The sequence below is a fragment of the Delphinus delphis genome, chromosome 10 (genome assembly GCF_949987515.2).
Source record: "Delphinus delphis chromosome 10, mDelDel1.2, whole genome shotgun sequence".
NCBI lineage: Eukaryota > Metazoa > Chordata > Mammalia > Artiodactyla > Delphinidae > Delphinus > Delphinus delphis.
Window position 1 is genome coordinate 15050010 of NC_082692.2, and position 144179 is coordinate 15194188.

The following is a 144179-nucleotide window of genomic DNA, read 5'->3' on the forward strand; positions in this document are numbered from 1 at the left end:
CTCAACATAATGATCATTTTATGTTGTTGAGTTTATCATAATTTGTTCCTTTTTATTGGCATACTATATGAATAATCCACAAATTATTTACCCATGTTTCTGTTGATAAATATGTATTTTTTTATTTTCTGGCTATTCACAATGAAGCTCATATCAACACCTTATAAAAGATGTTGTATGGACATATGTTTTTAGTTTTCTTCTATAAATATCTAGGATTGAAATTACAGGATTAAGGGTAAATATATGTCTAACTTTGTAAGAAGTTGCCAAACTGTTTCCAGTATGATTGGATCACTCCTATCAGCAGAGTATTAGAGTTCCAAATGTTCCACATTCTTGCAAATATTTGGAATTGCTAGTCTTTTTATTTGGTCAACATAATTGATGTAAAATAGTATCTCATTATGGATTTAATTTGTTTTTCCCTTACAACTAATGATGTTGAGTATATATTAATGTTTATTGACCTTTTTTGAGAAGTATATTTTTAAGCCTTTTAATGATTTTATATTGGGTTTTTTTTGCCTTTTATTGTTGTTTTGTAGAAGTTCTTTATATATTTTAGATACAATTCTTTTGTGAAATATATACATTACAAGTATGTTTTTCTAGTCTTAGGCTTGCATTTCCATGTTTAATTGAGTGTACAGTAAGAAGAATATTTTAATTTGGATGAATTCCAATTTATCAATTTGTATTTTCTTTGTATTTTTTCTAAGAAATCTTTGCCTATCTTAAAATCACAAAAATACTCTCCTATGTTTTCTGTGAAAAAGCTAAATGATCAAAAATTAGTTATCTGTATGTGGGTGACCCTATTCCTGGACTCTCTACTGTGTTACATTGATCCATTTTTCTATCTGAATACAAATACCACACTGCCTTGATTACTGCAGCTTAATGTAAGTTTTGAAATTATATAATGTTAATCCTCCAACTTTGTTCTTTTTCAAAAGTGTTTTGGCTACTCAAGTTACTTTGAATTTCATATGAAATTTAGAATCAACTTATCAATGTTAATCTCTAACAAAAAAACCCATAACTTCTGGAATACTGATAGGGTTGCACTTATACTATAGATGAACTTAGGGAGAACTGACAGTTTAAAAATATTGAGATTTTTGACCTGTGTACAAGGTATATCGTTCCATCTATTTAGACCCTCTTTAATTTTTCTCAGGAATGTTTTGTAGTTTTTAGTGTACAAACCTTGAAAATCTTAGGTCAAATCTCTCCTTTCACATTTTTGATGCTATTGTAAATGGTATTGTTTTTCTCATTTTCTATTTCCATTTGCTTATTGATAGTCTATAAAAGTATAATTGATTTTTATACATCAATCTTGTAGCATGCAAGGTTGCGAAACTCCCTTGTTCTAGTGGCTTTATATAAATTCCACTGGATTTTCTACATAGACAATTATGTCATCTGTGAGCAAAGACAGTTTTACTTCTTTCTTTGTCTTTTATTTCCTTTTCTTGCCTAAATGCACTGGCTAGACCCTTATGGACAATGTTGAGTGAAAATGATGAGAGCAAGCATTTTTATTTGTTGTCTGTTCCTCATTTTAGGAAGGAAGCATTCAGTGTTTCACTATTAAGTATCATGTTAGTTGTATGCTTTTCCTAGATGCTCTTTATTGGGTTGAGGATGTTCCATTCTATTCCTAGTTGGCTGAGGTTTTATAGAAATAGAGAAATGAGTGTTGGATTTTGTCAAACGCTTTTTCTGTGCTTACTGAAATGACCATATGAATTTGTTAATATGTTCAAGTACATTTAGTAATTGATTTTCAAGTATGAAAGCAACCTTGCATTCCTGGGATAAACTCCACTTGGTCCTGATGTGTTATTATCTTTTTAACATATTGTTGAATTCATTTGGTAAAAATTTGTTTAGAAATGTCACATCTATGTTCATGAGAAATATTGGTCTGTAGTTTTCTTTTCTTGTGTTTGTCTGCCTTTGGTAACAGAGTACGTCTGGCTCATAGAATGAGTTGGGAAGTATTCCCTCCTTTTCAATTGTCTGAAAAAGTTTGTGTAGTATTGCTATTAATTCCTTTCTTCTTTCTTTAGGTTTAATTTGTTGCTCTTTTCTTAGTTTCTTAAGGTAAAGGCTAAAGTCATTGATTTGTGAATTTTCTTCATTTAATAACAGGCATTTAATGTTGTAAACATTCCTCTTAATGAATGCTGCATTAGCTAGATCTCACAAATTTTAATATGTTAAATAATTTACTTTTAATAATTGCAATATTTTATCATACTTATGCAGTCTTGATTTAATGATGTCAGTTTTCTGTGCTCTTAGTGGTTTTTGAATAAATTTCTATGTAGATTATAATTGATTTGCTTCTAATTTTTTGTAGAGATTTGTTATTGCTTTTATAATTTTTAGCAGTTCTAAGACCATTTAAAAATCATTCTATTTCCAAATAAAGTAAAAGAATGAAACCTATTACTTAACCATTTTAAAATCATTCTATCTCTAAATATTAAAGGCAAGAATGAAACCTTTAACACGCTTTTAGTTCCCATGCTTCCATTTAATAGTCCTTGGATGCATTATCTACAACTTTAAATACTATTTTTATGTATAGCATGAATACCTACTCTTTCAACAGTTGTTTTTTGACATTTAGATTTGTAATATTTATAAAACATTTACAAAAATTATTTTCACTTACCTTCACACTTAGCTGGCTTAATTAATCAATTCTTTACTATGATGATTTGCTCATTTTATGTTTTCTCTTTTGAATCATTTCTCAGGTAACTAGAGTAAGTCTTAAATAATTTTATTTCTAAAAAGTTCACTAAGGTAGTACATTTTAAGGCCTGTTTCTATAGCAAAAAATTTTTAAAAATCAATATATTTCTATTGCCTTCACAAGAGAAAAACTTTGCTTTTAAATTATTTAACCAAAACTTTTCCCCTCAAAACTCTGTGGATGGTCTAGAGAAATCCTTCACTGCTTTCCAATTACTCTTACACTAAAAGTTTTAGAAGAGATATCTAAAGTCAACCATGTTTAAAGAATTTTTTTAGATAACCAATTTATCTTTCTATCAGAATACATGTAAAATTTTTGCTCTTAATTTTCACATTTCAAAATTTTGCCAAGATGGGTTTTAGCTTGGCTCCTTTTAATTTTGCTTGGAATGTAAGGAGCCACTTTGATTTGAAGACACTGGTCATTTTTTCCCAGAGTATCTTCTTGGATAAATAATTGATTATTGCATCTATTCCTTTTTTCTTCTCTTTTTCAGGAATACCAATATTCTATGGGTATGACATAAGTCCTTTTTCCTCAATGTCTATCATCTTTCTAACCGTCTGTCCTATTATCTGTATTCTTAGAGGGTTTCTCTGGTTTGTTTGAAGATCAAAACATTCAGTCTCCTGACTATTCATTTGGTTCCTTGCTCTCTTTGATGAAGATTTTTATTTCTGCTCTTGTGCTGACTGTGTCCTTGCGATTCTTTTTTCAAATCTCACAGCTTTTTCTCCATCACAATACATTTTGCTCAGTTCTTTGGTCTTTTTCTCACATGTTTCCTTCTGCATTCCACTGAGGCCATGCAGGGTTTTCTAAAACCATATTCTGGCTTCTCTAGAAAATAACATTAAAAGATGTGCTGGTGTTTTGAATGTTTGTAACGATGCTTGCTTTTTCTTTATTTGCCGTGCGTTTTTTGCATACCAGCCATCGTGTAATGAGATTTCTAGCCAGAAATAATATTTTTTAATAAAAATGGTTTGTAGACTTCTCTTGGTCCCACTCAGTGTCTTCTTGAGTATTGGTAAAATCCTTTTTGGAATTTGAGTCTGGAAAATATTCATGGTCACTCTTCCTAGTAAAAGTTCCAGAACCTAGTCCGCATTGAACTCATGTTATTCTGCTAAATTACTTGGAGTTAATTCTATCTGTGCTATTTCTTTCACACCCTGAACCTACTGAATACATGCAAAAAAAAACCCAAAAGTGCCACATTTCCACTCTCAATGCTCTTTTTGTCTATATGCTAATCAGTGTGGTATACTTCTTGGAATCATACCTCTCGGGACACAATATACTATGATATACTGTTTCCCATCCACCTCGATTGCTGCCTCCTTACATGTTGTTCTCTGGGAATTGTTTCAAAGTGTACACACAAGACAAGATGCCAGTGGGCAAGGGGACACGTAGAAGTACTCTGCCTCAGATGCAGTGCTCACAAAGCAAACTACTTGCTTTCATTTGGTACAAACCCAGAGCCTCTGAATCAATGTCCTACTTTTACAGGCTGGCAGTCTTGGTTTCTAAAGAAGAGTTCACGGCATTCCCTGTTAAACTCCACAGTTATTTTAGTAAGTGGAATTTGCTCTCAGATTTGGCAAAAGTGGCCTTACAGTTTTTGTTTTTATTTTTAGGTTTTTGTTTGTTTTTTCCTATATCTTTCGGGAATTTTAGGGAAAATTCAGAAATGCTGTGTCACTGTTGGTGGGAATGTAAATTGATACAGTCACTATGGAGAACAGGATGGAGGTTCCTTAAAAAACTAAAAATAGAACTACCATACGATCCAGCAATCCCACTACTGGGCATATACCTTGAGAAAACCATAATTCAAAAAGTGTCATGTACCACAATGTTCATTGCAGCTCTATTTACAATAGCCAGGACATGGAAGCAACCTAAGTTTCCATCAACAAATGAATGGATAAAGAAGATGTGGCACATATAAACAATGGAATATTACTCAGCCATAAAAAGAAATGAAATTGAGTTATTTGTAGTGAGGTGGATGGACCTAGAGACTGTCATACAGAATGAAGTAAGTCAGAAAAAGAAAAACAAATACTGTACATTTACACATATATATGGAATCTAAAAAAAAAAAAGGTTCTGAAGAACGTAGGGGCAGGACAGGAATAAAGACGCAGATGTAGAGAATGGACTTAAGGACAAGGGGAGGGGGAAGGGTAAGTTGGGACGAAGTGAGAGAGTGGCATGGACATATATACACTACCAAATGTAAAATAGATAGCTAGTGGGAAGCAGCCACATAGCACAGGGATATCAGCTAGGTGCTTTGTGTCCACCTAGAGGGGTGGGATAGGGAGGGTGGGAGGGAGACGCAAGAGGGAGGAGATATGGGGATATATGTATATATATATATAACTGATTCACTTTGTTATATAGCAGAAACTAACACACTATTGTAAAGCAATTATACTCCAATAAAGATGTTAAAAAAAAAAAAAGAAATGCTGTGTGAAGGACAGCTTATCAGAAAGCATTTTAAACTGGAAGACCTTTAAAGTCCTTCTTTGTGGCCATTTAAAGCCATCATTCATTCATTTCACATTAATCTGTCAGCAGCCACCTACATAACATGACTCTGTGACCCTGCCTTATTCCCATCTTCAGTGCTAAGTCTAATTAATCACTGTTTCTGAATAAGCTAGTTTCTGAAACTTTACTCAACTTACCACTGCAGAAGTCTTATAGGAAGAATACGACCTCTAAAACCATTTCACTAAAGTCAGAGAAAGAGAAAACTCATTCTGCAATTTTTGAGTGGGCTAAAATTGTAAATTTTCTCTTTATTATCTTTTCACTGTTTTTAGCATTGCCAGTAGAGACCTCTTGCCACCTTAATGAGGGATGAAAGGAACTAGCATGGAAGACTCAAAATGACATTGACTTAGGATTCTTGAAATTTAGGTTCTAATCCTGATTCTGTAACTAACAAGCTTTGTGACCTCGGTCAAGTCACTTAATCCCACTGGATCTTCGTTTCTTCATCTGTACAATCAATGTCTTTTTCAACTCTTTCATTCTACAATGAGAGAAAAACTTTACACAAACTTCCATGAAGTGAAAGCCATTGACAAGATACCTCAGAGTACCCAATTGTCTCACATGGCTCCACATTTCATAGTTTATATAACTTCCACCTTCAAGATCAACCTTTTCCTTCATCTGGTAGAATTCCTCTGAAGTCAGAGGCTACACACTGAATCAGACTAATCTCCCTTTTTCATGATGACACTATAGTGCACTTCTGGTTACCAGATTCTTTTCTTGACGTTTTCAGCCAATCACTGCCTGAATCATTTTTCTGTTCCCACAACCAGAGTCAGCTTCACGGACACTCAACCTGTGTGGTTGCCTGGTGTCCCACATTTGGCACACCAGTGCTCTGAGGCTGGAGTCCTTGTGGTCAGTCCTGCTACCTGCTGGTTGATGTCCCTTAAAACTGGACCTCTGACTCTTCTCAGGTCATTCCAATGTGACCTTCACCTTCCCAGTCACCTTCAGCTTCTGGGATGGTTATGTACCATTTTCCTACGTACAGAGTCTGCTTAGTCATCAGTTCCTGGCCTTTGTAGCAATCAGCCCTCAATGAATTGGGCTCCAGTGTTTTATGTGGTCAGGGACACACAGTAGAAAAGACCCATTTGTTCTTTGAAACTGATTTTTGCTCATTTTATATTTTTTGAAGACAGAATAACTCAGAGCAAATTCAGATGTTACTGGTTTCAAGTACAACCCCGATTCCACCTTTTCAATAGACAGGCTATAACATCTCATCGAGTTAGCCCTGAAACAAAGGTCAAGCACATTAACATGTAATTCCTTTAGGTACTGATGAGCAAATGGACCCCCGGGGAGGATACGGGACCTGCCTATTATCACACAGCTAGGTAGTAACGGAACTGGAACTAGGATCTTCTGACTCCTAATATTTCTTCCACTACAGGTGATGTTTCTGATTGGGATTATAATATAGAAAGGGTTCAACCTCAGGTATCTAGGAGGAGTGGGGCAGAAAGGTATCAGTGTCATTTCAGAGCCCGTGCTTCTCAGACAACCACAACCATCACTACCAGACCTGGTGTTATTTCCTTTACCAACCCCTCAGCGCCCACAGCCAAATAATAGTCCAGGTCCCGGCCAGCATCTGCATCACCAGGTGCTGTTAGAAAAGAAGACCCTTAGGCCCCACCTCCAACAGGCAGAATCAGAATCTGCATTTTAACAGGATCCCAAGGTGATTTGAAAAAACTTTAAAGTTTGAGAAGCATCCACCTCAATTAAAAATGCTATTTAAATGGAGGGAGAAAGAGAGAAAGAGAAAGACAGAGAGACAGAGACAGAGGAAGGAAAGAAGGAAGGAAGGAAGGAAGGAAGGGAAGGGAAGGGAGGGAGGAAGGGAAAGAAAAGAAAAGAAAAGAAAAGAAAGAAAGAAAAACAAAGAAAGAAAGAAAGAAAGAAAGAAAGAAAGAAAGAAAGAAAGAAAGAAAGAAAGAAAAAGAAAGAAAGGAAAGAAGGAAGGAAGGAAGGAAGAAAGAAAGAAAAGAGAAGGAAAGAAAAGTGCCACTAAAATGTTCTCATTCCGTTCACGTTTAGTATGAAGCCAGGGACTTTGCTCCATTGTTTCCTTTCCTCTTCTTCTTTTTCCTCTTTTTTTCCCCAAGGCTCTCTGTTGCTGTTGCTGTTATTATACTGAAGAGCTACATGAGACACAAAGTTTGGCAGCCTTCCCAAAATCCTCAGCATGTGGGAATAGCAAGTAACAAAGTGTTAGCCCCTGCCAACTGGTGGTTCCGTGTAAATGTCTCTGTTAACAACCAACACTGCTGCTAGCAGCCATCAGAGCAAAGCGGCAAATCTGTTCCTCTCTACGATGTGGAAAACACCACCGGAAGAGTCACCTAATTACTTGATTAAGATGTATCAATCCTGGAAATTGTTGATCTAGAACACTGAGTGTCTGACATTTAGCTCATTCTCGATTAAACAGAATAGTTTCATCTTGACTCGTATGTATCGTCTCCCAGTACTATCTGTCATGCGGAGAATGATTACAGTGGGAACCTTTTTATGGGGGAGAAGAAAAACAGTTTGGGGCCAAATCCTGTCTGCTGTCTCAAGTCAACCCTTCAATAAGTCCCTGTGGCAAAAATGAGAAAAGATGGATGGTCCTGGAAAGATCAGGATTCCAGAAATCACTGATAATTCTAATTCTATCTGGTCCAAATTCTATTTTGAAAAACACTGAGAATTTGCACCCATACCTAAGATACAAAGACCCCACCTCACCTCTAGCCTGTTTAAACGCATTGTTAAGGACAACTCTACCTGTACAGCCTCACACCCAAATCCCTCTCAAGTTCTCTCCTCCCACCCCCCCACCCCCCAAGATGCAGTTTATCTGGTTCAATCATTACCTACTTGGGGCAGGAGTAGATGGAATTTAGTGACAAGATGCTTCTTTCGGTCATGCTGTCACATCATCACTTTAAGAGCAGCAGGTGGTCCACCTTAGGGGATCACCGGCACCAGGAGCTGAACAATAACGAAAATAATTCTTCCAAAAGATTGAATTTTCTTTGAAAGCTAAGGTGAGAGGAAAGAAGAACAAGATAACACCCCCAGGAAGTCATATCATGGCCAGTTATTTTAAAGAAATACTTTCTACTTTTAGCTGAAATAAATGGGTCCCACTTCCCTCCGAGAAACACCTTCCTTGATTTAAAAAGGATGGAAATTTGCTTTTATTATCAGCTTCCTGTTGACATTCCAGTAGAGTCATTTGCCGTAATTTCATGGTATCTTTTTCATATTACTACCTGGCCGTCGTCACATGTATAGAAACACAGGAATGACTACCTAGAATGATGGCAGTCTTCCTTCTGCTTCACAAACATGAAGAAATGAAACAGGTGGCAAGACAATATTCTTTGTGGCTACATGTACTTCCAGAAAAGTAACCCTGCCATCCAATGCTAACGCACTGCAACCAAGCCATTCATATGACCTCAGGTGTTAAAGAGAACGGAGTTGGCCTATTTGGTGTCATCAGAGTCTAAGAACTAGGATCCAGCATGAGGAAGAGGCTTCAGTGGCTCACTTTTAGCACCATAAGTACACAAATTTGTCTCTGCCGCCACACAGATGGATGTGCAAGCTGGAATAATTCCCATTTTGCCAAAACAATAGGTAGAATTTCCGGAGTCAGGCTCCCCTGTCCCACATGGAAATGACATGACAACAAGGTTTACTGTATCTTGACCAACACTGAGCAAAATCGAAGACACTCTCCACTTTAAATATTGTATCCTATTATCATCGTCTGTGCTCTTAACTATTGCAATATCACCTCCCTGTCTCCATAAATATTGAAAAGGTCTTAAGTGTCTAAAATACATTTCCTAGTCTGCCTCTCACAGTGAAAAATGACTCAACGTCCTCTTACAATGTGTTCTTATTTTGGCTTCAGAAAGGTCATCATGGTATATAGGTCACTGGAAAAATAGCTGCTTGTCCTTTGCGGCAGTTCCACCGTATTTAAACAACAACAACAAACACAATCCATCCATTCCTAGGGATGGCAGCTGATAACTGCTGGTAAGAGGAAACATAAAGTACATCCATCTGAATGGACATTGGATGGGAAATTACTGATGATTCTGAAACAAGGCAATTAGCTTCCAGATTTCCAAAGCTATTCCTGGCTATCTCTTCAGATCAAAAGCTCTATCCAGTCCAGGTAGGTCCTCATGGCTAGATCTGTGTCACTTGGCTGACCTCTGTCTATGAAGTAAGAACTAACCACCTACTGGGGGCAAGTTGTCTGGGAAATTCCTAGAAGAGTATTTTTTCCCCCAAGTTGTGTGTATTCCTTTCCTAGTAGAGGATTATTTACAGTAAAAGAAGATGCACAAAATAGAATCCAGGGGAGGAAACATATCTCCGAGCTTTAGTGTGATTTATAGCCCAGGAGATCATTCTTACACAGAAGCAAGGACAATGGAAGCTTTAAGTAAACCTCACACACCTGACTGCTCTCTATCGTTCTGACCTTTTTGTTTCCTTTCTTCTCCAGGGCTCTTCTCTTAATTCTCTTACCACATTTTTAACTCTCATATGTTAGACTCCTTTTCTCTACCCAGATACAGTACTGTTCTCTAGCATTTCATCTTTTAATCTCTTCTCTTCTATTTGCTCTCCTTGGACAATTTAATTTACTCTCGTTCAAATATACAGCATCAATTCCATTCTAGATCAGACCTCTCATTCATCTACACACGTACGAAAACCAAACGCAAAATCTCATTGTCCTTAAGCTTTCATCTCTCCGTCCCTATGTTTCTAAGCACAATCAACAGCATCTATATCCGAACTAGAAACCTGGGATCATTCAGGCTTCTCTACTAGACTCTAAGAGGCGTAGCTGACAGGACTTTGTTAGTAACCCTTGTACACCCAGTGCATAGCAAAGTACCCAGCACATTGCAGGTGCTTAGTAAATATCTAATCAATAGATTAATAAATTCTTGATTCATTCTTTTCCCCTGCTCTTATTATCCATTTGGTTACCAAATTGTGTAGTTCTATGCCAGAAGCATTGCTGGAGCTCATCCTCTTTTCTATATTTCTAGTGTCTCTGCCTTGGACCTTTCTTTTCTCGGTTTCTTACGTCCTCTCATGGTAGACCATCCTCCACATTGCCATAAGGGTTATCTTTCCAAAACAAATTCTGACCATGTCACTCACCCATGGGAAAGCTCCTGTTGGCCTTCCACACTCTTCAGCCCAAGAGCTTCTGACCATCTGCAATTTCTTCATGATAAACCTTCTGCCCTAGCCAATTGGACTTGCTTCCATTCTTAACCACAATGCTCATTTCCCCCTTTCCCATAGATTCACTCAGGCCTTCTTGTTTGCTTGGAATACTCTTCCACTCCTCTCGTCTCATGGCAGGGCAACTCAACACCATCTCTTCTGTGACGTTTTCTATGATCCCCATGGATGGCTCTGTGTGTGCACATTGCAATTTGTCCAGCATTCTCTCAAATAATTTTTATATTTTATAATGTCCATTTTGCCTGCTGCATGGTGAGTTCCTTAAAGGAATAATCCTGCTAAATTCGTTTTTCCTGTCCCCACTTTCAAACAGGAGTGTAGCATACAGTGGTCATTCAGCACATGTTTCAAAGTGAGCCCTTGTCTGGAACATTGAGAACAGACACTCTAAGTCTGAATTGACTAAGGAGTAGAAGGATGTTTTCACCAAATTCTGGAAGACTTTAATATACTATAAAAAACTAGTGATCAAAGCATTGTTACTATTAAAACCCAGGTCCACAATGGAACAGGGCAAAAGGCTGAGAGAAGAGACAGAGAGAGAGAAGTTAAGAGTTTGTTTTTATATCTGTGAGAATTACTTGGACAATTTTACTTTTCTGACCTTGAACCATAAGCTTCCAAGAAGTCCACCTACACATGCTTCCCTGATGAGGTCAGCATGAGGCACACTCAGAGTGTTTGCCACAGTTGTTTATCTAAGCAGGAACAAGTAACAACTGGTACAGTTTCAACACTACAGTTAAATGAAAAATGATTTGGCACAGACTTCAAACTATGTTACCATAATTGAGCACTTGGGTAGGGGTAGGGACAAACTTTATTCTACTTTTCTTCCTGGAAATTATTTACTTTTTCTCTATTGACGGTGTATCACAATCCTCTGAACAGGTAGTAATACATAGGTGTATATATTCAGAATGTGTCATTATGTACATCTATCTGTATTTCCTTCATTCCATCAGCAAAATAATTAAAAAGTTTCATTTCCAGGGGACTTCTCTGGCGGTTCAGTGGTTAAGACTCCGCGCTTCCACTGCAGGGGGGCAGGGGTTCGAGGCCTGGTCGGGGAACTAAGATCCTACATGCCATGCGGCACAGACAAAAATAAAATAAAATTAAAAAAAAAAGTTTCATTTCCAATTGAATGAAAGTCAAATTGTTCTCAAAAACTGAAAATAGTGTAGTCTGCTTGAAATAATCCTATGTCTTCTGAAGATCTTTGAATTGAGCCTTTGTATACAGACAACAAAGGGTCATAGTTGTGTTTTTACAATTTTAACTCACTTCTGTTATCCTTTACATTGAGCCCCTCATGGTATACTATATCTAACATAACGAATACCTTGCTTGTATACATACATCAACTTGTATGCTTCCTTCAGAAGGAACTAATAAAGAACTCTATTATTTGATCTGAAAATGACCTGTGAAAAGAGCACTGCATTCACTAGATACATAGTACATTTCTTCTATTTGAATGAATGAATGACATAAAGAGACCTAGCATCTTTCATTGGGGATCTGGGGCTCGACAGTCACATGGGAGCCTTGAGGCACTGCTAAGCCACAGTACTTCTGCCATATTAGGATTGGGGAGGAGTCTCTCAGGTTCCATCAAGACCAGTCCTCTCAGCATTCATAGATATGGATCTCTGCCAGAGGTAATCTCTCCCCACTAATGGCCCTGATAGGACTTAAATTTGAGTCCTTCAGTTTGAGACAGATATCATCCTCTCACAACTGGAGAAAGATGTAAAACGCAACTGAGAAAAGAGCACATTGATTTAACATTATGATAAGTAGGAATTAGTAAACAGGGATCAGAGCTTTCCATAAAGACCTTTTTTTTTGGATGAGTAATATCAGGGAAAGTGAGAGTAAGAAGGAATAAAGAGAAAAACAAATAACCATATGCTAACACATATGTATGGAATCTAAAAAAAAAAGAAAAAAATGGTTCTGAAGAACCTAGGGGCAGGACAGGAATAAAGACACAGACGTAGAGAATGGACTTAAGGACATGGGGAGGGGGAAGGGTAAGCTGGGACGGAGTGAGAGAGTGGCATGGACATATATACACTACCAAATGTAAGGTAGATAGCTAGTGGGAAGCAGCCACATAGCACAGGGAGACCAGCTCGGTGCTTTGTGATCACCTAGAGGGATGGGATAGGGAGGGTGGGAGGGAGATGCAGAGGGAGGGGATATGGGATATGTGTATACGTACAGCTGATTCACTTTGTTATAGAGCAGAAACTAACACACCACTGTAAAGCAATTATACGCCAATAAAGATGTTAAAAAAAAAAAAGAAGGAATAAACCTAGAAAGGATAGAGAAATTCCAACCTGAAGAGGGACAGTGCAATGAAAGAAGACTTAAACAAATGAAAATAAACTTTCATCTATTTAAACCCTTTTCTCGTGTCTGATATAAATGATAAACATAATAATAGTGATAGCAATAATAATTGAGTGTTATTATATGTCATACACTGTGCTAACCGTTTTTCATAGGGTTATCTGATTTACTCCTCTTAAAAGCATCCTGGGGGGCAGGTAATACTATAGTCATTTCACAAATAAATAAAGGTTATAGATGTTAATTAACTTGCCCAAGGTCATGTAGTTAAGAAGTGGTGCAACTGGGACTGAAACTCAGGTCTGTCAGCTTCCAAATCCCATGCTCTTTACACAATGCTATGTTTATGTAGTGTTCTCCACATAGAAAGTTCTTCAATGTAGCCTCTCCTACTCCAATTACCACTATAAAGCATAATAAAATTTAATGACGATTGTGGCAAGGCTGGACACAAGCCAGAAACGAGTTTGGTCTTAAAGATTTTATAGAAAATAACACTTTGCTTATCTGATACCTAAGAGCACACTACCAGCTTGTGGTCATAATGAGGCACTTTATATGAACTCAGTGGACGGGGCAAATTGGAAATTTGGTTTGTGACTGGCTGCAGCTCCATTGGCCAGTTGACTTCAGCAAAGGAAATCAGTGACCCTAACTGTGAATTGGATGTGGCTTAGAGGTGCTTACCAAGCACCTTCCCTCAGCTAGCAAATTTTTCTAATTAGATTTGCATTTAATATTATCAACTACAACCACTTTGTCTGTAATAAGGATATAACAGGTAGGAGACTACCTCTTCAAACATCCCATGGAATAGAGCTGCCCATCAAATAATCTAGAAATCCTAAAGTTGCTTCTTTTATTCTTCCAAGATCATTGATTATTAATTGCACATTCATGAGTTTTGAAGAAAGAAACGCTATTAATTTGGCTTTGTGGGGGAACTTATAAAATTGTGGAAGAGTCAGAGAGACTGATGAGAGGAAAAGATTAATATCCATGTAGTGCCAAGAGGGTGACTAATGGGATTACTTTCTTATGAATCTGTAGCTCTCAAACTGTTGATTCTAATTTTAACAAAACAAAGCAGATTTGAAGCCCATGCATTGACTTTCTGCCCAAGAATATTTGAATATTGTTTTTACTGGAATTAGAAACTTTGTTCCAGTAATGAGGAGAGCTTTCCCTACACAGAATTAGATAATTATCATACTTGTGAGCAAATTGGCCTCTAGCCACAATGAATAATACATATGGGCACAGAGACTAAAATGTTACTACACAGTACTTTTTATTGAGTATTGAAATACTAATCAACCAGAAGTATAAAAGATAAGGAATTCGTTTGTTATTGCAATTTCTCCATATTTATAATATTATAGTAATGAGTGTGTTTTGTGGTACTTATTTTGCTTCCTTTATTTGGATTCAGTGTGTCTGCATTGCTTTCATTTTTATTTTTTTGTCTTTTGTTTCTGTCTTCCTGACCTAAACACAAATATATATCTATTTATACCTATCTAATAATGAGAATACATTATTCAATTAATTTATCCCCAGTAACCCTCATTAGGGTTTCCTTTTAAATATAGCAGGAATTACATCTCCACTTCACTAAAATAAGCCTTTCATTTTGAATCGAAGATATATCTAACAATGTCTTTCAGCTCCTCCTAAGGGAACCCACCTGTCAATCTTCAATACAGTTAGAAGGATTCCAAGAGAAAAATGGAGAAGTATGAAAACAGAGTTACCCTTATACGACTGACAGGATAGACAAAGACTCATTTGAATGTATAATAAAATAGGCATTTAAAAAAAAAACCCTGATATCATTAGCTGTGTAACAACCATTCTAACACTTAAAGGTATTATTAACTCTCACATTTCTGTGAGTTGACTGGGCACAACTGAATGGTTCTTGCGTGGGGTCTCTTACGCTGTTGCTGTCAGACTCATTTGGGCTGAATGACCAAGATGGCTCACTCCCATGGCTGGGAATTGATGCTGGCTGTTGGCTGGGAGCATATGTAGGGCTTTTCCATGTATCTTAGTCTTCTCACATCATGGCAGCTGGGTTTTAAAAGCAAGTGTTCCAAAAGACCCAAAGTAAAAATATATTAGTTATCTATTGCTGCATAACAAATTACCACAAACTTGGTATATAAAAAGCACCCATTTATCATCTCACAGTTTCTGTAGGTCAGAAGTCTGGACACATCTTACTTAGCTGGGTCCTCTGCTCAGGCTCTCAGAAGGTTGCAATCAAGGTGTCAGCCAGGACTACAGTCTCATCTGAGGCCCAGGGTCCTTTTCTAAGCTTGATGGTTGTTGGTAAAATTCATTTCCTGTAGAACTAATGGCAGCTTACTTCTTCAAGTCCAACAGGGATTGTATTTGAGTTCAGGGAAGGTCTCAACTAATATTTTTTTCAAAGAACAGCTTTATTGAAATATAATTCACATCCCATGCATTTCACTCATTTAAGGTGCGTAATTCAATGGTTTTTAATATATTCACAGAGCTGTTCAACTATCACTACAATCTAATTTTAGAACATCTTTGTCATCCCCAAAGAAACTGCTCCCAATAGCAGTGACTCTCCATTCCAGCCTTATCTCCAGCCCTACACATCTGCTAATCTGTTTTGGTCTATAGATCTTCCTGTTCTGGCCATATTAATGGAATCATCCATTATGTGGTTTTTATGACTGGTTTCTTTAACTTAGCAAAATGTTTTCAAGGTTTGTCCATGTTGTATCCTGTATTAGTACTTCATTCCTTTTTAATGCTGAATAATATTCTTTTTTATGGATATACCCCATTTTATTCATCTGTTCATCAATTGATGTACATTTGGTTTGCTTTAGTTTTTGGCCGTACCATGCAGCTTGTGGGATCTTTGTTCCCCAACCAGGGATTGAACCTGGGCCACAGCAGTGAAAGCGCTGGATCCTAACCACTAGACCACCAGGGAACTCCTGGATTGCTTCTACTTTTGAGCTATGGTAAATAATTCTTCTGTGAACACTCATGTAGAAGATTTTCTGTGCATATACGTTTCCCTTTCTCAGGGTTTTATAACTAGGGGCGGAATTGCTGGGTTCTATGGGAACTCTAAGTTGAACAGTGTCAGGAACTGGTAAACATTTTCCAAAGTCTCTGTATCATTTTACATTCCCACTAGCAATGTACGAGCATTCCTATTTCTCCTCATCCTCGTCAACACTTGTTGTTGTCTGTCTTTTTTATTATACCCATCCTAGTGGGTGGGTAGTATCTCACTGTAGTTTTGTGTCTCATTTCCCTATGACTATCGATGCTGAGCATCTTTTCATGTATATCTTCACTGGGAAAAATGTCTATTCAAACTCTTTGCCCTTTTTTTAGTTGGGTGATTTATATTTTTATTATTGATTTGTAAATTTTTTTATATATATTATGGACACAAGTCCTCTATCAGATATACAATCTGTGAATATGCTTCCCATTCTGTGAGTTGATTTTTCACTTTCTTGATTATGACCTTTGAATCACAAGGTTTTGATTTAGATGAAGTACTGTTTGTCTGTTATGTCTTTTGCCACTTGTACTTTCAAAGTTGTACCTAAGAAATTAATGCCTAATCCAAATTCATGAAGATTTACTCCTACGTTTTCTATGGGTTTTATACTTTTAACACTTACAATGATGTCTGTTATCCATTTTGAGTTAATTTTTGCGTATGGTGTGAAGAGGAATCCACCTTCACTCATTTGTATGGATATACAGTTGTTTCAGCACCATTTATTGCAAAGGCGGAGCCTCTTTTAAAAAGCCTACCTGATTAAGGCTGACCTAACCAGGATAACTTCCCTTTAACTCAACGCCAACTCATTAGGAACTTTAATTACATCTGCAAGTCAGTTTACCTTTTCCACATATGGTGAGATCTTGCATAGTCACAGATCCCACCCACAATCAAGAGGAGGGTGTAGCATAGGGCATGTACTCTAAGGGGTGAGAATTTTGGAGGACGTCTAAGAATTCCATCTGCCACAGGAAACTAGCATTGTCTTAAGGCTTGGACTTGGAAACTGACAGAGCATCATTTCCATTATATTCTATTGGTCAAGCAGTCACAGAGCCCACCCAAAGGCAAAGGAGAAATCATATACTCCACCTCTTAATGAGAGGAGAGTCTAAAAACCTGTGCCTGTCTTTAATTTACTACCACCTGCTGCCATAATAACCAGCACTAGACAAGGTTATTTATTAAAAGATTTTACTTTTAGTTTTCCTTCTTCCGTCTCAAGATTCTAAAGAACTCTGAAAAGCAAGAAGATAGCATCTGATAAAGAAAAATTTGGAACAGAATACAATAACTACCTAAGTTCACTTACCTAGGAGGAAATAAAAACCCAGTTCTAATGGGAATTGAGCATGATTCTCTATCAGTGTGTACTTAGTCTGTGCCTAGATGAATCACCTTGGCTGTCCCATGTAGTACATGTTCTCCTTTGTGAGAAGCAGGTGGCCCATGACTGACCTTGGAAAGATGATTCAAATCAGTTTTCTCAGAATTAAGAATTCCAAAAAGACTTGATTAGAGCTGAAGGAGGTCTCATTCTGATTCTTGAGGAAACATTTATTAATCCACGTTTACTTCTGTGGCTCCAAGATCTCAGCTGGTGCTACCAACAACACTGTCCCTGCCAACGTTACAGTTTCTTCCCTCTCTCAGGTTATCTCTAATGATGTAATCTTTGCCAATTTTTGTTAAAGTATCCAGGAAAAATGAGACCTATAACAATATGTGAATTTCACAGTTATAAGCAGTCTTAATGGCCAAGGTATTGGACAAAGTTTGTCCTTGTGTAAGAGGATAATCAAAGTTTTCCTTTGCTTCAAGTAAAATCTCTGTATTACTCCATTTCTGTAGCATGTGACTAGGCCTATCTTGGATATATAAGAAATATACTATGGAAATATATGAAAAGCAACTTCCTCTCTCTCTCTCTCTCTCTCTCTCTCTCTCTCTGATTCAAAAGAAAAACTAAAGTGGAAATCTGGACATCTGAGGCAGGTTGGTAGAATGAGGAATAATTAGGGTATTAAAGTAGTTGTAGATTTTGCTTTTTTGTTTGGCAAGAACATACCATTGCATTTTTAACCTAGGCGGGAATGACGGTAAACTACCATCACAAGGTAAAAAGAAGTAAACCTAAGACTCAGAAAAGACCTAGCTGAATTCCAGAGCAGTTTCGGAAATTTATCCTGAATAGTAACCTGAGAAAGTTACTCCACATTTCTGAGCTTACATCCTTGTTTTTTAAAAATAATCATATCAGTCCTACCTACCTCACAGAGCTATATTGTAAGAATCCAGCAAAATATGCCTGTATATCATTAAGATGCTTTTGAGCAGCTTTGAGAAACCCAAACTTAAACTGGCTTGAAGAGTCAGATAACTTCTTGTCATGTGACTTCCAGAGGTAAGGCTAACTTCTGGGTTGACTGCTTCAGTAACCCCCTGACAGGAACACGTGTTCTTTTCAATGATCTTTTATGTTGTCAACAGATTTCGCTTAATCCATGGGCTTATTCTTCTACTTATTGTTATAAGAAAATCCTTACCTCTTTTGTTTATATCCAGAGAGAAAATAAAAGTCTTTCACTCTAAGCTGATACTCATTTGTGGACCAATAACAATGATCAGCAAACAGTGCTATGACTGACTTATACCTGAATTCCTGAAAGGTTCTGGCTTTGATCCATTAGGACCCATTCCTAAAGCTAAAAAAGGAGATTCTGATGAGTTGCAAGGGCTTTGTGTGGGACTTGAAGACACATGAACAGAACTGGGGGTTTTTTGAAGAGGAAACACAAGGAGGGAATGGAGGATGAGTAGACAATCAACAGTGTTCAATATAAACTGAGAAATCACTTTTTAAAAGCATGCTTTTACAAATATACACGTTAGTCATCAAATCACAAGATTAGAGAACAAAAGAGGAAAGGAAGAAAAAAATACATACAAAAACAAATCCGAAACAATTAACAAAATGGCAATAAGAACATACATAACGATAATTACGTTAAACATAAATGGATTAAATGCTCCAACCAAAAGACAGACTGGCTGAATGGATACAAAAATAAGACCTGTACATATGCTGTCTACAAGAGACCCACTTCAGATCTAGGGACACATACAGACTGAAAGTGAGGGGATGGAAAAAGGTATTCCATGCAAATGGAAATCAAAAGAAAGCTGGAGTAGCAATACTCATATCACACAAAACAGACTTTAAAATGAAGACTATTAGAAGAGATGAAGAAGGACACTACATAATGATCAAGCGATCAGTACAAATATACAAGAAAATGTTTCAAAATTCTATTTTCTTCAAACACATCTTCATCTTCCCCTAGTACTACACTGAAGTTCTCCTGAACACCTTGATGATGGTTGCACAACAATCTGAATGTAGACAATACAACTAAACTGTACACTTAAAAATGGTTAGGAGGATACATTTTGTTATGTATACTTTACCACAGTTTTTTAAAAAACATGTACAGAAATGCTTAGTTTTAATATTTTAATCCTCAATTTTCTAAAATGTATTACATCTGTAACAAGAAAAACACTAATTTAATACAAATATCTAGCTCATGTGTTATCTGGTACCTCTTAAGATCTTCAGAAGGATGCTTGAATTCCTATTCCACATCTGGTGGAATTCAAAAGTTCTTGCTGAGATTTCTACCAATTTTTAGGAGTGGAGTTTGTTTCTAGTTTTCAGTTCCATATTGTGTTGAATTATTCCATGTTAAGAATTTTTTTACACACTCTCAAGAAAGCTATGTCCCTCGACATTGTATCTACCTAGACTCTGCTCAATTTCACAAAAGCAAGATAAAGCATTAAAATGCCTCATAGACATGTGTATTTAGAGACTTAACTGAAGTTGTGGCGAGATAGAAAGTGGGGCTTGTTTATATTCACCACTCAAACAAGTTCAAGTTGAATATTAGGCACCCAGCTCTTCATTAACTCATTTCAGTCTCTCCATCCTGGTTGCTTCACACCTGTAACAACCCCACCTCACACCACATCCAGCTCATACTAGATCTTCTCGATTTTTCCACACACTCTCTCCCACATTGTCTCTCCCTCAAGATTCCAAATTATTCTTTATCCTATAAGCAGTTTAGACCTCTTCTAGCCCCCACCCCTAAATCTAGCTATAAAACCCCCATGGCATCAGCAGAACTAAAGGACCCTTCATACACATCTTCCCCTTTTTAACAGGCAGCTGTGATCATGACAGGCATTTCTCCCTCCTTTCCAAACAAAAGGATCTGTCCTTTCTATACCATCCCATCTTTTTTCTCACCTAATTCACTATGGTTGGATTCACCTCCTTGAAAACAGTGGGCCATTCTTCTCTGTGGCTCCCTGCAGAGAATAACATTCATCTGACACTAGTCAGCTTAAGGTCTGCTTGTAGAACTCTGGAAACCCCCAATTTTGAGGGCAACTTGTGGAATCCATTTACTAGGTCCTGCTCATATGTGCTGGGACTAATTGTTGGCATAAACCCACTGCAATGGAGTCTACTGGGAATTGCAAGATATTCTCCTTCCTCTTGCATCCCACAAAGGAATTCTATGGTGCTTGCTCAAGCCTTGAAAATGCAGAGGAAATAAGAGAAGAAAGATCTCACATTTAGCTGAACAAATTACTGTATAAAGCAAGATTCATTCATCTCAGGTGTGTAGGTTCTGTGAGGGCTTAGCAGTTAGTATTTATTGTGTATTTTAAAAGGAAAAATAACTCCACGTGTAGGAAATAATGTTTTAAAAATGAAGGCACAGAACATTTTGAGTTTCTATACAATACTGGGCTGGCTTGGCTTTTACTAATCAGTTACTCTGAAGAAACTTCAAAAATGTTTTAAGTGATATTTTTTAAGTTGGTGTAAATAGATGATTGCTGATCTCTTAATACAATATTTTAAGTTCCTTAGCCATCTAGCAACAAGAACAACAAAAAACACCCACTGTGTTACTCTGATAATGTAAGAGAATTACTTGTAAAAGAGTTTGAATCGCTGAGAGGGGGAAGATGACGGAAGAGTAAGAGGCGGAGATCACCTTCCTCCCCACAGATACACCAGAAATACATCTACATGTGGAACAACTCCTACAGAACACCTACTGAACGCTGGCAGAAGACCTCAGACCTCCCAAAAGGCAAGAAGCTCCCCACATACCTGGGTAGCGCAAAAAAAAAAAAGAATAAACAGAGACAAAAGAATTAGGGACGAGACCTGCACCAGTGGGAAGGAGCCGTGAAGAGGAAAGGTCTCCACACACTAGAAAGCCCCTTCGCGGGCGGAGACTGCGGGTGGCGGAGGGGGGAAGCTTCGGAGCCGCGGAGAAGACCGCAGCAACAGGGGTGCAGAGGGCAAAGCGGGGAGATTCCCGCACAGAGGATCAGTGCTGACCGGCACTCACCTGACCGAAAGGCTTGTCTGCTCACTCGCCGGGGCGGGCGGGGCTGGGAGCTGAGGCTTGGGCTTCGGTCAGAGCGCAGGGAGAGGACTGGGGTTGGCGGCGTGAACACAGCCTGCAGGGGGTTAGTGCACCAGGGCTACCCGGGAGGGAATCCAGAAAAAGGTCTGGACCTGCCGAAGAGGCAAGAGACTTTTTCTTCCCTCTTTGTTTCCTGCTGCGCGAGGAGAGGGGATTCAGAGCGCTGCTTAAAGGAGCTCCAGAGACGGGCGCGAGCCACGGCTAACAGCGCGGACCCCAGAGACGGGCACGAGACGCTGAGGCTGCTGCTGCCGCCACCAAGAAGCCCCTGTGCGAGCACAGGTCACTATCCACACCTCCCTTCCGGGGAGCCTGTGCAACCCGCCACTGCCAGGGTCCCGGGATCCAGGGACAACTTCCCGGGAAGAACGCACGGCCCGCCCCAGGCTGGTGCAATGTCACGCCGGGCTCTGCTGCCGCAGGCCCACCCCTCACTCCGTGCCCCTCCCCACGGCCTGAGTGAGCCAGAGCCCCCGAAGCAGCTGCTCCTTTAACCCCGTCCTCTCTGAGCGAAGAACAGACGCCCTCAGGCGACCTACACGCAGAGGCGGGGCCAAATCCAAAGCTGAAACCGGGGAGCTGTGCGAACAGAGAAGAGAAAGGGAAATCTCTCCCAGCAGCCTCAGGAGCAGCGGATTAAAGCTCCACAATCAACTTGATGTACCTGCATCTGTGGAATACCTGAATAGACAACGAATCATCCCAAATTGAGGAGGTGGACTTTGGTGGATTTTTTCCCCTTTTGCTCTTTTTGTGAGTGTGTATGTGTATACTTCTGTCTGAGATTTTGTCTGTATAGCTTTGCTTTCACCATTTGTCCTAGGGTTCTATCCGTCCGTTTTTTTGGTTTGTTTTTTCACTTTTTGAAAAAATTTTTTTTCTTAATAATTATTTTTTATTTTAATAACTTTATTTTTTCTTACTTTATTTTACTTTATCCTCTTCCTTCCTTTCTTTCTTTCTTCCTTTCTTTCTACTTTTTCTCCCTTTTATTCTGAGCCACGTGGATGAAAGGCTCTCGGTGCTGCAGCCAGGACTCAGTGCTGTGCCTCTGAGGTGGGAGAGCCAACTTCAGGACACTGGTCCAGAGGAGACCTCCCAGCTCCACATAATATCAAACAGTGAAAATCGCCCAGAGATCTCCATCTCAACACCAACACCCAGCTTCACTCAACGACCAGCAAGCTACAGTGCTGGACACCCTATGCCAAACAACTAGCAAGACAGGAACACAACCCAACCCATTAGCAGAGAGGCTGCCTAAAGTCATAATAAGTCCACAGACACCCCAAAACACACCACCAGACGTGATCCTGCCCACCAGAAAGACAAGATCCATCCTCATCCACCAGAACACAGGTACTAGTCCCCTCCACCAGGAAGTCTACACAACACACTGAACCAACTTTAGCCACTGGGGACAGACACCAAAAACAAGAGGAACTATGAACCTGCAGCCTGCAAAAACGAGACCCCAAACACAATAACATAAGCAAAATGAGAAGACAGAAGAACACACAGCAGATGAAGGAGCAAGATAAAAACCCACCAGACCTAAAAAATGAAAAGGAAATAGGCAGTCCACCTAAAAAAGAATTCAAAATAATGATAGTAAAGATGGTCCAAAATCTTGGAAATAGAATGAGAAAATGCAAGAAACATTTAACAAGGACCTAGAAGAACTAAAGATGAAACAAGCAATGATGAACAACAAAATAAATGAAATTAAAAATACTCTAGAAGGAATCAATAGCAGAATAACTGAGGCAGAAGAACGGATAAGTGACCTGGAAGATAAAATAGTGGAAATAACTACTGCAAAGCAGAATAAAGAAAAAAGAATCAAAAAAACTGAGGACAGTCTCAGAGACCTCTGGGACAACATTAAACGCACACCAACATTCGAATTATAGGGGTTCCAGAAGAAGAAGAGAAAAAGAAAGGGACTGAGAAAATATTTGAAGAGATTACAGTTGAAAACTTCCCTAATATGGGAAAGGAAATAGTTAATCAAGTCCAGGAAGCACAGAGAGTCCCATACAGGATAAATCCAAGGAGAAACACGCCAAGAAACAAACTAATCAAACTGTCAAAAATTAAATACAAAGAAAACAAAAGAAGCAAAGGAAAAACAACAAATAACACACAAGGGAATCCCCATAAGGTTAACAGCTGATCTTTCAGGAGAAACTCTGCAAGCCAGAAGGGACTGGCAGGACATATTTAAAGTGATGAAGGAGGAAAACCTACAACCAAGATTACCCAGCAAGGATCTCATTGAGATTTGATGGAGAAATTAAAACCTTTACAGACAAGCAAAAGGTAAGAGAATTCAGCACCACCAAACCAGCTTTACAACAAATGCTAAAGGAACTTCTCTAGGCAAGAAACACAAGAGAAGGAAAAGACCTACAATAATGAACCCAAAACAATTAAGAAAATGGGAACAGGAACATACATATCGATAATTACCTTCAATGTAAATGAACTAAATGCTCCCACCAAAAGACACAGATTGGCTGAATGGATACAAAAACAAGACCCATATATATGCTGTCTACAAGAGACCCACTTCAGACCTATAGACACATACAGACTGAAAGTGAGGGGATAGAAAAAGATATTCCATGCAAATGGAAATCAAAAGAAAGCTGGAGTAGCAATTCTCATATCAGACAAAATAGACTTTAAAATAAAGACTATTAGAAGAGACAAAGAAGGACACTACATAATGATCAAGGGATCGATTCAAGAAGAAGATGTAACAATTGTAAATATTTATGCACCCAACATAGGAGCAGCTCAATAAATAAGACAAATACTAACAGCCATAAAAGGGGAAATCGACAGTACCCCAGTCATAGTAGGGGACTTTAACACCACACTTTCACCAATGGACAGATCATCCAAAATAGAAATAAATAAGGAGGCACAAGCTTTAAATGATACATTAAACAAGATGGACTTAATTGATATTTATAGGACATTCCATCCAAAAACAACAGAATACTCATTTTTCTCAAGTGCTCATGGAACATTCTCCAGGATAGATCATATCTTGGGTCACAAATCAAGCCTTGGTAAATTTAAGAAAATTGAAATTGTATCAAGTATCTTTTCTGACCACAACGCTATGAGACTAGATATCAATTACAGGAATAGAACTGTAAAAAATACAAACACATGGAGGCTGAACAATACACTACTTATTAACGAAGCGATCACTGAAGAAATCAAAGAGGAAATCAAAAAATACCTAGAAAAAAAGGACAATGGAGATAAGAGGACCCAAATACTATGGGATGCAGCAAAAGCAGTTCTAAGAGGGAAGTTTATAGCAATACAACCCTACCTTAAGAAACAGGAAACATCTTGAATAAACAACCTAACCTTGCACATAAAGCAATTAGAGAAAGAAGAACAAAAATACCCCAAAGTTAGCAGAAGGAAAGAAATCATAAAGATCAGATCAGAAATAAATGAAAAATAAATGAAGGAAACGATAGCAAAGATCAATAAAACTAAAAGCTGGTTCTTTGAGAAGATAAACAAAATTGATAAATCATTAGCCAGACTCATCAAGAAAAAAAGGGAGAAGACTCAAATCAATAGAATTAGAAATGAAAAATGAGAAGTAACAACTGACACTGCAGAAATACAAGATATCATGAGAGATTACTACAAGCAACTCTATGTCAATAAAATGGACAACCTGGAAGAAATGGACAAATTCTTAGAAATGCACAACCTGCCAAGACTGAATCAGGAAGAAATAAATATATGAACAGACCAATCACAAGCACTGAAATTGAAACTGTGATTAAAAATCTTCCAACAAACAAAAGCCCAGGACCACATGGCTTCACAGGTGAATTCTATCAAACATTTAGAGAAGAGCTAACAGCTATCCTTCTCAAACTCTTCCAAAATACAGCAGAGGGAGGAACACTCCAAAACTTATTCTAAGAGGCCACCATCACCCTGATACCAAAACCAGACAAGGATGTCACAAAGAAAGAAAACTACAGGCCAATATCACTGATGAACACAGATGCAAAAATCTTCAACAAAATTCTAGCAAACGGAATGTAACAGCACATTAAAAGGATCATACACCATGATCAAGTGGGGTTTATTCCAGGAAGGCAAGGATTCTTCAATATACGCAAATCAATCAATGTGATACACCATATTAACAAATTGAAGGAGAAAAACCATATGATCATCTCAATAGATGCAGAAAAAGCTTTTGACAAAATTCAACACCCATTTATGATAAAAACCCTGCAGAAAGTAGGCATAGAGGGAACTTTCCTCAACATAATAAAGGCCATATATGACAAACTCACAGCCAACATCATCCTCAATGGTGAAAAACTGAAAGCATTTCCACTAAGATCAGGAACAAGACAAGGTTTCCCACTCTCACCACTCTTATTCCACAAAGTTTTGGAAGTTTTAGCCACAGCAATCAGAGAAGAAAAGGAAATAAAAGGAATCCAAATCGGAAAAGAAGAAGTAAAGCTGTCACTGTTTGCAGATGACAGGATACTATACATAGAGAATCCTAAAGATGCTACCAGAAAACTGCTAGAGCTAATCAATGAATTTGGTAAAGTAGCAGGATACAAAATTAATGCACAGAAATCTCTGGCATTCCTATACACTAATGATGAAATATCTGAAAGTGAAATTAAGAAAACACTCCCATTTACCACTGCAACAAAAAGAATAAAGTATGTAGGAATAAACCTACCTAAGGAGACAAAAACCTGAATGCAGAAAAGTATAAGACACTGATGAAAGAAATTAAAGGTGATACAGATAGATGGAGAGATATACCATGTTCTTGGATTGGAAGAATCAACATTGTGAAAATGACTCTACTACCCAAAGCAATCTACAGATTCAATGCAATTCCTATCAAACTACCACTGGCATTTTTCACAGAACTACAGCAAAAAATTTCACAATTTGTATGGAAACACAAAAGACCCCAAATAGCCAAAGCAATCTTGAGAACGAAAAACGGAGCTGGAGGAATCAGGCTCCCTGACTCCAGACTATACTACAAATCTACAGTAATCAAGACAGTATGGTACTGGCACAGAAACAGAAATATAGATCAATGGCCAGGATAGAAAGCCCAGAGATAAACCCACGCACATATAGTCACCTTATTTTGCTAAAGGAGGTAGGAATGTACAGTGGAGAAAGGACAGCCTCTTCAATAATTGGTGCTGGAAAAACTGGACAGGTACATGTAAAAGTCTGAGATTAGAACTCTCCCTAACACCATACACAAGAATAAGCTCAAAATGGATTATATACCTAAATGTAAGGCCAGAAACTATCAAACTCTTAGAGGAAAACATAGCTAGAACACTCTATGACATAAATCACAGCCAGATCCTTTTTGACCCACTTCCTAGAGTAATGGAAATAAAAACAAAAATAAACAAATGGGACCTAATGAAACGTCAAAGCTTTTGCACAGCAAAGGAAACCATAAACAAGACTAAAAGACAACCCTCAGAATGGGAGAAAATATTTGCAAATGAAGCAAGTGAGAAAGGATTAATCTCTAAAATTTACAAGCAGCTCATGCAGCTCAATAAGAAAAAAACAAACAACCCAATCCAAAAATGGGCAGAAGACCTAAATAGACATTTCTCCAAAGAAGATATACAGACTGCCAACAAACACATGAAAGAATGCTCAACATCATTAATCATTAGAGAAATGCAAATCAAAACTACAGTGAGATATCATCTCACACTAGTCAGAATGGTCATCATCAAAATATCTAGAAACAATAAATGCTGGACAGGGTGTGGAGAAAAGGGAACACTCTTGCACTGCTGGTGGGAATATGAATTGGTACAGCCACTATGGAGAACAGTATGGAGGTTCCTTAAAAAACTACAAATAGAACTACCATATGACCCAGCAATCCCACTACTGGGCATATACCCTGAGAAAACCAAAATTCAAAAAGAGTCATGTACCAAAATGTTCATTGCAGCTCTATTTACAATAGCCAGGAGATGGAAACAACCTATTTGTCCATCATCGGATGAATGGATAAAGAAGATGTGGCACATATATACAATGGAATATTACTCAGCCATAAAAAGAAACGAAATTGAGTCATTTGTAGTGAGGTGGATGGACCTAGAGTCTGTCATACAGAGTGAAGTAAGTCAGAAAGAGAAAGACAAATACCATATGCTAACACATATATATGGAATCTAAGAAAAAAAAATGTTATGAAGAACCCAGGGGTAAGACAAGAATAAAGACACAGACCTACTAGAGAATGGACTTGAGGATATGGGGAGGGGGAAGGGTAAGCTGTGACAAAGTGAGAGAGTGGCATGGACATATATACACTACCAAACGTAAAATAGATAGCTACTGGGAAGCAGCCACATAGCACGGGGAGATCAGCTCGGTGCTTTGTGACCACCTAGAGGGGTGGGATAGGGAGGATGGGAGGGAGGAAGACGTGAGGGGGAAAGGATATGGGAACATATGTGTGTGTGTGACTGATTCACTTTGTTATGAAGCAGAAACTAGCACACCATTGTAAAGCAATTATACTCCAATAAAGATGTAAAAAAAAAAAAGAGTTTGAATCAATCATTTATTATTTTCTGAAATCTTTTCTGTTTATTCCTCTGTCCATAAATTGAGTGATTCATCTGTTTCCTTTTGCTCACTGTCATAACAATCCAAAGCTATACACATAATGTTGTAGTGTACGCAAGACAGGGCAAGAGGAATGTAAAGGTAAATGGTAGAAATCACCAGAATGGTGAATGGAAGAGATTCTAAGATTCATCAGCATAAGAAATCAGAAAAAGAACACACCATCCAAAAATAGCCAAATGGATCATTCTGAATGAGATGTTGATATGAAGCTGTTAAGCTTTCAAACCAGAAAAGAGACAAGAATTTAAGAACGGAGGAGAAATTATCTAAGTGTATGTAACTTTTGTGTTTTGGCAGCCAGAAGAATAGCAATATTTTTCCTAATGTCAGCAGTTAGCAGTATAAAGTCTCTCTACCTGGGATTTCCCTGGTGGTCTAGTTGTTAAGAATCCACCTGCCAATGCAGGGGACACAGGTTCAATCCCTGGTTCAGGAAGATCCCATATGCTGCAGGGCAACTAAGCCCATGCGCCACAACTACTGAGCCCTTGTGCCACAACTACTGAAACCCCCATGCTCTAGACCCTGTGCTTCACAAGAGAAGCCACCTCAATGAGAAACCTGTGCACCACAACAAAGAGTAACCCCTGCTTGCTGCAACTAGAGAAAGCCCATGTGCAGCAATGAAGACCCAGTGCAGCCAAAATAAAAAAAGACTCTCTACTTGCATTCAGCAAAATGGACTCTACTTTATGGAAGTGCTCAAAACAGTATGATCAGCTCTGAAAATGACTGAGCTAGGTGCCAGGAAACTAGATTCTAAGATGAAGGTTGTCATGAACTTATCAAGAGACTTCAGGTCAGAGTCACTCACAGCCATCCATTCTTTCTTGTGTTCATTCAACAAGTATTTCTTGAAATGTTTATTAGTATGTGCTAACAAAAATGATAAGTTATAGATTGTAAGAATTAATTAGAAATGGCCAGTAGCCTCAAATATTTCCCAGTCTAGAAGGAAAGACAAATAACAGAAGTGTTTGTTGAACATCTTTCGTTTCAGGGTAGCACTACCTACCAGTATTGCTGAAGCAAGGAGGGAATCTTGCCTCACATTCCTCACTGTCCAAGGAAGTATCACTGGAACTATTCCACTCAAGCATTTCAGTCACGATGCAAATACACCACTGAAGATGAAGTTTGGGGTAAGACACCAGACTACCCAGCCTGCTGGAGTAGAAGAAGAGTCTCCAGATTCATTCTCAGGCTGCCATGTCTGGTAGCTACCACAGCTACAACATGCAACCATGAACTTTTCAAGAGCCTACAAAACAGTTTGCACCCTGAAAAAGACAAAAAGCAAAAGACTATGTGGTGTACAATTTTTTTAAATTATAAAATCAAAAATTATAATTAAGTTCTAAAGCCAGAAAGTTATTTCAACTTATCAGTTGCAACATAATATATAAATAAAGTTTGAAGTGAGCTGTGTATTTTAACATATTTGAAATAATGTGGGCTGGGGTAAGAGTACCCAGGACTCACAAAGGTCTTTTGGATAGTCACTGTAGAACTGGGCATGGATTCAAATCCTGGCTCAGTCACTGGCTGGTTGGGGACTTGAAAAACTGCCTTCAATGTCTTAAGCTTTAGTTTACTTTCTATAACAGGGGATAATGATATCAAACTTAAAGCATTATAATGAGTAACAAATGATTTACTACGTAGAAATTGCCTAGCATAATGCTGACACATACTGGTTTTTCAATAACCATTGTTTCTGTTTTCTTCTATTTCGGGGAGGCGCTGCTGTTTATACAGTTCTGAACATGTATTTGTGGGTAAGGATGTTTGGAATCAGTCACCAAATAATACTTTAACACATGGTTGATCCATTCATACTAATGTTTGCTTCACTCTGTATATGTGATGGTTGCTATCCTCTCAAACATTGGGCCCTAAGGAGCTTGTTAGGAAAATAACGATCTATCTATAGATGTCTTGACTTCCCAAGGTGGTGCTAATGTAGTAATAAAAAAAAAGAGCTTTTGCCCGGCTGGGTGCTGTTTACTCAAGGGATACTCTGTCGTCTCTTCAGAGAATTTCTCAACGAGCTTCTCCCATTCTTTCCTTTTCTTTCTTTTGCTGAAACTCCGTGGGAAAATAATAGAATTTGCTTTTGAAAAAGTCATCCATCTTCACGAGAGATACGCTTGACCGTATGATTTCTTTTGAAAATGATGAAGCCTTGAGTCATTTTCAGGGTTCACTTTTATTTTTATATTTGGTAGCTACAGTCCTGAAAAAAATCCCATCTCTGGAGAGATACGTGATGAGGAATTGAGTGAAATTTTCATAATTCAGCCTGCATTTTTCTTTCTTCCTCAAAGTTCCATAGTTAGAGAATAAGATATTGAAGATTCATGCAATTTCATAATCTGTTTATTAAAATGACTGGTGATATATGTGTGATCATGGAGGTCACAGGGCAGCCAATGAGTATAGGTGTATATTGGGGGAAGGGAGGACAGATAACTAAACTCCAAATTGAAGACCTTTACTTGAATAACACCTTTATTTGAACAACAAGGTGAGCTTGTTGCAGTTGTGTCCCTAAGTTTCCATAAGTGGAAAAACTCATACCACCTCTCTCCACACACCCAACTACATTGGAATATAGCATGAGGAAGAAAAACCCTTGTTTGGTTAAGTCACCAAGATTTCAGAGTTTGTTATCCTGGTATAACTTAGCCTATCCTCGTTGATACTGTAATCCTGAGGCACTTGTGGCTTTTTGTTTTTGTGCGTTTTCTGCAATAAGAAGAAAACCAGAATTGGCAATCTACCTGCTTCACAAGTTGTCATGAGGAATTAGTCCTGGGATAATTATTTTGTAAATCCCTTATATGTAGATTGGAAAATGCACTGCAGGACTATATATGTGAACATTAGAGTTTCTATAGATAGAATCACTCAGAAAAATGTTAGATATTTTTAATGTAAGAGTAGAGATGGTCTGTTATTGTCTCAGTATTGCGCTAGCTCTTACTAATCAGAATAATAAACTCCAACAAGCTCACCTGATTTCTCTTTTTAGCATCATATGAATGTCCTTTTACTTGCCAATGAAATAAATATTTGTTGTCTTAAAATCCCCTCCCTGCATACAAGAAAAAAAAAAAAAGCTTTTAGTTTCAGAATTCCTTCTGGAAACTTATAAATATATTCCAGATTTCTCAGATAATAATTATGGCTCATCTCAAAATAGGCAAAAATAAATAACTAAATAAAATTAATTTCAAATCTACACAATGACTATCTTAGTGTCCTAAACCAATATCTGATGTCTAAACAAAAACCCTTTATGTGGAAATATAGCCCACTAAATACATTTTAGTTTTAGTCATAAATAATAAAATGATTGTTGGTTTAAAACCCCTCTTTGGAACTTGACGTTATTTCTCCAATGATTTATATGCATCTTTGCAATTTTCACACTGAATATCTAGTTCTTTTATGTAGTTCCTTTAAATATGTAATGCATATATCCAAATTATAACCTGGCTGTATCCTCAAAGTTTGTCTAGGTAGGCAGCTTGACACCCAGAATATATTTTTGTCATAGAAACAATGCTGTAAGTTTTTGAGAGGTTCCCAGGGTAATATACAAATAAATACCTATTTGCCTTGTGGACGGAGCTCACAGCACTTGCAAAACTAGAAGGCTGTTTGGGACCCTGAGACTTGAGATGCGGGAGTGATGAAAACCCCAATAAAGGGCTTTAAATTAAAGAGAAAGAAGGGAAATCTAAATGGTGTGAAGAAAATGGACACGAGCTGGAGACAGAAAGGTGAAGAAAACACGGGGAATGGTGAGGAAGGGAAAGAGAATAAGACAGCAAAAAGGAGAGTCTGGATGCTGTTTCCAATTTCACTTTCACTTTAACCCTCTAGAGGTTAGTGAAGAATGAAATAAAGGTCAGGATGAGAAGCTGGAGGTGAAGGAGAGCTTTCTCTTTTCCCCTCCCATCCTCCCCTCCCAGAATCAGCCTGTTCAACCACCCTCCGCCGCCCGCCCGCCCCCAATTCTCTCAATCTGGCCACAATATGGTGAGACAAAAAACTGTACACAAATTAAAAAAGACTTCAAAAATAAAGGCTGCCCAGTGAATTTTTATGTAGATAATTATAATATTGGCCGCTGTCTTTCAGAACAATTCCATGCTGTGGTTACACAGCTATAATGAAGAGATCACACTGTGAAGTGAAAAGTCTCCTTATCCTCTGGGATTAGATTCAGATTTGCCTTCTTCCAGAAGGGTTTCCGAACGCGAGGAGAAGAGAAACAGCATAAAGAAGCAACAGAAAGAATTGTCTTGATCTCTGTTTTGCGAGCCTGGAGAAAAGGTGCCTTTGCAGGAAACTGGGTTTGCAAACAAGGAACATCTTTTGTGTTGCTTTTTGGCAAAGTAATTGATTCTAGTCAGAGATTGGCTGGGTGCCACCATGCAAGTAGTCTGTCTTTCTTATTCTGAAGACTACAGTAGGAAGAGCTGCAACTGAGGCTTTTTTATTCTTTTCTTATTATAGCCGACGTTACATACTTTCTTCCTGCTACCCCCTCTACTGTAACCAATGGTATGCAATTCATAGGTCACATTTTATAATATTTTTAAAAATTATAGAGAACAAAATAAAGCTTTTAAGACATTAAAAAAAAATAAGCTGGAAGAAGACAATTTCTTATAACCAGTATCCTCTCCCTTCCCCCACTCCGATTGGGATTTATGTTTACCTTTTCCATCCTAAGAAAGAAACCAAACCAAAACATTGTACTATGAGCAGAAAGGTAACAGGAATTTATTCAAACTTTATAAAGCTGATGCAGATAATACAAAGATGGATTTCACTGTGAGAACCGTACCAGGGGAGTATTCAGGGATGCAACCATTACATTTCTATTAGATTTGCTTTAATAAAAGTAAAAATTACTTAATATTAAGTTTTAATTAAATTTTGTTCTATTAAGAAAGAGATGGACATCTACCACTGATATTTTGTTTATTAGCTTCTTCTGTTTAAGGGAACTTGGACATTTTATTATGACCATGAAAGGTATTATACAAATGATTTAATATTAAACAGTATCTAATAATAGGCTTTGGTGTAATTGACACTTTGAAAGCAACAGGAGTTGAGACCTTGCAGATGACCACAGAGAGGCTGAAGCCCAGAAGCGTGGCTTCCCTCCTCTCACAAAAGGGGCCACCACAAAGTTGGGGAGGGGCTGGGTAAATCCACTTCCCAGACACTCCTGCTTTCTTTCTTGAGCTGGGATCTGGGACCAGCTTTAAGCAATGTCCATTTTGAGGACCCACTTGGCTTGGGCTTGGAAGACGAATCCCATGTCTAGAAAAGAGGGAGCAGAAGTAAGCCACCTCCCCTAGATCTGGGAGGAGGCAGTTTGTCTGATTTCACACAGCGAAGGAAACATAAATGCTTCTCCTTTGTGACAGTAAAATGGGTTCTGCGAAATAAACATCCCAGCTTATTTTTCAAAATGCAATCCAGCAACAGATGCTACAAATCCAAACAAGAGGCCAAGCAGAAAAGGCTCTGATCATTGTTAGACTGATTAATTGTTGTCAAAGCCAAGGGTGAAAGAAGAGCCCTTCATTTTAGCAAATATCCTGATGGCAACAGAGGAATCTGTTAAAGGATTATTATTTGTATTTTATTAAAATTTCCTGGGACTTCCTTGGTGGCGCAGTGGTTAAGAATCCACCTGCCAATGCAGGGGACACAGGTTAGAGGAAGATCCCACATGATGCGGAGCAACTAAGCCCATGCACCACAACTACTGAGTCTGCACTCTGGAGCCCACAAGCCACAACTACTGAGCCCGCAAGCCACAACTACTGAGCCCACAAGCCACAACTACTGAGCTCACACGCCTAAGCCTGTGCTCCACACCAAGAGAAGCCACCACAATGAGAAGACCGCGCTCTGCAACGAAGAGTAGCCCCCACTCGGCAAAACTAGAGAAAGCCCGCATGCAGCAACGAAGACCCAATTCAGCCAAAAAAAATTTTAATTAATTAATTAATATTTTAAATTTCATAAAATGTTTTGAAAATCTGGTATTAATCGAAATAGTTTTTAACCACAGGGTTATCAGATCATTGTTACACCTTAAAGAATTAAAGAATTGAAAACAAAGTGATCCCACTACATTCTACTGAAAATTTTAATTTAACTATCCAGGAATACACATTTGTAAAACATTCTTGACAGAAATAAGAAAGCAGTTTAGGGCAAAGAGATGAAATCACTCTGTGACTCAAATTTTACTCCTCAATAGGAAAACAGGAAGCTGAAGGAATTAATATTTTTTTTAATTTAAATAACACAGAGTCGTAACAACTTAATTAGGACTACTCAGAAGTAACTGATAGCTAAGCTTATTGACTTACTCTTCCTTTTATATGTGTGTATATATGGTAATGCATTTAACCTCTTTTTTAAAGGTTGATTTGTTTTCATTGTAAAAGAATACATGCTCATTAAAAAAAGGAAGTAAAGTAGAATAAGAAAAAAATGACCCATAGGTTTGGCACTTGAAGATGCTAAACATTTTAGCCAATTTCCTTTTATTTTTATTTCTTTACGTACATATATTTGTTCATATTTATGATATATTCATCTACAGGCACACACAATTTTGTTTCTCTGCTTTTTGATCCTTTCATACCTTTTCTCTTTAAACATTAAAGTGCATTTAATAAGACATTTTCTTTTTTTGATGATAATGGTAACCTTCATTATTTCCTAAAAACTATGGAAAGGATATATTAAAAAGATTAAAATCACCATCAATTCTATGACAGTGGACATAACCACATTCTGGTGTTTGTCCTTTTCACCCATAGTCCATGTACATCCATTCATTCATTTATTCAGATACACTTTTGGAGGAGCTATTATATTCCAGGCTCTGTTCTTTGTGCTAGGAACACAGCAGCGTATGAAACAAAAATCCCTACCTACATGGAGCTTATACTCTAGGCAAAGGAAACGGCAAATAAATAAATAAAATGCGCATTTGTCAGATGGTGAGAGGGTAAACTAGGAAAAAGACATGGGATGAATAGGATGATTCGCAATTTTAAATAAGGTGGTCAGGAAAGGACTCGCCAAGACTAGGACATTTGAGCCAAGACAGGAAAGCAGTGAAGAAGGAGAAAGATTGAATATCTGACAGAAGAGCAAGCGCAAAGGTCCTGAGGTAGGAGATTGGCCAGTGAATTCTAGGAATAGCAAGCAGCTGGAGCCCAGAGAACTGACAGTATAATGGTGAGATCCAAAGGCAAGGGGAGAGAGATTCCCTTTCTTTATCTGAGTGATATGGGAAGCCATTGGAGAATGTTGAGCAAAGACTTGACCTGACCTAGTGTATGTTTTAAACAGTTCATTCTACAATGGGCACAGAGATCAGTAAGAAGTTGTTGCAATAAACCGTGTGAGAGATGTTGGTGGCTTGGACTAGAGTTAGTGCTGAAGGTGATATAAAGTGTTTACATGACTTTTGAAGGTTCGGACAACAGGATCTGCCGATGGGGGATCTGAGAGAAATAGGAAGTTAAAGGTGAATCCTTCCGTCTTAATCCTTTAATCCTTTAGTCCTTAACTTTAGTCTGAGCATCTGGTAGAATGTTGTTGCATTTACTGAGATGAGGACTAAGGGAGGGACAGGTTTGTGGGGCAAACAAGGAATTTGGTCTCAGACACGTTAATTGAAAGGGATATGTGAGTCTACAACTGAGGGAAGTGGTCCAGTCAGTCTGGAGATAAAATTTTGGTAAATGTCAGAATATTTATAGTATTTAAAGACGTGATAGGATGACATCTCAGGAGGGCTTGGTGGAGGAGTTTCTCTTGGGCAGAGAAACGAACAAGAGAGGTTAACAACATAAGATCGGAGTGATGAGAAGGATTTTATTCCATCATGGGTTGGCCTAAAGGAGTGAAAAACCTTGTGACTTTGGATTTTTTCAGAAAATAACCCTAACCTGTCTAGATAATATAGTAGTGGTCTCCAATATAGTACACAGACCTCTGGAAGTGCCTCAAATAATCCACTGAGGAATGGGAAGAAAGCATTAGACATCACTCTTACAAGAAGTTAAAATTTAATATATTGTTATATTATGGGCTTTATAGGAATACACATGTATATGTACGGATGTCTATATTTTAGAGATGAGAGATCAAAAATGCTCAGAAAAGACTGTACTCTAGTGCTAGAATCAGCAGAAAGATGCAAAGGGCTTTTGGCCCTTTTTGTTATGGATCATATGGGAACATAGCGCCATCCCCCGTGCTTGGATGTGTGGTTAAAAAGGCCACTAAGGGTTCAACTGCATGGCCCTGGCAAGGGTAGGCTCTGTCCTGTCAGCATCGATGTTGTTATCTCGCGGGGTCCTCTCCCCCCTCGGAGGCCCCGAAGATTCGGATGCAGACTCGGATTCCACGCCAGTTCACACACTTCTTGACAGGATCCCGCAGTGCCGTGTTGGGCCTCAGCCGCCTCGGAGAGGAATATCGGTGGCAGAGTGAAATCGGAGGGCTTGAGAATATCGCCCTGCTTCCCTTTGTTGTGTTTTTCTGCAATTATTTCATCTGAGAGAGAGCCTCTAGGGTTCCTGCATTTGTCCTCTGAGGAGGGGGCCCAGCCCAGCAAAGTCTGGAGGCTGCTTAAAAACCCCGCATGCGGCACTGTGATCATTTCTCGCCGTTTATTCTTGCGGAAGCTGTGTACCTTTGATTAAACCTGGCACAGCACTTTAGAAGCCACTGATAGACATCAAAGAAGTTAGCTCTCTGATATCAAAATAGACTGAAGGTTTGGACCTAGACCAGCACTGTGTGAACACTGAGAACAGTCCACAGCGGGAGGCAATGGCTTTTGGACAAGAATCAGAAAAGAACCAAATGGATTTCCTCTATTTCTCCCTTCATTAGCTGCACGGCAAATGCCTTCATCCCATCAGAAGAGAAATCTTTGTTGGATTTTTATCCAAAATCCTGCGTGGGGGGGGGGGTGGGGGAGTAAAATTTGAGGTGAAAAATTTAAACAACCTCCTCAATTATTAAAGTTTGTTAAAAAGGTAGATATAATTTATGTCTGAGGAGTAGAAAAATTACCTTGATTGTTCCCTTTATTTTATATGCAATTGTAGGTGGAGCACAAATGTGTTTGAAGAATGTGGATTTACTTTGTCTTCACTTAATGATCTGGGAACAATTAAAAGGAGCACATAGATGCATCATAAGTAGACCAAGTGTAAAAAATTATACATGTAGATGTGCTTTTGAGAACTTTTTCCCAAAGGTATTTTGTGAGAATGAAGGAGCTGCATTTTTATACACTCTACCTTCAGGGATGGGTACCTGGTTTATTGGAGACATCTAATAAGTATGTGTATAAATGCTTTTAAATGTCTATTTCTAAATCATAACTAATATATATCAATTTATTAAATAGATCATATATCATCTACTTAAAAATAAACTCAAATTGGTAGAAGGACAATTACAGCTATCGGAACAAAATAACTAATAATCAGTAATTCTTTTTTTAACAACTAATAACTAATAATTCTGTTTGGTTTTTTTTTTAATAATGAGATTTCCAAATGCTGAGAGATTAACGACCTCATTTGTTCTTCACAATAGCTCTATGATGTGGACACTATTATTGATCCCTGTCTACAGATGAAGCCACTGAGACTCTGAGAGTAGATTAATGCGCCTGGGATCAATCAACGGTTTGAATCAGGGAACAGCACGTTTCTTCTGTAAAGGGCCAAACAGTAAATATTTTAGGCTCTGTGGGCCGTCTGGCTGCTGTTGCAACTGCTCAACTCTGCCACGGCAGCAGGGAAGCAGCCATAGAGCATGCGTGAATGAATAAGTGTGACTGTATTTCAGGGCATTTTACTTATGGACACTGAAATTTGAACTGTATATAATTTTCATGTCATGAAATGTTGTTCTTCTTTTGATTTTCTTCCCCAAATGTTTAAAAATGTAAAAATTTTAAACCACAAGCAATTAGGACCAAAAAAGGTGGTGGGCTGGATTTGGTCCTCCAGCAGTAGTTTGCTGATCCCTGGTAGAAAGTGAGGGGGTCAGGGTGTCAACCTAGATCTTCTACCACAGCCCATATTCTTTCCACTACACCATGTGGGTTTGTTTCATCATTGAGGAGAGACCCTACTCAGAGACTTGAAATCTGGAGAGTTTTACTGCTGTTCGTACTTTTGAAATTAAGTACAAGACTCAAACATATTAAGCTTCTGCATCCAAAGAGAGAGAGAGAGTAATCACCGGCAGCAGAGCAATTAGCAAAGAGCGAGCCAATAGCAAGCCCAGCGAACACTTCATTGTCAGCTAGAGGGTTTGGCTAAAAGTAAATTTAATACTCATTAAAAAATGAATGCTGCTTTAATGCCACTTCAGAGGCTGGTAAATTGTAGCTAACTCTAAGCAATTCAGGAAGCAGTCCCATTGCTTCAAGGCTGACAAACAAATCCTTCATAAGACAGGAAGATTCGGAGAAGCCCCATCTTGGAAAGGTTAGGCGTCCCCTGAAACAGCAGACTTCGAATTCTGCTCCCTACGAAGTGCAGTGGGCATGGTCCCAAGCAGAAGAGAGAGTAGGCATTGATCCTGCTGGTATGCCGGCATGCAAACTTCATAAAGTACAACCCTACCGAGAAAAAGTTTTGAGAATTGCACCTGCCTAGGAAAATAGTGATTAAAAGCACACTCTTATCAAGGTTCATTTCATCATTTTTACATGTGTTCTCCTCCTCCCGTACCATGATTTACAGCAACCCCTCTGAAGCATGAGGCTGAAATCTGTCTCCTTAAACCTCTTCTTCCCTGAGTGCTTTTGCTGGGATAGAGTTGTTCCTGAGGGCTGGGCAATTGCTGCTGTGCTATGGAATAAAACTGTCAGTGTGATTTAAAAATACATATTGCAGAAAATAAGAAAATGCATTTGAAAAATCTTGTCATTTTGTCTTCTATGGAAACAAAGGCAGTGACACAGAGAGTTCAAAATAATGAAAAGTCTTTGTTAACTGGGAGGCATTTACAACCTCAAAATCACATCAGTGCCAGCAGAGCTAGCAGGTATTCAGGTGTCTCAGATCTAAAATAACAGGAGCTAATTGCCCCTGTGATAGACGACTTCAGAGAAATGTACCTGAATAAGTAAATTAGTGAAGGAAGAAAGGAAATGAGTGACTAACTACACCTATGTACATACATAGACTTTTTGGATATTTTTGGATTTTGGATGGAGTCGATTGATCATCTTTTACGCTGCCCATTTTCCTTTTGCTCTGGTTGCGTTTAGGACATCACAGAATTAACCAAGAAACTCAGAAATTAACCTACAATGCTCGGCTTGGCTTTAAATTCCTGTTAGTTTTATATTCACCTACAGTCTATACTTGGAGAACTTCCTCAGCTCTGGAGGTTTGTATATGCACACATATGGGCTTGTGGGACATTCTTTCATCAGAATGGCATTAATATATCTTGTGTCTCATAATGAATGTTCTACTCTGTACTACGCTTTGAAGGAGAAATGCATATTCATGTGCTTGCGAGTGGGTAAGAGAGGAGAGGAAAAAGGAAGTATGCAGAAGGGAGATGATTTTACCCCCACCGTCTAGATAGACGGAGAGAAGATAGCTAGGTATTTAAGTACATCCTTTAAGCATAGACACAGATATTTGGAATTTTATAAGTGAGTTTTTCCCAGCCTCTTTTTTCCCATGAAGCACATAGAAAATGATAGTATTTTTAAAATATACTGTGGCAAATGGGAAGGAATTTGAGAATATCTATTTGGGGTTTGGTTAAAAATATTCTTTTATTTTAGTTATAAAATTGAGGTAAGAGAAAAAATGGAAAGTATTAGGAAAGATTAATTATTTTTTATAAAACCTAATAATATATCATAATATTTAAAGAGAAATTTGAGCCTGCTTCTGTGAATATATCCTTTTTATATCAGGTTTTAAGCTTGAAGTGGCTTTACATAAATTCTAGCTAAGGCTTTGCAATGATGGTTTCTCCAAATTCTTGCTATTTATGATCTATGAAATACTTCCATATGACTAAATAATGTATTTTTTAAAAATGTCTTTAAAACCTTTCAGCCATTTACAACAGTTGACTTTCTTAAAGGATCTAATCGTTCTTTTTCTTAAATTATCAACTATACTGAAATTTCTTGAGGTTGGATTTCAAACCCAAGTGGGCTTTTTAAATATCAGTTATGTCAGAAATAATGAAGCTCCGATTTGCACAACACGCATGCATCTGTGAGGGCAGTCACCCACAGCCAGCTTGTGCGCCAATAGAAGGCGCGTCCGGCAAATGGACGTTAAGTACACAATATATGTACATACACATAAGGATTCAGGGTCTTTTCAGAAATATACCCACCAGTAGCTCCCCCTCCTCTCATCCCCCGATTCCCTATTTCCCACCTACAGGACTCATTTGGGGATGAGTGCCACATACTCTGGCACTTGATACACTGGTTCTAAAAGACCGTGGTTCCTTGGTGACTAATGGGCAACCACAGATTCTGCAGCTGGTACAAATGCACATGTCTAGTGCTTCAGCATCTCCTTGGCTATGCTCAGCTGTTGCACTGGGCAAGGGTGCCATCTTGCTCATGGTCTTCTTTATTAGGGCCTCTGCAAGTGGACCTTGAAACAGCTCCACTGGAGGGTCCACGGAGGCGAGAAAGTGGTTGCCTGTGCTTTCCCACACCCAGCCAGGGCTCCATCTATGTCCCTCAACTTTCCAATCTCCCAACCAAAAGAGCCAATGGTCCGTCTTAGAGTACCCCTTCCCAACCTCAGATAAACCGGAACTCTGAGAATCTAGAGGCCACCTGAAAGTTTCTGTTAAAGAGATATTCTACCAAACTCTCTGAGTAACCGACATTAATAGCGGAGGTGTTTTCTGTGCAGCCCTGGGACCAGCACCTCTTTCGGTGCAGGAGGAAGTCAACTCCTTACCAGCCATTACAACTCAAGTTTTCCCCAGGAGACCACACTCTCAATCAAGGAAGCTATGGTTGCCTATTTCTGGGCTATTTTCCCTGCTTCCCCTGAACATGGGGCAATTGTGAAAACAGAGCCTGATCAACATCAGATACACAGTTGAAAGGTTCCAAAATTAGTTTTTGTTTTACATGTTGCTAATGGTTAAAAAAAGGCTTTTCTGTATATCAAAGAATATTTTTTGATTTGCTGATATTATAAAAATTGCAATCTTGGTGAATTCACTGAATTACAAATAACTCAAAAAATATATCTCTTAAATAATTACATCTCTTGCCGGAATTTTACCTTACCCAGAGATTGTTCATAGAAATTTTACTTTGATCTTGGTCAACGTGTTAAGTGTAGCGTTAACATTAAAAAGGTATGTTTTGCATGAGGTAAAAATTAGATCACTAGTAATTCCAGTTTCAGAATTTTTTTTAGTATTTTTGTAATAATCATAAATACATGTGAAGTACTTGTTAAAAATAGTCTCCATTCTGGGGCTTCCCTGGTGGCACAGTGGTTGAGAATCTTCCTGCTAATGCAGGGAACACGGGTTCGAGCCCTGGAAGATCCCACTTGCCGCAGAGCAACTGGGCCCGTGAGCCACAACTACTGAGCCTGCGCGTCTGGAGCCTGTGCTCCGCAACAAGAGAGGGCGCGATAGTGAGAGGCCCACGCAGCGCGATGAAGAGTGGCCCCCGCTTGCCACAATTAGAGAAAGCCCTCCCACAGAAACGAAGACCCAATACAGTCAAAATAAATAAATAAATAAATAAATTTTTTAAAAAAGTCTCCATTCTTTATGTGCTCAAAAAATCTAAATATTCTTTTTTTATTGAAGTATAGTTGATTTACAATGTTTCAGGTCTACAGCAAAGTGATTACATTATATATATATATATATATACACACACACACACACACACACAGAATGTATATATATTCTTTTTCAGATTTTTTCCATTATAGGTTATTACAAGATGTTGAATAAGTTCCCTGTCCTCTACAGTAGGTCCTTGATGTTTATTTTATATATAGTAGTGTGTATCCATCTCAAAAATCTAAATACTCTGATGGAAGGAAATTTAGGGTCAGTTTGACAGTATGAGATTTTAAGTCTGATTCTATGAGCCCAGGACAATTTGAGGGCATCAAATCAAGTGTTACAAAGCTGCTATCAGTGGACAGCTACTTGTCACGTCTGGGTAGTCATCCCAGGTACCACCAAAAATAGCTGAAGGAGCCAAGACTGCAAGGCTACACTCTAGTTATCTGGATTCCTACAGGCAGCCACAGTCCAGTAATTTAAGCAGCAGTATTTAATAAAAGAGAAAGCAAATTAAAAATGAGTTGTATTGATAAATGTGATTAACCCAATTTAAATTGCAAGGCTTTAATATTTTAATAGGTTTAGTCTTTTGTTCTTTGTCACATGCATAATTACTTTTCCTCATTCTCTTGATTTAATAACAGAAAAATCTGAATAATCTTTGTAGAAAAATGTTCTGTGGGAAAAACTGATCTGAGTGAGTACAAATGTTATCAGAGTCCTGTAGTGACATTGTATATCACCGAGGGGGGGAAAAAAAACCTTTATAATCACATTGATCATGGTTAGAAATATATAAATATGCTGTTTTCTCCAAGTGTAATTACGATGGAGCAAGAGGTTTTATTGAAATGATTTACTGCTGTCAAAGTTTCTCAATAAAAGCAAATCAAAATCGCCAGAAGAGTCACTTCAAAATACATATTTTAGTGCAGATAAATTAGGCAAATAAATAAATAACAAACTCCCCCTTCCTCAGTCCACTCTAGTTTGGTGACCTCTTAAAGAGACCAGTAAAGAAATACTATTTATCCAGGGGTATTTTGAAGTTGTGTGTGTGTGTACATACATGTATATATAAACATATAAAATCAGCTTCTCACCCTAGACCTCAGAGCCAGAACTGCCTGATTTGACTTTGGAAGCACTCGATTTCTGCAGACATCACCACTCCCTGCCTTTATTCTGGAAGGCACGGTTACGATGGGAATTTGCCAAGCATCCGTGCTTCAGTTTCCCACTTGAGGTATTATCGCTCTGACCACGCTTTCCTCCCTGCCATGGAGCTTATCAGGGCCCTGACTGGCAAAGCCAGGACCAGCATTTGCCCACAATAATTTAAGGGATTCTGTGACCTCCTTCAAAAACCTCAAGACATTCATGGAGTGGATGACAGGGAGGGGCCGAGATTTCTAGGAGCTGCTTTTCCTAGAAGCATAGGTGTCTAAACATTAGAAATAGCCACTCGGTCTTAATAATGTCTCCTATTTGTGGACAAATTCTGCAGATTTTTGTCAAGAAGAATACAGTCTGTGAATACTTAATTATTATGTAATTATTCTTTTCTGTTCTTCCCGCCCCCCCTCTTTCTTTTAATCTAACACTTTCCTCTAGGGAAATCAATTATACCAAACAAGCATTTACTAATGTGGTCTTCAAGCACTTTGAGATCACCCAGAGAGCTTTTCAAAATATAGGGGCCTGGGTCCCACTCCCAGAGGTTTTACTGTGATCGTCTGGGGTGCACCTGGGCACCAGGATTTTTTTTTTTTTTTTTTTTTGGTATGCGGGCCTCTCACTGTTGTGGCCTCTCCGGTTGCGGAGCACAGGCTCCGGACGCGCAGGCTCAGTGGCCATGGCTCACGGGCCCAGCCGCTCTGCGGCATGTGGGATCTTCCCGGACCGGGGCACGAACCCGCGTCCCCTGCATCGGCAGGCGGACTCAACCACTGTGCCACCAGGGAAGCCCTGGGCACCAGTATTTTTACAAACTCCCCCAAGTGATTCTTAATATGCAGCCAAGATTGAGAATCACTGCTCTTCGGAGGAGAAAACCCTAGGCTGGGAGGGAGAGGACTTAAAAAATTGGAGGAAATCAATATGATCCAATGCTCCCAAAGAGAAAGACACCATTGCTGTAGGGGTAAATGATAGGCCAGCCACCTAATCCAGAATTTGCAGCTTTGTTCACTATTTTACAGTCTCTGTGTTATTAATTTTCTGTTTCATAAAACTGACAAACATAATTGTTAATTACATACCATACACTCCACCCTCCCAGTAATGGTTTCTCTCCACACCCTCACCTGATATAAAGCTATAGCACAATGCCCCACTATATTAAATTTCAATTTAATTATCTTTATTATAGCATCACCTCCTTGGAGGAAATGATTAACTCTGAGATGGACTTGAAGAGAAGAGAAAGATATTGCGGTGAGCTTTGCCCTAAAGCCCTGTGCTGCTATATAGGCTTCATTCGCAGGCACGAGAGCAACAATAAAATGGCTGAAAAATTAGCTTCTCTTCCATTTCCTCGGATCCCTGTGATGTGATCCCTCAAAGGTCCCTAGTGGCACACACAAAAGTGAATGGTATAAGAGAGGGGACTTTAATGCATAACTTCCTGTGTGTGTGTGTGTGTGTGTGTGTGTGTGTGTGTGTGTGTGTGTCTGTGTGTCTATGTGTGTGTGTGTGTGTGCCTATAGGTGCACTTCGGTTAAAAGCAAAGAATGATTCTCAAATAATTAGCACAGGACAGAATAGTTAGTAGCCCACGGACAGTACATGTTCACTACTTAATAACTGACCTTCTGGAAGTTAAACTTTATTTAGTACCATGTAATTTTTTAAAAATCTCAGGGTGTTTTACTTTTAAACATTACTTGAGGTGACTCTTTCAAAGAATCTCTTTAACCTTGGTTTGCAAATTAAAAGAGCTAGAAGCTCGTGAGTTTATCAGAAGTAATTGTTTCCCTAAATTAACACTAAGGGGCTTGTATCCCATGCCACTACGATATTAGGTGACTGAGAAGAAACCAACTGGAAAATGGGACCACAGGGCTTTGAGACTCCATGGTATTGCAGCAAAACAGTGAAAGGACTTTCATTATCACTAATTAAGCATTTATACAGCAAGTATTTACAGAAAGCACTTTGAGATCACCTGCTGTCAGGAGTGGACGAGCACCGTTCCACATACATGCATCCTCGCTCCCATTTTTGTGCTCTTTAAACATGTTTAGGAAATTCAGGTACAGGCTAATTGTCTTGTCCAAATCTCAAACAATGGGGTCTAACCTATGTGCAGATAATACCACAGAAACTTGAACTCTTCAGTAAATTGGGGTATTAGCATGTACTAGGGCTCCAGGTTGAACTCACTAGAGGATATTGACACATTTGGTGTGATGGGGGATGCAGGAAGGAGAGGTAGACAGCCAGGAAGCTTCTTTGGTAAGAACAAATGTTGAGGGAGAACATGCTGAGACATGGAAGGGAATAGCATAGCCATTCCCAGGAGAGAGAGCGTTTTGAGTACACCCTCCACCCCAGGAAGGAGTTGCAATAAAGAATAAAACTTGAAATATATATGTTACTAAAATTGCTGCAGTGGATTGGGGTGAGAGATCTACTGGGGGTTCTAACAAAGTGAAAGATGTGTTTCCAGAATTCGCAGATATTGGTCGCTAGAGGAGGAAGGAAGAGGCTTCGTAACATTGTGGCGGGCCTGCTTTTCACACGTGTTAATGTAGCTGATGGAATAAGACAGTGGGAAGTGCTGAGTATCAGGCAGTCACTCCGGGTGCTGTACAAATGGAGAAGAAAGGTGAAGGCCTAGAAGTGCTTATTTTTACCATTAAACTGGTGTGACCTGAGTAAAGATAAATAAGTAGTATCCAAATAAAATTGTTTTTGCATTATACATTGGCAGACTATATAGTCAAAATGCACTCTCTTTATATTCTTTGTCCTCCACGAACTTTGTACAGTGTGTTACCTTTGGAAGTTTCATAATATTTGCTTATTAACTGAGACCTTCATGAACAATCAAGGTCCCAGGATACAAGATGCATCGGTCAAGGCTCAGACAGGAACACAGAAACAACTTTAAGCATTTAAATTTAAATGGAGGAAACAATACAGGAAATCGGTTACTAAACATTGGAAGGGCTAAAGGAATTTAAAAAAAAAAAAAAAGGAGGGTGTAATTGGTAATTGCAAGACGATAATTCCACCCCATTAGCAGGAAAGATAAAAGGGAAAATACTATCTATGAGCCCATGACCTCTGTTATTAAACCTGTTGCATAATCTCTTGCTGCTGGTGGAGCTACCACCACTGGCACGACTTTGCAAGACCATAGGCGTACTCTAATTCTTTTGCTCCTGCTGCCAGAAGTGCTGCCTGAAACCAAAAAGAAAGAAAATGTTCTATCTCTTATTCCTACCTTATTATCTCTTAATCTCCTGGAGGGTTTCCTGCTAGAAGAATATAAGGAAGCTCCTTGGCAAGGGTGACTGTTAAATTAAGTTTGCAGACTTCCAACCTGTTTAAAAGAGAAGAACACAGATGCATGGAAATGGACCTGAGAGCCAACAGACAAGTCATTAGTACCGGCTAATCTAACTCAAATGCAAGAAGGAAGCTGACAAGACTGTGGTAACCTGATAGATTAAATTCCATCACCAAAGGGAATTTTTGATAGAAATTATACAGTGATTGTCTGCCACAGAGTATAACAGGAAAACCATCCATTTCTTCCTTTTGTTTTGTGATGGATAGATTTAGCTTAAAAACACTTACTTCTCTTTACTAAAATATAGGCTGGAAACCATTTATAAAAACAATAATATGCACCCTATATTACAATACGTAATATATAACCAACATAAACAACGGACATTTATTAGACCCTTAATTGGCACACGGTTACCTGTAAACACTTAGAAAGACAATGCAACAAAGGAAATTTAATGCCTGACACAGGGCCAAATACAGCATCTGAGGATGAGATTTGATGGAAATAGCTTATGAAAATTCACTCCCATTAGAGAATGGCTTTTTTATGTCGGCTCAATAACTTCCAGGAAATAAATGAAGCCATTTAAAAAATCAAAGTGATAGAATCATGTAAGTGGAGCCTTATAAAAATTGATAATGGCACAGCATACCAGCTCCAAAGTATGACAACATTTACCACATCAGGAGAAAGTAATGAATTGTAATAAGTCTGGAAACAAGCTAAGAAGTAATTAATATCTCTGAATCAGTTTCGTGAAGCTATTATCTTAATTTTGTGGTATTTTGAATAGAATGAAAAATATTGAGTAACAAAAGCAAGACATTAACTAAACGATGGTGATTTCTGAGGCTTTTGTTGATACACTTACTATGTCTTTCCTTGTCATTGGAGACTGAAGTGTTACATTTCATCTATATAAGGAAAGTAAATGTTTAAAGCAAGTCAGCAAATAGAACTTCAATGACAAATACCAGATTTCCTAAAAGGTTGTACCTACAGATAACATGTGTCCTACCAAGGAAGCGTCAAGTGCAAATTACTGTAATGTTGTTATTTCACAGTGATAGCCTTTGCCATTCACTAGCAGACACTTCAAAACAAACGCCGCATCACTGGTCTTGAAGTTCTCGTCCTCCTTTATTTCTAACAACTGTCTCCTGTTCTTAGACCAAGGATCCCAGCTATTCCCTGTGAAGAAGCTAATGTCAATCTCCCAAGCCCCAGAGATGGTTTGGTAGAGAAGTCAATCACTGAGCAGGCAAGACAGGTAGCTCCCAGATGCACTCCTCTCCCCAAGGCCGGGGAACAGCCACCAGGAGTGCCGCCCTAACGTCAATCTCGTGAAATTTAAGAACTTTGGCCAATCACTGTCATTTAGATGCCTATAAAAAAAAAGCAGCAGAAACTGAAGAGAAGGAGGAACTGTAATGGGAATAGGATATTGGATATGTGTGCCGAGCGTAGGCACAAGTAATATGTTTGTAATTCTAGGACAGCCTCTGGCCAAAGAATGTCTTAAAGCTTGGTGCCTGCCCATCTTCCATTTCCCTTCAGGTGGCCCATCTCAGCAGCGATCCTGATTTCCCCTTAAGAGAATATATGTGCCTATTCTTCACAATATTTGTTTAGTTTATGAAAGACACGGGTGCAAGTTATATATTTCATGAATGAGAGGTATGTTTGTACTAATGGGGTAGTCTTACACTAATAATCTCTCTGAAATCAGGATGTGTCTTACTGTCAAAATGAATTCATAATTTAAAGTGGTAATGTTTCTTTTTGTCTTGTTGGTACCTAAAGAAATGGTACAGTTTATAATCTTCGGTGTTAGAGATTACGTAAAATATAGCACTTAGTGAATGAAGAATATTGGATGCATTTCAGATTCCTAGTCTGTAAAATGTGAAGGCCACCACTTAACTAGAATGATCTCTTAATGTTTCTTCCCCCTTGCTGACTGGATTCTCAGCAAGGATGATTTGGTAAAGGAAATAAGTTGTTATTGACGAATGGTCTTGGAAGGAAACTGAGCTGTTGCCCAAAGTTAATAAGTAGGGAACAGTTTAGTTGAGGACGAGACCACACCCCCTAAAAGGGAGAAGACCAAGAAGCCCAGAATAGGACTGCACATACAGTATTTAACGTTTTCCTATTTCTTAAACACTCTCTTGCCTGCTCTACTGGAGCACAGAGTAGCAACCACAAACCCTCTCCGTAGCTAATATTTTAAAGGGTCAGGAAGCTGTCTTCACAATTTATAAGTTAGAAAATTTCTGATGGGAAGAAAAGAGAATGAATTATTCCACACCAAAGGGGGAGAAAAAAAAAAAAAGGCTGACAGTTTCTAATATGGAAGTGGCCCCAGAGAAACCTCCTAAGCCACTTATCTGCTGAAGGTATAATTATTTTTGATTCTATAAACTGTATTGAAATTTGAGTGTATTATATGGATGGTGACGACATGCCCTGTCCCCTTAGCCTTTTGAAGGTGAGTACATACATGCAGAAGGCCCCCTGGATGCATTACAGGGACACGTCAGGCGTCCTGCCACCAGAAGATTTCCACTTTGATCTCCCAACAAGCAGCTTATGACAGTGTCCCCACAGAGCGGAAGTCACCGCACAGGAGGGTCTTTTAACTAACGTGCACAGAAGGAAAAATTTATGAGGTTCTTATGAAGTGGTTTGTTTTAGCTCTGAATAGAGGAAAAGACGGAGAGAGAAATAGGGGCAGAGTTTTGTGACATAAAGGTCCACTCGAGCCTGGTGTGATTTTTATCATCTTAAAACACGTCTGAGAAGACTAACCTCAAAGCATAAGACTGTTCTCAATACGGCACGTAAGCAATGGAAGGCAGAAAGTAGCTGGTCTGTAGACAACCCACAAAGCAAATTACCGGTTGATATTTCCTGCACTAAAATTCTTTGAGTTACAGTGGGAACCGCTTCTCAGTATACAAAGAGCATAAGTCCTCTCTTTGGTTCCAACGGGGCTTTGTCATGACTTGTAATAAGCTGAACATTGTAATGCATGTTCTAAAAAAAAAAAGTTGTCTATTACTGTGTGTGCAAAAAAACACAATGCCCATGCACCAGGATGTTAACAAAACAGCACCTGCACAAACTAAGATTGCAACTCTATTCTCAGCTTATCTTTGCTTTTCACTCACAGGGATCATTTCTGTTTCAATGGGAAAGGAAAGCCGCACATGCAAGCATAATTCATACGTTAAACTGGAGCGACCACTTTTGTATGAATCAGCGCTCTGTAAACAAAACAAAAATCTGAAAAATGTTTAAATCCAAATATTCTTTGTCAGATAAATATAACAAGCTTCCATGATGACAATGGTAACCGCGGTAGACTACAGGTAACGCGGGCTTTTAAAATTGGGATTGGAATTTAGGGAGCTACTTCGTAATTTTGGACTATTTAAAGAATTTTAAATTAACTATACTCTTAAAAAAGGAATAATTCAAACTTTATGTAAAGCCGTTCTTTAAAATAACTTGATTCACAGAATTATAGAATTAAGGTACAGATAGGTGAAAGGACATAAATAGCAATAATGATTATATGTATGCATCCTTTTAAAAATGCCAAGAATTAACAAAGCTCTCAAAATCAAATCCATCATCCATCTGTGGCGGGCAAGTGACAGATTCGCTGACTAATTGAAAACAGACAACCCGGGTGAATAGTAAAAACTACCACAACCAACAGGTATTGAATATTTATCATTATATTCCCTAAAGTGTCATGCCTTACACTAAATACTTAATTTTCTTATTTAGTCCTTCCAGCAGCCCTATTAGGTAGGTACTCGTTATGCTTTGAATCTAGCAGGTGAGCAACCTGAGGTTTGGGATTCATGAACCTTGCTCGTGTCAAACTGCCAGCCAATGGCAGAGCTCGGCACCTGAGCTCTAGATTTGAGCCTCAGCCCCTCACTCCTCCCTCTGGGTCTAGTTATCACAGATTTCTGTTACTGTTGCTATCAAAGGGTCAGATGGCATCAAGATTGCTGTGACCTGGGAAAATGCACATTTTCAAATTGCAGAAGGGAGAGAGCTGACTACAAGAAGAAAAGCTGGAGGTGAAGAGTGAGCTTCCATAATATGAATCATTACCATCTTACAAAAGCCAGACTTAATACAACCACAGCACCTTAAACTGGGAGGTGATTTGAGAGAGTATTGTATTCCATCCAACACAGGGATTCTATCCACTGCATTCTTAGCAGATGGTCATCTAGTCTCTGCTTGAACACTTCCAGTGATGGGGTGCTCACCACCTATCAGGCAGTCTATTCCAATTTTGAATGATTTTTAGAAGGGGCATCCTTATATGGAGCCAAAAATCAGAGGTGCTAGCACTTCAAGGAATTCCTTTCACAACAAATCATACTCAAGTCTGTATCATGTGACGGTTAAAAGGGATACTGTTTCATTGTAAAATATGGAATGTGAAGTGGAGCTCAAAGGGCAGCATAATTTCATAAATGGTGTGTCAAGGTTTGAATCCATTTCTTTCGATTGAGTCAAGGCCAGTAAAATCCAGTGGCAAGCCCAGATTACAGTGCATAACACTATATAGAATTTACCAATAAGCCGAGGGCATTACATGTCACGAAACCATTGTGCTTTGTTGTACCAGCTTTGTACCGGGATTGTGTTGGTAAATATACACCTAATACCTGGTTGAACCAAGATTCAGAACTGAGCAAAGCAGCAGGTATACACGGTGGGTCTGTGAATAGGTAATTCCCACTAAAAATCCACTGAGAGAGGATTGTAGGAGGACTTGAGTATTCATGCTGATGGAGGGGATGATGGAGGACACAAGGACAGGCTGAAGGGTGGCCGTGGCTCTCCCACGACCAGGCTTCCTAGCGGGCAGGGCTTCTGATGGAAAGAACCAGGCACGGTGACCCGCTTCCCATGCCCACCTTGCACATCCAGCCAAACAGACTTAATTTAACTTCAGGGAAAATATTTGTTCTCAGAGCAAGCAGAATAAGAATACACTTTAATCTGTTCTATAGATACACAGCACTGCCTCTTAGCCAAATACCTTACTCCTGAGCTGTTCACTGCCCTCTGTAAACCAAATGTCAGACAGGACAGGAAAGTGTAACTCCTTCATTTCTAGAGGGAAGCATAAGATTGGCTATCACCTAATATTTTATATCCATTTTTGTCTAAAATGAAAACTTAGCAGCGACCCAGTCTAGATTTATTCTAAGTATTGAATAGGTGCTACATCAGAAGAATTGAGGAGTTTGGCACTACTGCCTTCCCCTGCCCCAATCTCCAAGAAAAGCTCCAACTGACCTCCAGAATTAGCCAAATTCTGTGGTCTCCGTCTGAAATGAAAAACGTGTTGCCGGTTGTACAGAATTTTCAGTTGTGCGATCTGTGTGTGAACGCGTTGACTGATTTTTAGGAGTAGGCATGGTAGTCTTTTTTAACCTTTTTTTTTAAGCTTTATTAACTTCAGATGCAAAAGTCCTACAAACTTACAAAGAACACTCTTTGTAATATTTATGGTTACCTTTCTTTTCACTTATGCAGTTTTGCAAATTTTTATAATTTTTTTCATTTTAATCTTTTTCCAGTTCCTCGTACTGAAGATGGTACACACCGGTTAAAAACGTAACACGAAAAGATTATTCAAGATTCACGAAATTGCATACATATAAAGGAACAGAAGTAATTAATATTTCAAAAGATTATCATAAGGTAGCACATTTCTACTTCTGAAGTAATTAAGTATAAATGAACTGAGGTTTTTGAGACACACTGTAGGATGGCTACTGAGTTATGCTACATCTTGTGAGAAGACAGCAAGTAAAATGCCATCTTTGTATGTGTGCTTCTTTGCTCACTGCCTGACAATGAGCAGATATAATATAGAAAGAGGATTCTTGCCTTTAAGATGTCACTTTCCCTTTGTGAATGTGTACATGCCTACCTCGGAGATATTGTAATTTTTTGGTTTCTCAGTGCGTATAACGGTTATGTTTACACTATACTATAGTCTATTATGTGTGCCGTAGCCTTATGTTTTTAAAAAAAATACATACTTTAATTAAAAAATACTTTATTTCTAAAAAATTCTAACCACCATCTGAGCCTTCAGCGAGTTGTAATCTTTTTGCTAGTGGAAGGTTTCAAATATTGCAAGAATTATCAAAATGTGACACAGACACACAAAGTGAGCAAATGCTATTGGAAAAATGGCGCCTATAGTGCTCGATGCAACCTTCAATTTGTAAAAAATGCAGTATGTGTATAGCACCATGAAGCAAAGCACAATAAAACGAGGTACGCCTGAAAATGAATGGGGGGGCGTTTAGAAAGAGCGTCTTCTCCGAGGAAGACTCCCGACCTCTGCCCCCATGGCACGTGACTGAAATTTGGAGAACATTTCACCCATCATGCAACTATAGAATCTAATCATAGTGAAAATGAGGAGGTTAAGAAGAGATTTTCTTTCTTTCTTTTTTTTTTTTTTTGCGGTACGCGGGCCTCTCACTGTTGTGGCCTCTCCCACTGCGGAGCACAGTCTCTGGACGCACAGGCTCAGCGGCCATGGCTCACGGGCCCAGCCGCTCCGCGGCATGTGGGATCCTCGCGGACCGGGGCACGAACCCGTGTTCCCTGCATCGGCAGGCGGACTCTCAACCACTGCGCCACCAGGGAAGCCCAAGAAGGGATTTTCTTGATTGAACTTTCAAAATTGAAGCTGGCAACGAGCCTGTTTTGAGAAATTGTGCATATGTGCAGACTTGATTTGCTCTTTCCACTCCCTAGACTGGAAAAATACAGGAAAGTTGAACACTGTGCTCCAATTTTCATTCCTGTTCTTTAGATCATTCCGCTTGCCCCTCCACTTCCCAATTTCCCTACGGGACATTGAATGTCACCACCACAGAAAAATCTAACTAGATTGTGAGGAAACCAAATTAGGCTTTATCACTCAACCAAAATGGGATAATGATCTTCTAGCCTAATCACAATGACTTATTTTGTGAACAAGGAAAACAGAGAGAACAGAGTTTTATCACACTGTGTTGAACTTATCTTGGCTAAAACTCCTCCCAGTAGATACTTTGTCTAACACACTGTTTAGATGGCATACGTTTAATTTCATTTCTCCCCCATACACTGAAAGCTACTTGAAGGTAGAGACCATATCTATTCATTGTTCTGTCAATGGCACAGAGCTGGCACATGGATGTAACCCACAGATGCTTAACTAAACGGAACTATGGAGATAGTACAAATTCTTACACAACAGCAAGATATTAAAGCATGCTCATCTTTGGCTTCCTGTCGATACTGGGTTGGATTAACAAACAAGGGTTCCTTTATAATAAAAGGATGATACTGTGTTCTAATGCTTGACAGACATGAGAACAAAGTCTAGGAAAGGAATGAGATTACCCCGTTCAAATTTTTAAAGGGAAAGATGGCAGACAAAGGACAAAGTGTGTTGAAACAAGTCTGGAAAATAGTCCAGAACAATGGGCAACTCAGAAGAGAACATGAAGAGATTACAGTGGGACTGGGACTTGGAACCACTTATCAATGTTGCTTTAAGTATATTAATTTTTGTGCAAAGAGCGTCTGATATCCTCATCCACCATCTCCATAAAAGACTGCAGTATCAGACACGGCTACCCCATGTAGATTTTGTTTCCCAGTCAGCTTTCTCACAAATGTCTCTGTATTTTCTGACAAAAGAATGTAACATGTTCATTTGAACGAGAAGGGCTGATTGTCTCTATCTGTCTCTGGCTTGTTTGCTTCCTTTGCGGGGTGGGGGGGCTTCATGAAAAAGCAACATTTGGGCAGGAGGGAAAGGGCCTTGGAGTTGTCAAGAACCTGTAGTTAAAAAGCTTCAAACTGTTCTGCTGCTGTGTAACTGCTGTGGAAGAAAATGCTTGAAAACAAGACATACATTTTTAGTAAACAGAGACCTAAAAAATTATTTTTATTTTATCTGAGCCTGACATCGTTCTGTGCTTCTAAATCCCTTTTGGAAACACTAAAACTTTCAGTTCCCATGTTGTCTTCAAAGTGCTTCGAGGAATGTGACTATGGTGTAATTATCTTTTGAAAGAATGGAAAGTAAATGTTATTTTTTTAAAAAGAATAACCGCTCCTCAATCTTAAATATGCAAGAAACGCCTCATTTGTCACTTCTTTACCTGACACACTGAAACAGCACCAAGAATTTTCTAGGCTTCTTGCAGACATTCTCTGCCCCTCACACTATATTCAGAAGTTTCAGAAGTGTTCCTTCCTTGAAGTTTAAATCGCTCTGAGTTAACTAGGTAAATTGGAGACTTCTTTGTTTGCAATTCTCTCTCAGTCTTCCGCCCCTAAATCATGGAACTGAATGTATTTAGAGACGCCCATCATTTTATAGATGCTACAGCTGAGATATAGAATGCCTGATATTTAAATGTCTAAGACCATCCAACTGGTTCCAAAGACCCCAAACACTGATTCTTCAGATTATCCACTCTTTCTTCTGGGCTATAATAAAATATACACTATAAAAAGGGGCTGCTGTTTCGGAGGCACTTTGCTAGATGCCTTAAATGTATTAAGTTCGTTTTCCTTGTAGGAAGATAATCCTACAAGGGTGTTACTGTTCTCTCCATTTAAATGAGAAAGCCGAGACCCAGAAAGGTTACATAACTCATAACGTTTAAAAGCTGGCAAACATAACGTTTAAAAGCTGGCAAAACCTGGCCAAGAATATTGCTCAGACTGACTCCAAAGCCATAAAGGCTAAGCTAACTTATCCCTAAACCTCAAAGTCAAGTTAAAATCTGAATATGGAAATGGATACGGAGGAAGGGGTTTTCCTGAGTACCGTGACAAGAAAAAATTGTGAAAATCAAGCTGTTTCTTGACGTAATGGGAGGAAATCTAACCTAGATGTGGAAGACCCAGTCCCCGCTCCATCAGTCACTAAGTGATGGAACACTGGCAAAACCCAGCCCAACGGAGCCTTGATGTCCTGCTCGCTGAGACCTGGACTAACGTCCTCTCCACCTCCTTCACGAGGCTGCGGAGAGGATCAAGTGAGAATAATAAATAGGAAAAAAATCTGAATATTTATCAGCGAATTATCATCTTAAATTCTAAGCCCTGTGGAAAGTGTTTCAAATCTCTGCATTTGTCTTCATTATGTGGAGAAAAAATAAGTAGATAGATGATGAATCAAAAATTAAAAATGAACACTTCTCCACCACATTGTTCAGGGGGAAAAAATCACTGAAAAGATCTGCACCTGCCATTCAAGAAACTGCAGCTGTTTACATCGTTCTAAGAAACACGGAAAGCGAGTGACGGTGTAGTGGGTTGCATGTTACCTCCCCACATCCCACCAATCTTGTCCACTTGGAACCTCAGAATGGGAACTTACCGAGCTATAGGACTTTGGCGTAACTAGTTAAAGATTTTGAGATGTAGTCATTGTGGATTTAGGGTGAGCCCTAACACCAATGACTGATGTCCCTACAAGAAGAGGAGAGGACACTGCACACACAGGGAAGAAGGTCACATGACAGTGAAGACAGAGATTGGAGTGATGCTGCTATAAGCCAGGGAATGCCAGGCGCCACCAGAAGCTGGAAGAGGCAAGGAAAGATTCTTTCCTAGAGGCTTCAGAGGAGCCTGAACCTGTTGACACATTTATTTGGGGCCTTTAACCTCCAGAACTGTGAGAGAATAAATTTCTGTTGTTGTAAGCCACCTAGTTGTGGTTACTTGTTAGGGCGGCCCTAGGAAGCCCACAGAGAGGGCAATGTGCCTCCCTCAATTGTGCTCTATGCCATCAGCAAGACCCCCTCTCCTCCATCCCCACCCCCAGATGCTTCCTTGCGTGGGTGAGTTTCAGCAGGTGGCATACGTCAGGCTGTACCAGTTGTTTGTCGCCAACCTCCACTGCCATTGATCAGGGCTCGGCTGCCAAACAGGATACATACCTTCAGTATTATCCCTGCTCACAGGTATTATAGGGCAACGATATTCAGTTGCAAATATAAGATTCAGTCAAGCTGCTTATCTATTATTATGTTTGATATAATTTTGTGTTTAGAGCTTTTCATGAATAGACTGATGCTGGATGGAACCAGCATCCCATCTGGGTCGAGAATAAAAATGTGAGTGATAAGAATTACACATTAAAGATTTGGATATAGCTTACGGTCTCAGCAGAAAAGGTCCCGGTGGGTGATAATTACTTTTACTTCTCACCTTTGCTACAAAAAGAATGTGAAAGACAGGAAATAGGAAAGGGCTGTTTTGGTTTATAAAAGGATGTGAGTTTTTTTTTTTTTTTTTTTTTACCTCTGTTTATATAATAAAGGGATTGAGATCAGGGCCATGGTTCAAAGAGTCTGCAGAGGACATTATGCATGGGAGGCCCTCAATTAATATTTGATGGAAGAACAATAATAAATGATTTTTTACACACCTCTTATTAAAATTATTATGTGTTATACTGGAGTATGTTAAATTATAAAACATTTATTAGTATATAGGGGAGTTGGAGGTGGAAATTTCTTAGGGAGGGTCAGCTCCAGGGATCTTCTGCCCCTTTCTTCCTAATTCCTCCCATGTCACCAGTATTAACAACACCTAACAAGAGGCATAAAAGGTCTAAAGAACCATGTGGGGCTGTTGAGAAGACCAATAGCGCTCAGCTGTAATAAAATCCTAATGTTCAAGGCTCTTCACCTCGCTGATCTTGCAAATATAACCTAAGGCCCCACCCCACATATGTCATACCCAGCGATAATGCAGGCAGAAGAAATGGAAACAGGTGTTCCCCATAAAGGCCTGGCCCCTTCAGGCACCACCTGTGTCCACATAAATCCAAGGCAAACAGTATCCAGCTAAGTTGTGAGCAAGGTTATAGGATTCATCACATTCCCCTGCCAAGGCAGGAGGACACGGACAGGTAATTCGGCCCTTGGATGCCTCAAAGACACACTGCCAAACACAGAGAAGGGGACAAAATTCTCTTCTCTCCTGACGTTCTTCAGGAAAGAAGTGGGACTCTTGGCCAACACAAAATGAAACCTTGGAAGATGCACTGAAAATATCAAAAGGTTCTCAGAGTTCAAGTGACTCTACTTCACCACTCATCTCATTCACAAGAATACGCCAAATTATACACATCAGGAACTGAGGACACTACCAGCTCCAGAAACGGGCAAAGCAGGCTGCTGGTTGGGAGTCAGAGTTCATCAGAGTTCATGATCATATCTCACTTTCTTTGGCAAAAGACCTGCTGGAGAGGTGACAGGTCAAGTGTAACTTGTATTTCTAGCTCCAGGGACCCAGCATGGAGACGTGGCAAAGTCTGCTCTTTTTCTGATCTTAACTTGCAGCCTGAAGCAGCCCCAGACATGAATATCTAAGAGCAGGGGAGACATCTAGGGAAGACTGGCCAATGGGGCCACGGGGTGAACTGTGCCTGATCTGCCCCAACAAACTTCTCAGCATCATCAGGAACCACTTCCTCTCCCAGAGCAGACACACACTATTAAAATGCGATATTCCTCCCAGTATTCTGGAAAATCACGTTTACGTGCCCAACTTCCTGAGAGATTTTGCCTTCGCAGGACAAAAGCGAGACCTACTGTATTCCAGCTTGCCTGCTGAGTGGGTTGCTGCAAAGCTGAGAGCCTAGAAGAGGGATTATTACTTTAATGTGGAGAGAGTGCAGGACAAATCTAGACACGCCAGAAGAGGCAGTTAGAAATGGCACACACAGAGCCAGAGCCTCGCTGAGAACGCTCAGTCTTGGCTTTGCTGGATTCTGGCTACTACAGGTTACAGTGATAATTTCCCAGGGGCAATGTTTCTTATGAAATCTGTTAGTTCCTGGGTATTTTTGCATGGTGGATTTTATTGATGTAATGCTGGACCCAACACCTGGGCCTCATCAACTGCATTGCTAGTAATAATTGTGAATGCTTTGTGGTCTTTGGGCACATAAAGGAGCACTTCTGGGCAGGCTTTCCCTGTACCATCACATCCTCAGTGCAAGATCATCAGTATGTGGGGAATTCCTGGAGCCTCTCCCCCAGGTGCTTCATAACTTAATAAGACTTGTTGTTGTGAAATAAGAAAAGAATGCCCAAACTAGAGATACCATTTTAAAACTTTATTAAAGCTCAAATCTGTATTTATACATAAAATATTTCATGCACTCTGTTCATTAAATTTGGTTTAATGAATATTTCATTCGGGAATATTTCATTCTTTTAGGCAAAGATCAATATTTTGGGTTTACAAAATCCCCTTGAAACATGAATAGTCACAGTTTGATTCTTTTTTTAAATGAATTTGTTTATTTATGGCTGTGTTGGGTCTTCGTTGCTACGCGCGGGCTTTCTCTCTAGTTGTGGTGAACGGGGGCTACTCTTCATTGTGGTGCGCAGGCCTCTCATTGCGGTGGCTTCTCTTGTTGCAGAGCACGGGCTCTAGGCGCACGGGCTTCAGTAGTTGCAGCACATGGGCTCAGTAGTTGTGGCTCACGGGGCTCTAGAGTGCAGGTTCAGTAGTTGTGGCGCATGGGCTTAGTTGCTCCACGGCATGTGGGATCTTCCCGGACCAGGGCTCGGACCCGTGTCTCCTGCATTTGCCAGCGGATTCTTAACGACTGTGCAACCAGGGAAGTCTCCACACAGTTTGATTCTTACAGAATGAACAGCACAGTTAAAATATCTATTGTCATTTTCCCTGGATTTTCAGACATTTCTTTCCCATAACCAGGATGTCATCACATAAAACGAGCAGGTCAATGGTTTTCAAAGGTTCTCTCTTCAAGACTATAAATGATTTCCAGTAGCACTTTCAAAGCAAAAAGGATACTTGGATGATGATTTCCACAGCACATAAAATTTACTTTGTAAAATGTGTGCAGATTAAGAAACTAAAAGGAAAACGTGCTGGCCGAAAGCATCACTGAATACTGCAGAAATTCCATGTGCAAGAAATTCAAGGCACTTCATATAATCACGTGGCAAGTGCGGTTTGTCTGCCCCACTCCCACAGACGAAATGGCTAAAGTTCCTGTTTTGCAAATCTGATTTCTTGCCCAGAATGCTGCTAATAATTGGTTCCTAGGCTGGCATGCCCATTGAGATGTATGAAGTGGCTCTTGTTGATATTTTGATGTCAAAAAGGGTCTGTCAGATTTTTCTTTCCTGTAACCACTCACTTTGTCTTTGCCTCTTGTCACTTCCCCCCCACCCCCTGCTCATTTTACCCACATTAAAGCTGTAAGTAAATAAATGACAGGCTGTGGCCTATCAGCAGGTGACAGATCATCCTTCACTGGCTGTGAAGAACAGAGATGTTGTCATCTGTCTGGTCCCCCTCACATTCCCTGTCAGCCTCACCGCATCCGGGTGGCATGTCACAGTCATCGGAGCAAGATGAATGCAGCAGTGTAAACATCAGCTTGAGAGCGGAGTCAATCAAAACTGTGACTCTGCACAGAAGCCCTTCTGCTGCCGGAAAAGAAAAACTTGCTGAGAGAAAGAAATGCCTTTTAGTGGCCTGCTTCTGCTGCTGGTAGTTATTACTTAATTGAATTTAACAGGATTTGTTTTGTTTTGTTTTGTTTTCAAATTGAGGGGGGAAAGTCATATTTTTCCCCCATTGAGAGTGGGAGGCACAATACAAAATCTCTCCGTTCTAGAGCTGATCAATAGTTATTGGATTTCCCTAGTCATCCAATGAGACCTCTTCAGGACCGTGATGTTAAGGTCTCACAGAGCTTCACACCCTTACCCGTGATACAAGTGACAACAGAGGAGATGATGAAACATCTCACTGGTGAAGCTGAAGTGGCATTTGGAAGAATTTTTTGGAGGGCTGTTCCAAAACAAATAATGAGCCATGTATTAAAATAAACAAAGTCATAAAAATGTCAGGAGGAATGCCAGAATAATAATGACTTCCCACTGTGAGAAGAAATTCAAAGAAGGATAATGAAACTCCTTCCCAAATGAGAACAGCTGGCTCCGACCATCCTCGTGGATTTTCCATCTCCCTCCTGTTACTGTTTAAGAAGCTTTTTGGTGCTGCCACTTTAGAAGACCTTGTTCATGGCACATGAGGGAAAAAAAATTAATGTTCCATTAAAAAAAATCACTGTCAGCTACCATGTGGCTCTCTCGTAGTAGCTGGGGGTGAATGCGGGACAATTAATACCACAGCCAGCTTCTGCCATGATTTCTTGGACGTCAAACACTCCAACCCTCATGTTGAGAGCAGCCATTGACAGAACTTCCACCATTTGAGGCCATTTAGTCAAGCACTGATGATTTCTGAAAACTAGGTAGTTTTGTTGTTTATCAAAAGCCCTTATGTAGCTCTTCAGCAGTATAAAGCACTAAGCAATATTGCCAACAACTCTGCAATTTTCCCAAACCCTTAGTGATCTGAAGAAAGGAAACTTGCAGATTCTATCCATAGCATCAAATTAAAAGCCACTGAACATTGACTATTGATATCTCTACATTCTTTGATCTACTATTAAAGGCTCTGCAAATTCTGGTCCTATCCTAACTTTTCAGCTATATTTCTTTAACTTTTATTACTTTCCTGCTATGGTCTGAATGTTCGTGTTCCCTAAAAATTCATATGTTGAAACCCTAACCCCCAATGTGATGGTATTTGGAGGTGGGTCCTTTAGGAGGTGATTAGGTCATGAGGGCTCTGCCCTCATGAATGGGATTAGTGCTCTTATTAAAGAGATCCCATAGAACCCCCTAGCTCCTTCCACCATGTGAGGAGACAGCAAAAAGGCCCCAACTATGACCCAAGAAGAGGGCTTTCACCAGACACTGAATCTTCCAGCTCCTGATCTTAGACTTTCCAGGCTCTAGTACCATGAGAAATAAATTTCTGTTGTTTATAAGCCACCTAGTTTGTGCTATTTTTGTTACAGCAGCCCAGCAGGGCTTATACATTCCCCTATACCCTATTCTCCAAGCAAACCATATTACCCATTTCAGCCCATCCCCAGTGGCCTGTACTCTCCCATGTCTAAACTATTGTTTACATTATCTCCACCCCTGGAATATATCTTGTGCTTCTATGTATCCATTAAAAATATACAGATGGGGCTTCCCTGGTGGTGCAGTGGTTGAGAGTCCGCCTGCCGATGCAGGGGACACGGGTTCGTGCCCCAGTCCGGGAAGATCCCACATGCCGCGGAGCGGCTAGGCCCATGAGCCATGGCCGCTGAGCCCGCGCGTCTGGAGCCTGTGCTCCGCAATGGGAGAGGCCACAACAGTGAGAGGCCCGTGTACCGCAAAAAAAAAAAAAAAATACAGATGCATTGACCTGGAATTTCTACTTCAAGACATTCATCACTAAGAGAATGAATTCACTTCAAGGATTTCTTTCAGCATGTTTGTAATAGAATTAAAAAAACCCTCCAAATTCCAATATTATGGGATTAATTAAATAAATCATAATACATCTATATACAACATAGTATTCAGGCAATAAAAAGTGATGCTGTAGATGAATACTGATTTCCATGAATGATATCCATGGTATGTTGTTTGGTGGAAAAAAACATCATATACAAAATGTTTATGTTTTTATAAAAATAAACATATCTGGGCTTCCCTGGTGGCGCAGTGGTTGAGAGTCCGCTTGCCGATGCAGGGGACACAGGTTCGTGCCCCGGTCCGGGAAGACCCCACATGCCGCGGAGCGGCTGGGCCCGTGAGCCATGGCCGCTGAGCCTGCACGTCCGGAGCCTGTGCTCCTCAACGGGAGAGGCCACAACAGTGAGAGGCCCGCGTACCGCAAAATAAATAAATAAATAAATAAATAAACATATCTAATTATGTATATATTCATGTATAATTGTATCCCTGTTTTATATATCCATATTCATATTTATATCAAGAGAGAATCTGGAAATACACACCTATGTATACATGTGGATTATTTATGGATCAGGGAATCATTTTGTGTGTATCTGTGTGTGTGTATGTGTTAAGATTATCTGTACTTTATAATCTTTCGAAAGTAAACATGGATTGCCTTGGTATTGTTGACTGAAAAAAATGCACAACCTAAAAGTTGAGAATTACGTTCTTTTTGGTGGCCTTTCTGAGGACTTCAAGCCCGTGAGGCAGCATCTCAGACAGCTCTAAGGGACAGCTCTGCAGAGGTAAGAGAAGAGCCAGGATATATAGGAGTTTTGCAACCAAAACCAGGTAGTCAGAACATCAAAAGATTACTGTTAATTAGAGAACCAGACATCTCCAGTTAATGAATTTAGCACTTTCCTATGGATGGGAAGATGCAAGAGTCCGGACACACTGAAATCATTCCTTTGATATGCACCTTAGCTCTCTAGGGCCAGTATCCTGTGCTTTACCATCCTGAACGCCCTCAGGGTGCACCGTTGGAGGCCGCGGTAGTGGCTGATGCCTTGGTGGCTGCAGCGTCCTTTGTTTGCTGATATGGCAGGCAACATTTTTCATCCACGTATCAGAAATAATTTCAGTGTGAACCGTCTTCAAACTCCAGCTCGAATGCTTTTTCCACACAAAGTTTTTCTTGAAATTTCATCAGCAAGTTCTTTGTCTCAGTTGTATCTGTATCTATTTCATGTTGTTTAAATTTCATTGGGTTAAAAACATTTGTCTATTATTAGAATATAAACTACACGAGAATAGCGGTCCTTCTAATTTATCCTTGAATGCAAGCTTGTAGCAAGTGTTTAACAAATATCTTTGTATGAATCAATGTTATTGGCCTGATCAGTAATTAAAAATTCGAAAGCACACCAGAATCATTTGGAATGTACTTTTTTAAAAAATCTATTTATTTATTTTTATTTTTGGCTTCGTTGGGCCTTCATTGCTGCGTGCGGGCTTTCTCTAGTTGCGGTGAGCGGGGGCTACTCTTCGTTGCGGTGCGGGGGCTTCTCGATGCAGTGGCTTCTCTTGTTGCGAAGCATGGGTTCTAGGTGCGTGAGCTTCAGTAGTTGTGGCGCACGGGCTCAGCTGCTCCACGGCATGTGGGATCTTCCCGGACCAGGGCTCGAACCTGTGTCCCCTGCATTGGCAGGCGGATTCTTAACCACTGCGCCACCAGGGAAGTCCCGGAATGTACTTTTTAAAGGTACAGATTCCTGGGTCCATCCATTCTGTGAGCAATGCAGCCAGCCTCGCTTTTAGGTCAGAAGTGGAGAACTGCAGTCCTAAGGCTACTCCTAGACGATTCCTAGTTTAATCTAAGCAGTTCTCCTTCAGCCAGGTGTGCTCATTCTATCCACAGATTTGGGTTTGGGGCTGTTAATGCCCTGAATTAATCCCTGCCCTTGCAAAAAGTGTAGAAACAATCGTTAACTGATCAGACTTCACAATCAAGGTGCCAGAAACATTGTAAATGTTTAATACATGTTTGCTGCAGAATGGTCATATTCTCCCGTCATGTCCCTAACCTTCAGAGCCTGTAGATCCCCTGACGCCTGACTCCTGCAGGAAGTTCTCTAACTGCCCTGACTTGCCCTTTTTCTGTTTCTCCAGTACTCATCTAATTGTCTTGAGAGCTGATTCCCCTCTTAGCCCGATCATAAAATTTTTGCAAAGACAGATGTTTCAGCTGGCCTGGCACAGGAAAAGTAGACAAATGTGCACAACGGGGAAGCTTCAAGATCAGGATGAGAGGTTTTTGGGTGGGGAATGGGATCCACAGTTGTGGTATTTGGTAGTGGGTTTAACCCATGATCTCAGAGGTGAGCCCGGGCAGACAGGAGCAGGTAATGAGAATCATTATCAGGCAGCAGGGAGATGGGAGGGAAGGAAATCCAAACAAGGATATTCCTAAAGCATTAATTCAGGAAGAAGGCTACACAGTAGGCAGGTGGGAATTCCATTAAGAAGATTAAAGCAGGGAGATAGTTCAAAGAGTTCTGCCAGATACCTTCTGTACCCAGTACAAGGCAGCTAAGTGTTGGTCACTGTCACCTGTTGTCACTGCTGCGTATCAGCTTTGTTCTTTACTCACTGTTTCTCCTAACCTCTCAGTTGCCAGGTCCTAAATCCCAGCCACACATCAGTCTCCATAATTACGAGTCAGGGTCCACTCTGGGAGTGACTGTGTGTCTGACCAAAGAGATGAATATTGAGGAAGAGGGTAGGGACAGAAAGAGAAACAAATGTAGAATGGAACATGACTTGGCCATTTAGACTACTGCATGGCTGGAAACCACCCTTTATCTGTGTCATCATTATATTTAAACAATATAGCATATTGAATAACATAGACTGCAATGTTATCAGACTGCAAATCCTTCTTCACAGAGGTCAAATTTACCTTTTCTGCCTTCTCAGGAATTATAGGTTTTAAAAGCCCATTAGCACATATTGAGAGCTACTGTTTCAATCTTTCTATTTGAAACCAGTATCTATGGTTAAAATAAAAAAGTTACAGTCTTTATTCAGTGGCAATGAACAGGATAATTTGGTAATTAGAATGTGTGTGAATGTGTGCTAATACCGCTAGCACATTTTTTACTTTCTAAAAATCCCCTGTTTTTAATCGAAATGAAACAACTATCACACACTTTGGAAATCACTTTATAATACTTTTAAAGACATTTGTTCATAGAAGAAAACTGAGGCTTATTATCATACGATTTAAATATTTAAAATTAATTCTAGTAATTTTCAGATAAATGAAGTAATTTGACATTTGGAGAGCCTCTCTCTCCATAAGCAGGTTATCTAAGGAATAATGTGTATAGAATACCATTTCTGATACTTTTTACTTTTTTTTGTAATTAATAGAAAGATGTGAGTTTTTCTTTCTTTTTTTTTTTTTTTTTTTTTTTGCGGTACGCGGGCCTCTCACTGTTGTGGCCTCTCCCATTGCGGAGCACAGGCCCTGGACGCGCAGGCTCAGCGGCCATGGCTCACGGGCCCAGCCGCTCCGCCGCATGTGGGATCCTCACGGACCGGGGCACGAACCTGCGTCCCCTGCATCGGCAGGCGGACTCTCAACCACTGCGCCACCAGGGAAGCCCCTGCTTGCGTGGTTTGAGCCAACAGCTGAGCAGCTATGGTACACAACTGAGGTCATATGGGAGAAGAGTGTGTGTGGGTGTGTGACGGAGAAACAGAGAGAGACACACGTGACATAGGGAGGGAGAGAAAGACAAGGAGAGAGAAACAGAGAGAGAGAGAAAAACAGAGAATGACAAAAATGGAGAAAGAGGATGTAGCTACCTATGAACATTAAATCCAGAGGTCACCCTGAGAAATACGCGATTAACAGCAGTCCATTCTGAGGCCTGGAGTCCAAAAAAGGAAGCCCATGAGACTGATGGTCAGTGAAATGATGTTTGTACAACTATAGAGAGACTGGCTGTAACCTTTCAACAAATGTTTTCCTTTCTCCTGCATACCCCTCCCTGGCCTCCATCCATCCACACACACACATACATACACACACACACACACACACACACACACACACACACACACACACACACACACTCACACATAGACTTAACACTCCAGAATAACAGAATGCACCCCTGCATTCAGCCTTTTAGCAAGATCTGTTGCAGAATTCCTCTAAGTAGCAAATACCATTGACACTTAAAACAACATTTCACTTAAAAACCAATTTTATCAAAACAATCCCAGCTTCACAAATCCAGGCACAGTTTTCCAGCTTTTTGGAGCACCTTCGTTTTCAAACCATACTTTTTTCTAATTTTATACAAAACTATGAAAAAATGAACTCCAGTGAGAATTATACCTATTCTTGTAAAGATTTGCAAAAGTCTGCTCCAGGTAAGTACTTTGGCTCTAATCTGCCATACTGTCTTCTACTTCCATCCTATGTAAAGATACAAAAGGTTACTCTGAGAATTAACATACTTAAGAGGAAAGAGGAATTTTAAGGAATTCTCCTCAGGAGTAGCAGACACATCTCTTCCGATAAACCCCTTAATGAATGTTCCACATTGTGCTAAAATTAACTAACATGAACTTTCAAAATGAAGCCTGTGCAGCGTGGATGCTGCTTCTCCGTGTTGACATGCAAAATGGAGCCTGCATCTGCCTCCATTCAAAAATTCCATCAATGGGCATGTGAATTTGGCTTGTCCCATAAGCAATTCAGAAGGTGGAACAGCGAAAAGATGAGGGTTCATTAAGTGATTAGAGTCACTGGAATCAAGAATTTTTTTATCGTGGAAGATTTCATGGAGAAAGTGAGATTTTAGAGACATTTGGATATATAGTCTTTAACTTTGCAGGGAAGGGAGAGGGTGCTGTTAAATTAAGGGAGATTCTCAAATATCAGTGTGGTCAGCCAAGATTCTTTTTTACGTGAAGATTTCCAAAACCTCCTGGGTTTCCTATGAAACCCTCCAAAGGGACGAAGGTGGCTTTGGGGCGAATCATTTGATCCAAGAGGACCAGAATGAACTAGAATAAAAAAGGGAGATGAAGGCTTCCCCAGCCTCTGTTTGGATGCAGAACTTGTATCACGTTACCAAGGAATCATGCATGGCCCGGAAGGACAGTGCTTTTGAACTTGACAAAACGTATTTTCATGCAGTGTGTCTTCTCCCTCTGGCAACCTATCTGTACTTCCAAACACTTATCATCACCAACAGGAGAGAAGCCTCCTCCATCAGGGCAGCAAAGGATAGAAACAGGACGTTGAGAGGGGAGACGTCGTCAGTGACTCCTGCACAGAACATAAAGGGCTGGACATGGAACCAAGTATCTCAATGTTTACCGACCCACAAGTACATTTATACCCAAATCTCAGTGCCTCTGAGCTTTCCTTTCCTTAAGGAAGTCTATTACTTTAACAGATATTCCTAATATGTTTCTAGGAACATCCCCCCACAGGGCTCCACGAGTCATGCATCAGATCCATCTTTTGCGTACAGGTCTGATTGGCCAAGTCAGGGCTCTACTGCCTCAAGATGCAAGAGTTTTCCAAGGAGGCTGGGCTGTGCTGGGATTTCTCCCTCACTGCCTGAGGTGTTGTCATCACCTCTGAGTAGATGAGGAGAAGCTAGACCCTTACCATCACTCCAGCTGATGAACCTGACTTCAAATGCCCCAAGCCCACGATGAGTCAGAACATCGCTACAGCTTGGTGCTAGTGAGCCAAATGATAGAAATCTGTATCTTTGCTTTTGTAAAATAAAGAGTGCATTTCCTCTGTTACAATCAGTAGGGGACCCAGAAAAACTGCTCAAGCCCTTAAACATTACAGAAATCTTAGTTACACAATAATTTTGTCCCTGGGGTGCAAACTGCTCTTAGAAAGGCAGAGCCAGAAAAATTTTATTTTTTAATCACCATACCTAGTACCACCACACCACTACCCTCCAACAGAGGGTAGGCGGGGGGGGGGGGGAGAAATATATATATATGGCAATAAACTCAGTAGACTGGAGTTCAGAAATAGTGCTCAACATTTACACTGATAAATTTTTTTTAAATAGGATATCAACCACACAGATAAATTATCTGGAAAGAGTCTAGGCAGAGAAACGAGGCAAAAGAGACCATGTGACTTGGACTTTGTTCTGAGTCCAGCCCTGCAGTTCCCAAATTACGTGCTGAGGTACCCTTCGTGCTGCAGAACATGCACGTAGACCGTTCAGCATATCTTCCATTTTAGAGGGAAGCATACCGTCATTGACCAAATACCACGTGAGCTATGACTTTTAAGCTGCTTGGACCTGAATGAACTTAATTTAAAAATTGGTTTGTACATAAACTAAATTAAATGGAACTGCTCTTTCTTTTGACCTAAGAACACTTTGAAAATTTACTGAGACACTAAGGGTGCTGTGAATAGTGTAAGTTTGGGAACCTCTGGTCTAGCCAGTTGATGATGGCTGGCATTCCTGTGCAAGAAAGCCAAATACAGCAAAGTTCTAGTCTTTGCGATGGTTTGGAAATAAGGTAATGCTTTTGCAAAACCTGACGCTGCTTAATATGAGAAATTTTGATTTGCCTGCATACTTACATTGAAAAATATTTATTTTCTAGTTTCACATAGACGGGAAATACACTCAACCAGTGCATCTTCCTTTTTTCTTACTCAGTGTGTTAGAACTCAGAAAAATTCAGAGTTCGCATATTGCCTAAATATCTTCTTTTACCCATCTCTCCAAAACTGGTGGTTTTATAAGATGGTGGTATGAAAAAGACATGTACACTCACGGGAAATCATGTTGCTTTATATGACAGGCCATGACAGGAAGAGATGTCCTGGAGCATATAATACAGACTACTCAGGGTCACCTACGTGAAAATTTGACTTTAAATATTTACTGCACTAAAGTCTTCGATACTTTGAGAGCCATCTGTCAATGATGAACTGTATAAAGATTGAAAGCTGTAGGGTTTTAGTCAAGGCATTCCTTAAAGACTGTTGAACATATTCTAAAATCTTACTATTATTTCTTTCTAAGATACATCTTTATAAGACATTCTTTTTTATTCTAGGGGGTGATAAGACAGAGTAGAGATATTATTTTCCTATAGAATGTCTCTGTTCTCTCTGTTAAATACCATGGGAGTTTGTAATGGGTCAACTTGGATAAGCTGGAACTTCATTTCCTAGACGGCTCTTCCCTGCATGGCTCTGAGTTAAAGCTGGCCCAAGGAGGAACTCACATGAGATTTGGAAGCAGAAGTGAAAGAGCAGCCACTACTCCCTGAATGAAGGTCATCATGATTAGAAGTGGTGACAGAAGATGCAGAGATGCTGGCAGGTGCCAGCACATCCTCACTCGCCTCCACTCTGCGTCTCGTGAGTCTGTTTGAGCTGACCCTATTCACCACTGGAAGCCCGGGGTCCACCACCTGACACCTGGCAGCAAACTCACAGAGGCAGCTACTACACAGAGGCACAGCTCCCCAAAGCCCTCCATGACCTTTCCCTTCCCCATCCACCTGGGTGACCGGCCGCGCTTGGCTTCTGACTCACGGCTTCTCCAATTCCCGCCTGGACCTCCACATCCCCCCACATCATGGAAGCTCCAATTCCTGTAATAAATCCCTTATCCCCTAACTCACAGTGGTTGGGCTTCCCTGACTGATGCAAGTATATACTATAGACATACCAAGTGACAAAGAAAACATGAGAAATGATTCTCCAGTAAGTATAATTTTTTTCTGGTAAATGATTTCCTTATGGAGACGTTGGACTGGAATACAAAGTATCTGTCATTCATCAGTTCTGTTTTTAGAACATCCTAGACTGTTGCTCTTGAAATCCTTAATACTTAAAGAAGGCTTGGGAATGAACCATACATGGACGGCTAGATTGTCTAAAAGGCATTAAAGTTACTCAAGTTTCTCATGGACCATTCCCTCTGAGGAAGAAGAAAATGTTTCCACAGTCAGGGAAACAGGTTGATTTGGTGTAACTTTCTCTTTCAGTCAGCCAGTTTCTCTCCAGATTTAATAAACAGCTTTCAAAAGGGGTATAAAAGTATCTGCTCAAAAGCCTGCAGTCTGTTATTTGTGGAAGTGTCTGTGGATTCGCAGACCTGTTTCCAAAGGAGTGGATTATCATCTTGTGATCACTCACAGCACAGCACTGAGTAATACAGTTCTGTGGGCAAACAAAACAGCCATTCTCTTTTGGTGACAAAGGATGAAGCTAGTTATTAGCAATTCGATACAAAAGAAGTAAAAAGGACTGAAAATGAGGAGTCAAGCCAAGTTTGGCATCTGTTATTCACACAATACCTTCTAGTAATGACAACTACCCAAATCGCAGAAAAATCCCATTCAGAGGATCCATTCTCTTGCTTCGCTGTCAAAAGTGTAGATGATAGATAACTTCCAATGACTGTCAAAATTAAAATCAAATCAATTTTAATGAAAGAAAATAGACTATTTCTGTTTGTTGGTTCCAGAGAAAATGTGTGATGATGAATTTCTGAAGTCTTTAATTTATCATTCCACCCTGAAAAGAATCTATTTTTTCAAACAATACTTCTCTATATGGTTGACATCCTTTTTTTTTTTATAAAAAGTGTATTGGCTTAAATGTTGAGCACTATATATGAACTCCAGTCTACTGAGTTTTTCCCAGAGATATTTTTTTCTATATTATCTCATAGTTGCAGGCTTCATCAAAGGTCATCAAATCCACTGATTTTTGTCAAACATCCCCATGTTATTTCATCTGATAAATTATAATTTGTGATTGGCCTTTGGAAATTTCAAAGGATAGCACACAATAGATTTTTTTTTTCAAAATAAAGAACAACTGCAAATAAAAAGTAAACTCAAAAAACAAATAAAAATCAAAAGGAAAATATTAGCAAATTCACAATTCAGAAGGCTTAATCACATGTAATAATTTTTCTGAGTTTCTTTTTATTTATTTTTCAAATGCACGTGAAACCCAATTCTCATTTCCATAAATGCTAACACAATGGGAACAAAAGAGCACAGTGTGACAATTTCCAACTGAAGTTAATATTTGAAACGTGAATTTACCTCATAACACAGGAATCACACACTGTTCACAAACCTGGAAAACCAAAGCCAACCACGACTCTTAGCTAGACGTTATTTTAGTATTCTTTTAAAACAGTACTTATGCTTAATTATATAACACTACTATGGTCCTTAAGAACTCTTAAGGGCATGAAAATATAATGCATTTTTCTGTTCTTTAAAATACGTTGAAAACGAAACAATAGGATCAGTTGGAATTGGATGGCTGAAACATCTCTTTGTGAGATGTGTCTTACACGCTAATCTGAAGCCTAAGAAGCATTTTATTTATTAGGTATCAATATATTACTTAGGGTAGTTCAACTCCGAGGCCAATAATCTAATGCCTTCATACTTCCACAATATATAAGTAACCAGCATGGTTTTTACCACATGATAGTTAGTCAATGTACATATGGGCTAAAAGAATGAATCAGAGAGATGAAGCAACCGAAATAAACTAATTTGACTAACACCCTGCATTGCACTGAACCATCTCAACGTCAGGTTTTTTCAAGGGTTTGTACCATGTTTATGGATAACTACATTCTATGCCTAAATTTCCTCTTTCCCTGAAGCTTCCGACAACAGACTGTGAGCACATGGCTTACATTAAAGATGTAGCAAAATGCTTGACTAAAAGTTTGTCTGAATCAGCTATTTTAGAAACAATTTATGAGTAAATATCTACTCTAATGTACATGGAATAAAAATATTTTTTTACTTGTTAGGAGTCTACCAAGGGCGTCAATGTTAGTGATGTAAAGACTTGAGCTTCAGAAAGCTCCTATAAATCTGTAAGAATGACACCAGCACTTCAGTAGGAAAAAGGGCAAAGGGTATTCATTAATGGATCAGTTGCTCAGCGGTAAAAATTACAATAGAGTTTCCCTATTATTTTTCTGTGTAGAAGGTACATATAAAATGAAACATAGTCATTTTTCCCAGTAATCAAAATAATAACCAAAATCATGATATAATTATTGAATAAGAAAATAGGAAAGTTCTTCATTTTTCCTTTCTCCTCCCTTCCTTTAATTTTTTTTTCATTCTTTTTTATTGGTAGAGGGAAATTAATATGATCTAAATTTTCTGAACAATCACTTAGCAGCATAAACCCAAAGCTTTTAAATGTCCATATTTGATGTGAAACTGGACATTCTAATACACCATTAGTGGGGAGTATAACTTGTAAAACTTTCCAAAGGACAATTTGAAAATAAATTTTAGCATTTATAATGTTTATGCCTCTTGCCTGAGCATTTCCACTTATAGAAGTTTACCTAAAAAAATAATCTCACAAATGTGTCTATACACATATGGAGAAAACATCATAACAATCTCAACTTCTATCAGTAAAGGAAGTATTAAACTATAGTTCATCTATAGAATGGAATAGTAGGCAGGCATTACAAAAATGAGATAACTGAGTACCTTGGTGGGAAAGTTGTCCAATACATGATGGCAAGTAGAAAAATAAAAAGTAAATTACATAACAGTATGCTAAGTATTGTCTATTTAAAAATTTTAATATTATTGATAATATATAGTAGCATATCTTTTCTGTAACATTTAAAATTTTAGCAAACTTATATTTTATTTATGATCTGGAGAAAAATATATGTGTATATGTGTAGACTTTGGCTCAGAAATTCCATTTCTAGAAATGTTTCCCAATACTGGATAAAATGCTACTAATTCAAAGAATGATTTAAGTAGGGAATGGGTTGAATATTGTACGCATATACACAACTAAATGTATTCAGTAAACTGAAAAGATATTTAAAGGTATATATTTTAATTAAAAATGTTTATATTTTCAAGTTTAGATGGATTATAACCATCATGTACGGTACAACCTCACTTTGGCAAACAACTTTTAAAAATGTTCCTTATGGGGCTTCCCTGGTGGTGCAGTGGTTGGAAGTCCGCCTGCCAATGCAGGGGACATGGGTTCGTGCCCCGGTCCGGGAGGATCCCACATGCCGCGGAGCGGCTGGGCCCGTGAGCCATGGCCGCTGAGCCTGCGCGTCCGGAGCCTGTGCTCCGCAGCGGGAGAGGCCACAACAGTGAGAGGACCGCGTACAGGAAAAAAAAGAGAAATGTTCCTTATGTTTGTAAGCAAAATATACGAATGAACACAAATGTATACACATATGCAAAGCAAAATGTCCGGCAGTATGTTAACAGTGGTTAGTGTTGTATTGTTTATGAGTGTTTATTTCTCTTTTTGTTTAATCATAATTCTAGTTTTTTCCTCAGAAGGCATATACAGCTTGAAAAGATAAAAGATATCTTTTAAAAAACCATATATATAAAAACTGACAATCACAGTAGCAAAATATATATGTCCAATAAACGAAAAGGTTTAGACTTACTAGGATAATCAAGGAAATATAAATTTAAGACAATAATGAACGCAAATTTTCACTGGCAAAGATTTTTAAGAGAACATTCACCGGAGGCAAGAGGTGAGAGATTACTCCTTCATTGTTCATGAAGGTATGTTTGTGTGACCTTTCTGGAAAACAATTCAGCTATAGTTAAGAACCTTAAAAATGCTCATAAGTTGGACCAGTAACTTAGCTTCTAAGAATATACCTTAAGAACGTAATCAGAATTGTGGGTGAAGATGTGTGTCATTTGGCCATTTACATGAAAAGGCAGGAAAAAAAGCCAAGTACTCAATCATGGGGAAAATAATTAAACCATATTAATAATCGTGTCTGAAGTATTGTGAAGCCATTGAATATTACAATTTCAAATAAATTAGAGAGCAATCATGCTACAGTGTGAAGTGGAAAGAAAAGAGAATCAGGATGCCACATGATATAAATAGCATAATTCCAAAGAGGAAAAGACTACGAGAAAATACATAAACATAGTATTTTCTCACTCTTTGAGGGAGAATTGCAAGTAATTTGCATGCTCATCTTTATATGTCTTTCTGTTTTTAAAAATTATATCTTCAAAAATTACTGGAACATCCATTGAATGAGAGGCACGAACAAATACACCAACTGGCGTGTGAGTCAGGATCCAAGAAACAGACAGGTGGGGGAATTCCATGACTACACTGGCCCCCGTGCAGAGCACCCCACATATTTAGAGGAGTTGTGAAGGGCAGGATCACCCAATCAAGTAGGACGAACCTGAAGTTGACTGTTTACAGCCTGCTCAGTGGTTCTCAAAGTGTGGTCCCTGGACCAGGAATATCAGCATCATGGAAGGACTTAGAAATACAAATGTTCAGGTCCCAGCCCTGACTTAATTGAATCAGGTGTTCTGAGGGTGAGGGCCAGCAACCTGTGCTTTAACGAGCTTCGTGGAGAGTCTGAGGCATACTGAAGTTTGGGAACCACAGGTCTTTTAGATGCAAGAAATCTCCAGGCTTCAGATGCCAATCACTGGAAATTATGCATATCCTAACGGGTTTGGCTGCACGCGTTGAAGCCAGAGGACCCGAAAGGAAGTCTGGGATCATCGACTGTGGCTGGTCTTTGCCAAAAATACCATAGCCTCCAATGGTTTTGAAACCACAGGCAGAGAGCTGCTGATTGTGTTTACAGAGCTCCGGTTCTGAAACGGAATTTGGAAGTGGTCGGATCTCCACATTTTTGAAGATGAGAAGAAGACACTCAGTAAAATGAAGTGATTTGATGGGGCCCCACTATCAGTCAGAATCCGACTGACATCAGCCACCAGTCCACCAGGTTTACAACACGCGCTATTGTCTACCAAGCAAAAAGTCATAATGAGAGTCTCAAATTTATTCTGGAAAAAAGTCAATATTCTTTTATATCTCCAACGAACAAATAGGAACATTTATTCCATTTAATAACATCCCCAGTGTATCCTCCAGGCCTGCCATCAAACATCTGTGTATTTTGAATAGCCTTGGGAAATTATCGACTAGAAACAGAGCTAAACAGATTTTGTGAGTTGGGAGGAAACTGGGAGGCCAAATAATTCATCGTTTAGGAGGCTAAAATACATAGAGATTATTAAATGATATTAATATTTTAAAATTGTGAGCCCTCGAGGCTCTTGTTAACCTTCATGTGGTCAGCGGTACAGGCAGCATCTGTGTCACCTGGGAGCTTTTTGAAAACATAATCTCAGGCCCCACCCAAACCTACTGCATCAGAATCTGCATTTTAACAAGATCTCTATATGATTCTTATGCACATTGATGTTTAAGAAATATTGCTCTAGGAGTTTCCCATTTGTCTTTAATGATGCGAAATTATCGTTTCTTTGGGGAAAATACAGTGCTTTCAATAGAACTGGCAAAGTTTTTACAAGGGCATTAATATCCAAGAAGAAAAAGTATCAGGGAGTCTGATGTGCATGTATTATATGCAGATTTGGGAGATACTACAGAAGGAGAGTAGAACTTATTCACTGGGATACATAACAGGGTTTTCTGGTCTGCAAGCAACGGAGTAACAAATCAATCTGTCCTACACAATAATAAAATTTCTTGCCTCATAGAGGTAGAAGAAGTCCAGGGTAGGATAGGATCCAGACATTATGCAATCAACAACTCAACCATGTCTTCAAGAATTGAAGTTCTTTTAGTCTCTCCACTTCCCAGACCTCAGGATCAGGGTCATCCTAAGACGGGTGTCCCTCATATTTTCAAGATGACTATAAACAGGGCTAAATGAATTTTTGTTTATATTCAGCGGGAGAGAGAAAGAAAGAAAATGTCTCCCCCAAGTATGGTTTATAATAAGAAAGAACATACAGAGGCACACCTCAAGAGATATTACAAGTTCGGTTCCAGACCACCACAATAAAGCAAATATTGCAATAAAGCAAGTCACATGATTTTTTGGTTCCCAGTGCATGTAAAAGTTATATTTTCATTATACTATAATCTACTAAGTGTGCAATAGCATTGTCTTAAAAAACAATGTACATACTTTAACTAAAAAATACTTTATTGATAAAAAATGCTAACCATAATCTGAGCCTTCAGCGAGTTATAGTCGTAACATCAAAGATCACTGATCACAGATACCGTGACAAAAAGCATAATAATGAAAAAGGTTGAAATATTGTGAGAATTACCAAAATGTGACACAGAGACATGAAATGAGCAAATGCTGTTGGAAAAATGGTGCCGAATAGACTCACTTGACGCAGAGTTGCTACAAATGTTCAATCTGTAGAAACACAATATCTGTGAACGCACTAAAGCAAAGTGCAATAAAACGAGGTATGCCTCTAATTTATTTTACAAACCACAATGCTTTTAAGAATGAAAGGGGGCAGTATTTATAGTCACATCAAGAAAAAAGGCAAACACCTGGGCTGCTTCAGACAAGCCAAGACATATGGTCACATGTCACCCTATGCATTAGATCTTTAAGTCTTTCCATTATCTGTAAGTCTTTTCATTCGATCAAATTAGGTCACATGCCTATCTTTTGGGCATGTAAATAGCAACTAGGGGAATATCATAATATAATTGAATTAGACTAAATCTGAATCCCATTCTATAACTGGCAGCAGAGTGGATACATAACTTTTAAAAATGGGAGAGAACTCCTATTAGGAAAGAAAAAAAGGAGGGAATTAGGTACTGGGCATACAACTGACAATGTCAATTATAGGAGGCCACTATGACTACAAGTGCAGGTGGAACCTTGCTGTTCAGTATCCACAGCACCATAAGCCAGGTGCCCTCAGGCATGCGATGATGCTCTGTGTTCATCACTAACACCCTGGTTGCCTCTGATGCATCATTAGGTATAATTTTTGGCGTTGAAATGGCCTTTTGTTTTGGAAAAGACTGTAATAGTAGACGGTGGATGCATTACCTTTCTTACTTGCAAATGTGAAAGCTAGCCCCCCTATGTCAGCTGTTCACATTTTTGTTTATAGTTTCATTGACTTGACATTTCAGTCTGGGTACAATGTTATAGGGCTTGATGATAACTTGGTCTTGTCTCAAATAAAGTATTTACTATTAACATGATTATTGTGAAACTTTTTCCAACTACTGATAGCACTATTAAAGAGGTTTCAAAAGTGAAAAATAAATCATGTCAACTTCCTGCCACTATCATAATAAATAATTTCACCTTGGGGATATTCCCTTCCAGGCTTTGCTCACACGCATACATATTTTAACACAGACGTAATCATGGCATAACTGTAATTTTGAATTCTGTTTTATCACTTTAGCACCATATTGTATACTTTGCAATTTGCATGCCGTTCCTACAAGAAGTGCTCAGGTGAAAGATGTTAAAGAAATGAAACCCTTGAAAGGAACCGACAGCTACATGAAAATTTTCTGTTCAAACCTGTATATTCCAAATCATTATGGAATTGGAGAAACGGTTCCTTTTGCTTTAACTCTAGTTTTTATTGACAATCCAAAATCAGTAATCATAGACTGAAGCCCCTAAAAAATATGGCGCTGATTATCAAAGAGAAGATGCGAGAAGCAAGAGGCAACTGGGCCTTTTGGCTAAAGACAAAATTCTCCTCATTTTTTGCTCTTATTAGGGATTTTGTGATTACAACTCCCTCTGCTATTTGGTGATGTTTCACGGATCTGTAGAAACATTTGACATCTTACGATAAGTTCAGGCATGTGTTCATACGTACCAGTTTTAAACGGAAAAAAGTTGCCAAGTGACAATGTCCTGTCGCTCCAATAAGATGGCCTTGGGGGAGAGATAAGCAGTAAATAAGAGACTTGATGTTCCTCTTTCTGTGCTCACAAGAGGACAGAGCACATCTCCACCAGGATATACGTGGAGGAAAGAGCCTAATGTACCTGGTGAGGATTCTGCTGCCAGGTTCCTGAGTCTACTCTTCACATGTCCATTCCCCCATTAGACTGTGAGCTCCTAAATCAGATGTGAAGGTTTTATTCTTTCCTACACTCCAAACTCCAGGTATAGTTCCAGGCACAATAAATATTGACTGAATGTCTAAACTAATCATGAAATAAATTCCGTGGTACTTTTTAAAGACAACAGTGTTCATGGCATTGTTTCTTTTTAAAGCTGTGCTCTCTATCTACTCAACCTCTCCAAGATGCTTCCTTTATATTTAGGGCATATTTATAAATTTCCTCTCTGATTCAGTGGGGCAATTTGTTAAAGCAGAAGAACACATTGCGACCCCTGGGGCATCATTTTATAAACTGCCCCTCTGCTTCTGCTATGGAAGCTTCAATGCACCTACTTACAGGCATCACAAAGCACCAAGTGTGTGACTGCATCAGGGAACTGTACCATTGTTTCAAACTAACTAGTCTGGATTAAGTGTTGTGTGATAGGGATGGAGGAAACATTTTCTGGGAAGCAGACACTTTCCTATACTGATGATGAGAATGTCTATAGGTACAACCTTTCTGAGGAAGCCGGCAATTTGCACAAAAAGATTTTGGCATAAAATTCCACTTCCAGGAATTTATTCTCAAGGATAATTGTGGAGGGACATAAGATCTTTTAAATAATATTTTTGGTACTGTAATGTGCATGTCTTCACTTATGAAATATGGAGACCATTTTTTTTAATATATGCCAGATACTGAGCTTCCCATAATCACAGAACTTTGATGGGATGAAGCCTGTGCCTTTTCTAACCTAAAGGGGATGCAACTGTATATTGGCCCACACCTGTAAGTATGGTTTACGAAGCCTAAAATATTTACTATCTGGTCTCTTTCAGAAAAAGTTCGTCAGTCCCTGCCTAGAGGAGCACATCTTGTATATAAAACAGCAGATTATTTTAGCCCAGTAGAAAAGAAGGAAGAAAATCCTACAGTCCTGTTCTGAACTCTGATCATCCCACAGGGTGCAGACAGTTGTTGACTCAAGAGGTGTAGCTCTCCTGGTCCATAAGCCTGTTTCACTCTGCTCTACCATCTTTGGAAAACCATCAGGCAATTATAGATGAGTCAAGCCATGCCACTTATACCAGATATGGAACTGCAGTCAAGAAAATCCTTGATTACTTCCCAGTTTCATGAAAAAAGCCCTTCAAAGAAATCAAGGTGGTTAAAACATTGCCATACGAAAAATTCACTTGAGACCTAAAGGGATTTCACCAACTTCAGAATGGTTTGTGGGTCACATTGTCTACTTTTCTATATTAGATATTTCCCTCTTATTATTCTCACTTTTCGCATTCTCTCCATCGTCTCTTCTTCTCAATGTGCTATTTTTCCCTTAATTATCCTCACCACTGCCTCTCCCCAAAGTCAATTCCTACACTTCAGTTTTCCCACATGTCACATTCATGTTATCTTCCCCACTCACCTCCCCATCTCCAGACACAATTATAAAAATTAGTGAATTAGAAAATGCAACAGCCAAGCTCTATTCCGGGCTTTGCCACTATCTAGCTTGGTATCTTAGGGGTGTCTTTTTATTCTACAAGTGTTAATATTAACCTGTAACTGAGTAGATTGACCCAGGACCTCTAAGACAGAAATTTGTGGGTAAGATAAAATTAAAGCTTATTTGTTTCTCAGCAATAAAAGTAACAATTACTCCAATAAAGATGTTAAAATAAATAAATAAATAATTTTTAAAAAAGTAACAGTAACAGGTGTTTTAGAAGCTATAAGTGCAACATTTCACAGCAATACACCAGATGTATATGGCCAGATTATCTGCAGAGCTGCCAAGAAGATGCACAAAGACATCTCCGTCAAGGACTACAAACCATGCACTAACCTCTTCTAGCCCTACTGCCAGACATGCTTGTAGGACCAAGAAAATTGGGTCTGATTTAACATAGCCGTCATCCTTATTTTCTAAGAAAATATATTCTGTAGACTGGATATAAATAATTTTATATTATTATTATTGAATATAATACACAATTATACAATATACCACACCAATTCTATACTGTTTTGTTTTCAGTTCGCCCCATATCTGGCACCTGAGTCGTCCCCATCCACTTCCACACTAGACCCAGCTTCCTGAAGTCCAGCCGGGCCACAAATCAAGGCTCGCCCATTAGCTGGAGAGAAGTTCAGATAAATTCTGCAATAGCCCATGAAAAACATTTGTCAGATTTAATTCTATCAAAAGTAATAGAATGCTTGTGTAATACTAAAATTCTGTAGTGAAACAACCCTATGCTCACTGACTTTCAAGGATCCCTCGTTCCATTCATTCACGACTGAGAGAATAGAAAAATTTTATTTCGTGTCTCCATAGGTAACTGGAGAAGTTGAAGGTAATACAGGACTGGACTACAGTGCTGGCAATGGAAACGTAAAGGAAAACATAGAAACGAGAAAAGCTGGGGATGAAAATGTGATAAGGAACTACCTGTCATCTAAATCTCAAGGGCAAGGAAGATAAATATTTTGGTGATGATGCAATATTTCCAGCTTGAATGACTGAATTCCACTGGCAAATAGACAAGTGAAGAGGACATAAAGCATAGAAAGAATTAATAGAGCCTATTATTTTAAAAGTAAAATAAATAACCAAATATATACTAAATTGTGTGTTTTTTAACCTATAAAGAATCTGAAAAATAATAGATATATATGTATGCATAACTGAATCACTTTGCTGTACCCCTGAAACTGACACAACATTGTAAATCAACTACACTTCCATTTAAAATAAATAAACAATTAATTTAAAAATTAATGTGGGTCTTAAAAAAAATTAATGTGGGAGTAGTCAGAGATGAATGGACATATTTTACAATTTTCCTAATTTATTGAAAATTTCCCCCTCTAACTCCTACCATAAAACTTCCCTGACACTCCCAGACTGCAGCTCATATTTTAACCTATAATCCTTGGGCGTGGTTACCAGGAGAGAAAAAAAAAAAACAAGAAATGAAACGGAAAAGAAATGTTCAATGACTTAAAATAACCAAGCAAGTTCCATGTCATGGAAGCCAAAATATGAAAAAAAACCTCAAGGAGAGAGTGGAAAATAGTTCGATATGCTAAAGATTTTAAGAAGCAGAACAGAGAAAAGGTGATTGTTTTGTAATTAGGAGAATATTGGATAGCCAATAATTAAATACAGCAGGAGAAGGGAAAATGTGCTATTTTTATAACACAAGAACTGACTGCATCTGCTTTTTCATTCCATGGTGATGGGACAATTCAGATTTGGGAGAAGGTTCTATGTTTATAGGAAAGAAGAAAGAAAGAACCCTAGGGCCACGGTAGGGGTTCTAAGAAGAGAGGAAGACAACATTCTATTCTCAGAAATGACTGAGGAATTTGTGAGGCTGTAATATTGTAACAGGGAAGCGCCAAATCTCACTACATGTTGGATCTGTTTATTTTACTTTAACCTTTGCTTTCTGCTGCTTTTGTTCACTAAAAGGATACTGTCTATACATAATGGCCTGCCTCAGGGAACCCTGCCCAAAGTGCCTTTGCTCAGTGAAGCATCCTGCCCCTATCCACCTGGGGATGGCTGTAAGAAAGAAGAAACTATCACATCCCCTCCCTGAGGCTGGCCATTCAAGGGGATATTTGCAAAACTTATGGCCTTTTTACTTTACTTCCTCATCTCCTCCCCATCTCCGTTCTAGAAAAGAAACTGGCATCCAAACCCCGATAAGATGGTTTTTTGGAGACGCTGGTCTGCCATCTTCTCGGTCTGCCGGCTTTCCAAATAAAGTCATGTTCCTTGCCTCCACACCTCATCTCCGGATTTACTGTCCTGCCATGCGGCAAGCAGAGCAAGCTTGGACTCAGTAACAAATTTTAGTATTAAATTTAAGTTGATATCTACATGGTACTATATTTATAATCGCCCACCATTATTTCAAACCTTTGGAAATAGTCTGCTGTACACAAGACCATTACTGTAGTTATTCATGAGGGAATGAAGAAATCAGGATGGTGTCCATCATGGAGGAGAGTGGGCCAGGAAGAGAAAAAGAAAACCTAGGAAGAGCAAGTGATGTTTAAAAAGTGAATTACTTTGTGGGCCAATCAAGAGATTTCTATCCCCCTGAAATCCACAGAAATTATAAGGATATTTTCATCCTGACATGAGACGGAGTCTCAAGTTGCCATATTTAAATATTAAAACGAAGGGTGGGGATACCCCTGGTGAATATGATTGAATTTAAGCCATAGGAAAAGAAGGTGATACTAACAGTGTGAGTCATCAGGCACTTGGCATTGTGATGCCTCAATCCTAGAATCTGACTATATACTTTCCTGGATTTTGAAGCTAGTCTCTGTTTAGTTCATAGACAACCCATCCAAATATAGTCAACTCTTCAGTAATGACATTCAGAGGATGGGCTTTGAGACTCAACCAAGAAGGAGAGGGTCACATTGTCTTCATAGTTTCATTTCTCACCTGTTTATTTGCTCTGAATAAAGTCTGTAGGGTTAGAAGAGAAATCACTTACTCTCTCCCAAAGAAGTTTTTTCAGCTACAGCAATACGTCTGAGCTCTCATCTTGAATTTTAATGATTATTAACTTCTCTATGATCTTCTATGTTGGTCTGAATCCTCTCCACGGAGAAAAGTAAGTTAAAATTTTTTAAGCAATGACAAAACTACTGCTTACAATACGTGTGAGCAAAGTATAACCCGCGGTCCAAATCTGCCCTCTTGCCTCTTTTTATAAGGTTTTATTAGACCGCAGAAATGCTTATTGTTTACATACCGATTGTGGCTGTTTCCACACTACAACAGCGGTACTGAGCAGTTGTAACAGAGATCATATGGCCTTTGAAGCCAAAAATAGTTACTCTCTAGCCCTTTATAGAAAAAGTTTGCAGACTCCTGACTCTGCAGCATTACATCTTCCAGTACAGGTCTCCTTAAATTGGTATAGTTCTTTTCCATCAATCGTGCTTAACTGGTTTCCTGCTAAAAGGACATCAGTAACACGGGGGCTAGCTGAAGCATAGAGTAAAAATAAATATTTGGGGACTTCCCTGGTGGCACAGGGGTTAAGAATCCGCCTGCCAATGCAGGGGACACGAGTTCGAGCCCTGGTCCGGGAAGATCCCACATGCCGCAGAGCAACTAAGCCCGTGTGCCACAACTACTGAGCCTGCGCTCTAGAGCCCACGAGCCTGAGCCCGCATGCCACAACTACTGAGCTCACATGCCACAACTACTAAAGCCCGGGTGCCTAGAGCCCGTGCTCCGCAACAAGAGAAGCCACCGCAGTAAGAAGCCCACGCACCACAACGAAGAGTAGCCCCAGCTCACTGCAACTAGAGAAAGACAGCATGCAGCAACGAAGACCCAACGCAACCAAAAATAAATAAATTTATAAAAAAAAGAAAACTAACTAAATAACTAAATATTTGAAGGATCCTCAAAGCTGCATGTACCACAGTCAGCTTGGCGATTCTTTTACGTCCTTTGACCATTCTGAACAGAGCACAGGGCTTCCAGAAATCTACAGATCTTCAGTGGAGTGTGTTCCAAACATTACACAAGCTCTTCAAAGGGTTTCAACTATTCCTGAGCCAGCTTGAAGCAACACATCGTTATGAGGAAGAATTTTGACTCATGAAGTAGTGCAGCAGAGCAAAAGGTATTAGTCACATCCGCACCGCAAGAGGTATTTATAACATCACCCCTATTGGCCCCCAAATGTCAAAACCTTTCAAACCACTTTAGCCTAGAGAGCATTTCAAATGCACTTTTAACTAAAGACCAACATTCAAAAGAACTTTAAAAAAACACATAAATTAGAGGACAATCCCAACCCTCTGGATTAGTATAAATATGGCATCTTTATACCTCCAATTATGCTTGATAGTCTCAGACGTTCTCATTCATTTAATATTTCCTAGGAGCAGCTCCCTTGATCACAATCTGAAATCTTCCCACAAAGTAAAAAAGAGTAATATTCTTAAAAATAACATCCCTCTTTAAGAACAGAAACAAGGTTGGAGTATTTTGAGTATGAGATAAATAAAATTTGGAAAATGTTCTCATATTCCAATTGACAGAATTCTCTAAGGTTTTTAGTCCCCTTCATCTGAAATTTTAATACCAAGACTTCACTCAAGACAGGCACTTCTGTGTCTGACTTTTTCTTAAGTTCTCATGTCTGTTTTTGACTTGTTTCTAAAGGCTATTTCAGACCAATATTAATGTGTGAGACAGCCCAGAGTTTGTAATTTTTGTACTCATTATATGTTGTATCAAATATTTTGTGAGGCTTAAACATCCAGAATTGCTTAAAAGTCTAAGAAACTCATTTTAAAATAATTTACAAGCACTAAGTTTAGAGAACCTTTAATTAGATGTGTCTAGCCTATCTAAATGTAGCAAACTATAAAAGCGCAGTTCCCACTGGTTCCAAAGATGAGCTAGTCCAGAGTTGGCTGTCTTTCCAAGGTGATATGCCAAATCCTAATGTTTTCACTCCCTGCCTTAGGGGAGTTTGTTATTAGAGTTTGAGGAGGATTTTTGTGTTTAAGAACCTCCTTTCGACTGGTGCAAAGCACTAATTTTGGATGTGGCAGAAACGGTTTAGTGTTGATCTACGAAGTTCTTCTGCATATATTATCTCATTCATTATAGAGAAGAGGGTATTGTTATGACCCCTGTTTTCACAGATGTGGAATGTGAGTTCCAAGAGGCTAAGTTACGGGTTCTGCAGCTGGAAGGATACAAAGTTAGAATTCGAACCTATGTCTTCGAACTCCAAGATCAGATCTTACAAACAGAAAAAAAAAGTCGTTAGAGTTTAGACAGATATCAGAAGTCAAAGCCAAAGAAGCAAGCTGTGCTCACCTTGACTAAATTTGGGGTATAACTGCTGCAAAGGCAGGTTACACTGTAGATTTAAAACTAGGAAGAAAGACACACATCATTACAATATAAATACTAGGAAAGAGGACTTCCCTGGTGGCGCAGTGGATAAGACTCCTCACTCCCAATGCAGGGGGCCCAGGTTCAATCCCTGGTCAGGGAACTAGATCCCACAGGCATGCCGCAACTATGAGTTCACGTGTCACAACTAATGAGCCCTGGAGCCTCAACTAAGAAGCCCGCCTGTCACAACTAAGACTCGGTGCAACCAAATAAATGAATATTTTTAAATAAATAAATACTAGGAGATACAGTAAAACAGAAGACTCAATATATAGTGGGGAAATCAGGGAACCCTCAGAAGTTAGAAGTAAAAACAAAGTTGATGACCGGAAGTCCTAGAAGAGATGCAGCAATCAGAAAGTTACAGGAACTGGGAGAGCAAGGGAAAGCCACAGAAAATCTTCGACTCCTAAGCTTTCGTGGACTATTTTATTGCAGGCGCGTTGCTTGGTACTGAGAATACATTAACAAAACACTGTCCTGGCCCTTCACCATTTCATAGTATCGTAGGAAAGATAGAAATATAGACAAGTAATTACCATATGATGTTATAAACCTTAGAGGAGAAGCCATATACAAAGTACTGTGGAAGCACAGGGAAGAAATTATATAATGACACAACGATAAGAGATAATCTTAATGACTGCCTCATGTTAGAGGCTTTCGTCTCATCCTCACCTGTGTAGAATGAGGAAACAGTGGCTTCACTGAGGTTTGTGGAGCAAAATGGTTGAGAACTCTCAGCTGGTCTGAGGATGAAGAAGGCCAACAGGAATCTAGCTGCACCAACATTTAACAGCAACAAGTTAATAACCAGCTGAGACAGAATAAGTGAGGAAAACACAGAAGTTAAAAGACCCAGGGGTCAGAAAATTATGCTCCCAGGAACATCCCTCCTGGAGATGGTCTGAAAGATGATGCAAGAAAGGCCCGAAGACAAGCTCTCCCACTTTACAATTTTGCCTCAGATCAATTTTGGTGTTAATGAATTGGGAGGGCTATATAATATGTTGACTAAGCCTGGAGTAGAGAAGAAAATGAAGATCTACTGATAATTATCCAGGGAAACTGGGATAAATGGTCATCTTAGATTAGATCTGACTCCGCCAGGCCGGTGGGAATGTGGGCAAGCTATCTTTCTGAGCTTTCATTTAAGTGGGAGTGATAATATCTAACTTTAGAGTTGTAAGCTCTTGGAAGGAGGGGAGGGAGGGAGGGAGGGAGGAAGGAGAAAAGGGAGGAAACCATGTAAAGTGCCTGGTTTATTATAGGCAACTCAACAAAGCTAGGATCTGTCCCAATTCCAACTTTGGCCTTACATCAGTACACATTAACTGAAAGTAGAGACGACGAGAGTAATCATGACTTTTAGAAGCTTGAGAAATGAGTTGAGGAACACGCTAGTGTGAGAACATCCTTCATACATTTCTGCCTGCCGGGGGTGCTGAAACATACCTAGGCTTCTGCGGCAGCCAACACAACACTGTAGGGCTTTGTATTAAAAACAGAGGTCATCCTAGTGGAGTTATCTCAGACACAAAGCCAGACCAAGCAGACATGTCATGAAATAGCTTTATGTTCAGGTGAAACACCAAGCAATCTGTAAGTCCTTAGGTCTGAGCATCACAAGTGATCCCTTTTTCCGTGTAATCTTTCCTGTCATCTGTGCTTAGTATTTATAATGGCTGTCTGGACACAGAGAGCACCTGTTCCAAAGGAGCAGATCTAATGTTTGCTTCTCTCTTGTTTTATCAGAGCTGCCAAGTAAAAGCTGCAAAACTATACCAAGAAGCAGGCAGACAGTTCAGCAAAAATAGGGAAGAATATTATTTTCACTATTGTAGGTGATGATCAGGTACTTGGGAGGCATTCTAGGGACAAGTGGAAAATGTGTGCCCACCTCCTTTTTGATTTGTAGGGTTTGCACAGCTCAGTTTACAATAATGGGTCTAGGGCAGAAGGCACAGGTGCGGGAGAAGACAACAGTTAGTAATTGTCTCAGTCTGGGGTGGTCCTAAAAGCCCACACATGCAGCCCCAATTGACGACGATTTTCATGCAGGCTTCTCTCATTTTATGTATATATTGTTATTATAGGTTCTGCTACTGGGTGTCTCTTGAACTTGACCTTGACCTTGAATTTCTTGACCTCACAGTGTCTTTATGTGCTCCTGCCTAACAGCAACCGTATTTTTCCTGCTCTCTAGAACCAGTGTTATAAACAGTGTTTATAAACAGCTTAAAAAAAAAAAGAAAAAAAAAACCTTACAAGAATAAAAAATGGTAATAAAGGAGACCAGAAACAGGTTTCAAGTCTTATTTCTCCCATTAAATAGCTACATGGCCTTGGACAAGCCACATTGTATTTCTCATCTGTGAAATGAAGAGATTGGGCCAAATGGGTCCTAAAATCCCTTCTAGTTCTAATGTTCTAGGATTCCATCATTCTGAAGCCAAGCCCCTCATACAATCAGAGTGCGGGGTAGAGGTATGCATTGCTTATACCCTGCAGAAATTTTTAAGAAGAAAAGAAAAATAAATATAGTACTTTATTCCTAAAATTACTAGTGGGCCTTTGGGAAACCAGAACTGGGAAGATTTCCTCCCTTTTGTAACAAAAATTTTTCCCTTTTTTTGAGGTTCAGAAAGATGTCATGTTCCTTTCTTGGATAAGTACTTCATTTCCAGAATTAGAATTGATCTCAATAAAATGAAACATTCATCACAAGTGATAAAACTCCAATGTATTTGTCACAGCTTTAATAACATATGGCTACATTTAAAGCACCTCTATTAACCTGGCAGTGACTTGGTGCCACTCTGCACAACCACAGAAAGTTTCCAAAGCAATAAGAAAACACTTTTGCTTTATACTCCAGAGGCAAATTTAATCCAAAAAATAATAATAATAAAAAGGAGGGGATCAAAGGTAACTATACATCACTAGGTAAATTAAAAAAAAAAAACCTCAAGAGAAAAATATGTAAAAAACTTTATGTCGTACACATTTTGAAGAATTTCCATTTTGATACAGTAAATATGATTTCAAATTTTGTAAAAGTATACTTCTTAGTTTCAATTATCCAGAGTTGGAAGAAGCCTCCAGAATCTTTAACTTGATTTCTTACTTCTGAGAACCACCCCAGAGTTTGCTGAACAGAAATGACCTTAGTGCTGGTGGTTAGAAATTGGGGTTCTTGTCTGGGTAGCAGCCAACTGACTTGAGGGAAAATCAGACTTATTTTCTGATCTGTAAAGCAACAAGTTCGAATGCCCCAAATCCTGTATTCTTTAAGTCATTCCAAATGGGTAGATATCTTTCCTTTGCTGAAACAACTATAGCCTCGAAAGGGCTGGGAACGAGAGCAAGAGGCATCTAAAAAAGCATATTCTATAAAACACGGCATCCGTAACAGACTGACTCAGGGAGAAAGGACTTTCTTAAACCTGATTCTAATCCACCCCTTTAGTTAAAGTCCATTTCTGTCCTCAAAGAAGACATATTTGCTAGTTCTCCTTATCTTATGCCAGGGTTTTCCATATACACAAAGACAGTTATTCATCTTAGCTGCCCTTCATCTGCTTCTACTGTCAAGTAGAAAGAATATAGAAAAAAAGTCACACTTCCCTGCATAGGGATGGAAGGCAGGGGAATTATAGTTTCTAGAAACACTTTTTTTTTTTGGCCATGCCACACGGCTTGTGGGATTTTAGTTCCCTGACCAGGGATTGAACCCGGTCCCTCAGCAGTGAAAGCGCCAAGTCCTAAGCACTGGACCACCAGTGAATTCCCTAGAAATACTTTCTGTATTTCCAACAGAACATTCTTAGAAATTCTAAACTGAGTCTAGATAAGAAAGCAAATGAATATCCTAATAAACCAGAAACAGGTAACCGAACGGATGAGATCATTTTCAGATATAAAAATCTGGTTTTGGTTCATCTGTTTCCCAGGGTTTTCTGGACAGTTCATGCTGGATCCCTTGTGCAGTGCTATCCTACAGTTTCTGGGATCATCTGTCTATAGATCCCTTTCCTTTCCTACTACTGCTATTTGGCCAGCAGTTAAAAGGCAAGCAAGCACTTTTCCTCTGGAAGAAATAAATAAAATTTAAAAAAAGAAGAAGCTAACAGCTAACATGATCCTGCTCTGTTATATCCAAAACTTCCACTGTGGCTCTGCCCTAAGACACTGAGTAGATGACATCAGTTCCACAAAAGGAGGAGTGAATTGGTGACATAACTAGGTAGAAAACAACTCCAACATTCCTGTCTCACCCAATCCACACACAAATCCATCTGACGCACAGATGACACAGGACAAATATTTTTAAAAATGAAAGAAGTTTTCCCAAACTTTGCTGCCAAGAAGGGATCCACACCCTTTAGTTAAAATCAAGCAAGTGATCAAACAAAACTCGCTCTCCCTACAAAGCGGCGAAGTGAAGAAATCTAATGGTTACATCAAGCAGGAAGGTGATGTCTTCCTAAACACAAAGTTGTGGATATTTCTGGATGCTGGAAACATGTGATTACCTGGAAACACAATAACGCCATATGTGGGTCCTAGGATCACTGAACGAGAAGGCTGTGTAAGGCCTACAACTGTGAGATTTTAAGTTATTTGAACAGAATCTACATAATTATGTCATCATAAGCCTGCATGAACAGACATTACAGCCAACATCTTTACATCATGCACACATGTCTAACATCTCACTAACGCTTGTGAGCAGGAGAATAAAGCCTTTGTGTAACAACAAAAGGATCATACTGTTTCATTCATACAACACCCACATTGGAGTAACCAAACCGTCCAACACTGAAGCTTGTAATAAGATACTGCCCACAAATTAAAAGGGATTCTGCAATTCCATCACTAGACAAGAATGTGATTTCAGCATCACAAGGGTAAATAAAATAGTAATCCTACTTTATAAATTATGCATCTTTCATCTCAAAGGACAATAAATAAAGCATCTTTCATCCCTATGAATCCCAAAGCAGTTAACAATTTATAAACCAGCACATGGGAATCACTTGATTCATCTCTGAAAGGCATCCTGCCCTGGGATGCTGTGGTATTTTTTTTAATAGCACACACACAACTGTATTGAAAGATGAGAAGCAAGGAAATACTATGCCAGTGGCCTAGATTTGAGTTGAGGAGATAGGAATCTGATTGAAATCCATTTAGAACAGAAGTTCTTCTCTCCCATTTAACTCAAGGAGATGTTAGTTTTGAGACTTCCCAGACATACAGGTATAACTCTCCAAAGTCCTTGCTGACGTGCCCATTTCTTCTCACCAGGGTTATTACAATAGGCTTGTTTGAAGCAAATATTCGGCACATCCTTCACTTGTTGACAAAGCTTGTCACTTGCCTTGCCTAGCATGATGTGCCCAAACTTCTTAGAATAGCATGAAGGATCCTCCGACATCTAGTCATCCCACCTCACTTGGAGAGAAACACTCACATCAAAATAATTTGATTAAGGTGACTAACACTGGATGTGAGTGTTAGTACAAGGAGGAAGTAGATAATGTCTGTCCTTACATCACCATTACTTCAATGACCATACTAAACCATGCGGAAGTTAGATTGACTTATCCAAATTCAGACAGCCATATACAGACAAAGTCGGCATGATCCTGGAGGAGTTATTCCCAACTGGTGGGAGATTAGGATCCAGGTTAAAGAGACAGTGACCATCTTTCATCATTCAAACTAGGACACACATGAGAATAAAAGAGGCATACACTAATATTTTCACCAAGACAACAAGAATAAACTGGAACTGTCCAAGGCAAACCAGACTATGGCTCCCCAAGTTAAGGAAACCATATTAGTATTTCCAGAAGGTTGGTGCAGGGAGTCATAAGCAGTTTGATGAAGCATAATTCATACACTTAGTGCCTTTGTAATGGAGAATCTACAGCTGGTCAATATGTATTTGGCTGGCCTGGCTTTTCTAGAAGATAGAATGAGAAAGCATTATAGGAGCTTTGAATTCTGGAAAGCTGAGTAACACTGCTCTAGAGTCAACATGGCAAAATTCCTTCTGAGAGCCCACCACACTCTGTGAGCTGCATTTGAAGCCATGTGTTCTCAGTTCAGTGGGCTAGGGGGTATTCCTGAAGAGAGCTGACATATTCAGAAAGAGAAACTCTTCTCCCAAGCCCTCGTCTTCCATACCAAAGGCTTTACAAAGGTTGTGTTTTCCTTATTGACACATTTGAGATATAACATTACGAGTGATTATTATTACCAAGGGTCACATTTTCACCTGCCAAATACAGCATCTCTTTAATGAACTAGTCATCTCTACTCCACATTTTAGACCCTGAAATTCATTATGATCAAATAGGACAAATATCATCTACCCAGCTATTAACATCACTATACAAATATTTATGGTTTTCTTAAAAAGGTATCTTTTCAATACACATTTGATGCTGAGATCCTATAATACCAGAATCCAGGGCAGCAGGCTGGATTGGCTTCTTAGAAGTGCTTTGTATCATTTTTTCCCCAGTTTTGAGCGCCGTCTGTGTGCTAGTTTGTTTGATTTGGCTTTTTTTTTTTAACATAAACTCAACTTGAGCTGCACTATAAGGTACCTGAACGTATACACCTACATAAAGTAAGCTTCCTCCAAGTTTCCGAGTCTTAGACTTTGCAAATATTGACAATGTCAGCCCTATAAGGGCCTTTACACATGTAAGCATTCAATCAATACATGGACTGATACTTAGGATGTGATCTAGAGGCAGTTAAAAAGAGCCGTGTTTGAGAACAGTGAGGGGGAAAGACTTGATTTCTGAACACACTGCGGAGCTCAGAAAAGGGTAGATGTTCAATAAATATTTGTGAGTTAGTGCTGAAAGAATGCCTCTAAATCTTTCTCTTCTCACAATGACTCAAACATATAAAGTAGAATGATAGCCCTTGGGCTAGGAAGGTTGGCCTTTGAGATCTCCCCATTTGCCTGCCTGATTCCGGGTGGTGACAAAGCACCTTGGACGCCTCTGCTTCAACCTCAAGCTCTCAGCTTTCCTACAGCCTTGTTAGATAACTCATCTTTTCTTCACTCTAAACAGATTCAGATACAGATGCCTATCCCACAGTGAAAAAGTAAGATTCTATTCTTGGGAAAGACACAGCTGTAAAGAACAGCCGTGGACCAGGAGAGACCAGGTGATTCCCAATACTTACCCTTCTCTGAACCTAACTAACCCACGAAAGCAGATTTTAAATGAAAAGAGATTCTGCTCTTAAACACTGGGCCTGTCTCTGTAAATGAATTCCAGGCTGGGACCACCACCTATTCTGCATTACAAAGTCATGCTGCCCCTATCCATTCACTTAAAGCTTTTCTTGCTCAGGTGGAACGAAACTCAGATCCCTAAGAGTACACAAATGACCAGGAGCTACGATTACCCACTGGAAGACCAAGCGACATTAGCTGAGGACAAAGCAGGTCCTTATGCATCTGGCATTATTTGGGGACAAGCTGTTCCACGTTTATGAATTTGCCAGATAAATGGTTTAGGAAATGGAAGACTCTTCATGCAGATCATATGCAAGGGACCACATGGCTCATGATCTGAATTAAAGTGTGCAAGAAGAAAGTAGGGGTCATAGAAGGCAAAGAAAACTAAATCCTCAAGAATTCCTAAAGAGCCTGTGGGGGAATTCTGGGTTTCCTACAACATGCAGAGATTTGAGCAAATACTGTGTGACTCTCAAATGAAGAGGGGACTTCCGGATGACACTGGAGATGAAGACAGTTGCAAATGTGGGACAAGAATCCAGGTGTTTTCAACCAGTCACTGGTTCTTTCCAAAAATCATTTTACTCTTCACCTATAGAAAAATGTGCTCCTTGAATTTGTCCAAGATTGAGAGGAATTTTAAAATGTAAGTGTATAAAGGGCAGGAGTTGTGTTTTATACATACATGCTTTACATAATGCACAGCACGGCTTTCCTTCCTTCTGCGTGATCATGGCTAATCAGAGCCCTTTCACAGCACAGGCAGCCGGGGAAGAAGGACCATTCAGGGCCAAACCCAGCTTGTTCCCACTTGCCACACAGGTGAGGGGAAGTCACACTGCCAGCTGCCCTGACAGTGACTCCGTTTGCCCTGCTCCCCACCATTGCCCCAGGCCATGCCCACACCTCTCCAAGCCCAGCTGTAGGCCTTCTTAAAGGACCCTGAGGCCCCAGCGTTACCTGGCAACCACGCACCTGTGAGTTAGGTCAGCCAGGCGTGCTAACCTGTGTGTTGGGGCTTGCTGGCTACCAATGTATTCTTATCCTCCCTTATTATAGCTCACTCCCCCAGCTCAGACAGGAGAACAGAGCTGATTGTTTTCCTTCTCGGTTTCCTAGAGACAACAGATCCTCTGATTAGCTCTCTGTTGAATGTGCAAAAAGGTATACACCACAGCAGTAACCTTGAAAATGTGGCTTTTAAGCAAGTGTCCAGTTTTATTTTGGGAACTATATCTCTGCTAGGAAACTAGCTCCTTAACCTGGAAAATTTAAGAAAAGAACTCTGAATAATAAATTATAATAAAAATTTTAAGAGAAAAAATTATTTAACAAGTGGGATTTTTTTTTTTGTTTGTTTTGTTTTGCTTTAATCTCTGTTTCTCTCAGCCTCTTCCCACCAGAAGGGGTTGGTGTTGTCAAAAGTCCAAGGGAGACTTAAGGAGAGGCTCCGGGACTAGCCTTTCTGACCATTTCAATGAACTGCATTGGGGTTTGAGCAGCAGTAACCCTCCTACGTACCCAGAGCTCCTGTTCCTGGCATGGAAACCTGACATCGACCTCACTTCCTGTCTGCTGACCACCCTCCTCTAGGACACCATTTTCTGGAAGCAGATGAGCACCTGTAAGGACAGAGAACTAGGCTGTTATAGTGCCTCCTCCTTCCACTGCCCCAAGGGGAGTAAATCTGGGTAGGGAAGGACCTAGCCAGATGTGGATGTCTGCGTGCTGCTGGGGCAACCTCAATAAATATTTTGTAAAGTTTCTCCAGTCCCCCTTAGTGCATTAAGAAAAGGCACTGTTCTTACTTTTCTACGTACCATACCCCTAGCTTTGTAGTTTTAGGCGTGGATTAGGATTTAGTAAAATTTGACTTCCTTTGTGATCTAGCTTTCTTTTCCCTGACTTTTTCCCCCACTTGTTTCTCTCCTGTCTCATTCTCTTCGCATGTGACTTCTCATCTTATCCCATTTCTCATTGTTCTGCTCTTTCCTCCATCCCATCCATCCTTATCCCATTCTACAGCCATTGACTACTTGGCCTGAAAATGGCCAAGTTAAGGTGTTTAAGCTTCCATGAAAGGTGTTTTCTGAATCATCCTTTTTGATCAAAAAGTTGCAATGTAAAGGAAGCCAAAATGTGAAGTAAGCCAGCAATCCAGTGGCTTCCAAAGACTTCTTTTTAGGATCAGGCAAGCCTCATTGTGAAGAGGCAAATCCTGGTTGCTAGTGCTCTAACCAGTTTTCATTTCTTCTATTAGTGGGGCCATTTCTGAATCACTCTTAAATCTTTTGTTGTTAAACTTTGCCCCCAAGAGTGTTTGTTTCCCAGCTACTTTATAGATACCACCTCCAGGTTTAATCCTCATAGGCTTTGAGCTGCTAGAACAGAAGGTGTGTTACTCCTCAGGGCTCCTTTACAAATAACTGAGCGCAAAGATGTAGAGGTCAGGTGACTCTGAGTTTCCTTCCTTTTCTTCCTTCCTGCTTTCTCACAAAGACTCAGACATTTTCTTCTAGTCAAGAAAACTGTTATGTTGCTATTGATGATTTTTCAAAAGTGTTACTTTTTAAAAAAAAATTTAAGTGTAGGAATGGAATACCAAACAAGCTGTTTTTTAAGAAAACTAAATCTCTCCCTTTAGGGGTCTTTTATAATTTACTTTGTTTTCCAACAATGGTATTTTACAAACCTCTTTCTCTCTTGCAATCTCACTTGGAAAAAAATCTCCTGTTCTTTTTGTTTTTTCCCTTGCTGATAGGGTTACGTTTTGAGTTTTCTTGTTTTAATGAGAAACATTTACATGTTTTATGTGCTGTGTGTATATATATATATATATATATATATATATATATATATGTATATATGTATATATATATAATCATTAGCAGTGTCCAAAGTTAATAGCCTAAGAATGCATAGCATAATATACTGCAGTGTCACTGATAGAGTGAAAAAGATTTAACATAGGACTCAGGGGGAGAAAGTATAAACGGAATGAAACCATTACCACTCCAATTAGTTCTGAAAGAGCTCAATGTGAAACCAACCAGCAAATGATCATTCCACAACTATAAATATAAAGCACTAAAAAAGACAAAAGCTCTCTGGCATCGTGAAAAATCCAGAAAGACAAAGCACCCCCAAAAGCATTTGCTGGAAAAAGTATTTAGTGTGGTAATAAAAAAGAGTATTTGTTTTCTTTATATTAAGTGATTTTTTTAATGGAATCTGTACAATTAAACACTATATAAGAACATAAGACTTGCGGGATATGTTTGGGACCTAGTTGAGAATAGAATCGGGAAGATGCAGCATCTGAAGAGGTTATGTCCCTTTACACTGTAGAGTCAAGGTTATCTGTAATGTCTTGTTAAATGAAAAGTGCTCCACACTGAAAAAAATTCATTCTTTGAACATACACATATACATATATACACATCAACATACAATATAAAACAGGGCTCTCTTGTACGGCTTTTATTTTGCACACAAATGTTTGAGTATATGCAGAGTAGCATTTTGAGGTAGAGATCTGCACTCCAAGAGATAATTCTATCAGGCCAATCTTCATATCAAATATATTTAAGGAATATATTATTATATCATTTTATTTTGTTGCTATTCATTAGGCTACATAAGAAAGAATGTCTTTTTTAAAAACAGAGTTACCTGTTGTCAGCTAAAAGAAAATCACAGTAGTCCCAAGCACTAAGCATTTAGAACCAAAAAGTAGAGAATTAAAGAATAAACTTAACAAACTACGCATAATAAATATCATCTTGATTCACCCAGTCAAAAACTTCCAAGTCTCAGTCAGACATTAGGGATCATGGTATTAATAATGAAGCTAATAGTGAAGTAATAATAAAAGTAATTTTGCCTTGTGTATGTTTTGAACTTCCATGAGTCCAAGTGACTGAAGTGTATGGACCAGCTGCTTCACTCCTCACATTCACTCTGTGGGAGACAGAGGTTACCAGAGTATCCTGATTGGCAGGATGCTGGAAATGAAGACAAAGCAACAGAGGCTGGCATAACCTTAGCCTCCACCCCAGTATCCTTAGCAAAAGAATTGCTAATGCAGGGTCAAGTGGAATCATGTCCCATTCCAATGTCTGGACTGCCCTGGGGCAATCTGAAAGGGAAGGATCACCACTATTAGTCTGGACCATTTGCAGTTTCCAATAATTGCCTGAAAAAACCCCACAAGAATAGCAATTTCATATGGATTTAAACTAATAGTTTATAGACAGTACAGAACTTGATCCATTGAGAATAGTTTGACTGCTGCAAAAGAGAGGTTCTCAGCTGGTCCAAACCTACTTGTTTTCACAAGTCTCTTCCCTCTGAGAGTGAGAACTATTGAGGAACTACATGCCTTCTTATCACAAAGATTCAATCAAGGGATGTCACTTCAGAATTTGTCAATAACTTACATATTACACATAGTAGCCTCTGTAACCCCCATAACAAGCCTTTGAGAAAGGTATCACTGTCCTCTCTTTATAGACAGGAAACTGAGGCAAAGAGAGTTCAGCAACTTGCCAGAGGTTACAGAGGCACTAAGTGGTAAAGCCAGGACTCAAGTTCAAGTCTTCTGTTTCCAAATCTAGTCTTCTCATACTATTCCAGTGCCTATCTCAGGAACCAAAAATGTCCTTTACACAACTGTAGTGTGGAAAATACTATGATCTACAATGATTCTCCAAGGAGGGAGGTAGATCAGGGAAGATTTAAAGCTGATTCCAAGGTTTCAAAGCTACACAGCCAGGAGGATTGTTCCTATATTAACAAAAATAGAAAACTCTTGGGGAGAAGCAGGGTTTGGAGGGAAAGATGATAGGTGTATTTGTAAGCTCAGTGTTCAAATTTTTGTACATTATGTACACAGTTGGAGGTGGTCAACAGAGAGTTCAGAAAAGAGGGTGAGAATTAGGCTGAGGTTCCCACAAGAAGTTGGATGAGATCCACCAAGGGAATAATTACAAATGGATAAGGGCTGTGAGTAGAATCTCAGGGAAACACGGCAGGTGGGGGAAGAACACATCTCTTCAGAAAGATGGGGAAAGTAAAGTCTCATGTCAAAGAACGGAAAAATTAGCCTTAACATGGAGAAAGATCTCTACTTCCTCAAAGATAAAAATGAAACAGAATGTAGTAAAAGCATAAAGAAATTGTGAAGTGCAAGGAGGAAGAATTAAGACAGTACATGTCTGAATAATCCCAATGTTCCCATTAAAGATAAATGAAAGAGCTGGGTAATGTTCTCAAAAGTAAAATTTTGGGGCTTCCCTGGTGGCGCAGTGGTTGAGAGTCCGCCTGCCGATGCAGGGGACACGGGTTCATGCCCCGGTCCGGGAAGACCCCACATGCTGTGGAGTGGCTGGGCCTGTGAGCCACGGCCGCTGAACCTGCGCGTCCGGAGCCTGTGCTCTGCAACGGGAGAGGCCACAACAGTAAGAGGCCCGCGTACCGCAAAAAAAAAAAAAAAAGTAAAATTTTGGGACAGCTACTGTGGGGAAGTTAGAAGAGAGGAACTAGAGCTGAATAAAAGTGAAGCTGATCTACAGGGAGGACCCAAGTGCTGTCAGACGAATTGAACATGTAGTGGGAAAATCATCATTGCTACCAGAACTTCTCTGGAGAGCAGAGAAATAGAAGAATTTAACCAGGAACTAACAAGAAACATATGCTGTAAGGTCAGAAGAATGAGAGGGATTTTAACATGATGTGAGAAGTTAGCCAAAATGGCTAAACATAGAGTCTAGGCTATATATGAAAGAGGGAATGTAACTAAAGAAGGAAAGATCACAATAAACATGGACAGCAGGTTGGCTGAGGGCGAAGAAGCAGAAGGATGCAGAGAAATACAATCTGTGTGCTGATCTGGTAGGCTGAACACAGAATCTCAAAACCACCGGGTTTTTAACACTTCTACTTCCATTTTCAACCATTTACTTTACCTGCCCATCCCTTGAGAACATTTGAGTTTGTAATCATTTGTCAAAATTTTCTATCTCCATTCTTTATATCCATTTGCTCCTGAATGCCCTTTGGATTCATTTCCTGCAGCAGCTATAACAAATCGACACGAAGAGTGTGGCTCAAAGGACAGAAATTGATTCTTTCAAAGCTCCGGAGAAGTCCATCAGCAAGGCCACATTCCTTCTGGAGGCTCTAGGGGAGAGTCTGTTCCTCACCTTTTTGAGCCTCTGAGGGCTGCCATGTGGACATATCTTTGGAGCCACCATTCAGTCCACTACATACTTCAACCTACCTTCTACTCACATCCACTCCAAGGCGTGTGTGCACACACACACACACACACTCCTCCTCCACTTAACCAACTGTCACTAATAGCACTGATGGATGACCTCCTATTTTTTAGGTCTCGAGGTCAGTTTTCAAGAGATTTTCTACAATACGAGGCATTCTTAACAGCTGTGGACTTCTCCACCCTCCCTGCTGAACTTCTAGGATTCCATTTTCCTGATTCCCACTCTTCTCACCATTGCTTTAAAGGTTCATCTGCCGGTACCACTCCTCCTCCATTCACCTCTTAAAGTTTGGTACACTCCAGAGAACTTCCTCTTCTCTCCTTCCCTTTTTTTTTTTTTTTTTCTCCTATTTCTTGGCTGCGCTCCTCGGCCTGAAGGATCTTATTTCCCTGACGAGGGATCAAACCCGCACCCTCTGCAGTGGAAGCATGGAGTCTTAACCACTGGAACGCCAGGGGAGTGCCCTCCTTACCTCTTACTCTCTCTGGGTGAGGCTATCCACTCACAGAACTTCACCTAAGTTTATGTGTTTGTTTCTGAGTCGGGTCCTTGGACCTTTTAATCAATAGAAATTGATGAAAGACCAGACAAGGAATTCAGGCAAGGCTTTATCAGGACTCATGCTGCAGCATGAGGGAGCGAAAACAAGTAACAGGTTCCCTTGCTCACTCACTGAGGGGGAGCTAGCTGGTTCCTTAAATCGGGTGAGAGTAGGGACAGATTGGTGGGTCGGGTGGGAGGGGCGGCTTAGTTGGTCTGCCCACCCCCTTGGTGGTGCTGTGCGCAGCAGTCATGCACAGTACCCTGCTTTTGCTCTCAGCACCTCAGAAATGACAGTTGGTTTGTGGCCTTTTTGTATCTTACTGTGCATAATTGCCCCAACTGCGCAGGCATGCAGTTATTTTTAGTCCCTTATAGTTTCTTTGTATTCTGTTGCTCTAGGAGAGGTCTGTCCAGGTGCAGGTGCGAGCACTCCAGTAAAGGGTCCCACGCCCCAGATCCCAGGATATCTCTTGTTGAGTATATGCCCATCTGTAACTCCATCCTGACTTCCGGCCGGATTTCCACACCAGCATTGTCCAGTGAAATTTTCAGCTACCATGGACATATTCTATACCTACACTGCCCCACACAGTAGCCACTGGCCAGATGAGGCTACTGAGTACTTAAAATGTGGTTGGCTACTAAGGAACTAAATTTTAAATTCTTTTCCTTCTAATAAATTTCAATTTACAGAATGACTTTTTTTTTTTTTTTGCAGTACGCAAGCCTCTCACTGCTGCGGCCCCTCCCGTTGCGGAGCACAGGCTCCGGACACGCAGGCTCAGTGGCCATGGCTCACGGGCCCAGCCGCTCCGCGGCATGTGGGATCTTCCCGGCCCAGGGCACGAACCCGCGTCCCCTGCATCGGCAGGCAGACTCTCAACCACTGCACCACGGGGGAAGCCCCAATAAATTTCAATTTAAATAGCCACATGTGGTACTAGCTACCTCATTGGATGGTACAAATCTAAAATCCCCTCTCCGCTGTGTGACAATCCTAGTGAACTTGTTCATTCACACAATATGTTTTTCTACTGGGTGACTATCTTTCAGGACTCAGCTGTTACCTCCTCTGTAAAGTTTTTCAACAACTCCAGGTTAAATTATTTGATTCCACTTTTGTCTTTCCATAACTCATTTTCAGTTATATTATTGTATATAATATTATAGTCATATATCATAATAAAAATATAACATATGCTATATATTATATTTTATATAAATATATAATTTTATAGTTTTATATGCTTGTGTCACAGACTCCTTGAAAATAAAGACTATATCTTATTTCATTCTGTAGTCTTTATAAGCCAACACAGGACCTGGTACCTGCCCATTGAATCAATGAAAAAAATGAGTGACTGTATGTTGCTTGGAGGTCACCTTGTATTATGAGAGACAGAGCTTAACAAGGTGCAGGCTCGAAAAAAACAAGCTTCTGCTTCCTTTCACAATCCCCTCATGAGAATGGCCAAATCCAATAATTCAGGAAGGTTTTACATCCATACAGTGGATGATCGATAATCTTGTTTTTTGTTTGTCTGGTTTGGTTTTGGTTTTGGTTTTTAATGAGTTGCAGGTTTAGCCATAAACACTGGAAGCTAACACGGTTGACTGGGTACCTGAACCATTTGGCTGTCACCCTCTGTGCTTAAAGTACAACTCATTCTAAGAATCACTCTTCTCTGAAATCTGAAATACGGTGATTTGGAGAATTCCAAATAGTGGTGCATAATTTTTCAAAACTGTAGTTAAAAGGAAAAAAGAGTTGATATTTTTGCTAAAGGAGAGAAAAAGCAAAACACATCCCTGATTTTGGCTATCGGATGTACATGGGTGCATGCAACTGTTAATGGAGTAAAGGACGGCGTTAGTAAAGGGTTAGGCAGGCATACAAGTTGCGGGGAAGGAGACTCATGGAGGTTTTTTCTGGTCTCGTGCGTTCAGCCCAGCCTTCATTGCCTGTGGCTGCTCTTTTTATGAGAACTGGCGCACATTTAACTGCTATAGCTGTTGGCTTCTAGGCTTACTTTTACCCACAGAGGAGGCATTCATTCACATTTTAGCTATCATTTCCATTAAACCATGAAAGTATTAATGGTACCTAATCTAACTGGATAAGGCACAACCAAATAAATATATCCCCTAAATACCCTAATTATAAGGTATCTAGAAACATAGTGGTGGCACTTATTGAAAATAAGCACATTAACTGGAAACTTAAAATTTTCCTTCCTAAGTATATGGAAAAACCAAATAATCTTTGTAAAGAAGGCAGGGAGTAGCAATTCCATTAAGATATTTCATGGGAAAAAAAAAGAAAGCACTAGTCCCATTTTGTCTATTTCAAGCTCCATTTTGCTCATACTGCAACGTATAGAATCATTCAGAGAGACAGAGTGGGAGGAAGAATATGAGGTACATTTCGTTGGAACCTTAGATACATTTTTCTTTCCTGTTTTATCTGAGCATGCAGGCGACATCTTCTTAATGAGGGTCTTCAAACTTCTCTGCCTTTTAGAAGTGTCTCTGGTGTGCCCGGGGACAACAGTCTCTGATTTTAGCTTTTAAATATGCTCATGATATAGAGTAATTTTTTTTCTTAGCGCTATGCATTGTTTTACCTGCCTCAGTGGGAATTATGGTTTTGATTAATGGGCTGAAAGATTTGGTCCTTTTTAGGCTCCTTATCTCTATTCCTTCCTGATGTATGGTGCTTCCAACAGTCTCTGAATACTTGGGAAACATATCTGCAAGAGGAGTTTAAAATAAAAGTAAAAATAAGAGCAGGATGGTTTATCTATGATCCTGGCATTTGCGATGACCATTTACATTAAATATATTCATACATACATGTATCAATATATGTTTAGTTATATTTATTTATTCACTCAGCGGACTATTCTGCATCAGGCATTATGCTTGGCACTGGGAAGAACCTGTAGTGATTTTAGGTTCTACTAAATTAAAATGAGATGGTGGCCAACCATGGAGCTCTATTTTGAATGTGTCCATGGCTATGACAATGCAAATGGATATGCAAAGAGAAAGTAACTATAGCAAGGCTTGTTTATTCTGTTTTAATTTTGGTCACTATGCTAATCAAATAGCTAATCAGGAAACACTTCTGTTCAGTGAGTTAAAAATGTATGACACATGCTCCTGATGAAACAAACTACCCATCCTGGAATCCACAGGTGCTGCAAAAATAACTGCAAATAACCAGGCAACTAATCCCTCATCACTGGGAGTGGAAGCTTTGAGTCAAATGTGCATACTTATCACCCCAGGTAGCTCTTAAACGTGAACTAATGCTTATAGGTTTACTAAAGGTCTTGCAGAAGAAGGATTATCTAAGAACACAAAGTATTTGGGTGTGGGGAGTTAAAATACAAGATTTCAGGGAGACTTCTTGATTTTTCTAACCAATAGAAATGTGCTGTTTGGGCACATGCAGACCTTCACAGGCATGTACAAAACCAAACAAGTGTGTAATCCTGGGGGTGATCAGATAAAATAACAGTCTAGCACTAGAATGGCACTGACAGCCCCTCTTTGGAAAATAGTGTATTTTTTCTCCATTTGGGGAACATATGAGTAAGTTCACTAAAATAAGCTGGAAAATATTCCTGACTCGTTCAAATGCAATCTGTGAGCTCCAAAAATAAGTAAAGATTGCTCCTAAGAAGTCTAGAACATGATATGATGCAAAGCAGTGGTAACAGATTAAGTGCTCTCATGCTCCCAAACATCTGAATCAGCCAGTTCTGCCTGGTTAACATGAAAATAAGATGTGTGCAGAGATCTTAAATTATAACTTTTCTCACAGGTCCTCAGATCTGGAATTTTAAAAATGCATTTGATGAAACATAAGTGGTGGTGATAAAAGTGTGTGTGTATCCACTCTAAAATTAACATAAGCGCAAATTATTTCATACTTACTCATGGGCATAGGGAGCAGAGAACAGCACTGCTATTATAGAAAAAGTTCAATATTCTGCTTAATTATAAGATAAATACATTTCGCTTAATCATACACACACAAGCTCAAATTCCCCCCCACCCCGTGCCAAAACATCTCCTATGATCTTTAGTAAAGAAGAATTCAAACACAAATGAGAGTGGGTATGAAGTTGATGACAAAGCAAAACCGTGAGATGATGCAGCCAGCCAGGGAAGATGTAAATGTATTTCACAGGAAGTATGATGTCATTCATGTTTCTGCCCAAAGGAGGAGACGTTTTCAGATCAACTCTAACCAGGAAGTTACGCTTTGTGCCAAAAGAACATGCTTTATACGTGGCTGGGTGGACATACAGTGTTCAGACTCCAGAGAACTAGAGCAGAGGGGCCTTACCGTTCTGAGAGATGAGCACCATTTCTGTGATGATAAGTACTTCCTGGTAAAGGATTTTATCAGATGGCTCTGAAAGAGGAAAAGGACACCCAAAGCATATTATTAACAATGGACTTTGAGTGGATACGAAAGCTGAGCCTTGCCATTTTGTGGAAATAGTAACCAAAGTCTGATAGAAGAGCATAACCATCCCAGTACATGATGTGTAGAGCATTACTGTTATTACAGGAGGGGATGCAATAAGGAATAGACGGAAAGAGGACTCATGGCCCCAGTTCCTCACCCTTCCCTTTACCATCACTCTTTACCAAAAAAAAAAAAAAAAAAAAAAGAGGCAGAATTCCTCACTTTGGGTTTGATCCTGGGGTATACTTTCACCAATGGAATGTAAAGGGGAGTGATATGACCAAAGGCTTCTAAGAGGTTTGAGTGACTGGGCGTTCTTCTGCCATTGCTGGAGAACTCAGCAAAAGAAGAACTTGCCCAGGCTGGAGGATGAGAGATAATGTGGGCCTATATCCTCTAACAGCAGCCGCAATCAGCCAAACTCCTGCCTACTCTTAGACCGGGGAGAATGAACTCTTATTTTGTGTGTCACCAAGAATTCTGAGGTTATTTGTTCCTAGGTAATACCTAACTGATAGAAAGAGACTAATTCTCTTCAAGTGTATGAAGACGTTTTCTTTCTTTACCTGGAAAGAGAAACTACTAGAAGAGATTCAGGTTAAAAATAGTATTGTTAGCACCTTTTTTAAAAAAAAGAGTTTCATGAATGGGAAAGATAAATGCTGAAGCCTCGATTAGCCTCTAGAAGAAACAAACCAAGTGATCTTTGCTCCTTGATACTTATTTGATCCCAGGCATAAAATCACAGATAAGCCAATAGAAAATAGAAATTTCACCTGATTAAAAACAGGCTTGGGCTTCCCCGGTGGCGCAGTGGTTGAGAGTCTGCCTGCCGATGCAGGGGATGCAGGTTCGTACCCTGGTCCGGGAGGATCCCACATGCCGCGGAGCGGCTGGGCCCGTGAGCCATGGCCACTGAGCCTGCGCGTCCGGAGCCTGTGCTCCGCAACGGGAGAGGCCACAACACTGAGAGGCCCGCGTACCGCAAAAAAAAAACAAAAAAAAAAACAAAAAAAAACAGGCTCTATGGCAGTTTCTTGAAATAGATAAGAAATCTTTCTTTTATGCTGACCTACTCTACATGATACAGAGGGTCAATCTATTACTTTTGTTAAGACATATGGTTTGTCTTGGTCCTCATTAACTTGAATCTAGTTTATCAGAACAAATGCTCTCTTGAGAATTTAAATAACAGAGAAACATCTCAAAACTAAAAACAAGAGAAAAATCGTTTAGTTAAACTAAACTTTGAGTTAAATTAGAAGTTTTTATTTTATTAAATTACAAGTTGATGACAACCAAGAAATTTCAAGAGAAACTTTATTTTCTTTTTTTAATTTTTAATGGAGTGTAGTTGATTTACAATGTGGCATTAGTTTCAGGTGCACAGCAAAGTGAATCCGTTATACATATACATATATCCACTCTTTTTTAGGTAGGTCATTACAGAGTATTGAGTAGAGTTCCCTGTGCTATACAGTAGGTTCTTATTAGTTATTTATTTTATATATAGTAGTGTGTATATGTCAATACCAATCTTCCAATTTATCCTCCCCCCACCCCTTATTTAAGTTTTTTTTTTTTTTTTGGCCGGGCTGCGTGGCATGCAGGATCTTAGTTCCCGGACCAGGGATCAAACCCGCGCCCCCTGCAGCGGAAGCGCAGAGTCTTAACCACTGGACCACCAGGGAAGTCCCAAGGGAAACTTTAGATGAATTTGCTTATGTGCAAATATCGAGTATAGTTGTTAAAAGTTCTTACTCTAGGGTCACACACATATAGTTACAGATCTCAGCTCTGACACTTAATACCTATGTGACCTTTGGTAGGAAGTTAGTTTCTGAGCCTGGTTGCCTATGGAGTAAGAAACTTATGCACAGAGTAAGTGTGCCCCTGCCACCATCATCATCAAAACCATCATCAATATCAAAATCATCATCATCATCAAAATCATCATCATCATCATTATCATAAAGAGTTTGGGGGAAGAAGGAATATGATCCAAGCTGTGCCTTGAGATGAATTTGGCAGGAATGCACAGAATGAATTGGAGAGGTCAAGCAAACTGGAAACACTAATGGTTTTATTTAGAATGTCTCTAACCTTTCCATCACCCTCTTGCAATATCCCATACACCCGCACACACCAGAGTTAGAGCAGAAAACCTAATACTAAAAGACAAATAAGGTAAGGCTGGCATTGCTGCCTGAAGCGAGTTATAGGCAAGGATCCAGACAGAAGTATTTCCTATCCCCACTTTGCTCAGGAGCTCAGGACTAAATAACGGACAGACAGACTCCAGGCTTATGCCTAGAGATCTCGCCCTCAGCACTCTCATGCATGCTCCTCCACGGTCTCTGCTGCCTACACTGCTGGCCATCTGTTACAATGGCATCGTGCCAGCCTACAGGATAGCTTGCTGGCTTTGCAGAAGCCCGGAGGCCAAGAAATGGTTTCGACAAGAAGCCCTTATGAAACTCACAAGCGTGCCTGGAGAGAATTCCTGATTGCCTCTCCTTCTCCCCACACAGCACTGCTGATGGTGATTTTTGCTTCGCGACATTTTATCTCACCTGTTGATTAAACTAGTTGGGTCTCCCATCCAGTCTCTCCATCTAAAAACATGAACCATGTGTAGGTACCTGTGGCTGCCAAACAGACAGGTGGTGTTATTGCCTGCTTCCTGGCAGGGCTAATGGGAAGCAGCAGGGTTTCCATCAATACTCTCCTAGCGCCTCCTCTAATTCCCCAGGATTCTCTTCTATCCCCCAAGATACCTCCCTCTTTTTCCCAGTCCTTACACTATCTGTGAGATTTAGCAAATATTGCTTTGTTTTGCTTGTGTTCCACCTGTGTTCACATCAATTTAAATGGAAAGTATTAAAATATGTACATTTAAGTTATTCTCATAAGACACAAAGAAAGATATTTAAATACATCTGGTGTTTTAAACTAATGCTTATGCGTGACTATAACGTTTTATCATTACATTAAAGAACATATATCCTTTGGCAACCAGAAGAGTAAGTGTCACAATTTTAAGTTAAGAAAATAAAAACCTTCAACCTAATGACCAAGAGCATTTTCAGTTTACATTCCGTTAGGTATTAGTGGGTTTTTTTAAAAAATAGAGAATGCATTCAAATATCTAGAGCATGTGGTAATAAGTACAACAAAAACACGTTAGTCCTTAACAGTAGGTATTTGCACCTGTTAGGGAGAAAGTGCAGAGGTAAGTCACCTGATGATGATGAAAAGGATGTTGATTTCCTAGGCTTGATTTCCACTCATTCATTCATTCAATAACTCTGGGTCAGGCATTGGGCTTAAGGTTAATATGCAGAAAGCAGGTCATCCAGAATACCTCAGGTCAAGAATTTCACCATCTAGGTCATATGTGTATATGTGACCAGACAAACATAAAATAAAACAGAAATTCAGTGATGGGGACACACACAGGTATTACGAGAGTACTTACTCCAGCCTGGAAAGAAGTAGGGAAAGCTTCCTGGAAGAGCCCCAAAGCACGTTTCATTAAAAGTTTGGGTTCATAAAGTATAAGAAGAATTAGATCATCACTTGTCGTTATTTAACAGGTTGGATGATTCTACACATCTATTCATTACTCAAATCTGGCAAAAATTTCTGGGTTAGATTAAAAAGAATCTACGAAATGGGACTAATTCTTGTTCTCTGTCACCAGAGGGTGGATATAAGAATCCACAGAGATAAAGTATACAGCATTGTATAAATGAAAATTATTATCATTTATCTCTGGTATTCTTTTTCATCTACGGAAGGATCAAAAAAAACCCAAGAAAAATAAGAAAAAACTACAAGAAATATAATTAGTCTTTGCTCATTCATTTCAGAGATGAAGTTTTCTAGATGATCATGGAATCTTAGCACCAACAAAGGCTCTATGGGGGTCTGTTTGTCCACCTCTCTGGCTTCTGAGGGAGGACAGAAGCCCCAAATGGTGAGCAACCTTGCCCATTCCTTCCAGCACTACTAAGACTGTCTTCCTTTCTAGAAACGTCCTCCTTGTTAGGATGCCTCCTTGGTTACATTATGGGTGGGATATAGGATATGGGGAAAGCTGCAGATGCTGACAACTGCACTGAGTCCTCAAGAAACGAGCAAACAAAACAGACTAAATTTCTAATTCTTCTTTATAGATCATTACCATTGATATGTTTTCTTCCAAATAACTCAAGGTGCCTCGTGACACTCAGTTTATAGTAAAAGAAGGAGCTGTTTTGAAAATGTGCCTCGTCCCTGTCTGAGCAAAAGCAACTCGAAGGCTTAGAGTGAGTGACAGAAAAGAAATGGACAAAATGGGAAAAAGTGGCAATATTGGATAATACATTACCACTGGCCAGAAGAACAGAACCTGAATTCCAGCCCCAACCTTGTCCCTGCTTTACTCTGAGAATATCCACCAGGCATATGGTGGCAAATGAAGACCTTCATTTCTTCATCTAGTACATAAGGGAGTCGACCAAGCAATTCCCTGGCTTCCTTCCAGCTCTCAGCCAATCGAAATCTTGAACCAAGAAACTCCCCCCATAAGCTCCATCCACAGTACTAATGGTTTCTTCCACTATGCTCCTGGCACCGTGGAGACTTACTAATGTATATGAGAAGCCCATAACAGACTACAAACTTCTACGGGTCAAATGACAACTTTGTAGTTTCCCTTATTTATAACCTTTTAGGTAACTCCTCATAGATAAAGGATCTTATTTAAACGTGGTCAAGAGGTAAAATGATTAACTTTCCTAATATTTCCGGTGTTTGATTCTTTCTGTTACTGCCCAGTATTATTTGTATTGATATTTCAGAAGCAAAATAATGAAACATGATTTTTTCTTTCATTTTTTTTTGGAGTGTCCAAGAAGAGTTAAATTCTAGGATTTTAGTTGAGTCAACATTATAAGATTAGCTATCTCCCAGAAGGTGGGAGGGCAGGAGAGGAGGTGATATTTCAACATCTAAATATTTGAAATGAAAAACGTGTGTATATATCCACGTATATGTATATATCATCCCCAAGTCTGTATGTATATTCTCCCCTGATATACAATCTCAGTAAAATGTCAGAGAGAAAAAATGTCAGACATACATAGCATAGCAATCAAGGGCTAATGAAGATCCAGGTATTAAATCAATTAAGAAGTATCAAAAGCTACCTAATCATCAAGGAACGAAATTGGCACCACAATATGTAGTGAGTATGGGAAAGCCTAATTTACTAAACATACCCTGCAGTCACATAATTGCATGTAATTTTACCAGCATAATTAACTAATTTAATTACCACTTCTCAAGTGCATCAATTATTGACATTACAGAGTTTTCAGACAGCAGAATTACTGTGTGGTACATCCAGAGAATGCAAAATGCTTTGTATGCCGATTTTCCCAGTCACAGTCAACTACTGAAGAAGAATGTGGAGTTGGACGGACAAAATTTCTGTTGGGCAAGGCTCCGTTGGGCAGGTTGAAAGAGGGAGCTCCCCCAATGTGTCTGGCACGAGGTGGAGAAGGGGAGGAAGCCCCAAGGCTACACTCCTCAAGGCAGTTCTTTGCCAGGGTGCAGAAAAAATGCACAGAACCCAGGCAGGGAAAGGCTACAATTTTTTTAAAAAGATGATGCAACAGCAATTCAAAATGCCTAAGAAGACTACTGGCAAGAAGGAGGGGAAATAAAGGAAACAGAAGTTGAACATTTCATTGAAGAATCGAAGCCAGCCTTTGAGAATAAGGTTTTTCTTTCATATATAGTGATAAAAGAGGCTACTATTGATTACATTTCTATGATATCCCAGGACATCTGGGAAGCCCCCTACATCTGTTATCTCATTTCTCCAAATGGTCCTGTGAGGCAGATATTACAGATAACATATATGTGTTTGTTACCCTACTTGTCAAATCAGTAAGATGTTGTATTTCACTCTCAGATGGGTCATAGCTTTACAGCTGTTTAGAAGAAACAGGCGTCATCAGTTGAGCCTGTTCTCATGTCATGAACTTTGTGAACAGAGATGGCTGGAACTCCAGGAGCTCTGGAAGAATTGTGTGTTTCTTTTACATTGCTCGTCTGCAGCTGACCTTTGCACAGCTGCTTCATACTATCCAGAGGTGGCTGAACTGTGAAATAGTGCTCACATTAGCGGAGTATTTTAATGAGACCATTTAATGTGGAGTAAGGGATGTGAGACTAGCATGCCTTTCTTACCTTTTGAGTCCTTGGATAGGTACATTGTCTTTGGATTAAAAAGGAGGTAACTCCTTTATTGGCTCTGGAAATAAGAAAGGAAGCCTTTACTACTTCTATCTTTAGGAGTTGATTTATTGCTTCCCTTGTAAGTGACTTAGTCAAGCAATTCAAAAATTAACTCAAAGAAAAGGAAAATATGTTTTCACTCACATGGTTGAAAATCAGATTACAGTCTAAAGATCTGAACCTTCTATTGGGGAAAAACTTTCAGAGCCTGGGAATAACTGGTTGCAAATTTACTGGGCCAGCTTTTACAGAGAGTCAGTTTCTGAGAATCATGTTTATTTACTTTATGTAATAAACTTTTTGGAACTGAGAGCTGGAGACCTAGAATTATTACCTCATCCTTGGTGTGTATCACTAAGCAGGGCAAAGTTGTCACGAGCATGAAGTTTCCTTTGGAGCTTTCACCAGCCCCTGTATACAGTGTTTTTAATAATATATAATGCTTTTTCCTCCCGCCACCATCTTGCAAAGTCACACAGCTCCTTTCTGTCTTCTTCTACCCTCTATCTTAAAGTGGCTTAAATTTAAGTCAATGTATTACCTCTATACATTGCATGACCTCTAATAGGGGTATTTAATGTAAGCTTCCTCTATGATTTTCTATGCAAAGTTTTAGATCTTTTAAAACTATTAAAACTTTGTAATATGAATTCTAATGTTAATAATCAAGTGAGAAATGGTACTGGGGGCTTAGGGAGATGGGTGGGTAAAGAGTCTGTCCTGTGCTCCTAAAACCACAAAAGATTAGTAGCACTTCTTCCTCCATGGAAGGTTGTTTCCAGGATCCAGACACACTCCTGTGACTCAAGCCCACTGAATTTTTCAGTTCTAATCTAATTCTCTCTGAAATGTATTAATACAACCCATAGAAGAGTCAATAAAATATGTTCTGCATGAGAAAAGCCTTTCCATTTCAGGAATGCCTGTTATGAGAAGTTTATTGACTTAATTAAGTCTATGTGTCTGTCTAAAGGAAGTCTGTACTAATTAGGCTTTAAATTAACCCCAGTCCTCAATTCACCCAAGCTAAAGATATTGACTCTTCACTTCCTGTTACCATTACCCACATGTATTGTGCTTTTGGTAACGTGGGTCCATGTGGGCAAGGGCTCAGGAAGACCAGTTAAAAAGGAAGAAAGAGGTCACTCTAGTTAGCTGGTGCTAAAATAATGCAGTTAGACCAAAAACACCCCTTACCATCATTAAGAAAAAGATATAGAAATAAAGACCCCATGGAAAGATGCAAGAGCTCCCATAGAGAGAGCAAATACGTGTAAGGCATAGTCCTTCCAATGGCACTCATAATCTCGCCAGGCATTCGGAGCAGTCCATAAATAAGAATAGTACAAGAATGAATCAATATGCTAGAAGAGCCAGAAGGAGAGAACTGTTAAGAAGCGTATTCAAGGAAGTCTTCATGGGAGACATAAAATTTAAATAAATCTCAAAGGAAAGTTAGGATTTAACACAGAGGGTTAAGAGAAGAGTGTAGAACGAGCATAGGAAACACCACGATCAAAAGCACAGAGGTGGGAAGTTTGTGAGGAGACAGGCAGTATCCAGGTGGCCAGAAGCACAGTGGCCACATACAAAATCAGGAAGTGGCAGTGGGAGGAGGGGAAAGAAGATATGTGAGTGAGGTCCCAAAGCTCTAGTAAAGTCCCAGCCTTACTACTGAGTAGTCGCAAGACCCAGAAAAGCTACTTCACCTTTCCAGATGTAAAATGAACAGGTTTAGTTGAACAATCTCTGTGCTCCTTCCCAAGTCTATACAAATCCTATGAGTTGAAACTGAAGTTTGCCATTTTACATGCTTATAAATATTTCTTTGTTTTTCATCTTTGGCACACCTTCCTGGTCTTCTCCATAGCTACTACAATCTCTCATTGTAGTTTAGTTCCCATGCAGGACCAATTCATTTTATAGCAATCAAACTTATAATACTGCTTTCAACCACATTTTGGGGATGGGATTAGAGGACTCCCTACAGAGGATCCCCAAATAGCAGTCAGCTGAGTCAGGGAAGCCTGCAGATTGCTTCGGCCATCTAGGTCCTTTCTTTTCTGCCAATGCTTTTCAAGCAAGTGATCTGCCCACCTGGTCACCATATCTTCACAATCATAGTTTCACTCCTTATACTCGGAATTGGCTTCTGCCACCACGCAATTTAAAAGAACCTTATTTTACAAGATTACTGGCAACCTTCTATGTGAATTCTCTGCAGCACTGTTGATGTATGGCTATGGGAAGGGACCTTCGTAGCTAAGAGTCAGATATATGCTTCAGTTGGTCAGGACAGCTTGCTGAGAATGGTGAATTCCCAGAACTGATTAATATTATTGATCAAGCTCAGCACCCTCCAGGACCACAGAGAGATTTTTTTTTTTCTCCTGACACCAAATATGTGGTGTCTTTGCAAAACACCCATCAATTCTCCGATTCTCTGACACCAACTGGGTGTACAACATTCAACTCAATTTTGGCATTAAATACCTGGAGTTATTATCAGACCCCAAAGGTTAAGGGCTCAGTCCTACAAGACTACTCTCACTTCCGACACGAGCAGCAAGGGGTTACCCAGGCTACTCACACTTCTTGACTGGCTACAAATTCAAGGATTCCCACCATCACCCTCTCAGGTTCGATAATTCACTTGAATTACTCATAGAATTCAGGAAAGTGCTTTATAATGAATACTGGTTCATTATAAAGGATGCAACTCAGGAACGGTCAAAACGAAGAAATGCACCTGGCAAGGTATGAGGCGGGGATGGACAGTGCGTGGCTTTCATGCCCTCTCCAGACACTCCATCCTCCTAGCAATCTGATGAGTTCACCAGCCCAAGAGCTCTCCAAACTCTTGTTTAGAAGTTTCCGTGGAGCTTTCATTATGTAGGCTTAATTGATTAAATTGTTGGCCTTTGATGACTGACTTCAATCTTCAGCTCCCTCTCCTTCCAGAGATGGGGGTTAGGAGAAAGCACTGAAATATCCAACCTTCTAATCATGCCTTGGTTCTGGTGACCAGTCCCCATGCAGAAGGTATCTAGGAGTCCCTGCCAGCAGTCATCTCCTTAGCATAGGAAAAGCACTGTTGTCACTCAGGAGATTTGCAGTGTTTTAGGAGCTCTGTGCCAGGAACCAGGACAAAGATCAAATATTTATTTTTTATTATACCACAGCCACCTTATCTAATATTATCAGGGCATGTCATGATTCTACCTCCTGGCTCTTAAATAAGCATTTCTCTCTTTTGGCCCAGAAAGAAAATCCAGGATGACCTGGGAGAAATATTTCTTATGGCGATTCCTCTGTCCAGGACCGTATTCATTAGCTACTTGAAGTGTACAGAGACATAACATAGGCTAAAGGTGGCACCTCTGGAATATTGAGGATCGATCAGAAAGAGGATAATTATTCATCAAGAATTCACAGTTGTTTGGACAACATTCAGTCCTCAGCCCTCTCTGCTCATTTCACTCTCTGTATTTCCTTCAGATATTATCTCACAGCAAGGTTTCCACTGTGGAAATGGTGATCTGTATGAAAAACAACTCTCCAAGCCACATCTCTAACCCTCTGTCCTGAACCCAGGCCTTCAACATCAACTGACAACTGTGTTACCTACTGAATATTACAATATCATTTCCTTCTCAACACCCCAAACTATGCCTATCATCTCCCCCTGAAATAAAATTCCTCCCAATTGCTCTGTACTTCTTTTTTGTGGTAGGACTACTATGCACTCTCGAATTCTCAAGGTCAAAATCTGAACACAAACTTTAACCTTTCCTTTTCCCCAAATCTCACATCCAAGCAATTATCACTCTTGTCAATTATTTTTCAGTAGGCATTCTTATAGAAAAAGACACATACTGTACGATCTCACTTATATGTGGAATCTAAAAACAAAGCAAAATGAAACAGCTAGCTCATAGATACAGAGAACAGATTGGTGGTTGCCAGAGGTGGGAGTTGGGGATGGGGTGGGGAAAGATGGTCAAAAGTTACTAAATTCCAGCTATAAAATAAATAAGTCATGGAAATGTAATGTATATTATGGAAAGTATAGTTAATAATGCTGTAATGCATGTTTGAAAGTTGCTAACAGAGTAGATCTTATAAGTTCTTATAAGAAAAAATAATTTGTAACTAGGTATGGTAATGGAGGTTAACTAGACTTATTGTGATGATCATTTCATAATATATACAAATATCGAATCATTATGTTTTACACTTGAAACTGATATAATGTTATGTCAAGTATACCTCAATTTAAAAATAAATAAATAAAACGGAAAGGCAAGAAAACAAAAAAAACAAGAAGCACATATCATAATAAATATATTAATAAACTATAATTACTTTCTTAATAAACAGCATTATAGTACATGCCAAAAAAAAGAAAAAAACAACACCATTCTTATATTTGTTCCTTTTTTCCCACTTCTGTGGCAACCTCTAGCCCTGAAGGTCAATTCAATGTTGGAATAAACTGAGTTGTCACCTTGTGATGGGATAGTGGCTGATCTGTTGCCAACAATTTCTCTGTCTTGAGCTCACTATGCCTACCATCACAGGATTAATTTCATTAATATAGTGCTCTCTTTACTAAGATTCCTCCCTTCAGAATGTAATGGTACCCATTCCCAAATTTCTTAACCTACTCTTCAAGAGTTTGCATAGCCTTACCCTTAACGAACTCTTTAGATACTTCTTCTACTTCTCTTATACATGAAACCCTTGCTCCAATTAGATTGCTCTACTCTGATATACTTGAAATCAGAAGTTCAAGTCCTGCCTCAGCCACCTTATTGCTGCGAGACTTTGAAAACTCATTTCCCTCTCTGAAAGTATGTTCATCAAAAAATGGGGGTAATAAATACCATCATCTTAAGGTTGTATTGATTATGTAATTAAACATCAAATACAAGAAGAGTTTCATCTGCTCCCCGCAACGAAAAATCTCTCATGCCGCAACAAAGATCCCGCGTGCCGCAGCTAAGACCTGACACAGCCAAATAAATAAATAAGTAAATAGATAAATAAACAAATTTTGTTTAAAAGTTTAAAAAAATAAAGTAAGCTCTAAAAAAAGAGTTTCATAAACCCTTCCATACCATACAAATTAATTATCTTTATTAGTTATTATTGAATCAGGAAATAGGAACTGTGCCTCACTCATTGCTTTGTATCTAGCACTTGGCATAGTGCCTAATGCATAGGCCCTCAATAAATATTAGCTGAGTAAATGGATAAATGAATAATATTATAATTGTCTTTGCTATATCCTGAAGACTCACGAAGAACTTTAACACCATAACTTCCTTCCTCAGAATCTTATGTATTTATGGTCTGTAAAATGTTAGCTGTACTCTTATATGAGTTTGATTTGTCTTCCCAGCTAGATCATAGTTGAATTGAAGGTTGGGATTTCATTATATCTCTTTGTATTCCTGCAGAGTACCTATCATCTTAACAATAACTTTAAATCTCTTAGCAATACACAAACATTGTCGGTTTCCCTAATACAATTCTTTAATTATCATGGAGGAGTGTGTGTGTATGTGTGTAGTTGTATGTACCAAATCTAAGTACGCCAGAGAGCTCAAGTCACTTCTGAATTAATTGGACTCTGAAACCAAACATCTCACCCTTATTAGCAAGTATTTCCACATGCAGTGTCTCTCTCTGCTACTAATTTGAGGAAAATGCCTTCCACTAACAAACCTTCATTCTCCCCATCAAAATGATGTCTAGGATGACATCCTTAGACAAATATGCTCCTCATTAGAATTTTCTACTTGCTATGTTTCCTTTAGTTTATTTTTATTCCTAAACATCTGAAATATTTAGTTGTACAGAAACATGAGCAGCTCTTATGCATAGATCACAGATTTATTTATTTATTTGTTTGTTTAAAACTAAAACCATTTGGAAGAGATAAGTGACAGAACATCCAAATAGCCATTCTTTGCAGTTTTAGGGTAATGAGAAGAAGAAAAAAGCTCTCTGGGCTTAGAGAATAAGGTTAACAACAATCAATCTTCCATCTCACAAATTGAAAATTTCATCCATACAACTGACTTCCTCACTTTAGCTTTTTACCATCACGATGACAGATCTTGCAGCAGAATCAGAACAATTTACAACATCTTGTGTCATTGTAGCAGCTTTTCATTCTGTTGGGGTTGAGACTGGGAGAAGCCTGAGAGTTAACTTTAATAAGACTAATCAGCCTGTCTTGACAATAGAGGGGAAGGAACAGGGACAGGTAGATGACTGTATGTTTTGACATCAAGGCCGTTAACATGCAAATCATATGCAAAATCACATGCTAACAAGTTTGAGCCTTTGTTTGTGGTTGGACACTTTTTCCCCCCAAATGGACAACAGCCCTGATTCAATTTTATACAGGAAGGCACTTCGCAAGTCACTTGCTGTGCAGGAGAAAAATATAAAATGCTCTTTGAGCACTTGTTCTGACCTCTTTGGAAGAGCAGGATTCCTTTAAATCTGACTTTATTGCCTGCTCACAGTAAGGAAGCACCGAAGCATGGCAAGGAACAGAAGCCCATGTAATGCCTGTGCTCACTGCACACGGTAAATAACACACAGTGAGAACACAGGGCAGCCAACGCAGACAGCGTCCTTCACATCACCCAGAGGCCACTGCAGAGCCCCCAGGGACAAGAAGCATTAATTATGGACTAATGATGCCATTTGCATGCACATTTTTAAAAATAGTAGTGAACATAACCCTAATAATTGAGGATGAGTGAGATGAGGCTGCATTAAAATGCTCTACTGAGTCTCTTATCTCATTTTAAAGAAAGACCTCTATCACCTTGGTGCTCATCAGTACACATTAACGTTGGATAACCATGAGACATGGAATGTTATGCTGGTTCTGTACAGATACAATTGCTTCATCAACCAGTTTTTGAAGTGTTTCCTCTATATATAATCTCTTATGATTATCAACTCAAGATTCTGGTGATGGGTAACAATAAAATATAATAACTTCCTATGTGAGTGAGAAGACAAAATAAAATATAAGAAATTTTGATGCAGGTGGAAAGATAAGGGTTACATAAATCATAAATCAGGCATCATTTTGTACGTATATTAGGATTATGTTCTGGAACAATCAAGTACCATTTGGTGTGATCCAGACAATTATCAAATTGGAGGACAAGAGGGGAAAAATCAGTTCAGGAAAGTGGCTCAAAGCCATGGAGGGTCTTGGTATTGTTATAGGCTCAAGAGTAAACTTTGTGCCCTCAGAGGAGGGCACCAGCCAAAGCAGGAGCTGAAGCTTTGCAGCTTAGGAAGGCCAGAGACCACGGAAGCCTGAGCTGAACTTGGTTTCCATAGGATTTCTCTGTCCACTGACGAAAGAGTTGCTGGTCAGCTAGGTCTTTTGTGCCAAGCTCTTTGTGTTCTGAATTGAGAAGAGTCAGGCAGATGGGCAGCTTGAGATCCCTTTAAAGTTTCTCCTTTTCAGAAATTTATTTTATAAAACACATTATATGCACCCTTTTAATTTCATTTGATTCACACTCATATGTTGTACAGAACCATTTGAAACAAACAAAAGTGTTGATTCTAAGCCCATTGGGGCAGCATCTCTCACTCTGACTTTCTACTTCCCACAATTCCTTTATAATAATACTATTTTTTTGAAATATTTCTCTCACAAAATAAAATTAAACCTCACTTAGCCAAAAGAAAAACTGATACCCCCTCGTTTTCCTCATAACAAATATCAATATTTTAATGTCCTCCCAATATTAATAAAACTAGAAACTGAATGATGGCATCTTAAATATTTACAACCTCCAATTTCAATAAGGCATCTTAATAAAAGTTACGGCATCAGGAATGAAGATCTGTGACGTGCTAGAGTTTTTAGAGGAGGTGCTAGGCTGATGTTTCAGGATCACCTGGACTGTCCATGATGTGGTTAGAAGGGGGCTCAGGAAATCAAAATAAAAGGCCCTTATAAATAAGCTATAAGAAAGTAAGTTAGTGGAGGGACTTCCCTGGTGGTCCAGTGGTTAAGACTCCGTGCTCTCAATGCAGGAGGCCCGGGTTCAACCCCTAGTCAGGGAATTAGATCCTGTACGCCACAACTAAAAGATCCCGCATGTCACAGCGAAGATCCCACGTACTACAATTAAGACCCAGCGCAGCCAAATAAACTTAAAAAATTTTTAAAAGAAAGAAAGTTAATGGAATATTTACAACTGAAAAAAGCCATCGTGATCATCTATCCCTCTATCATTATTCTGAAGACGAAAAACCTGGGATCCAGAGGTTGCTACTTGCTAAGAATTACAAATCATATTAGTGACAGACCTAGAACCAGAATAGAGGTCACCTGACATGCATTCCAGAGTTTGGGTTTGTTTCTCTTCCTCCATGTGAGATGGGGTATAATAAATGTTGTCACAGGACAATGGAATTGGGAAAGGTTTTGTCCCTTCAGTGTTTCACAGCACATGATGTGGGCAATTCTTACAACTTTTGCTGGGTATGTTTCTCTGCCTGTAGGAAATAGGTGTTAGGACCTCAAGAGGAGGCACTTTGGTGCTTATTATTATTAGTTATGTGAATAGTCACATTTTATATTGCTGTAGATTTATGCCTTTTCCAAAGGACTTTCATGAGCTTCATTCATTCACTCTACTATTTCATACTGTGCACTTTGCTAAACCTACATTATTTTATTAATTTTCATATCAAGCCCATATTGCAGGTATTATTAGTCCATTTTATAGGCAAGAAACAGGCCAACAAAGGTAGCATAACCTGCCCCAGGTTACTATTACTGGTCAACCACAGAACCAGGTATCAAACCCCAATCTCTCTGACCCCAAAGCCCAAGTTCTCAACCACATTACTAGGTAACCTCCACGATGACATGCATGTGCATGTGCGTCCACCTGGATTAGGTTATCTAATTATCACAAAAGTGCCAGAAGGTCTATACTGTGTAACCTTATTACAGATCACTTATTCATTCATCCAATAAATATATATGTGTGCCTACTGTTGCCTACAGCAATCTTCTACTCAAGGAGGTAGAAGGATGAACAAGATGCATAACATTCCTGTCCTCATTGAGCTTACTTTCTGGGGAAAACAGGCTATAAGCAAGCAAGTGTATAAACATATAACACAATTTCAGGTAAATGCCAAGAAGAAACTAAATAGAACAAGGGGATAGAATGGCACTGGGAGGGGAGAGGGGCACATTTTAAATATGGAGGTCAAGGAAGGCCATTCTCAGCGGGTGATCTCAAAGCAGAAACTTCTATCAGGAGAAAGAGTGAGCTATATCAAGCTCTGATGAAATGAATCCTTAGAAGATGATGGTGAAACCCAGCCACAGAAAAATAAAGTCACCTAGTCTAAGGTCGTATAGCTGGGAGTCAAGTCCAGGCCTCTCAGTCCTGCCCTCTTTCTACTGCAACCTTAACGTTTCTGCAGGTCAACCTTAAACCAACCAGTCATGGCATTTCCATTTCCTCTTATTCGCTACAAGTGCTTTTAAAAACAATTTTCATACAGAGACAAATAAAGGGAATATATGTTTTCCCTTTTGCCAGCTAGTTAACCAGAAAGAATTTGCTAAAAACCTCCTACAGAGCAGTTCTCAGAGGATATCAGATATAAGAATTCTCCATTTTTATTATGAACGGGGGGAAAAAGACATTCTCATCTTTGACATGCCTTCTTGAATACTAGTTCTTCCCACTGTTACGTTTATGAGCGGTTTTTATGATACACTCAAGTGTATATTTTATTTGTTTTTGGAATGGAACTGAATTGTTTTGCTCCCTACAAGCCAAAATTGGAAGAAAATCCGATCTGAGGCATATTATGGGGACCTGCCCTTACTTTCCTGAGATTATCTGAGAACTCCGGGCTGACACAGTCTGAGAACCCTGGACGGGGGCAGCTTTGGCTTGCCAGTTTCAGTAGCCTCCCCAAGAGATGCTCGTTGCCCACGATCACCTGGCACACAAATAGTTGGCTGGATGGCTCAGGTGGCAGTGCCCATACTTTTCAAGCCAAAGTCAGCAGCCAGGATCTTCACTGCCACTGTCAAGGCCACACATTCGGTGATCTGTATTCAGGTGTCCCCAGGGCCTCTCCTCAGAGGTTCTGCCACCTAATGGGCATTCCTTAGAAATGGGTGTCATTTGCCAACTACCTTCATCTCTCTGGGACAATCCAGCAAAATACACGTGGTTGGGCTCTAAACACAAAGGTGATCTCCTCCCTCCTGTACTCCTTCTCACACTTTAGAGTTCATAAAACTCCCTGGAGAATTTAATAACCTAAATGGGAAAAGAATCTGAAAAAGAACAGATACATGTATATATATAACTGAATCACTTTGCTGTACACCTGAAATATAAAAATTTTAAATAAATAAATAAAACAGAACACGTATAAGATCCAACAAAACACAGGGGGCTTCCCTGGTGGCGCAGTGGTTGAGAGTCCACCTGCCGATGCAGGGGACGCGGGTTCGTGCCCCGGTCCGGGAGGATCCCACATGCCGCGGAGCGGCTGGGCCCGTGAGCCATGGCCGCTGAGCCTGCGCATCTGGAGCCTGTGCTCTGCAACGGGAGAGGCCACAGCAGTGAGAGGCCCACATAACGCAGAGAAAAAAAAAAAAAAAAACACAGATTGCTGGTCTCCACCTGAGAGATTCTGCTTCAGTTGACCCGAGGTTGGGCCCAAGAATGTCCATTTCTAACAAGCTCCCGGGTGATGCTGCTGGTCCTTGGACCACTCTGAGTAGCACTGCTTACGTTATTTTTGCTTAAAGGGGAGAAAAACGTACCTTCTCATCCCTTTTGTGGAAGACTGTAAGGCCATAAAAAGGACAGGACCCCAATTAATTTTTCAGTAACTCACACTGTTACACTAATGGAAACAGAAGAGGGAGAAAATAATAAAGGAAATTTTATTTCCTGAAACACTGATGTGGAATGCTTTTCTGAAGGGGTCTTCACTGGTGGACCTCCTTACCACTGCTGCCACCCCACACCAGACAAATCTTGGCTGGCTGATAAACCTGCTCTCAGGTAGAACAGCTGCAAGAGGAACAGTTGGGAAATTTTTCATAGGCAAGTCTAGGCATTTCCTTTTCGGTACCAATTAACCAGCCAGAACTAGAACGCTCAGCTGCCCCGGCGCACAATGCAATCCACACAAAAACTCATTGTGTGGCAGACAGTGTCTCTCATAGCATCAAGAATTTCATATTGAAAGTGTAGAGGGAAATGAGCAGAAGGAAAAAAACATATACATGTGTAACACATTTCAAAACCCGAGAGCTTTTTCTCTCGCCACCATGCATTTTTCACACTTTTTTCCTACATGACACTGTAATCCTGTGTATGTTTGCCCTCTGCCTTCCACTATAACACCCTGCTGAGGCTATATTCTTTTCTTCTTGGCTTTCTGCTGGCTTTCGGCAAAGAAGTAGCCTGGAATCCTAGGCGAAAACACATTTATATCTAATACCTCTTTTCATAACTTGCACCTTTACTAACTCTCATTTTAAAAACTGGTCCATGGACAAATATTATATGAGATCGCTTATATGTGGAATCTGAAAAACATGGTACAAATGAACTTATGTACAAAAGAGAAATAGACCCACAGACATAGAAAACAAACTTATGGTTACCAAAGGGGAAAAGGGTGGGGGACGGATAAATTAGGAGTTTGGGATTAACATGTACACACTATTATATATAAAATAAACAACAAGGACCTACTGTATAGCACAAGGAACTATACTTAATCTTTTGTAATATGCTATAAGGGAAAAGAATTTGTAAAAGAATATATATACATATGTCTGAATCACTTTGTTGTACACCTGAAACTAACACAACATTGTAAATCAACTATACTTCAATTAAAAATAAAACTGGTCCATGGATTCTGCAAGAAATACTATAGAAGCACATTGTGGTGCAAGGAATCAAAGAACTTGGGCAGAGAGCACGTCACATTATTTGGAAAGTCTTGCTTCCCCACAGCATATCTATGCTTTCATAACAAAGCTAGGCAAACTGGAATGAAGGTATGTTCTGGAAGTACTTAAAAGAAGCAACTTCTAAATCAACTCAGTCCCAAGTAGCTGTTTTCTCTAATGTAAAATAATCTCAAGCTACTCTGGGGAGCCTGTTCTGTACTTAGAAGCTATGTAAAGAAAGAGCCTGGAAAAAGTTACCACGATGCCAAGGCTAGGATAGACACCCAAGTATTGAAGGGATGCCTCGAAATTGCCATAGAACCTTTAATGGGCTAGAGGGAAGATGGAGAAAAATCCAGCAACAACAGCACTATTCACCTAGAGCACCCCTACGTTACTATGGCAGTGTGATCTCCAATTCAGTTTCATCGTGGACACACCAGAAAAGAAAAAGAAGGCAATGCTTGCACTTTATCCTATCCTGAGGCTATGCTCAATTTAGATATCCTGGCAAGCAAATTCTGCACTTTCCCTTCTTTGGCAGCCTGTATTATGAGAACACCAGCTATCACAATGCATCATTCATTCATTCATTCATTCTTTGACCTTTCTCTCCCCATATGTCATGGTGACAGCAAAATTCTTGAGAAGTAGAGTAAGTCAGTTTTGCTCAACAATGTGGATGAGACAGAGTTATTATCTATTTAAGAAAAAATAGAATATTTCTGATATTAATGGTCAATAAAATAACCTTCACAAATGTTAAAGCAAACATGGAAAAATAAAACAAAGGAACAAGTAGGACCATTTCCCCTCACCTATCAATGTAATTTTTCCCTCCCAAGGACAGTCATGACTTCATATCCTTTCTATATGTGAGAAAATGGAGCTGGGCATTCTAGCCACTGACTTGCTAATTAACATTCTAACCAAGAATGCTCTGCTAGAGATATTAGAAATCAAGTTACCCACAGGACTGTCATCTTGTTTGTAACCCAAAGCACTGATGCTTTGGCTTACAACTCTGAAGGTTTCATTACTGTCTGCTGTGTCTTCATTCTCCTTTGGAATGTCTCCAATTTCCCCAGGAACACAGGTGGTCTTTTGAATAAACAGAACTAACATATTGAGCTCCATAAGCTCTATGATGATATGCATTTCTCTCGTTCACAGCTGTTGCTTGCACAGTTGGAATACTGTGCAACTATGATGTGGCTACTTAGTGAAATGGAGGTTGCTATTCAGAGTATAAATTCACAGAAAGGCATCTTCAGGTAAAGGAGGAACAGAAAATAACAAGTGGTGCTCTCTACAGGGATCTGTATATTTTTCGTTATCTATGTGAGGGAAGTGAAAACGTGTTTAGGATCCATTGAAGAATTTGATGGTATTCATCCTACTTCAGAGATATCCCATTGCTGAGCGGATAGCATTCTATCATGAAATAGTTGGTGTAGAGGCCCTGAATAGACAAGCTCCATACTTCTGGCATTTAATAAAACTCAAATGGTAGCTGTAATGAAATTATTTTACCACTTCTCATTCATCGAAGACTAAAAGTGAGGAATACATGGGATAATATAAGGTCCATTTTACAATGGCGCCAGTATCAACGTTCAAGGGTTTAAATAACACAAGCGAGTCAAAACTCAAGCAAAGACAATGATGTTTATACTGCAAAGCTGTGACACCTCACTTCGGGCACAGCAATCTTGAAATGTTCTCTCTATAATTCCTCTCCGAATGTAAAATTAATCATGAAGACTTTCAATAGCTTTACTTACTGAACTGCACCTTATTATTTACAACAACCCAAGGAAAGGCTTTAGCAACTGAGACAATGTTACTGCATGACAAAAGGTGGAAGACACGTCTAATAAAACAAAACCAAACCAATGAAAAAAGACCAACTATTGACAACACAGAGGTAAACTTTTTAACAGGGGTTCTAAATTGACATATGAAATCTAAATTGGACTTTTTGTTTTGTTTTGTTTTTGTTTTTTGTGGTACACGGGCCTCTCACCGCCGTGGCCTCTCCCGTTGCGGAGCACAGGCTCTGGACGCGCAGGCCCAGCGGCCACGGCTCACGGGCCCAGCCGCTCCGCGGCATGCGGGATCCTCCCGGACCGGGGCATGAACTCACATCCCCTGCATTAGCAGGTGGACTCTCAACCACTGCGCCATCAGGAAAGCCCTAAATTGGACTTTTTATTTAAGAGGGTGGATTAAGCACAGAATGAAATCTTCTTTTTCATAAAACTCATAGAAATGATAGAAAAGAGCTAAAGAAAAATGATTAAACACATATTTATGCTTGGAAACCAAAGAAGAGTATCTCCGTAGATTAGAAAGACGTATCTCAAAATGGGAAACAAACAGGAAGCTACAGTGGTAAAAAGAGGCCAATGCTTTCAAAAGATTATATTGCTATAAATGCATATATCTAGATATATATGTGTACGTGTGTGTGTGTTTGTGTGTATGTGCTCATTTGCAGGAAAGATTTTGTCAAACATACTATCTAGTTGTTTATACTCCAAGGGTCATGTAAAATTTGAACTTTAAGTTCTCAAGATTTGGGTTAATGCTGCTACAAGGTGGTCTCCTAAGGCAGTCATTTAGAATCCATGATGGGCAAGAAGAAGTCATTCCTAGAAAATGAAAACACAGCAGCAAGACACCAAGCATCTGGAAATCTAACGTGTGAAGGAGGGAAAACAGGATACACTTATGGAAGAGTTTAAACTTTGAAGGACAGAAATAATAAAGAAATCTGAAAATATTTTAATATGTCTATTTAGTACCCAGGAAGATAGTAGTTATTTGTTTTTTACAGAATATGGAAAATATGCCATTGACTAATGCCTGACACATATGAAGCACTCTATGAATGCTAGCCATTATTTTCTGTCACTACAGTACTGGCTTCATGAAGGCAGAGAACTTGTTTTATTTACCACTATATTCTCCAGCACCTAGAAGAATTTCTTATACATATACAGCAAAAACTGAACAATTAATTTTTAAGTAAAAGAATAAATTAGGTAACTGCACTTGTGAAAAATGAACAGTAGATTACTAAACAAGAGTAGTGGTCATGAAACAAGAACAGGTTCTTATTTAGAAAAACCAATTAGATATCTTAGATGTGAGAGAAATCATGATTGAAATAAAAAATTAAAGGTTCATAATCAATGTATCACAAACGGTCATTGCTCCAGGGGATTCATCTTCTCACTATAACTAGGCCCTGGAAAAAACTTACACTTGGAGGTATCGTTGGTCTTACACAAGGTAGGAGCATTTTCCAAGAGAGCCCACAGAGAAATAAACATGAGCGTAGCCTGGCATACAGGGGCTAGGGTTTCTGAGGCTAACATCTGAGGAGTCAGGGTAGGAACACATAGAAATTTAGGCCAGGGTAGCCAGGAGCAGAGGCCACAGAGTTGAAGAAATGCGCTAGAGCAGAAGAGACTTGGCACTGGTAAACCAGAGAGGAACTAATATGATGGAACCCTGTGGTATGTAAGTCTGAGGTAAGGCAATCAGAGGCAAAGTGTGCTAAAGTCCCTGTATTGTTTAGGATGTAGATGAAGGTATTGTTTAGCTTTTGATTTTGTTATGTTTAATATACATGGAAAGGCCGAGTGCTACCCAATAAGAGTGATTAAAGGTAGAATGTATAATTTTGAATGAGAGAAAAAAATGAGGATGAAAAAAAGATCAAATATATTCCATCCAAAGATGGTAAGAGAAAAGAGAAATGGGGCAAGTAGAAACTAATAGAAATAGTTCATAGTAACAACAGTCAAGATAACCAAATGTACTAAACTCAAAGGTTTAAGGAAAAAGAAGTCACACTGGATTTAATAAATATGTTAGTCCTGAAGGACTCACCCCAATTAAGATCAAGTAATCAACTCACAAAGAAAATTACCAAAATCACTGCTATTAGCATCTGTAAGCATAAACAAGAAATAACAGATTTAGACTCACAAAAACTGCAGATGTTTAACTGGTTGGATGTATTTCATGGCTTCATGAAATGATTTAAAAAGTAAATATTTTATATAAAGCTGAGTATTCAGCAAGAAATTATTGGCAATAGAAAAAATACTAGAAAAAAAGGCTCCTAGAAATGAAAAAATGTATTTGTAGAAATCAAAAATTCTGTGGATGACTTAAAGATCAGTTTTATGCAATAAAGAGAGAACTGGTTAACTGAGAGGTATATCCAAAGATTTCATCTGGAATACAGCAAAAAGGAATAAGGAGAAGAGAAAATACAAAAAAGAAGTTAAGAGACATTAGAACATAAAATGATAAAGACCAATATAAGTCTACTTGCAGCCCCACAGACAGTGTGAAGGGAATGGAGGAAAGGCAATATTTTATCTCTCAGAAAAGATAAAAATCATAGATCCATAGATGTAGTGAGGACAGCTTGTCCCAAATGGGATATATCAAAAGAAATTCCCTAAGGCATATCTTAGTAAAACTGGAAGATTTCGGGATAAAGAAAATATCTTGAACACCCAGAGAGAAAAGACAAGATCATAGCTTGTTTAGGATAAAGATTAAGATATTTAGATTTTGTTATGTTAAATATGCATGATAAAATTTCAATGGTAATCAAAAAGAGATTAAAAGTAGAGTGTATAAATTTGAAGAAGAGAAAAAAATTGAGGAAGAAAGAAAGACCAAATATGTTAAATCCAAAAATGGTAAGATGAAAGAAAAATGATACAAGTAGAAAGTAACTGAAAAAGTCCAAATATTTTAAGAATCAGAATAACCAAATGGGCTATATTCAGAATTTAAAAAAATATATCAGTCATATTGGATTTAATAAATGTCAGTTTTTCCATAGCTAAAGACAATCATCCTCCCCAAATCCCAACCCCCCGGCCAAAATATAATGAAACAACCACAGTTATGGAAACTAGTTGTAGGAAAATTTTACACAAAACTGTGTTCTTGCTATTTATATCAGTCTGCCAAGGCTGCCATAATAAAATACTGCTGACTGGATGGTTTAAACAACAGAAATTATTTCTCACAATTTTAGAGGCTGGAAGTCCCAGAACAAGGTTTGGTGGGGTTCATTTTTGGGTGAGAGCTCTCTTCCTGGTTTGCAGACAGCTGCTTTGTCCTCACATGTGCTTTCCTCTGAGCACACATGGAGAGGGAGGGGGAGAGGGAGAGAGAGAAAGAGCGAGAGCGAGAGCGAGAGCGAGAGCAAGCGAGAGAGAGAGAGAGAGAGAGAGAGAGAGAGAGAGAGAGAGAGAGAGAGCGAGCACTCTGGCATCGCTTCTTCTAAGGATACTAATCCCATTAGTATCCAGTATTACCTTATTTAACCTTAAGTACTTCCCTACTTCAATTACAGCCACCCTGGGGGTTAGGGCTTTATATATGAATTTGGAAGGACATCTATATTCAGTCCATAATATTGTACCCCAGTCCCCCAAAATTCATGCCCTTCTCACATGCAAAATACATTCATTCCATCCTAACAGCCCCAAACATTTTCATTCATTTTAGCATCAATTCTGAAGTCTAAAGTTCAAAGTATCATCTAAATATTACATAAATCAGATATGGGTGAGACTCAAGGTATGATTCATCCCAAGATAAAATTCCTCTCCAGCTGTGAACCTGTGAAGCCTGACAAGTTATATGTTTCCAAAGTACAATGGTGGAACATTCTTATTCCAAAGGGGAGAAATTGGGAAGAAGAAACAAAACCCAGCAAGGCAGATTTTCATCAGATCTTAAGGCTGGGCTAAGATTCACTGGAGTAACAATATCACCCCCACCCCAAGGCTCTGTGAGGGCAGCCCCTCCCCTGAGGTACAGGGCAGTGGCATCCTAGCCCCTGAAAATGAAGAGCCCACCTTTGGAACAGAGGAGGAACTAGCCCTGCCCCCTGGGTCTGTGGTGGCAGTGTCAGCTCTGTTGATCTCTGAATCACCTTTGGGGTCATTCTTCCTTTTTCTTGAAGGATGAAGCACGTTTGCAGTAGGATAGCTTTACTGTATGCTCCTACACAATATAAGAAGTCTGACAGCCATCTTTTATTATGTCCTATTTTTTTCTGTCCCTTTTAGTAACGAGTTGGCAGTGTTTCTGCTGATATAATCTCGTCTCTATTCCTGGCTTCTTCTGAGATGGCTGCTTAAACTCATGGTTCACACCCATCTTAATCCCTTTATCAAATGATTGTTCAGCCATACCCTTAGTCTTCAGAAGAAGCTTTCTCATGTTTTGCAATATGGATAAGCTAAGAATCTTCCAGATCTTCAAATGATGGTTCCTTTTTGCCTATCAATTTATCTCACTCCTCTCACTTTTTACTATAAGCAGTCAGAAGAATCCAGTCCCCACCTTCAACATTTTGCTTAGAAATCTCTGCTAAATATCTAATTTCATCACTCATAAATTCTACTTTCCATGGAACACTAGAACACAGTTCAGCTGAATTCTTTGTCACTGGATTGCCTTTCAGGCAGGGGGGAGAAAAAGCTGATGTCCTAGTTGGAATGTGATCAGGCAGAAAAGAATTTTCTGTTATTCAGGGGAGGGTAAGCTTTGTTATATTCAGACCTTCAACTGATTGCATAAGGCCCACCCACATTAGAGAAAACAATCTGCTTTACTCAGTCTATGCATTTACATGTTAATCTCATGCAAAAATATGTCCACAGGAATTCTCAGAAGAGTGTTTACCAAATATCTGGGTACCCTGTGGTCCAGTCAATTTGACATATTAAATTAACCATCACACTATTACTTGAAGGCAGAGAATGCTGAAATTGCAAAATAACTGAAGGTATAAAAAGAAAACTCACCAAATCCCAGTGTTCAATCTCTCATACTACCTCTCCACTAACCTTCTCCACTGCCTCCAGCTTCAAGGCTTTGAGATGAACAAAGGCAGACCAAGGGAAAACAAACAAATACAACCTCATACAGATACTTTCCATAGAAGAAATAGAGAAAATTAGAAGTAACTACTGTACTGAGAAGCACCAGACCTAGACACAGTGGTACTCCAAAAAATCTTCAAACGCCAGATAATCCCAACGCTGTAGGAATTATTCAAGAGTACCGCAAAGGAAGGAAAAATTTCAAGTTCTTTTTTTAAGTAAATATGATACAAACTGATAGACCAGATAAAGACTGTGCAAAGAAGAAAACCAAAGACCAATATCACTAATGAATATCAGTACAAATATACTAAAATAAAATATTAACATGTAGACTCCAACATCACTTTAAGCAAATAATATGCATGCTAAGTTTTTGTTTTTGGAATATAAGTTGATTCAATATTTTAAAATAGGTTAATATCATTTATCTTATCAATAAATATAAGGAGGAAAATATGCTTATCTCCATAGATGCTGACAAAACATTTGACCGAATTTAACAACCATTAACCATTCATTATTAAAATACTCAAGAAAATAGGAACTGACAGGTACTTTCATAATGTAATAACATCTCTATCAATTTCTAGATAGAGATAAAGATAGAAATACAGATAGACATAGAAATACTTAAGTCTGGAAGCCAGAATCTTATTTAATAGGAAAACAACTAGATTAGGAGCAAGGCAACAATTCTATCTCCAGTACTCGTCAACATTGTACTAGACTAGTATTAACCAACATGATTAGCCAAGAGAAAGCAATTAGTGGGGTAAGATTAGGAAGAAGAACTATCTCTATTTGCAGATATTATACCTGTAAACTCTCAGAGAATCAATGATAAAACTAACATAAACTGTAAAAGAATTCAATAGAATGTAAGAATATCAAATCAGTAGCCTTCATGTACACAAACAATAAATAGTTAGAGGACATATAGTAGAGAGAATTGCAACAGAGGAGATTAAGTATTTAGGATTAAATTTAACAAGAAATGTGCAAAATCTATATGATGACAAATTTAAATCATTCCTGAAAGAAACAAAAGTTGGTTTAAAAAAATGAATAGACACTCCCTTTTCTTGGATATAATGACTCAACATTGTGAAGATATCAGTTCTCCCTAAATTAATTTATAAATTCAACACAGTCTCAATAAAGATAACAAAGACAGATTATAAGGAGTTAGACAAGTTGATACTAAAGCTCACATGGAAGAGAAATGCAAGAATAGCCAGGGAAACAATGAAAAAGAAAAACTATGAGAAAGGATTAGCACTACCAGATAATAAAACATACTATAAAGACTCTATAACTAAAACAGTATGGGGTTGGCACATAAATAGGCAAATAAATCAGTGGAATATAATATAGAAAGTCCAGAAATAAACCCAAATATATATGGAAATTTAGTATATGATAAAGATGGCAAATCATTGAGGGTAATGATGGACATTTTTAGAAATGGTTCTTTGATTAGTGGAAAAATGGATATATCTCTGTGTATGATAAAACTTTTTAAAAAGCAACTGAAAACTAAACACAAAATTGAGGACAGTTGGGTTGAAGAAACAGACACAGATAAGAGAGGGGCATATAGACACATGAAGTTATTGGATATGTTGCAGTTACTGACTTCGGTGGCATATTCATGGATGTCTACTGTATTTAAAACTAAATAAATGATAAATAAATTAAATTAAAAATGATACTGGCTAGAGCAATAATGTTAATGTGCCATGAACCAAGGATTCAAACTAACCCAATTTTGTGTACCCAAATCCTTAAAATAAAACCTCAGTACGTGGTCTTAATAGCTGAAGCGTAAATCGGTCACTAGAATGACTGAACTGAAGAATTATTTCAAATGTAGCACAAAAAGATGAAAAGCCATAAGAAAATTTAAAACATTTGGAATAAATACCCCAAATTTGATATCCCTCTAAAAATATTTCTAGAAGCAAATAACAGAAAGAATGAAAGAGGGGCAATAGTAGAAAAGACAATGGCCAATTATTTCCCAGAACTGGGAAAAAAATACACAAGTCTTTAGGTTGACACTACTCGCTAAGTGACAAGAAGGAGAATAAGTATAAAACCTCACTGCAAATACCATAAGCACAAACATAATGATAAAGAGAAAAATTGGGACCTCTCTCAAAGAGGAAAGAAAGATCAACTTCAAAAATAATACTTCAGAATGACATCAGATTCCTTATCAGTACCACTGAATGTAAGAAAGCAGTGGAAAAACATTTCTAAATCCTGAGAGAAAATAACTTTGAACCTGGAATTCAATACACAATAAAATTTCAAAAGTAAAAGTATACTATTCAAGAGTAAACATTTAAGAAAGATATTTTCATATGTTTAAGCACTCAAATTTTACTACCTATAGACTCTCCCACACAGAAGTAAACTTTATAAGTTTATAAAGAATATAAGGATACATTCTAACAAGAAAAAAAGTAAAACACAAAGAAGAATTTAGATAAAAATGCAATAAGAAGCAACTTATAAGCAGTAAAATCTATAAGTAATAGCTGAATAAATAGTATAATAAACTTTGATAATTGAAATTAAAATTCCAAAAGATAGCATGGGTTAGTTGGGTTGGGGGCAGGAGGGTTACTGAGTAGAATCCCAGAATAAAAAATATTCTAACATATCTATCTTCTTTGAGGGAATGAGAAATTAACTGAATAACATGAGACTTTATTAGGAAACTCTAATAAGCTTATTTATGTGTGATAAAAATGTGAAGATAATAACAGAAGGGTAGAAATTAAAAGTATAGCTTTAAACCAATAGAGGAAAAAACAGAGCAAAGAATTCTTGAGCAATTCAACAGAAGGCAAGAGGAGAAAAATAAATGAAACAATGAGAAAGCAAGGTAAACAGAAAACACATGGAAAAAGAAACTAGACATAAGCCTAAAGATCTTAATAACCATAGTAAATATGAATAACTTATCAGAAGACAGAAAATCTCAAAATGAATAAAACAACATGCAAATATAGGCTGTTTACCAAATACAGCTGAAACAAGAGGAATTAGAGAGGTTGAAAATAAGGAAATGAAAAAAGTACAAACCAGTCAAATACTAGCAAAAAAGAAATAAGATATAAGAAGATATAATGATATTAAATCTGTCAAAATAGAATCCAGGAAACACAGAAAGACATTTCATATATCAATAAATGGAAAAAATCTATTAATGAGCTGTAAAGTATTGAACTTGAATGAACCTGAATAAAGCTTAAAATATGTACAAAGCAAAATCTGATAGAAACATAAAGAGAAACAGACAAACCTACAATCATAGTACATGTCTCTCATATACTGACAGATCAAGTACACAAAAAAAAGCAAGGATGTGGAAGATTTCAACAATATACTGAACAAGTCTGATGTAACAGATTTATATAGAACTTTGCATCCAAAACCAGGGAATGTACATTCTTTTCAAACACACAAAGACCATTTGCAAAGACTGTTCTAGACATAAAGGAAGTCTCAGCAAATTCTACACTGTGAGTACCAAAATGGCCACATTCACATATAGTGAAACTAGAAGTCACCCTTTCTTCCCAACTCGGTATATCTGGTGGGGTTTTTTGTTTGTTTGTTTCTTCCCACATGTAAATAATTAATGAGCTAAGCAGGAAAACAAAATGGAAACTGTAAAATATTTAATAATAAGAAAAAAAATCCTATATTTCAGGGCCAGTGAGATAAGGGCAATGTGGTTCTCAGAGGATAATTTATAAACTTTAAATTATTTCTTAAAAACAAGAGAGATTAAGTAAATTTTTCTACAGAATATGCTAGAAAAGGAATAACAAAATAATCCCAAATGGAAAGATATAAAGGTAAAACCCCCAAATGATAATAAGCACACAAAAAAATTAGAATTGATTAAACAAAACAAACCTTTGCCTCATTTAAAACACTAATACTTTTATGAGTATATTAAAGAAAAAAATGAAATAATAAGTTCAAAATAAAACATAAGCAATAAATGTAACTACAAATAAAGATATTTTTAATTTTTAAATTATAACAGAAATTCCAAAATTGCCAATAAACTTGAAAACCTGGATGAAATGGACAATTTTCTAGAAAAACATAAAGTACTGAAGAGAAGTAGAAAACCTGTGAACAAAACTATTAGCACAGAATAAAATGAAAAAAAAAAAAACTGGCCATTGTTCTAATATCCCAATGTTACTGGTATCATATCAAATAAGATTTTATCTACTTAAATACACTTAACCGGGCACTGTTCTAATTTCTAGTGGTAAGATTTTGTGGACACTAAAATGAACTATGAATCAGAACTTAAACAGCCCCTGTATCCCACGCCTATAGAAAACACCTGGTTGTTCTTGCAAATATGACAGACTTTACTAATTTTGCTCTGGTTTTTTTTAAAAATTAAAAACCATAACAATGGAGGTAATAAAAGAATTGTCTGAAGGCACCCAATGGCATTCATAATCACATTAAATTTATAATTTCCTTTGTCTTGAAATTGTTCATATTTCACAGAGACTATGCTTTTCAAGTTTCCAGATATAATAACAAATGCCTAAGGTGTGCTTGATGAGGAAACCGTAAGAGAATAAACTTGCAGAAACATATGGAAAAGTTCTTCTTTTTGGTATTCCAGGTATCTAGATGAAATACAGAGAGAGAGGTAAAAATAGGTCATTGTTTCTTAAACTACAATTAATAGTAAGTCATTGGGGCTTCCCTGGTGGCGCAGTGGTTGAGAGTCCGCCTGCCGATGCAGGGGACACGGGTTTGTGCCCCGGTCCGGGAAGATCCCACATGCCGCGGAGCGGCTGGGCCCGTGAGCCATGGCCGCTGAGCCTGCGTGTCTGGAGCCTGTGCTCCGCAACGGGAGAGGCCCCAAAAGTGAGAGGCCCGCGTACAGCAAAAAAAAAAAATAAGTCATTAATACTGATAATCACTGTGGTAAGCAGGATAATGCCCCCTCCAATGTAACCACACCCTAATCCCTGGATTGCTGTATGCATTACCCAATATGAAAAAAAAAAAAAGACTTGCAGATGTAATTAAGGTTAAGAACCGTACCAGATGGAGAGATTATCCTCAATTATCTAGGTGGGTCCCACCTAATCACATGAGCCCTAAAAGCCAAGAATGCTCCCTGGGTAGAGCCAGAGACCCTGTAGAAAGGAAGGTCAGAGATTCCATGTATGAGAAGGATTTGACACCCCACTGCTGGTTCTGAGATGTAGGGCAGCCACATGAAAGGGTGGCAAAGAGGTTTCTAGGAACTAAGCCCCTGGCTGACAGAGCGAAGGAACCCTCAAATGCGAAGGCAGTCCTACGACCACAAGGAACTGAATTCTGCCGACGACCTGAGTGAGCTCGGACACAGAGTCTTCCCCAGAGCCTCAAGAAAGGAACGCAGCTCTGCCATCCCTTGATTTCAGTCGTGTAAAATCTCAAGTAGAGAAACTAGATGAGCAAAACTATTTAAACTTCTGGCCCACAGAAACCATGAGAAAACAAACAGAAAATGGGCGTTGTGTCAATCACTGAATTTGTGGTCATCTTTATAGCAATAGAAAACGAATACAATCACAAACCGAAATAACAAATATAAAGATGCTTACTTTGTATCTTTAGACCTTATTCTGCACACACAAGAGTAACTCTTTTCCCCATGATGTGGAGTAGACATTCCCCAATACTGAACTCACCAAATATGAAGACACTTTCCATAAGGTCAGCCATATCTTTACTTCTATACGTGTCAGCAAGTTATGATGAAATGAAACCACTGCTTTGTTCTACTGGCATTTCCCCATATGGTAATGGATCTATGCTTTCTGTTAGGTGCCAGATAGCACAGGGACACCAACCACTTACAGTCTCATTTCAAACATGGAGGAAAGCAAAAGTTAAGGAATCCTTGACTTTAAATTAGAGACAAGAAGCTCCATGACCATATTAAGGTCCATGATGTTTTATCTGAACTGACCACACACCTGTGTTAGGATTCTTGTCCCACTGTGAATCTGTACCCTAAATTACATTGCTGCTACACAATACTGAAATCACCCTCATTATCTAGGACACATTTATCAGGCAGTAAAAACAATTTAAAATACTAAGGCTCTGAGCCATCTGTCATTAGAAGTGCCCAATTATATTATGCAAGTTCCTTGGAAAGTTTCCATAGTGTAGGATCTCCCTAACCCACATCAACAAACTGATTTTAAAAAAGCACCTATTTTACCATTTGACATTTCATATTGTTTTGTATCTGATACCAGGTGGACAATTTGGCAGGTAGAGGAACTTCCTAAGAAATTCAAGCTACTCATCTATAGTCAACATTAATTATTTTCCTTAAATATAACTTTTTTGAAAGACACATATTATTTTAGATTTCTGTCACCACACTGTCTTGGTGACATCATATGCAAACCATATAGGAATATTTTTTAACTGGATGCCAAATGTCTGGGATTTTAGGTCTGGCTGTAAAGATGATATAAACAAATGAGTTCCTGATGTTTCTTATTAGAGGATGCCAAGAATCAATACATTGCTCAATAATCTAGAACAAGAGTCAATCATTCTGAATTGACTTGCAAGCCTCGACAGTCTCAATCGACAGGGAGCTGTAGGTTTATGAGAATATCCAGTACCTACTCTGAGAACTTTTTATAATCCCTTTGCTGTTAGATAGAAAACTGAATTCCTGCCTTGGTACTGGAGGGTTCCAAGACTGTCCAGAACACAAGATGTGCAGTCTAAGACTCATGCTAACTATTTTTTAACTGAAAGTTAACCTCTCAGGAAAATTAACTGCAGAGCCATTCTTCTTGATGTAAAAAACTACATTCTGTTTCATCATCTGGCATTAACTTGTTTTCAGCAGCACCTATTGAAAACTAAGAACCCAATGCAAAGGCAACACATAGACCTAGTTCATTTTAAATTAAAATGCAGAATCACTTGGGATACCTCTACTCACAAGCACAGCACAGAGACAACCTAATAACAAAGTACAAATTAACTGGTTACAACTTGATGTTACTTTTGAAGAAAGAATTGTATATATGTGAAACAAGTACTGCTGGTCAAAGTTTGTGCATTTATTCATTTATTTATTTATTATTTATTGAATTCCTGCAGTGAGCTGATTAGCCAAGGGCAATCTTGCAGCAAGAAAATGATGAGTTGTTAAATAACTCTTCTTTCCTTTTCTGCTCAGCTCTGCTCATTAGCAGATTTGGGATGTACCTCCTGTGGGTGATAGAACCTAATAAACCTTATTCATTCTAAAATTAAAAAAAAAAAAAGTTGAATGCTTACCATGTACAAGATGACAGAAGATCAAAACAACAGAAGACAGAGTTTCCGATAACAAATAGTAGGATTTCACAGTTCCATAGCGACTCTGCATATACTTTTTATTTTTGAGTTTAAATGCATTTTATTTTTAGACAATCTACATAACATGTTTTTGGGGTTTTTTCCTCAAAAACAATGCCTCTGCTCCAAATAAATCAACATCAAAACGAAGGGGTCAGGATGACATCAATCCCCCATTTGTCTAAGTCCTGGTGTTGTGTAGATGAGAAGCAGCAGCCAGCCAGTTATGACGAGCAAGTGATCCCAACAGCCAAATGTGTTAACATTTTTCCATTTCTAGACCATCCTTAAAGGAAGTCACATATGGCGTCACGCTATCCTCACGGTAGTCCAGCAGAGCAGCCATGCCATCCGGATTCATGTTTTCACCAATAAAGAACTGATAGTTTTTGAAATTAGCAAGGATGTGCTTGATTTGTTCTGCAGCCCCTGTCATAAAAGGTTTTCCTCTTTCTGGTCTCTGTTCTTCAAGCTTCCCTTTGATTGACTTCATGTAATCTTTGATGTACTTCTTGTTGGCTTCTTTTGTGAAGCTGGTTTCCTGCAAGTGATGGTTCATGACAATATCCACCCCACTGATTACTGTGCTTTCGGTACCTTAGCCCTTGGGGCCTTCAGCGGAGGCATTTCCACCGATGAGCAAGTCATCAATGTTACCCTCTGTTCTACGGACCATCTTCCCCTCCACCTCCAGACACAGCCCGTCGTCGATCTTGTAGATGTCGGAGAACATCTCATCATGGCTGATGAGGTCCCGGTAGATGATCATGTTGGCGAGCGGAGGGTGTCACTAGCTTAGTAGGAGCCTGGAGCTCAGAGCTAGGGAGGTACAGCCAGAGCGGCGCTCTGGGGGAGGAGGGACCGGGCAGAAAAAAAGCTGCATATAATTTTATAATGAAAAGAATACTTACAGAAATATCATGTCTCTATTTTTTTTTTTTAGGAGTTCACATAAATAACTTATTAGGGACCAGCCCACATTTTTTATATTTCATAATTTTAAAAAATTACATCACCTATTTCTACACACTTCCAAAGCATGCAACAATTCAAGGTTTTATAATTATTTTTTATAGCATCCATTTAAAAAAATAAAGGCTTATCACAGAGGAGCAAACATGCACTTTAATCACAGAGAAGCAAATATGCACTTTAATCAGAACATTCTCATCCTATAGGATAGATACCTTCCATGAAAGTATTCTATAGAATTTCCCTGTCCAATACTGTAGCCACTAAAGATATGTGGCTATTTAAATTTAAACTCTTTGGGGGCCTCCCTGGTGGTGCAGTGGTTAAGAATCCGCCTGCCAATGCAGGGGACATGGGTTCGAACCCTGGTCTGGGAAGATCCCACATGCCGCAGAGCAACTAAGCCCGTGCGCCACAACTACTGAGCCTGCTCTCTAAAGCCCACGAGCCTGTGCTCCACAACAAGAGAAGCCACTACAGTGAGAAGCCCATACATTGCAACGAAGAATAGCCCCCGCTCGCCACAACTAGAGAAAGCCCGCGTGCAGCAACGAAGACCCAAAGCAGCCCAAAATAAAATGAATAAAATAAAATACAATAAATTAAATAAATAAATTTAAATTCTTTTTTTATTTGAAGTCTAATTGATTTATAATGTTTCAGATGTCCAGCAAAGTGATTCAGTTATGTATATATGTATATTCTTTTTCAGATTATTTTCCATTACAGGTTATTATAGGATACTGAATATAGTTCTCTGTGCTATACGGTAGGTCCTTCTTGTTTATTTTATATATAGCAGTGTGTATCAGTTAATCCCAAATTCCTAATTTATCCCCTGCCTTTCCACTTTGGTAACCCTAAGTTTGTCCTCTATGTCTGTAAGTCTATTTCTGTTTTTTAAATAAGTTCATTTGTATCATATTTTAGATTCCACATATAAGTGATATCGTATGGTATTTGTCTTTCTCTTTCTGACTTACTTCACTTAGTATGATCATCTCTAGGTCCATCCATAAAAATTCAGCCCCTCAGTTACACAAGCCTCATTTCAAGGGCTCAAGAGACACAGTGGCTAGTGGCTACCATATCACAGCACAGAATATTTTATTCATCACAGAGAATTCTGTTGGACTGCACAGTTGTCACCATAATTATCTTTATCCACAAAGAATGATACTGTCTTGACCCAATGTCTTAGCCTTTTTGTACAATTGTAGACTGTAAAGATGTCTGAGAACATGTATATCAACACATTATTACCTGAGGGAACTAATGCTTGGAAAGTTTTAGGTAACAGAAAGATAGATAACTCAAGGTTTTTCTCTACATTCTGAAGTCCATCTTGCATTGAAATCTTTAGTCTTCCAGTCCCTGCCTGGAGTGTGGTGGCTGATTGAAATCTAGGGCTCAGGTGATTAGATTTTATCTACTATGACAGTGCTGATTGAATCATAATAGCTGCTTGATTCAGGCTTGTGAGCTCAGAGAGAAAAGTGGTTTGATGTATTAATGATGACTTGTAGGCCGAGAGCTGATTTTGTACTTGCAAGACATTTTGTGTTAACTAAAAATATTAGCTAGCAACTAATAAGCACACACATGGTGGTAAGGTGCACAAGCAGAAGTAAAGCAATTCTGAAGTGGGGAACAGTATATCTCACATCCCCCAGACTACCTGAAAATCATTCTTCAGTTTGGGCTCTGTAACTTTAGAAGGATATAGATAGAACGCTGCTGATAAAAGGAAGAACTTTAAATTACACTCACACATTTTCCAAGCCCTAGTCCACCTTCTCTCCACCTTTTATAAGAGATATGAGTCCTGGACTAAGAAAAACCTCTTCGGAATGAATCTAGGAAAGAAACTATAAAATAACCTTCCAAGAGAGTCTCTTATGGAGAAAAATAAAATGTCACCTCTCTTGCTGCCGCTTAAAAATACGTTTTCCTGAGAATCAGAAGACACATGGAAGGACTTCTTCAAGCCACATGTGTCTGCAGTAATCTCTGGAGAGATTTAAGAAATAAAATTTCTCATTCTTAGAATCCTGCCTGTCCATCGCATAAATTCCTACTGCACTCTGCCTCTAGAAAAATACTGTATTATTTAGCTCACCTGAAATTCAGTCCGAGATCGGACTTCCAATTTCTGTTTGGAAGGTTGAATTTTATAAAGGAGATTTCCAAGCTTATCCATCTAAAATCTCCTCGTTGAAAGCTCTAGTTCAGCCACTGTGAAGTTTCACAGAGGTTGAGTCCAGTTTGAGAGCTGTCTGGGAGCCTTACTTCAGCTTCACTTTTCTATAGAATTTTGGCTATACTCCCATGGAAAAAAAGAAAATGTGAACCTAATTTTTCCTTTGTTAGCAATGCTCATAGAATATATTGGTTAAAGCAGAAGTCCTTTTAATGAATTGTGAATTTTTCAATGGTCATCTGTGTGAAGTTTCCCCGTTCCCCACTCCCACCCCAGGATAACTGTGACTATGTAGTGTGAAAATGGAACTTGTTTTTAAAGAATATATTTTGAAGAAGAAATTCTCCAAAAGCCTCAATACAAGGTGGATGATTTGCTTCCTTTGTTATGATCAGACAGACCACATTTACACAAGAGTAAGAATTTAAACAGAAAAAATAATCTATAAGGAAAAGAATTCAATTTGATTCTTTTTGAAATGCTTACATTATTAAGTGTTTTGGAGGGGTTTTTTTGCTCTAATTTGTGTTTGGTACCACAATTCACACTGGAATCACCCTGGAAATCTTGTTTCAATTAATTTCTTAAGACAATTCACCCATTTAATGACAAGAATATCTTTGATGACTTAAGTCAAAGTATCAGGTATTAATCCATGTCAATATGGCTGCTGGACAAGGGGTTTCCCTGTACATTTTAAACATATACACTAGTTATGAAACCAGAGCAAGAGTGACACAGGCCTTCTACTAGTCAGACATTTCAGCATGCACAAAATAAATATCTGATGATTTAACTAATGAGAAGCTACTGTATAACACAGGGAACTATACTCAATGCTCTGTGGTGACCTGAATGGGAAGGAAATTCAAAAAAGGAGGGGATATATGTATACGTATAACTGATGCAATTTGCTGCAGAGCAGAAACTAACACAATATTGTAAACCAACTATACTCCAATAAAAATGAATTGTTTAAAAAAAGAATTAGGTAGAGCATTTGTCTACATTTATCTACTAATATGTGTCTATTCCCTTCTTTATGCAGTATGTATATAATTCTAGACATTTTAATTCCTCCCATCTTCCTAAAAGAATTAGATAAATGAGCTCCTAACATAGTAGAAGATTTAGAAGATTATTTGGCAGGTTCCAAAGGCTTTTTGAGCCTTTAAAAAGATAATGAATTAAACAAAATAATAGTAAAGGCATGATAAATAAGCCAGTGTTTGTTTGTGAATTGGTGAGGCACACAGCAACCTAAGATTTATTGTTTGAGAAAAACCAAGACAGGCCCTCTTCCCATACTTCCTTCTATAAATAGAAAGGTATAAATGCATAAATATATTCATATATCTCAAATATACACATTGCTTTTTTTAGGCTCCGGACGCGCAGGCTCAGTGGCCATGGCTCACGGGCCCAGCCGCTCCGCGGCATGTGGGATCTTCCCGGACCGGGGCATGAACCCGTGTCCCCTGCATCGGCAGGCGGACTCTCAACCACTGCGCCACCAGGGAATCCCCCTCAAATATACACATTGCAAGAAAAATGGGAAACAAATGAAACGAACCGTCAAGAGTAGTTATTTCTGAATGGTGTTAACTATAGACAATTGTTATTTTCTTCTCTTATTTTTTTTACTCACTCCTTAAATTTCCTGTTATTTTTAATCAGAAATAAAAAGTATTTTGATACCACTAGTTTTTTTCTATTGATAACCCCCTGCATGTGGTCTTTTTAAAATTTTTAGCAAGAAAAAATGTTAAATAATTTTAGCATACAAGAACATCTATGACCTAAGTGCCTGCCTAAGAGCAAGAAATATGAAAAGTTTGATCCAAACATAGAAATTCACATGCCACAGATGGGGCACCTAGAACAACAACAAAAACAAAGTGTATTCCGGTTCAAAAGTGATGGTTGGTGAGCACAGTTTACATTTCATAGTTTACAGCAAAAGATTGTGTTTTGTTAACTTTGCAAGACCTATTCATTACATGATGCAATGAACAAAGAGGTAAAAACTATAAATTATCCACCGAGAATTTGTGGGATATTTATAAGGAACTGAAGCAGAATTTGGTTCTTTATTTTAATATAGTCAGACAACACGGTGAAAATTTGTTGAAGAAATTTACTAGATGTCTTCTTCAATTGAAGACACTTTTTCGACTCAGGATCCTCAGTAGCCTAATTTCTTAGATTCCTATTGGCCTTACGTATATGTATAACTGAATCACTTTGCTGTATACCTGAAACTAACACAACACTGTAAATCAACTATACTCCAATATAAAATAAAACAAATTTTAAAAAGAAATTATACTTATTAATGCAATAAGGCACAAACCAAATGAAACTGAAACTGTTGAAAACATAGAAACACATGATTGGGTTTCACGAAAATATGAACGTGTGCAGAGTCAATGTGGACACCTGGATTGAGCTTCCATTTCCTCCCCTTAGTGCTACACTTAAGATAAATAGGATCACAGTCTTAGAAAAACTGCAGAGCCAGACTGTGGAAATTAATTTGTAATTTCAGAAGAGAGCTACAGGTAAAAGGAAGAAAGTTAACGGCTTCTCCCATTTTTCCATAAGTTATGCGTCTTGACTGGAGAAGCAGAAGGTCAGAGAAACAGAAAGGATGGTGAAGGTGACTCTGATGAGTAGTTCCAGGAAACTGAATGAAGTCCTATTGTCTGGAGAATGTCATGGATCCCAAATCAACAGGTTGCAGGCACATTCTCAGAAAACGCGTATCTTGTTTTGGGTCAACGTGAATGACAAAGAAGAGTCAACTTTCTGTCACGATATGGGTCACAGAAGGTTTTTGAAACTTTTATTTTTATCATTGAAGATCTTATCCGAAGGATCAGAATGAGGAAGTACCCATGCTCCTGGATTAATCGGAGGAAATTTTGAACATCTATTGACTTCAAGTAAGTGTATGTTCAGATGTTTTCTGGGTTTTATCCTCTCTGTTTTGGGGTGGGTAAATCTCCAGAACAGGTGGTATTTTTTTTCCAAAGCAACCATTTATGAAAACCCCGTATAAGTTAGTGCTTTAATGTACTTTGATCACATTAATCCTCCTAAGGTAGCTATTACCAGCCTCATTTTTTCAGTGAAATGTCTGAAATACAAGAGAGTGACGTGATATGCCTAAGGTCTCACAGATTGCAGGTAGAAAAACTGAAATGGAAATCTATGTTTTCTAGCTGTAAATTTCTTACTTTTCATATGTATCATGCTTCCTTCTCAAGTTTTACCTTTCTCTTTTTTTTTTAACTCATGACAGCTTCTAATTATACCAGAATATCATCAGGCTCTCCATCTATCTACCTATCCATCATGTTAATGATGGGCCCATTGTTCTGAGTTTATGAAGAGCTCTTTATGAAGAATGGATACAAAATGTTGTTAAATGCTTTTTTTCTTCCCATGGGTGGGAATGCTAAAGGATTTTTCTCCTCCAGTTTAAAATAAGAGAATTATGTTAAAATATTTCCTAATATTGATCCATTCTTAAATTGCTGGCATGAACACCATGTGGCCAAGGTGTTTTCTCTCTTAGTGTGTTGCTGCATTCAATTTGTTCTATTTTATTTATGACGTTTGCATTTATTCATAAGTGAAACTGGCCCACAGTTTTATTATATTATGTTGGTATGTGAAGTCTTTTGTGTCCAATGTCCACTTTAAAAAATGTCTTTGTCTGGACTCATGGATTCCTTTGTATTTGGGGAGAGAATTCAGCTAAGGGGGAAAAAAAAGAAAGAGTAGAGGTCCCCATATCTCTTGTCTTTAGCTTCCATGGCTGTCTTTAATGAGCAAACTTCCAGATGGATCTGGATCACAGAGCTCCTGCCTTAACCTCTCAGCCTAGACCGATAAGTTAATTTACGTTGAAGGGGACAAGAACCGCCAAGAAAGAACAGTATCCTTCTAATTGTGGAGACAGGTAAAAGTATCTCAGAGCTATAAATTCCAGACCATTTGGCCAAACTGCTAAACATCACCTGCCTCTGTAAAAACATATTGTTTTTCAAAAACAAAGTGTTCCAGATAGAGGGCATCTCACTACCAAGGACTCTGGTCCTGCCATCTTTTCACTCTGTCATTCTCCGTGTGTTGGCAAGATGCTACAGTGATCTCGGGTGTCATGGGCTGACATGACTGTATCGTGAGAGGAAGGGAGGTATTTCCTCCCGCATGCCTATTTTACTAGGTAAAATGTTTCCCAGGAACTCCTAGTGGACATCTCCTCCAGTCTTTTTCACTGGAATTAGATCTCATACCCACGTCATAGGTGCAAAGGAGATGAGAAGAAAAGTATAAGGTGTATTCTGCATCTACTGTGGGAGTGTGTTCTCCCGCAAGCAAGAAAAGAGAGAGAAGAGACTGTTCTGGAAGGAAGCAACAATATGGTCACAAAAGAAAAGGGGAGGGACTTCCCTGCACTCGGTGGCTAAGAATCCACCTGCCAATGCAGGGGACACAGGTTCGATCCCTGGCCCAGGAAGATCCCGCATGTGGCGGGGCAACTAAGTCCAAGCACCACAACTACTGAGCCTGAGCTCTAGAGCCCGCGAGCCACAACTACTGAGCCCACGTGCCTAGAGCCTGGGCTCCGCA

General features: G+C 39.1%; 1 pseudogene; it reads right to left on the bottom strand.

The window, feature by feature from the left end:
* Positions 1-136625: 136625 nt before the first annotated feature.
* Positions 136626-137135, bottom strand: LOC132431804 (translationally-controlled tumor protein-like; annotated as a pseudogene).
* Positions 137136-144179: the final 7044 nt, after the last annotated feature.